The following is a 144,179-nucleotide window of genomic DNA, read 5'->3' on the forward strand; positions in this document are numbered from 1 at the left end:
CCTTTTGCCTCCTGCAAAGCATACAGCATTGGGCGAGCCTTTAAGAACTCAGGTGTGACTTCCTGTTGAATTACAAGACGAACTTTCCACCCCTTAAGTAACCCCCAGTTCACTAACCACTGAGTCATGTTTTATACACAATGCTTACATGGCATCTGTCAATGCCTGGAAAGCTGACCAGTCCAACTGGAAATATTTGAGTCAGCCATACTCTTAAAGAGCCTGGTCATTCCTGAAATCGACAATTAAAGCTTGCTCTTTTCATCCTGAGGTGAACGTTTGCTTGCCGTTTCGCTAATAATTGCACGATGTGTCAGGTATGAAAAAGCAAGGGAGTATATATTATTGAGCATAACAGGTGAAACTTAAAGCCTATAATACTCCTGTGAATACCACTCTTCATTGAAAAATACACATACTGAAACCCCTTTAATATATGTCAATATCCATTATGGTGGTATCGCTGATGCTCCTACCAACTCATGCAAAGCCACTGTTCAGGGCCAAGGAAGACAAAATGTCCTGTTCACAGTGGAGATGTCCTTGTGCGTACCAGTCCTTTTGACGTTCCCAGGCTAGGTGTTCCCTTTCTCTATAGTTGCTGCTGACACATTTGAGAAAACAGCAGCAGTCTGACCAATTACTAATGTGGCATAATTTGATTATTAGAAGAAAATGCTGATACGAACACACCATGTGTTTTTCTTTCTGCTCAATCTACATTGTTCAGCATAAGTAGTCCTCTACTTAAGTACCACAGATACTTATCCAAAGCATAATTTTGGAGTCCACTCCTGTCAGGCCTACTGCGTTATAACAGCGTTCCAAGCTTTGTAAGCTTCGTTGAGTTTTGGGAAGCCTGTTTGAGCATTGTCCGTGCTTAAAAAGGCATTTAAAACTGAATGCAAAGCTTTGAAATCTTCCAAGACAATGAAGCTGGATGGATTCCCTGAAGTCATAAATGATCTCACAGCACTTTTAAATACAGCAACAATAAGCATGGAACTGAACTGAACCCTGTAAAACATAGGTCCAAAAAGACTCTCAAGAACTGACAGGTAAGAATGGATAAAGTTCATTCTTGTTATGTGTTATGATCTTGCACCAGAGCTTCCAGGTACAAGGAATTCTCATACTGGAGCTCACTAACCACATTGGCTTCGGCTACTGCAGCCATAACAAAGATAAGGGAGAAGGACTGCTTCAAAGTTTTTACTGAGGCTGAACAGGCCAGCTTGCCTATTTCACTGACAAACAAGGACAGTAAAAATAAATAAGAAGATTTTGCTAGTCATCTAGTTAAGAATTCTAACTTTTCCTCGCTCCCATGGATTTACGCGTAGCGGAAAACATATTCTTTCACAAGGATCTCAAAACAAACAAGCTTGTAATTTTAAATAATCTAAGCAGGAGGTCTTCAAATGTGTGTGGCTTTTCTAATACATTGCATTCTTATTTTCCATTTCCTTTCATTTCAACCATCTTGCAGTTATATGCACATTAGCACAGGCCCAGAACGCCTGAGCCTATTCACTTGCATTTCTTGTCGACAGTTGAAAACCAGCAGCTGGGACAGAAACAGTGGATCTTTAACACAGCACTAGAGGATTAGACATGCAGCTTCTGTTCCTAAAAAGAGCCATGTTCATAATGCTTAGCATGCCACATGGACATTTTATTCAACAGGGAGTCTGGAAGTCAAAACAATTGTTTCTTTTTAATGTTCTTCTATAAAACCAGAAGAGCAAGAGCAACAGTTGTGATATTGCTATAAATGCGGCAGTGTTTAAAGAGTTCCATTAAAAAGACAGCAAGGTTTGGAAACCTTACTGATTGCCATGTCTGCCCTGAAAATCTACTTGTTGTTGCTACAAACCTTTAGTTTAATTCTTGATTGTGGTGTTTTTTTAATGAAACAGAAAAACAAAAACCCCACTAACACCTCTGTGCAGGTAAAGATAAAGGTAAAGGGACCCCTGACCATTAGGTCCAGTCGTGGCCGACTGTTGTGACCCTGTCGCAGGGATTTGAACTGCCGACCTTCTGATCAGCAAGTCCTAGGCTCTGTGGTTTAACCCACAGCGCCACCCGTGTCCTGGCTCTGTGCATGTACTCTGGCATAATGTCTCAGCAAACATTAAGCAGGTAAGATTGAAAATACCTATTCTTCTTTCTTTTTTGCAACCCAACTGTATATTTCTCTAACTGTACGCAGGAATGCTATTGCACTTTTTGCCTGACAAATATTGGATGCCACAGCTAAGCACATAAAGGTGGAACTGGATCCAGACAACACAGAGTTGATGCTGGTATAAAAACTTAAGACATAAATATGTCTGTCATAGAATGGGTTAAAATATCTCTACCTCCTAGATCAGAGGTAGGGGGTCATTTTCAATCTGAGGGCCCACATTGCCATGTGGGATCATGAAAAACAGTTATCAGTGTTATCCTTGCAGTATTTAAATTTGAATCTACTGTGTGTATACTCCCAGTACATTTGATTAGAATATCTACCACCCTGGACCATAGATTTTAAAATAATTTCCTCAAAGGTTCCATAACTAGTGATCCCCACTGTGATGGGAGGCTATTTGCATATTTTGAAAAGGTTGTAAGAGTCTCCCCCCCCCTTTGGTCTTAATGAGCCTTTGGTGAGTCTGCTTAATTTTGCCCACCTGCATACTGAATTTGGTTCAATTTGTTGATCCTTGCTGCCTGATGTTCCAGCTTATCGTTTTATTACATTCTGCATTTATTTTATGTATGTAAGCAACTCCTTTGAGTAAGTTGCATAACAGTTCAATTAAGCAGCATGATATTACAATTTTGGAGCTATTCTCTGCAGAGGGAAAAAACAAAACAAAAACAAAAACAAATAAACAGGGTTGTCTAACCTCATTGCAAAATTATACTGGAAGAAACAAAATGATGGAGCGGTTCGAATGTTGGACTAACATAAGAAGATAAAGAGTCTGCTGGATCAGGCCAGTGGCCCATCTAATCCAATATCCTGTTCTCACAGTGACCAGTCAGGTGCCTGAGGAACCCAGTGTTACAGGAAAATGAGTGAATTAGTTCATTACTCCCATTCAGGTGCATGTTCCAAACCCAGATATTAATCTACCCCCAGAATCAGAATCCATATGCAACAGTAGATACTAAAAACATCAATGGAATGTGCAACTGTATATTCCTTGTTGGTTCAAGGTGCAGACAGTTGCTAACAAACTCCTTGTATAGAATATGAGTTGTGGTAAAAGGTAAAGGGACCCCTCACCATTAGGTCCAGTCGTGACTGACTCTGGGGTTGCGGCGCTCATCTCGCTTTACTGGCCGAGGGAGCCGGCGTACAGCTTCTGGGTCATGTGGCCAGCATGACTAAGCTGCTTCTGGCGAACTAGAGCAGCACACAGAAACGCCGTTTACCTTCCTGCTGGAGCGATACCTATTTATCTACTTGCACTTTGACGTGCTTTCGAACTGCTAGGTTGACAGGAGCAGGGACCGAGCAACGGGAGCTAACCCCATCACGGGGATTCGAACTGCCAACCTTCTGATCGACAAGTCCTAGGCTCTGTGGTTTAAGCCACAGCACCACCCATTGTGGTAGGGAGTGCTATATCTCAAGGGAATTGCACATGTTTTGAATGAAAAGGATCTGTGTTTCAATCAGCAGAATTTTCAGTTAAAAATGGGTCTAAGATAACAGAACTGGGAAATACCTCTGACAATCAGCACTGTACTCGGCTAAAAGGACCAAGGGTCTGATTCAGTCTGTGGAAGGCTCATATTATCTCTATACAGGACCAGTTTCATAGTATCTTAGACACACTGGGCCATTAGCAGCATACAGTATATAAAACCTGGTCTGACTAGGAACTTAGGAAAATGCCTTACAATCAATCCTTCTTGCTTAGTGCAGTCAACTGAACTGGCACCAGCACTCTTAAGAATTTAAACGTTTAATTCATTTCTGGAGATGCTGCGGGATTTAATCTTGTGCATGCAAGGAATGTGCTTTACCACTGAGCTATAGTCCTTACTACATGCAAACTAATTAACCACACACCATTTTTTAAAAAGAATTGTTTTTTAGTTTTAAATGAATATTACCAATAAACTTGTTAGCTTTATTATGCATGTATGCATTTTGCATATCCTCCTTATATATCCATAAATAATTAATCAAAGGGAAATGTAACATCTGTTCTCTATCTGTTAACCTTCAGATACACATTTAAGCATATTTTTAAAAATCTAACACTTACTCTTTCCATACACAAACCCACATTTTTATATTAACTTTTGGAATTAAAATCAGCATTATAGGTGATTCTGACTACATCCTTGGACCTAAACATTTGCTGTTTCTTTTTTGCTTGCTAGAGCAAGTAATTTTGCTCTTGCGTCATTTTGTCTGTGAGTTATGTTGTAGTATGCGTCAATATTTGCCCAGTGTCTCATCAAAATGCATATTTTCAAAGTGATATTCACTTCAGCAAATAATTGTGAACGCTACTTTCCTTCCTCTGCTTTGTTAGGTACAATTGACAGATAAGAAGTTTGTCTATCCCCAAATATAAAAATGCACTGCATGTTTAATATGCTTAAGCTTTTCTGACTAATTGTATCCACCTCTCTCTTACTGGTTACATACACAGCAATTCATTTTTAATTAGATATATTTATATCTTTACCCTGATGCCAGAATTTCTTATAAACTGATTGTTAGAGGAGGTAGGTAAGCTTCAGTGGAAAACATAATACAGCTGCAAGCATTCCGTTGCTGCTGATTCAAGACATATGTTCTCTTCTCATACAGCAGACTCCAATTCCTGCTAATGGGGCACAGCTACTTCTCCAGGCATTGTATGAAAATAATCAAGTAGTGAGTGAACTACAGATTAAACCTTTGTGAGCCTTTTATCACAATTTAGCCCCAGATCTAGAATTCAGAACCTGTAAGTATACCAACAAAGAAAAAAAATTCCTTCCAGTAGCACCTTAAAGACCAACTAAGTTTGTTATTCGCATGAGCTTCCGTGTGAAGAAGTGTGCACACACAAAAGCTCATACCAATCACAAACTTAGTTGGTCTCTAAGGTGCTACTGGAAGGAATTTTTTTATTTTGTTTCGACTACGGCAGACCAACACGGCTACCTACCCGTAACTATACCAACACAGACATTGTAGAGTTCCTCACTATTTTGTTTGAAATGTGAATGTTTTCCTCTGAAATAAATATTTTTCAAGCTGATCAATTCAGGCTTTTTTGAGGGGGGGGGGGATAGGGAAACAGTAGGGGCACATGCCCAGGGCTCACACATGCAGAGAGAAATGTAAGTACTGACAAAAAGTACATTTTAACTCAGACGAAAAGGACAGGGAAGGGTCAAATGGACAGAAGAGGGGCAGCCACAGAAAGCTCTGCTCCAAGATATCGTGGAGTAGACCTGATATTTTGGGGACTTTAAGGAGAAGCTCTCCTGCAGAACACAGTGCCATACTGAGTTTATAAAGGATAAGACAGTCTCTCAAGTAACCTAGTCCTGAGGTGTATAGGGCCTATTATTATTATTATTATTATTATTATTATTATTATTATTATTATTAAATTGAATTTATATACCGCCCTATACCTGCAGATCTCAGGGCGGTTTACAGAATAAAATCATATGTCAGTACCAAAACCTTGAATTTGATTTCGTAGAAGATTGGTAAGCAGTGGAAGTCACAGAAACAAAGTGTTATGTGCTAGGGGTAGTTTACCCTCTCAGGCAACCTAGCAGCCATGTTCTGCACCAACAGCAACCTCCAGACGAACCTCAAAGGTAGCCCCACAAAGAAGGCATTGCAGCGGCCTAGTTGACATGCTCTATATTAGGAGTGGGGAACCTGAGGTCTAAGAGCCTAATGAGGCCCTCCAGGACTCCCTCCAGGCCAGCCCCCTCACCAGCCCCGCTCTGCATCCTCTTCATGTGCTTCTGCCTGACTGAACTGTGATCTGTCCATTTGTTTGCTTTAAATTCATCACCAAACTACTTAACAGATAAAAATGCTGAACAATAAACAGTACAATAAAAACAAAGATACAGTAAATAGTATTATATGAACGGGGGGGGGGGGGATTTCCAAAAATCTTTTGCTTGACTGGATGGAGATGTGGGTGCAGGAATCTCTGACCAAATGTAACCTACTGTGGAAAATTCAGATTCATAGCTCCACCCATGTTTGCCTCTGGCCCCACCCACCACTGGAAGTTTCCTCACATGGAATAAAAAGGTTTCCTAGCCCTGCTTTATGTTCCCGAACTTCTCTCTCTCTCGCCATTCTTGAACTGTTTCTTCTTCAGACCACAGTTCCTGGCTTTGCAGCTTCAGTATGGAAGGGATGCTTGGTCCCTGACAACAAACTAGAAAGTGCTACTCTCTTCTATGAACTATGTTGAAAGAGAAAGATGCTCATCAACTTTATGCTTAAGACTGGAGAAAGAATACAGCATGCACACTTCCAGAATGACATTAAAGCTGGTGGAGACATCACGTCTTTATAATAAATAGAAGTACACACACACACATCTATATAAACACACACATATACATATATGCAAACATACGCACAAACACCAAAGGTATGGCAAGGGAACTACTATATTCTCCAGACAGCTGTAGAAATGTTATGACTGAGTTGCTGGGGTTGCCATGATATTGGTAACCTTCTCTTGGGTAAGGTCAGACAGCAGTCTGACTTCGAGGCTTGACACAAGACTAAGCACATTACATCCAGTCGTCATCAAAGCCCCACAGGCCTAGTGCTATGTTCGACACACTAAATAAGTCAAGTCAAGATCATGACCAAAATACCAGCCGTAACGTGCCTGGACTTGTTGGGAGTTAAGAGCACTGACATTGCAGTCTGAGAGGAAAGATTGACAGGGTTGGTGAGGCCTTTGTTTTTATTCCTCCCCCTGCCCCACCCTGTCCCGGGAGGAATCCGAAGCCCATCTATAACATTGAGAGAAACTGTAAGGAGCAGTTTCAGAGACATGGTGCTATAAGGCCAGTGTACTTGTGTAGAAATATAGAGCTGAAATTACATGGCCTCAGAATTCTTCAGCCTGTAATATATTTCAAAGACTCTCTGCTAGCAAGAAAACAAGCCTTCGAAAGGTACTTAAAAAACTTATCATCCCTGTGGACCATGGGGAACAGTAAACGAGAAGACCTCAGCCTAACAGCACAGAGGGAAATAATTAGTGAAACTGAAACAAAAACATACAGAGGCCGGGATCCAAAGAGCTACTTGAAAGCATGCCCAGCAAGAGGCTTTTCTTCTCCATTGAACAGTAGATCCCAAACATTATCTGATAAAACTGCTTTTGAAAGGCCTCTCAGAGTTACAGGGACACTGATAGTGTACTGCACTCCTTGGATGTCCTACTTTCTTAGCCTAGGGCCAGCCCAATAATTAAATTTTACTGCCCAAAGTGAAGGACAAGACAGCACCCCACACTCTGTGTTCAGCCCCCAGTTAGACTTTGAAGCACTGGTGAAGAGACAGCATTTTCCACCACATTTGAGAGCAGCAAACTACCTTAGCAGGCACAGGGCAAACTGCACGGCAAACACAGCTCCAACAACTCACTGCTGCTCGCCACCCAGCATCCACTACTTCAGATGGTCGCCTCACTGTGCCTGACCCAGACTGCTTTAGACAGGAAAGGAAGCAGGCATATCATGGACAGGCTAAGTCCATCACTCAGAGATAATTAAGGCTTCATATGGAAAAAAGAATTTGGGTTGTCCGTAATGGAAACCCACAACAGTGGTGGAAATTATTTGGGTGAATGTTGTCTGCAGCAGCAGAGGCCCTAGTGATGGGGAAGAAACGTGGTTCAGTTTGCAGTTTCATGTGTGCCTACCTAATCTGCATGTACCAAAACAGGACATGCAGTGCAGCAACTTTAGAAATTCACACTTTCCCCAATTTTGTGATGCAGCTCTGTGAGGTCAAAAAGGGGTCTCCAAACAACTCTCAGCAACTGCAAGAAACAACTGTGACCTGGATCTGTTGGCTGTCCAAAGTGGCATGATACCACTTTAAATCTACACAGTGGTACCTTGGGTTAAGAACTTAATTCGTTCCGGAGGTCCGTTCTTAACCTGAAACTGTTCTTAACCTGAAGCACCACTTGAGCTAATGGGGCCTCCCACTGCGCCGCTGCTGCGCGATTTCTGTTCTCATCCTGAAGCAAAGTTCTTAACCCAAGGTACTACTTCCGGGTTAGCGGAGTGTGTAACCTGAAGCGTCTGTAACCTGAAGCGTCTGTAACCCAAGGTACCACTGTAGTGCAAATAGGGTCAAGATGGAATAAATGTGCACCACAAGCTGAGTCAGGACTGACAGATCTAGTACTGCCACTTCCAACAGCAGTGAGCCACTTGGGAGATAAAAGGAAAGAGGGCACTCATTGGCAAAGCACAGATACGGCTCAGACAGCAATGGAGCGCCAGGCAACAACTTACTCTGAAGGATTCCTTGAGATGTATGGGAATATCTTCTAATGGAAAAAAAACAGCCTTTTAAAGTAAAATAGCAAAAAGGCAGAGAGGCCCAAACAGAAACTGTGTAATAATGTCTTATTTTTCCCATTTTTCTTTCTGCCTAGTGATTTGGGGGGGGGGTGGAGTTTACAGCCAAAACCTATATGAGCCTGTATCTACCAATTCTTTGCCATATTACATAACAAAACTTGTGGTTTTCCTATTCAAAATGTGCCATTAAAATGGCATTTTTGCCTATTAGCACCAGCCTTCTACCGTGGAGCCAAATAATCTAGTTTTTGTTTTCGTTTTTAAAAATTACTGCTGAAAAGAATGTAATCACCTGTATACATACATTCACCATCCTTGCAATTATTGAAAATCAGGAAATAATGAAATGCTTTAGTGAGTAATAGTTATTCAACTGACAGATACAACAGTCAAGTACACAGTCGTGTATTTTAAGATGAGAGGACAATTTCCTAGTAAGCATTATTTATGACAAGAGAATGGACCATCTTTCATGCTTAAAAATAAGGATTAGGGTTCTTGCCCACACCGATGCAAGATTCATGGCTCACACAAAGAAAGAGTGCTAAACCTGTAAACCACAACTGGGAATAATGTTTTTAGCAATTTACTATGTTTAGGCTTAATGCTGTTAAGTGAGGTCTGTGCTTTCTTAACATACAGAGAATAATCAAAAAGAGCTTAATGTTTTATGGAAATATTTAAGTTAAACATATGTAATTTAGGGAGCAAGAGGGCAATTTCTAATCAAACATTTGATACTTGGGACATTTGGATACAGTTAAGGACTGTAACCTTGATGTGGGGAGCACATATGGAGCTAAGTAATAAGGAACTTTTAAGGCTCCAATAAACTCTCACTCATGACTTACTAGTGGGATTTCTCTATCTGCAAGACGCTGACTGGAGGGGCAACATCCATTTGATCCCCATAAACAGTCCTCTATCCATCATTAGTCAGATTTTTCCAACCAAGAACTGGTCAAATGAAAGAGCATTAATTAGTGTTTCATATCACTAGTTAAGAGAAAAGAAAGGGATTTGGGTGAAACATGAGGTAGATGAAGCAGACAGGAATTCTAGTGTGTCCTAAAGACACTGAAATCTGTGAGATTAAATTCTTGTATGTTTGTGTATATATATGGGTATATGAGGGTTTTGTTTTTGTTTTTTGACTGTTACTTCTTCGTGTGTGTTGATATGCAGTCAGGGGAAAAAGAAAGTACACCCTCTCTGAATTCTGTGGTTTTACATATCAGGACATAATAACAACCATCCGTTCCTTAGCAGGTCTTAAAATTAGGTAAATACAACCTCAGATGAACAACAACACATGACATATTACACCGTGTAAAAAAATAAATTGTTAAAACATTGTAAATGTCATCCTAGTAAACTTATATCTGGTTTGTACTTATACAAACTTAACGTTGGTACATTAAGAACAGCATGTAGAGAATTTGTGAGAACACTCATGTTTTTAAGTTTACATAACTTTTATTTACTACTGATGTTTATAAATGAAGTAATTTATAATTAAGATGTGTGCTGCTTACAGTACTTGACAAAATGTATTTTTAAAAGACCAGTATTTGCAACATATTAGCTGTTTCTGAACTTATTGCCTCAACTGCACTGTAACTCCATCAACTGAAGAACCTATTATAAGTCAATAAGAATCTGATTCTAGTGATTTGACCAACTCCGAACCAGGTGTGAAAGTATCCGAGGATTTTCCACATCCACGCTCATCTCCATGTGAAGCATTCTTGCATCAGTAATGTATTTTTTTACGGATAACATGATGTGCTATCTGGAATCCATATGCACCTGCAGCTTCCCAGAAACCGTTTCTGTGACCATATCAGCTGAAAAATCTGCTACTGTGAAAATGGAAAGTGCCATCACAATATCCAAGAACAAATATTATGTTTTTCCAGGGACAGGTGGGACACTGAAAGAACTGTACCTAAGTATAAAAACATGAGCAGACATGGTAAGCCAAGATAGTATTTTTCTTTCTCTTTATGATCCTTTCAGAAACCTTTTTTATCAGCAGACGTGTAGGGTAGTTATCACTAACCACACCTACTGAATCAAACGTCGTCCAGAGGGCTCTAGTTAGTTTATGATCCCTAACTAGGGAGTGTGTGGCGCTGTGGTCTAACCCACTGAGCCTCTTGGGCTTGCCGATCAGATGATCGGCAGTTCGAATCCCTGCGGCGGGGTGAGCTCCTGTTGCTCAGTCCCAGCTCCTGCCAACCTAGCAGTTCGAAAGCATGCCAGCACAAGTAAATAACTAGGTATGGCTGCGATGGGAATGTAAATGGCATTTCTGTGCATCACGGTGTTCCATTGCACCAGAAGCGGTTTAGTCATGCTGGCCACATGACCCGGAAAGCTGTCTGTGGACAAATGCTGGCTTCCTCGACCTGAAAGCGAGATGAGCGCCGCAACCCCAGTCACCTTTGACTGGACTTAACTGTCTGGGGTCCTTTACCTTTTACCTTTATGATCCTTAACACTTTGCAGTGCCAGGGAGAGGTACCCAGAGATGGCCCTTGACCACTGATGGCATCCCAGACAAGGAGCATCTTTGGTATCTATACTTTATTTGACTATCTTTTGACTATCTTAATCCCTCCCCAATCTCTAGCTCATTTCATCACACTGAAACACAATCTGCATGCATGATTTATCTCTGTCCTGTAAGATGACAAATTGACAAGCCTGGATCTGATCACAACCACTCACACATGTACAGAGTTTGTTGAATAGACACCAATATAAGAATCTCCCACCGCCCCAATAGTAACAAACAGAACATTAAGCGAACACTGGTCTCATGCCAGCTTTGCATGAGATGATAAACTGGCTGAGTTCTTTGTTTCAGCAGTTAAATGAACAGGTAACTGTTCCTAAATCTGGTCATCGAGTTAATCCTTCAAATTATAATTAAACAGAGTATCTATCCAAGAAGGCACATAAGAAATGGTGTGAATTCAGGCAATAATTTACCAAGTGGCAATTTTATAATCATCGGGTAAGCCAGCAGAAATTCACTATTTCTCATTTTCTGCAGATATCTGGAAATGCAGTAGATTTCTCACCATCCCTTTGGCAAGATACGGCTGACAAACAGCTTACCGCATGTCAAGTTATAATTTGGTACATGGCCATCTGTAGCCAACCATCACCACCAGATGTTAAACAAGCAGCAAAAAGGCAAAACATCTGAGAGCTCCAAACAGAGGGCAGCTAAAAGCTGCATTTTTCTCACATCTGGCACTCATTTATATTTCCTGTTGGTTTTTGTCACAAAGAAGCTGAAAAAGTGGATTTTACAAGTTCATCTTAATACCCATACTTCCTTTCCTAGCATGACCAACTAGTAGTGAACTATATGCGCTTACCCTAGATAGCCATTTGGAAGAATAGTAACTATGCTTCTACATACTGTTCACAGGACATGGGATTCAGTTGTAAGTATTGTTAGTGGATAATCATGAACGACAGTCACCAGTTTTTTAAAATATTTTAAATTTACTGAAAAACCTGCATGTGGAATCAACATTATCTAAACAAAGGACAGGTGAATATATATTTTTGTGTATTAACTTTTTGACAAGCGAAATGATTCCCCAGTGATAATAATAATAATAATAATAATAATAATAATAATAATAATAATAATAATATAGCTATACCCCGCCCATCTGGCTGGGTTTCCCCAGCCACTTTGGGCAGCTTCCAACAAAATACTAAAAATACAATAAAACATCAAACATTTAAAACTTCCCTAAATATTCCACAACGGTGCAAGGACTTGATTTATGGATGCAAAAGCACTAATATTTGGATTAAAACGATATCAGAGTACCAATGAAATATCTCCCAATTAGCCCTGAAACTTCACATACACACACCCCTGCACAAGAACAGATCATGTTCTGTATGTCTATGCGTCTTAGTTTACTTTTCAAATTCAAACTTCAGGTAAATATCAATTTGACACATATCAATTTGACATTTATGCGGTTACACCTTAAGTTACACTTCACCTTTTGTTATTTAACGAACAGACCTGAGGATAATTTTGCTGCAACTTATTCATATGAAACCGAAAAAAGAACAAGGCAGTGCATAACTCAAAGAAAGATAACTATGAAAAGAGTTAAATAAACTGCTTGTAAAAAAAACCCCCACACCTGAACAATTAACAGGACTTTGAAAACACAAGAAATCAAGTTATAGCTTTAGAAGTTGTCCAAAGGACTTGAGTAAGACATGTAGACTTTCATGTTTAGGGCTGCTTTCACTTTTATCTCTCTCTTTTTAAAAATATAGTTAAGCACGATTGTACAATGAAATTTTAGCAGGAGGACTTATTATGGAGATACTCTAGTCCCTGCCCCCCTACATTTGTAGTTGCAAGAGTCAAACAGGAAAAAGCCTATGAGTAAGATAAAAACTGAAGATAGTGCAACCAAGCCACAACAGAGGAAACATATATATTCTTTACCAGCCTTTCTACAGTTCTGTTGCACAGAATTTTATAGTACCTTTAGCCTGGCTCCAACTGGAGGATTATGGTCTGTGTCTGTATATTGTTCTACGGATTATTTTTCTAAGTGGTGAGGCTGCAGTTTAGTTATAGTGTTTTGGTTAGATATGATTAATGTAATTAAAGACGCATCTAGCTTTGACCCTTTGACCATTTTGCTGGGTTTTGTAATTTTATGTTTTCAAGCAAGATACGAAATTGATAACAAGTTTCTTTGTAACTGCCAGGCTAGGGTTAGCATCTGCATCAAAATCAGGTGACTAGTTAGATTTTTTGAAAAGCACAGAACATATTGTTAACATTAAGTTGTGGGAAAGAATACAAAAAATAAATAGCTTCCAGGAAAAAAATGGTTTTGTTTTTGTGGTCAGAATGCATATTTTGAATTACTGCATTATTAAGGCTTCAGTGGAGTTAATATTGTACTATGTTTTGTTTACGTTTTGGATGTCTTTCATCTCCTTGCTCTTAAGGAAGCACATATATTACTAGCATTTATCATTTCACAAAGCACACTGCAAATCAAGAATCTGAATTGTTTATTTTTCACAATAACACAGAGCCAGATAAGTTACAGTTGGGTGACTGAAGCTGAAAGACATTTGACTGGTCCAAGGCCAAGGTAGATGGTCTATGGGAGAGATGAGACTTGTTGAGGGTTTTCAGGATTAGATGCCATTTTCTCAATAATAGCTAAAATATTGGCACGCAAAGATAGGTTTATTAAGAAAAAATACTGCAATTTTTTTTAACGAGAGAGATCCCTGATGGCTGATTGCCTTGTGGTGGTAGACTTCCCCCATTCATTCAGTCCGCTCTACATTTTGCCCTGTTGTTGCCACCATAAAGTCCACTGGGCTCATATCCTAGGGCTGCAAAGAGGGGACAATATTGGGAAATGTGCGTACACATCAGCACTTTGTCCACAGGCAGATGCCTGGGAGCTGTGTATGCACACGTCCAACCAGAACCTCTTTCCACACATCTAGCATGTGAAACCCAGCCAGCTTTGGCAGCAAAGTATCATCAATGGGAGAAATGCAGGGGGGCTGATCCAGATGAGGTGCAGGTAAAGGCAGCTGCCAGGTGACTTCAGTGCAGGTGGTGCTGTTTGCCGTGGGATTGTGAATGAATGAACGAATGAGAAGCAGGAACTTGAGGAAGATGCCACAGCTGTGTAGCAACTGTTTATTTCAAGTCTTGTAGAAAGGCCCTCAACGAGTAACACAATATTACAATGACTGAAACTGCAGTCATGGTGGGTGTGAGGATAATTTCCAGCACTTGTGCTATTTCGTACTATTGTCAGCGAACTGCGATTGCTGCATATTACTAATCTACTGCCTCTTCTGCTTATCCCAGGAAAATATTGTTAATGGCCACCCTGATCTCTGCCAAGTGGTCTTAGCACTCAATCAGGGTTTGGGTTCTCAAGCCCTTAGCAAAATGGGCAGAGTCTGATGTTTTCCTGATGACTTACCATTATCAAAGGCCTTTTTAAGCCTTTCGTTTCTACAACAACACAGCTCAATTCATGAATTTATGAGTTTGCTCAAATTCTAACCCTTCACTGAATGTAGAGATTATGGGGGGTCTGGTTCCGCCACCACAAATTTTAACAATATCTTCAGGATCATGTACAGCCCCATTATGCTTTTTATTTGGGTCTACCTGGTTTTTCAAAATTGCTCAGTGATCCTAGACCATAGCTTAGGAAAACTGACTAAACCATCAAGAGATTAACTGCATTGCCTATTCTTTGTGCAAATCTAGTGCACTGCATGGAATGAATACAGCTGTTCATTCATATCTTTCCCCAAAACTTGTAATTACAGATGTAATTTATTTCACTGCCTTATTTATTTCCAGCATAAAACACGGTTTCCAGTTTCTCTCTCTCACCCACGTTTTTGGCCTATACGTCGCAACACTTTCTGACATAATGCAGCTAGCAAAATGGACATTATAGCATTTACCTTAATAATAGACTTCATTATAATTAGCTCTCATTTTGCATTGCAGGAGGTTGGACTAGTTGACCCTTGGGGTCCCTTCCAAGTCTGCAATTCTATGATTCTATGAGATAAAATTACTGGGTCACAGAGTGAAAGCAAAAATATATTTTCAATGTATTTTCAGATTTTATTAACCAAAATACAAATAATGGTAAAAGAAAAAGAAACTTCGGAACGAAAACAAAATCTCTTGAACAATATTAAATTACTTGCCATTCTTACTAAACCTTTCTAATTGATGTAGTCAAAGTCTTCAGGAATGCCAAATGTTTTGTCAATTTTGCTCTCTTCAAATGCAAACTTCCGTTTGGCCCAAGATTTTGCTGCAAAGATATTATCTGTGGACAAAATAGGGGTGGGGAAAAAAATTTAAATAAGATGGGTTTTTGTTTTCAAGAAATAAAGTTTTTAGAATGGAGAGTTCCATTCCATAATTTCAATCATCAGGGATTTCTATTTTATTTTTTTAAAGAAGACCCACTGCCAGTGTGAAACAGCAGGGCCAGTCTACACATTACCATTCCGTGCCAAGGTCTTCCTCAAAGTGATTTTTCTGCCTTTCTGTTGCAACACCTAACACTGGCTACCATGAACTTGTCTGTATGTTACCCATAGAGATTCTTCACCAGTCTCAAACCTCCAACAGGACATCTGATGGGAGGAAACTCTCCACAACAGGAGTTTGTCAAGTGGTAACTGGTATCAGATCTTGCAACAGAACTGGAAAAATCACAAGGAAGGGGACCAGGGCACATTAGTAGTCAACACATATCCAGTTCTTAAAACAGCATTGCTTGCAAACACTTAAAGAGGAGCAACAGAGCAGCTCTACAAAAACAAAAAACAAAAAAGGAGATTTGTTATTTTTATCCTGCCCTTCAGCATTGCTGCTCTGAAGGTGGTTTTAAAAGGTCTATGAAAATAAACAAAGAGTTGATGGCTGCTAAACTTTCCTGGCAAGGACATTCCAAAAAGTGGAATGGCCATTCTCCAAGAGCCACCTGCCTAACTTCTGATGGTGAGGGCAGGGGGCAGCTGGAGAAGGGCTTTGGAAGATAATCATAAAAGAGAACTTTATGTGGGATAAGGCAATCCATCATATTTAATTATATTTTACACCTTCTGTGATGCATGTTCAGTAGATCAATTTAGTGAGTGGAATGTGCATGTTTTATTTTCTACTGGACTTCATCAGGGTGAAGAAGTGATGCAGCTGAATCCTAGACAAACATCAATTGCTTTAGACCTGATAACAAGGTGTCATGTGAAGCAGTTGCGAAGTGCAAAATTCCATTTATATGGTACTGTTGATCCCCATAAACATGGATATCTGGTGATAATGAATAAGAAGAGCTTGCTGTAATCTAAGATATGCTGTGGAAACAAATTTAAAAGGCACAATTGTGTCCTCCAGGCTCACCTGCATCAGTCTTTTACTGGCTGAAAGTCAAGCACTTTGCTAGTTTGCAGAGAAAGAAAGCCCCCCCCCCCCCCCCGTTATAGGCTGTGCAGAAATGAAATGCAAAGAACAAATTCTCCTACTGCGCACGTTATTTGCAGACTGGGTTTGCTTAACATATACAGTGATTTGAAACTGAACAAAAATGTTAATGATATGTGGCAATGACTCCGGCTGTTAAGAACACATGAAATAAATTTATAATGATGCATTCATGAGAAGTAGCATTCATGTGCAGTATTTTCCTGAGCAATGGCAAACACTATCAGTTAAATAATATTTTATGAATTGTATAGCAACTCTGGTAAGAGCTAACAAATTGCAAGTTTTGTGAATGATTGCTTCTTCTCTTGAGTTTATTTTTCCTCGAGGAAGGGACAGGGATGTTGCTAAGGAATGCAAATGCAGACACACCAGTCCATCTGTTGGCTGCTTCCTTAGCCACTTTATTTGCTTGACCTGGAAAAAAAACCAAGAAACAACAGGAAATCAATACCAGCAATTCCTACACATGTAATGCAACAGCCTTAAGGGGTTAAAATGGCATTTTAAAGTGGTTTTGTGAACGCACAACACAATTCTTATTTTGCAACAGCTTGAAAATATTTTACTTTTGAACTTATTATTCCACCAAACCTTCAAATAAGATTAACATACCGGTAACTATATCAAACTGAATCAGCATGTTAAATATGTGGTTTCTACAAGTATGGTAAAAAATGTCACGTAGCAACTTTGGAACTGCAATCTGCTATCATGCACCAGAAATGGCTCCGCACACAGGTTGGGAAAAATTGGGCTCAATAAGATTGGGATCTAACTGTTCACATCCCTCTTGCAGTTCTGTTGACCACATCCCCACCTGCTTGCTCAACTTGCTTTTAGGACCAAATATTTGTGGCCCTCAACACATCCTATTCCAGAATCATAACTTTTGTGGTGTATCATTAGAAATGTCTGCATCATCATCTCTCTTGATACAGCCAAATAAAATTATACGGTTGAAAAAAGGAAATCATTCACGTGGTTTTTCACTCTCTCTCTCACCACACATTCACACAAAAAGAAAACATGGACAAATTAGAGATTCTTTCATCTCCTGGTGAAATTTCTCTTTCTTTCTTTCTTTTTAAGTGATTGGAGTGACCTTGCTCATGGGCCACTTCACATGTTCTTTTCAATCACCTTCCTCACTCATGAGGGCAATTTATTCAAGTGACCAGCATTATATGGGAACCAGTCGCTATCAACATCAAGCCCTGCAACTTTCATAACGGAAGAACATGCTTCCTAGACTGAGGTTTATAAGTTCCATGCTGACACACTAGCCTGCTTGTGCAAACAGACAACTTGTGGAAGTAAGGCAAGCACTCCACGGAATGTATAAAACAGTAGCTTAAACGTGTACCCAAATAATCCTTTTAAAATAGTCTTAAGATCAGTCCACAAACACTGTGAAGCGGGATGGTGGTGGGGAACTGTATACAAAGCAAACAACTCTCTTTCAGATCTTTCAGCTTTTCCCCTCTGGAGTGTATACAGACGCAGACTCAGATTCCCATACTGAAAGCCTGAAAGAGCTGTCATGTTTCTCACACCCACACACACCCCTCTGTCTTGCCAGTGCTTGCCTATATTATTTATTGGCAGTGGTCAATGCACAGCCTACAGCTTGTCTCTAGGGACGCTGAGAAATTAAAGAAACATAAAATGTTTCATTGTTATGATGTTTGTACTGTAGGCAAGACTTACTCAACTTGCAAAATGAGCTGCCGTCAAACTCAAGACGAAGGCTAATGTACATTATCTGAGTCTAAGTACTGTTCTCGGTTCACAAGGTATTTGCATTTTTTATTTCTTAAAAAAACACAATGAAAAAATGGGCCTCTGCCCTTTTGTGTTTTCTGTGACATAGAAAGAGGAAGTTTAGATTATCTTTCTACATTTTTTAATTTAAATTTTTTAAAATAAATAAATAAATAAAATAAGCCCAATATAAAGAGCATAAGGAAATACTGATTCAGCAGGTCGAAAGCAACATAAGGTTGCACTCACCAGACTTGTTGTTTCAAAACATTGGTTTTGTTCCCAAACATTTTCTTTTAAATCAACTTTTTTTTTACCAACACTTGTTTTAAGTTTTCAGAGAGGGCATAAAATAAGTTTACTTTTTAATGATGCTGCAAAACATTAAAAAGTCTCCCAGTAGGCCTTTATTTTCAATGTGATTATTAGATAAGAAGGTGGTATGGTGTGGGTCCACAACTGAATCTGACGAAGAATATAATTATGCACTGCAACTGTCTTTAGGGACATGCGGCATCTACAAAGACAATACTTTACCCCAAGTATTTCACACGGAGGTTTTTGGTGCACCCCAAACTGTGCTTTAATAAGAAAAAATATTAAATGATTTCGTGACTCTCTAGTCTAAATAAGGTTCTAAGAGCCACTGGAGTTTTAACTATGTTTACCTAGTTGCTATCTTACAAGTTTGGAGACATGGGAAGTATCAAACCTTTTCACATGCTGCTGCCAAAACAGTGACATCTCTTTGTAGTCTTCACTCCCTATATTTTACACAAGCTCCCATAATTCTCTCCCCTACATGCACACCATTGTCTTATATGCATCACTTTTCTCCCTATGCCTGGAAGAACATTTTTCATTGCCAACAGCAGCTTTTTATTGTCCTTAAGCTCCATCCTGGTCTTGTCTGTAAGCCAGATGTGGCTAAGCTTTGGTCCTCCAAATATTGCTGGACTAGAACTCCTATCACCCACTAACTCAGGGATGCCCAAACTTTTTTCAAAGAGGGCCAGATTTGATGAAGTGAACATGCATGACAGCTGACCAGAGTTGCTGAGCTTTTTTTACAATTGAAGTTGCTGAGCTTTTTTTACAATTTTACCTCAAAGTTGCTGACGATTTAACCCCAGGACATATACTGCCACAGGGGTTGAATTAGGCCCCCGAAACGGACTTTGGACATGCTTGCACTAACTGAAGGGCAACATCTTGAGGGCCACAAGTTTCCCAACCCTGCCATAAGCTACAAACCAGGCAGAGAGCCTTCTCGGTAGTGGTGCCCACCTTGTAGAATGCCCTCCCATCAGATGTCAAGGAAATAAACAACTATCTGACTTCCAGAAGACATCGTAAAGCAGCCCTGTTTAGGGAAGTTTTTAATATTTGATCTTTTATCATATTTTTAATATTCTGTTGGGAGCCACCCAGAGTGGCTGGGGGAACCCAGCCAGATGGGCGGGGTATAGATAGATGGTAGATAGATAGATAGATAGATGATAGATGATAGATAGATAGATGATAGATACAACATTGCTACTACATTACTACTAACCCTGCCAGTAAAACATTATCTGTACTACTCCAAGGCACACCTGCAACTTCAGAGGAAAGTCTCGACTCAAAGAAAAGATTGTCTAAGGCACAGACGGAATCACTGCCTGCAAATGTGGACAGGGTGGAGTAGCAGACACCGAACTCAAGAGAGCCGGAATGGGGAACCTGTAGTCCCCCAAAAGCTGTTCGATAACACCTCCCACCATACTTAACCATGCTGGCTGGAGCTGATGGGAGATGGAATCCAATAAATAACATTTAAAGAGCCACAGGTCAGTCATCCCTGCATTAGAAACGGAGAGTACTTCTGTACAGGGCATTTCCAGGTTCACATCATTTGGTGGAGCTTAATGGGAAGTTGCTTGTAAATGGCCTTTTGCAAACTTAAGGGATGTAAATTCTGGGATTGGAGTGGGATAATTGCTGTGAGCAAAGCAGTAAGCATTTCGCAAGATCTAAGAACTGGATACCTTGGAGTAAGATAATGTCTCAAACTATTTGTAGAGTTGATATAAAAGATCAGAAGAAAATATTGGGGAAAGTTCAATAATCAATGGTTATAAACAATGATAGGACTCTTAATCCTCAGTAACCTTATTACCCCGCGTTGAGGATTTGGCAGCCTGGCTTTTTGCATAGTCCTACTAACAGCAAGCATCATTTGAATTTTCAGCAAGAAGTATCTGCAAACAATACTGGCCCTTTCATCTTTTAAGGCAACTTGACAAGATGTAAAATGAAACCTTTTAGAAAACAGGAACCTCAAGTTCTTGACCCTGAAAAAAGCATCAAGTATGTTCAGATAGAAAGAGTATCTAAATTTACAAAACAAGAAGTGGCTCGGCTCAGTGTAGGCTATCAGGTTTCAAATATCTACCAGCAAGCAGGATTTATGGATTTCTTTTAGCCAGCAATGGTGCAATCTCCTAGGAGACTTTCAAATTAGTTACTGTTAAAATAGCACATAGTAACTCACATTTTTACTCTGATATTCCTGAGTAATTACTTCAGCGACACTTGCAAAGGCTGGAATGACTGTATTCCAGCACCATTTGAAATCAGGGTGGAAGCTCTAAAATTGCAGCTGTACAGTTCTACTGAACCATGCTTTGCACTCAAATAGTGAGATGATTACAGTAAAATGCAAAGAATGTTCCGCAAATCATGAGAAACATAACCTACTCTACAGGCCATCACTAACTTCTGAAACAGAGAAATTACTACAGCAATTCTAGAGCAGAACATTTTTCACTTTCAGTTACTTATACATTCACTCAATATATGCCCACTTGACTGCTTCAATCTGAGGAACTGGCATTGTTACAGGTGCCACATAATACTTGTTCCACACTTGGAAGATTTTCTCTTTTTAGCTTGGCAGCACCTACACTTTGGAAAACTTTGCCTATTGACATCAGACAGGCACCTTGGCTCCACACTTTTTGGTGTCTACTAAAAAATAATAATTGTGCAGACAAACCTATCCAGGCAAGTAGAAGTTAGCATGTGTTTTAATTGTTTTTAGCATAAGCTTATTCAATTATATTCTGATTATTTAAGAATACATTTGTCTTTTATTGACAATTTCAGTGTGTGGCTTTTTTGGAAACTACTTTGATGTTCTATTTACAGTAATAAATTTTGTTAAATAAAAAATAAAGATGTAAAATGTGTTTCCTTGACAGCGTTCTTCAGATCCACTGAAATTATTGAACCTAAATTAGTCATATACATCAACTTAAACAGGTCCAACTTGGAGTACTTGGAGTCCAACACTGGCTACCACTCCCAAATAACGTGTGACAATACAAAACAACATGTGATAATAGCTGTACTACTACATCTCTGCTTTTTGGAGAGAGTTCTTTCATGACTCCACACACACTTGAGACATACTCTGCTTAAGAAGGAATCAACTTTCTATGCCAATCTGCAGTGAGGCTTCTTTGCACACATTTGGATAGTTACCACAGTACAGCACTTTCTAATCTGGGGTCTTAAGTGCCTACATTTTGTTTCTGCTATATATTATGCTACATACATCTTATATTACTCAAATGTGATGTTAACTCTATCCTTTTGGTAGCTGGGTGAAGCACCAATTTCTTAAATATCAAAGCTATGTTAAAATTAAGAAAGAAAAGAAATGACTAAATTCTGCATCAGGGTCAAATTCTGTTACAGGAAAAAGAAATATGCAGACCATGCCAATATATGCAAATATGTTTTGCATCATTCTACAACAGCATGAAAATAACAAACTGAAAAGACCTACTCTGACTGCTAACATGTCACTAAGCATGCACATAACTTTATCTTTACACAGGAAATAGGAACCTTTAAAAATAAAAACCACTATTTTTAGGATGTTAAATTCTTTGACAATACCAGGTGCGGTCATAAAACATGCAATGGTTAGATCAGGGATGAGGAACCTGTGGCCCTCCAGATGCTGTTGGACTCCAACCCCCATCATTCCTGACAAGACCAGGAAAGACCTTTCTTCCTGCCCTCTTCCATTTTGGGGATGACCAAGAGGCAAAGCCAACTTATGCTCTCTGTCCAGTTGTTCTGCTGTCCACACAACAGAAAAATCCGAGAGGCAGCTACGTGAAGACGACTGGGAACTGCTGTGGTGGGGGAGAGGCTCAAACTCTACAAACAGCAGATTTTCAGCCCATCTTCTAGTGCTGACTGTGGAGCTGAGTTATGAGCAAAAAGCTCTTTTATTTCAAGAGAGAGAAAGAAACCCCAAATAGGTCAATAGTGTGTGGGCAGTACAACTAAGCCTAGCGTATGGTTGTAGACAATGTATTTGTGTGGAGTTGACAGAAGTCTTTTGTTACACAGTCCTGACAAACCCTATCAGACGCTTTTGGGAGAGACAGTACTTCTGTACTGATGAGATTTGACAGTCTGACCTTTCCATAAGGGACATGGGATGCCTGCATTGATGGGACTTGACAGATTTCTTTTTTAAAAAAAATTTAAAAACAGTTCACAAAGATCTAATGCTTTAACAATGCAGCCCCACAAAGGCACAGCTAGCACAGTAGTCTTTAATATGCACTGTTCTTAAGTGTAAAGGCAGATGCGACATTGTTTTATGCACTTCCTTAGCTTTGCAGAAGGCCTCTCCAGATGTTGGGTCAAAGGAAATGCATAATTAATGTGCACAATGACATTTGTTCAAGGATTTAACTAAGACACAGTCGCAACAGAAATCCTCCAAAATTTGCATTGCACAAAAAGCTTTATCGCACTGCAGAAGCGGAAGCAGCCCTCACTCGAAAGGGCAGGTCAATTTACTCACATGCTGGATCAATGCAGGAGGTACATTTTAAATGGTCAACTCATGGACTTTGTGTCTGTCCAGAAGACCACACCATGGGTATTTTGTCTGTATCATACCATGCTGGCAGGAAGGATGTGTGTTATCAGCATTCCCTCCATTTCTGATGTTCATTTTCGAACCTCGATACTTATGTAGCCAAAACAGCGCCACCAACATGCAGCAGGGAGGCATCAGCATCCTCATGAGAATCGAGAGGTTTGCAAAAGTAAAAAATAAAATAAAATGTATTTTTAAAAACAGCTTTTGAAAAAAACAAAGCGAAGAGTGTGAAAGTGTATATGAGTAATCTCCAGGGTGGGGGCAGAAAGAGAATGCAGATAACTATCGCTCTTCAAATGGTGTGGCTTTCCTGCTCTGAGCAACCAGACTACTTTGAAGATGCAGATTCTATCGCCTGACAGCCAACCTGATCTGTATTTTCAAGGTCTTCCAGGTGTTCCCATTCAGGAACACCAGCTGCCTTTCTTTCTGATAAGGGGGAACTTTGAACCCCACCCCCCTGCAACAAGTTGTTGCTGGGCCCCATTTGTTTATTCAAACACAGAAGCATCTGTGTATAATCATTACCACCTTCCTGCTATGAGGAAATTTAAACCTCCAGACCAGGGTTTCCCAAACTGTGGGCCACAAGCTTCATTCAGGTGGTCCACAGCACGCCTGTGGATGTTGAAGATGGGAGATGGCACGTACATTGCCCTGAATATTCATATTGATTTCTAATTGTATTTCTATTGCTTCTTTTAGTTCTTATATTGTATTTCATTTGAATTCCGTGGAATTAACAATTGCTACAGCAGGCAGAAAAATTGTCATATGGTTCGCTAAGACCCTCAGCAATTTTCATGTGGTCCTCAGGGGAAAATGTTTGGGCTACTAATCTAAACAAGCAAAGGTAAAATAGGGATGGGCGGAAGTAAAGAAAGACAACAGTTGTGGAAAAAACAAAAAACAAAACTCTAACAAAATAATGGCAACTAGGGAATGCACCAAAGAGCAAATTCTTTTCTGAGATAGATGAACAAACACTGAATCTTGTGCTTTCCTATTCAGTAACTATTATTTGTCTCCTCTCCTTCTACCAAAGAACTGAAAGCAACATTTTATCTGTACCACTAGCCTGTAAGACAGGTTAGGCTGAAAGAAACTTCCCTAGGACTACCCAACAAGTTTAAGATATGAAATATCTTGTTTTTTAATCCAAATCTACTCTTCTACTAAATGTACCATATTGGTTCACACACATATTCAAGCAAAAAGTTCAAAATATATGTACACACTCACAGAGTCTGAACTGGTGGTGATTGACTAACAGGAAAGGGTCTACCCTTTCTACTAAACAGGAAAGGATCAATTAAGTAGGTCTACCAGCAGATACTTTGGCTACACAACAGAACTTTTCTGTTTTCTCTTTGGCCTTTGCCCCCAACCATAACCCTTATATCTGTTCTAGGGGTTCCTCCCAACCCTAAGGAGCAGATTTTTTTAAAAGTGACAACCCATCAGAAATATATTATATAAAGTTATAAAATTATTCAAGGAATTGAGTAAGTGGCAAGATAGAATTTTGTCACTCTCATTCATGATACTAACATTTGTGGACATCCAATAAAATTGATCAGCAACAGTCTCAGGAGGAAAAAAAATCAAAGTACTGTATTTTTTGCCCCATAAGACGCACTTCCCCCTCCTAAAAAGGGGAAATGTGTGTGCATCTTATGGAGCAAATGCAGGCGGGAGGCTCTGCTCGGCGCTCCCTTTAAAGAGCCACGTGGAGTGTGTGTGAGGCTCTTGCGGGCTTCTCCCTGAGGAGGGGGAAGGGCTGCCCTTCTCCCTCCTTGGGGAAAAACCCCCAAGAGCCGCACACACGCTCCACGCGTTCTTTAAAGGGAGCACGGTTCTTGGGGGAGCCTTCATCCCGCTGCCCGGGAGGCTGCACACGCCTATCCCATAAGCCAGGACAGCAAGAGGGATCGCTGCACGCGGCTCTGTCCCTTCCCCCACCTCCCGCAAAAGCCCCCAAGAGCCGCGCTCCCTTTAAAGAGCGTGCGACTCTTGCGGGAGGTGGGAGAAGGGACAGAGCATGCAGCTCTGTCCCTTTCCCCACCTCCCAGAAAAGCCCCCAAGAGCTGTGCTCCCTTTAAAGAGCCGTGTGGAGTGTATGCGCGGCTCTTGGAGGCTTTTCCCCGAGGAGGGAGAAGCGCAACCCGTCAGTGACAGGCTGCCCTTCTCCCTCCTTGGGGAAAAGCCTGCAAGCACCGCACACACGCTCCACGCGGCTCGTGAAAGGGAGTGCTGAGCAGAGCCTGGGATGAATACAGGCTCTGCTCGGCGCTCCCTTTAAATAATATTTTTTCCTCTGAAAACCAGGTGCGTCTTATGGTCTGGTGCGTCTTATGGGGCGAAGAATACGGTACTTCTTCACACAGCCCATAAGCAGTTCATGGCATTCACTGCCACAGAACGTGGCAATGACCACTAGCTTAGATAGCTTTCAAGGGGATTAAACAAAACGTATGGAATCTGCCAACAGTTGTTAGGAGAACATGCTGCGTGCCACTGAATATCAGCTGCTGGGGAGCAACAGTAGGAGAGGGACATTGTCTTCATACCCTGATTGTGAGCTTCTTAGAAGAATCTGGCTGGTCAATGTGGGAAACAAGATGCTGGACCAAATGAACTTTTGGTTTGATCCAGCAGGACATAATCTTATTTTCATTTCTATAGCACTTTCCCTTCCCTTCCCATGTCACAGTCCACTCATACTATGTCTACAATATTTATCACCCAGCTACATGTAAGTTATTTATCTAGATTACTCGTGGTGAGCCATTTTTAGTGGCCTGCCAACCTCTTTAAACAAGGCACTTCTTACCCTTTGAAAATCACCACATCTCACCTTGGTGTGGTGCCATTGTTAGGTCTTAGAGAGAAAACAGGAAGGAGTGCTGATAGGCAGCCACCAATATCACACTTATTTCCTAAACAACCCCCCTGCTCTGCTGAGTGTGCATGTGCATCTGCCTGCCTGGTGAGCATGTGTGGAAATGTGCAAGTGAGCATGTGCTGTCAGTCGCGGTCACCACTGGAGGGGTGGCCAACCCACAATGCAGAACTTGGGCTGAGAAAGGTTACCCACCCCTCATCTAGACATTAGTTTCCCTGCCATTGACAAGCTAACTGAGTTATTTAAAAGTTTTGCTAATGACTGAGGTTTCAGACGACACACCTGATATGTTCCAAAATTTCAGTTACTACACAGTGTGTTAAAATAACTCTAGACACAACTTACGGATTTCTTCAACAATATCCGGATCACATTCTTTGTATTTATCTATTTCTGCCTTTAATTGGTCTCTCTTCTGACGAAGGGCAGTAAGTTCCTTTATGAGTGCCGCACGTTCTGCCTGTGTTCAAAAATTAACCAGTATTCTTAAAAGGTGTCAATTACAACGAGAGTGTTTCACTCTACCCTCTTTGCTCTCTAAGGATGCAAGCACCAGATCTAGAGCTATGACACTGATTCAACAAACCAGACTTTATACATATTTGGGCTAAGTGGCATTGCCTGTAAAAAGTTCAAGCAGTTTTCAGTACAGTAAGGTCGTATCTTAAGTGTGATTAACTTGTGTGATTTCAGCCTTGCATGGCTGAAATCCCAGTGATTAACCGAATGCTAAGGTGGAAAACTTAAAAGCTCCTTTTGAGCTGGGTTTTCCCAGCACAGAAACAGCCTTCCAGATGGTCACACGGGGTGGGTCCAAGGCAGTGGTTCAGGTATACATGATTTTGCATATATGTGCCAACCCCTGAACCTAACTCCAACGTAAGACATCATTGTACTGTATTATACTGCTGCATTTGGCAGCAACGTTGAAATAGCATCTAATAACATCATAGTTGCGAAAATGTTCTGGTGCAGAAGTAGGCATGTCCCGCCCTGAACATTTAACTTTTATTTGCAAGTGCGGTAAGCCTTAGTAAGAAAAGCATTTTAAAAAAATAATAAGAACAATATAAGACTTCCCCCCCTTTCTTCCTATGCTTCTGCCCCCAATACACTACGAAGTTTTGCCTATGCCACCTGCTGCCACAAATGCATCCCAATTTAAAAAATAACATCCACCTTTAACACCCCAAAGCTTTCAGATTATGATTTATTGTGGATATTTCAAATTCAGTAAAACTTACAGTGTCTTGGCGCCCAATTTTTGATTTCTCAATGCTTTCTTGTAAGCTTTTTTTCTTTTGGCTATATTCTGAGAACTGAAGGGAGAGAAGAAACAGAAGTCAAAACAATTTATTTTTAGTAAAAACCTCTTCATCTTTATATTTGACTGTACCGTTACAATTTTTCAGCTTAAGAAATAACAGAGTAAGTCTGCTACAGGCCTAACCTTCAGTGATAAATCAAGATTCTGACCAAGACGTGACTATTTCATAAACTCTTTAACCTTGAAGCATTTTAAATAGCAAAATAGGGTACAGGGAACATGACCAACTTCTTTTTACACCCTCCTAAGGGAAACGGCAGGGATGTGGGTGGTGCTGTGGGTTAAACCACTGAGCCTAGGGCTTGCCGATCAGAAGGTCGGTGGTTCGAATCCCCACGACGGGGTGTGCTCCCGTTGCTCGGTCCCTGCTCCTGCCAACCTAGCAGTTCGAAAGCACGTCAAAGTGCAAGTAGATAAATAGGTACCGCTCCGGCGGGAAGGTAAACGGCGTTTCTGTGCACTGCTCTGGTTTGCCAGAAGCAGCTTAGTGATGCTGGCCACATGACCCGGAAGCTGTTCGCCGGCTCCCTCAGCCAATAAAGCGAGATGAGCGCCGCAACCCCAGAGTCGGTCATGACTGGACCTAATGGTCAGGGGTCCCTTTACCTTTAAGGGAAACGGCAGGGATATTAAATGGGTTAATTTGATGTACACCTAGTGTCAAGAAACAACACTAGATAATCCCAAATTCAAAACACCCATCCTAGAGCTTGAGGAGCGCTTCATTTCTTATAGATCACTTTCAGTATTTTGTCCAAGTTCTCACAAACAGCAGATGAGGAAGGAAATCTAATTCTGGACTGTAGCACTTCAGACCGCAAGTGCACCTTTAAGTTTCCAAGCATGCAACATCAAGTCTCTTGCCGTGGTGGCGGTGGGATACCCTCATCTGCTTCAGATCAAGTGGTGGATCACGTAAAGATTTGCCATCACAAATATCTTTTCAGGAGAACTCCAATATGGGGGGGGGGGGTTGCCTCTCCCACAATGTGAAATTTGCACATATAACCATTTATGGATATGATGGATCTGCTACACTGAAGCAACACATTTGTTCTGGGTGAAACAACAAAGATATCTACATATCAAAGGGGTACAACAACTGAATCACCAAGCTGAATACAACCCACCAGCCATGTACTGGGGCCAGTGAGCTTTTAAACTTCTTGCTATGGTATCTTCAAAACTGCATCAAGGTGGTTTATGAAACCACTGAAAGGTCGCCATAAACAGCTGGTGGGCGTCAAGCTGTGCAGGCCTTCTAGATACCATGCGAAAAAGACAGACGGGGTTTAATGAAATGAACAGCGACTATATTTATTATGAATTCAAGTAGAGTTCATGTGAATACACTTACACAGCTCTTTCCAACATTAAAAAAAAAGACTAGATGGGATTCCAATGCACGTTCATAGTTTATTAGCAGCTACTGTCAAAGAAGCACCATTGGCTAAGCAGTAACCTTACATGCTCCTAAGTTGCCCAGCAATTCAATTATCAACAAAATATAGTGCATATAATACTTATAATGCAGAGGCTATTGTGTTTCTAAGGTCTCAAGAAATCCTGCTTACATAGCACTTTTTCAGATTCATTCTTCCAGCACAAGACTAAGAACAGTTCACAACACATTATTCAAATGACATTACTAAGGTTCTCTTTTGTTGACTCACTGACAAGTACTTACAGCTCCCACTCGATCCACATTGCCTTTTATGGTGAAGCCTTTTTAAAAGGTGTCCTTCCATTGCAAAGATTTGCAGACCTCGTCTCCTGTTTTTTTTCCTAGTCAAATGCAGAAACTCAGATACCCGCTTTCTGGATTCCAAAACTTTAAAGCAGACTAACATGAAATCTTCCCTTAAACTTGTTTAACAACAACTCTGTTTAGTAGTACAGTGGTACCTTGGTTGTCGAACTTAATCCGTTCGACTCCTGGAACCGTTCAAAAACCAAGATGCGGCTTCCAATTGGCCGCAGGAGCTTCCTGCACTCAAGCGGAAGCCATGTTGGAAGTTCGGCTTCCAAAAAAACATTCGCAAACCAGAACACTTACTTCTGGGTTTGCGGCGTTTGGGAGCCGATTTGTTTGGGAGCCAAGAAGTTCAACAACCAAGGTACCACTGTAGTAGAAATGTTTCTACAAACCTCACTGCAGTGCTAAGAACACATATTAGAAGAAGAAAAAAGTTGTGATGAAATCAATGACCCTTTCTCCCAGATAGCCATGTTTACGATCATGGTGTTGCTCACGCAAATGCAAGCCCTAATCATAAAATATGCACTGGCTAGAATTCAAACCAATGTCCTTTAAGTGGAGCCACTGAAAAGTATTCCCTGCTATAATGACCTTTTAAAGCTGTAACACACTTAATATTTTATAGGCAGGAAAACAATGTAAATATGGCATAAGGATGTATTAAAACACACACAAACTGCAATGCTAAAGTAATCACAGCTGAATTCTGACCAGTGCTTTTTTCCTCCAGGGAGTACTCAAGGGTACACAGTACCGGCACTCCCCCCCCCCCAAAGTTAAAAGTGGTTAAAAGTGTGGCATTTATTATAACAACTTCATGGTGAGTACTGGCACTTTTTTTTCTAGAAGAAAAGCACTGGTTCTGACCACCATACAAATCCTATGTTCTTAGCCATTTATAATGGTTTGCACACCTGCTATCTAGAAAGGCATGCACACATGCATACACCATAGAAATAAAATTAAAAAACTGACTGTTATGCCATGAATCTGGCCACATCCTCAGGAACAGGGAAATGTTAGTAGCCTGGTTTACACATTAAATCTAAACCACAGATAAAGCAAACTGATTTAAAGTGAACACACAGGGAAACAAGCCAGAATCTGGTTTATCATGATGTCCAAACGTACTCCTAGTTTGTTTCTCTCCAAATAAACCATGAACGTCACCAAGGTTTGTTCTTGGCTTAATGTTTGTGGTTTGTTTGGGGGAAACAAACCACAAGCCCAGGTTCCAATGTCACAACAAGCCAGACTCTGGCTTGCGTCCTGGAATTCCAGCAGGAGCAGGGAAGGACACATGCAACAAGTCTTGGTGCAACCCGAATAACATCGAAGAGTGTTTCATTTTCATGTCCGCTGCTACTTTCCCTTTCCAGCAGACTCCACGACTTCAGTGTCAGTCAATATCCCTCACCCCATTGGCTTCTGTTTATGTTCTATCTAGCCAGCTAATGCATTCTGGAGAACTCAAAAGCTTGCACACTATTTGTAACATTTCGGTTGCCCTAATAATGGTAATGCCCTACTATGTATTCCAGAAAAGAACCTGGCTTCAGTATTTAAATGCTAGTTGGTAAATGTAATCTGGTTTTACAAGGAACTGTCTGGATCTATTGGGAAGAATTCAGGGCATTCAATTTCACCAGCACAAGGACTTTTGGCTGCAGAACAGAACCTTCCCCCTCTCTCCTCTTCTCCCCCCCCCCACTTAATCTGTTCTGTTTTTGGGGGTTCTCAAGCCTCTGGAGCAGATTATGGGAGGTTGCACATGGAGAGAGCAAAATAAAGGAAGTTCCTGTTGCATAAACAGAAATCCTTGTGGCAATGGAGCAAGTACACTGGATACCACCCGTAGTTCTGCAAGCAACTCTTAGACACCAGCTGCCCTCTACTTATAGCAAGCAGACAATAACATCCAGATTAATACACTGGATTTGATGAGCGGTTCTGTCATAACTGCAGTAATACTTTTGATTAACTATATAGCGATATTCTACAACTGATCATTTTATCAGTGCAGTGTATCTCTTATTTTCTTATTTAATTAATTCTGCTCATGGCAATATATATGCAATTGCAAAAAGTGTGTCTGTGTGTGTTTTGCTTTGCCAGTTAGAAACCTTACAGCTAGCAAACAAAAACTAATTAACTCAGGCAAAGTATTGCTTTTTATAGTAAGACAAAATTGGAACGGGAACATTTTTGTATATTGAAAAGGCAGAGCAAAGCCTCAGGGCCTCATAACTGAGCTCTCTGGCTTGGCCTGAGGGACAGATGGTTGGCTGTGGAATTCTACATACACCAATTCACTTTTAAAAGAGGCAGCAGAGAATAAAAAGGAGAGCTTTAACTGCATCTACCCAAAATATGCAACCATGTGTGATTTTGCATATCCATAATCCTCCCACATGCTTTACCTGGCACCAAATCCCATTTAGCATTTTGACGAGCTATTTTCTGTTCACTAGAGTTCCATAATCACCAGTCCATCTCCTCAGAAGTAAATCCAACTCAAGCTGCTATGGACTTACAACTGAAGACATTTTTGTTTCAACAACCTTTTTTTCAGCTGGATTGGGGGGGGGGGGGAGAATGTTGTTTTAAAACCTATTTCAGTTGTTTTTATTGTAAATCACCTTGAAATCTATATATGAAATGTGATTCATAAAATCATCATCATCACCATGAGGATGGCAGGCTAGTTCTTAAAACTATGCATTGGAGCAGAGGTCTAAGTCACAAGAGGTCTTAATGTTAGGAGCAAAGTGAAGAGGTGTAGAACCTAAGCAATAGATATTATGCTAGAGTTTTGTTAGGGGAAGTCACCCTTGTCTAGGATTATCAGTCGCTTGTACTCAATCTACCAAGCAACCTGGAATGCAGACTGTGAATGAATTAAGCAATGTCTTCTAGCTCATACTGACAGCTGCAAACATGATGGAATTCTGCAATCCTAACTCAAAATTGCCTATTCACAGTACAACTATTACAGAACAACTAAACAGAAAGGTTTCCTATACTCTTGGGCTTGCTGCTTTCAACATTCTAGACATTCTGGCCCAGTTTAAAGCCCCCCTTGGGAGTAAAAAAAGAGAAACAAGTCAGAGATTCCTCTATCTTGTATGTGAATTAGGCAAGCACCACGAACGCAAATGTTAGCTGCCCAGCTGTCATCTAGCTTGAGCTTCAGTTCCCATGTCCTCCTGTGCATCATCTTCTCTGTGTCTTTCACTGTTTGGCTGCAGTGCTCCTGATCTCCCCGTTTATGGTTCATTTTCCCACTGGTATACCTGCTTCTACTGAAAATGTACTTGCTACCCTGCACCCCAAACCTACAGCTAATCAGTTCACTCAAGGCTGTTCATGTGCTGGCTAGCCTCAGCACAGTCTGCTGTTAACTCCAAATGCCTAGGGGCAGCCCTCCTTTTCCACATACAAACTTTTTTTTTCTGGCAAAGCTCCTGTGCTTTGAGAACTACAATGCAGGCAGAAATCCCACAATTAAACCTGTTCCCAGCATGAAGAAGCTATGACTGGATAAACATGACCTGCAAAATGTATGCCTGCGATGCAAGTGTTAAAAGCACAGAAACAGTGCGAAATCAACAACTGACAATACATTTTGGCATCTGAGGTGAACCACAAAATGGTCTTAGAATTAAACCCCAAAGTATAATTCTAAGACCCAAACAGGGCATGATCGGGTCTGTAGGGGTGTTTTTTAATATATATATATATATATATATATATATATATATATATATATATATTTCTCTACTTTAATTTGGCTGTTGGCCAGCTATCTACACTGATTACAGTTTGTCGTCATTCAAAAGTAGAATAATCCTAGGTTTTGTCTGGTCTTGGGTGGAATTGTGTTGAAGTATCTCATCTGCCAAAGGCTCAGGAAGGATGATTTGAGCTTAGTCACTTTCAGTCTCAGTTTCCTGTAAACGAAAGTGATTGTAATGTTTCTGAATACTCTTGAGAAGAGAGGCAAGATAAAGGTCTGAAAAACACATTTGTAACAAAAGTTCCATGTAAATTAATTAAAATGGATGGATGTTGTTGTTTAGTCGTTTAGTCGTGTCCGATTCTTCGTGACCCCATGGACCAGAGCACACCAGGCACTCCTCTCTTCCACTGCCTCCCGCAGTTTGGTCAAACTCATGCTGGTAGCTTCGAGAACACTGTCCAACCATCTTGTCCTCTGTCGTCCCCTTCTTCTTGTGCCTTCAATCTTTCCCAACATCAGGGTCTTTTCCAGGGAGTCTTCTCTTTTCATGAGGTGGCCAAAGTATTGGAGCCTCAGCTTCACGATCTGTCCTTCCAGTGAGCACTCAGGGCTGATTTCCTTAAGAATGGATTGGTTTGATCTTCTTGCAGTCCATGGGACTCTCAAGAGTCTTCTCCAGCACCATAATTCAAAAGCATCAATTCTTCGGTGATCAGCCTTCTTTATGGTCCAGCTCTCACTTCCATATATCACTACTGGGAAAACCATAGCTTTGACTATACGGACCTTTGTCGGCAAGGTGATGTCTCTGCTTTATGGGTGGATAGGGTGCTATATTTCTAGAGTAAGGCTCACTAATTACCAGAAACACACAAATCAGGTGTTTTTGCTATTACCTTCCACATCACAGATGGCTTGATATAGGACATAATGCTCCAAAAATTGTGATTCTCCAGGAATATAGGGGGCCATTTCACTAAGTCAGAATGCATCCAGGTTTAGTCATACTGTTAAAAATTCCAAGGAGCAGAAAAAGTCTTGTTTTCCTGGTTGGGTGCAGATGAGTCAGACATCATTGCTGGCCCAAAATGTGCTGGGTGTGGTTCAGCAATTCCTCAAAGGCTAAAAAAACTGTAGGGTTTTATAACAGCAGTTGCTGAATGGGTGTCTTTGAATACTGACAGAACTTTCTTTTGAGGGGAGTAAATCTTCCCAGTCTATGTATAAAGCATGAATTTGGTTGCATGTGGATAAAAACACATTTTAGCACATGTATCTTCTAAACCAAAGGCAACACAGAAATTTGTTGGTATGCCAAGCAGAACATTAAGGCCCAATTCAAATGTGGGGAATTTTTATTTTATTTTATTTTGCATATTGTACAGTCCTTTTTGGACTGCCACTTCTGATTGCAAACTGCAAGATCACGTTTGAAAACTTCCTTATGAAAAGGATTCCCTGTTTGTTGAAAGCTTGCACATCAGGGCAAAACGAGGCCAAGGGAATCTCTGACCAGACACTTTGGGAGTTTAAATATTTCAGCCCCACGCCCCCAAACTCCTTTGAGCCAGTTTGAAACCTTCTCTGTAGTTTAGGTCCAGTTTGGTTTGCCAAGTCTGCAGCTCTCCTGGCTCTTTAGCCCACTAAATAGCATTTCCATATTTTCCTACATCCCAAGGCCTCGTGCACAGCAGCAGCATCTCATGTGCCTGAACCTCTGCAAAATGTACCTCCAAGGGCTCCTGGGTGTTTACTAGTGTTGTCAGGAATTCTGGTGCTTGGGATTTTGCACCAGTGTTCTAGGACAGCATAGAGACGATGTTGCAAGGCTCTTCCAAGCTCCTGTTTGGACTACTGAAATGCACTGCAGGTGGGACTACCTTTGAAGGCTGCTGACAAACTTCAATTATTTCAAAATAGAGCTTTGATTTTGCTAATTGGGACTGGAAAGTAAGAGTATTTTTCAACTTCACTACTCCCAATCCACTTCCAGGCCCAATTTAACGGACTAGCTTTGACCTTTAATGCTTTGGGGGAGGGCCATAGGTCAGTGATATTCACCAGCAACTTCAAGTAGGCCTGGGAATGTCTTCTGGATGAAATCGCAACATCAATACAAGGAACACTGATCTAGAGCAGGCATGTCCAACCAGTCGATCACTATCTTGGTTGATCGCGGGGCATCCCTGGTCGACTGTGTGATCCAGATCAATTGGCCAAAAAAAAGGTCAACAACTGTAGGAGTAGATCGCAGTCTCTTGGGAGTTAGACATACCTGATCTAGAGAGACTAATAGGTCTGATTCCGCATAAAGCAGCTGCCTGTGTGACAAAGGTACCTTAAAGATCACCTGTCTCCACCTAATCTTCTGTTTAGCGAAGTTTTTTAATGTTTGATGTTTTATCGCATTTTTAATATTCTGTTGGCAGCCGCCCAGAGTGGCTGGGGAAACCCAGCCAGATGGGTGGAGTATTATTATTATTATTATTATTATTATATTTTTACTGAGGTCCTTCTCCAGGTGCCATCAATGGATGACAATTGGTATAAGACACTTTTTAGTGGTGGTACTTTGAGTTTACTTTGTTGTCATTTCAGCACCAGGTAATTTTATTCCAGCCCAGGTTTCTATTTCCTGATTTTTTAAAAAATAATTTGTTTTACCAGAGCCCATTCCAAATTGACCTGTGAGAAGGAGGGTGATTTAAGCACGCCTGGTTATAGAAACTGGTTATCAACTAACATTTATTCTGATATCAATTTACTATGACAGCACACTTCAATAAAGACACAACCAGCATACTAGGTTGCTTGTTATGTCAACATGCATTGCTTTAAACTCTCACTCCTGCCTTTGTGACTCATACACAGCTGTCCCCACTCCTAAGAAAAGTTCCTTTTTCTGTCCTTTAAGCAGTGCCCTATGAGTAGAGACTAGATTGCATTCTGTGTTCTGTACAGCATGTTGTTTATGAAAAGAAGTGGTAAATAATAAAAGCTGCAACAATGGAATCTTTGGGGGCACCTGTGCCATAAATCCAATAAGCATCAAATAGAAAATAACACAGTCACTGACATCTCATTAGACTATTTTACAATCCTGTAAGCCATACTCAAATGAGGCACACAATTAAGTTACTTTTCTGAAGAATTACATTGTGAGCCTGCAGGCAACACCAGTTGTAAAATTCTTTTTGTACAAGGCTTCGTTAGAGCCCGTATATAAATATTATGACAATATCCTCCCCCACACTAGTAACTAATAGGTATACCTTAAACCTTATGTAACCAGATAAAAACATACTTAAGAAATGTTGTAACAGTCCTGTCTTCTTGAACTCTGCAGGATAACAGAGGTAGGTGGGGGTGGCCAACTGTTCTAACACAACTCACTATTCACAATGAACAAATCCTATATGCATGAATCTAATACAGGTTTTGCAGGAGCTTAAGGAAACCTTTAATCAAGAGAAACAGCAATATTAAAACAACAATGACACATTGGTCGGAACATTTACTCTTGAAGCTATAGCTGATCAGGCTGATCCACAACCTGCTGAAAGTAATAGCTGAGTACCTAGTCCTGTTCTGTTAAATAAAATAACTTGAAGCATATACAAAGTAATGCATAAATGTATTTGGCACGTATTTAAAAAGCACCTGCCGCATTAATATTCTCCAACATTAAAGAATGATTAGCCATGACACCCCACGGTTGGTACCCTATCCCAGGCATAGGCAAACTCAGCCCTCCAGATGTTTTGGGACTACAACTCCCATCATCCCTAGCTAACAGGACCAGTGGTCAGGGATGGTGGGAGTTGTAGTCCCAAAACATCTGGAGGGCCGAGTTTGCCTGTGCCTGCCCTATCCCCACACAATCTGAAAGCATGCAAGATTGTAAGGGAGCAAAAGAAGAGCCTTGCTGGATTAAACCAATGGCACCATCTAGTCCAGTATCCTGTTCTCACAGTGGCCAATCTGTTGTCTACAGGAAGCCACAAACAGGACACCAAGACCAAAGTACCCTCCTCATTTGTCTTCCCCGGTTCCTGGTATTCAGTCATACTGCTTCCAAAACTGGATGCAGTACACAGCTATCATGGCTTGCCTTATCTTCTATGAACTTGCCCAATACATTTTTAAAGCCATCTAAGTTGGTGGCCATCAGTACATCTGACAGGACTGGATGCCGGGCGTTAACTTTGCACTGTCTGAAGAAGTGCTTTCTTTTGCCTGTCCTGAATCTTTAATTTGTCTGTCCTGTATATATTTCAACATTCATAGAATTTTATTTTTTGTTGCAGTGGCTGCACACTACCTTGACATTTTCATTGGGCAGCCACCATGATCCCAACATCTCTTTCTTGGTGCAGTCATGATCAGGATAGGTTTTATGGGATGTAAAGTTCAAAGATTTGCAGCAAAAACGCACTACAGCAAACACGGTGTCAGGGAACCGCCATCGGTTCAGGAGGGAGAGAGGAAAAGCCGAACGGATTATAGAGAGCCTCCAAGGATCGTGGGAAGCAGCTCCTCTTCAATGGAGGAGAGTAACCACGCCTCCAGTGGAGAGGAGCTGCAGGGCTCGGAGGAGGCGAGGCGGTGCCAGGACACCTTGCCAGGGCAAAGCGGGGAGGAGAGGGGTCCTCCGTTACCCACGCCCTCCTTGCGCAGTAGGCTTCCGCGCAGAGAGAGGAAGCGCAGACTGGGCGTCAAGAAATTGCTTTGCTGGGGGAAATTTAGGAACCGCCCACTCACGGATTCTGCCAGCAATTGAGTCAGCCACGGAAGAGTGGCGCTCCGCACAGATAAGGTTAATTTTTGCAGCAAAAGCAAGGCTTCTCAGCCGAGCAGGGAGATATTTGCCTGCTTGCTCTCGAGCAACCCCTTGGAAACCTAACACATGGCAACACCTTCATCAAATTCAATCAGTTGAATTTAAATCTGTCACTTTTTAACAATTAGTCAACTAAAGCTTAACATTTAATCAAACAACCACCACGAAGCTTTTTGTATCCAATAATCCTGTAAAAGAAGACTGGAAAGTGGAATAATTGTAGGCTACAGGATGGTGGTCTCTTCCCCCACTCACAGAGAACAAGAAGAAAGACCCCTAAAGCATACTTTCCTCCAGGTTCAGAGCACTAAACAGATCCTCGCCTCCCTGTGACCAGTATCCCTTTCCTCATTTTGCCACAGACAGTACAATGAACAGCTGTTAACGTATAGAAAGAAAATTCAGATTTTTTTTTCATTTCTGAAGTCACAAGAGATTTCTAAGTTGTTAGGAAGTAGTTTGAGCAAGCACTTAAAATGCCCCATTCTACAGGGCATTCATTCACTGAAAAATTAACTGCATTCATTCCATATGAATCTTAGAATTTCATTTCCTTAAAGGAACCAATACATCCCTGTATATTTTTCACTAGATTTCTGCGGTAGTGGTGCTTTGTAATTACCAAAGTAATTTGGCTTCAGCTATCAGTGCTTTACTTCAGCTTGATTGAATGGCACACTATCCACGACAGGGGAAAATACAAGTCTGAGATCATTTCCCAGAGAGAGGAATATTTCAATTTAATAATTATTTTATTGAAGAATCAACTAATTCTGTAGAAGGCTCAGCACAGATGGAACACACTGTTGTTCCTTTACAGTAGTAAAGAAATCAAGAACAGACCATGGGATTGTGTATTTCCTCCAACCTTCCCTAAGGCACAAACTCTGCTTTTTGAAAAGAGACCATACATTGGATTATTCCTCCACCCCACGCCCTGCTGCCCTTAACTATGTATGCATCTAAGTTAATCATAGTTAAAACTATGAATGCTGAGGTCATAATCTAGAATTTAAACATCTTGGATGCAAAATGATTATTATGCCCAGTAAATATTTTAAGTGCTATCTATTAAGCATACAGCTCAAAACATATGCCTAGGGCCAAAGAACTAGGTTACATGCAGAGACATTCTGAAAGTCTTTGTGCCCTAAAGAACGGATTATAAATAGTTGTAATGAATAAATATTTGAGAGAAAAGGCCAGTGGCTTCAAATTATGTAACAGGCCAGGTTTACAACCACCACTATGTTGGTTTATTAACTGATGTGAGAATAGAAGAGGGGGAAAATGTTACTTGAGAGTATGCTGGCCTTCAGGCCTTCACCTCCATCCATATGTGGTGGATGGCAGGTAGACTATAAACCTTGAATTACCTGGTTCTGCAGTTCCTCCAGTTTACGCTTTCTTGCATGAAGAGCTTTACTTGGAAAAGCCCAAAAATAATTTGAAGTCCCAATCCTGTCCGTGTCCACCATACTATCATCGACTAAGCTCTGTAAGACCTCCTTCACCGACATAGCAGCTGTCAAGGACAAAAACACTGCATTAGAACACTTTTACTGGACATTGAGAACTCTGGCTAATTCTGAAACCATACTATATACTACAAGTATGGTACTTGGGCAGATTCTGCCAGTCACTGCAGGACAGTATGGATTAAATTAGGCTTGCTGAGCATGAGCTTCCCATAGGCTGGCAACTGTGAGAACAGGGTGCTGGGCTAGATGAGCTACTGGCCTGACCCAGGAAGCTCATATTGCACTTCTGAGAGAATCTCTGCCACAAGGCATGGAAGTTGTCATGTGATGGGAAGATATTCATGTGACATACACCTCAGAGGATGACATAAGACTCTACTCTAGCGGAATAACTAAGGGTGCTTCTGTAGGGTATGCTACTGTCAGTACCAAGACGCCACTTCTTTTAAAATAAAAATTTAATTTTTATTAAAGATTTCTTAGTCTACAAAAATATGTGCATTGTCTCTTTTTTCAAGTTGTGTTTTCTACAGATCACTTATTTGTTGTGAGACATTAGTGTTGCATGCAGTATTTAGGTTGGGAAGAAAAGAGGGGGAAGGAGCATAGGGTGGAGTGGAGTGGCAATGCTTCTATTTTTCTACTTAGTGTATGTGTGGGGTTCTGTGTCAGTGTCACATGTGTGGGTTCTCCTTCTATTCACCTGTTATATTTCCTTGGTGGTGAGAAGGGTTGGGGTGGCCTAGGGTGTGCTTGGTTGTCTTTGGTTGGATGTGGTGAGATTTGTTTATGTGTGTGAGTGTGTGGGTTTTTGGGTCAGGCTAGACATATTGATTTGTATGCTGTCAGCGGTTTATTGTTGTTGTCTTGTTAGCCTATGTATGTGATAAAGGGAAACCCAACCAGGGTGAAGGTGTCTTCTTCTATTTGTCGCCATGTTAGATGATTGGTTAAGTTTTCTTCTAGTAAGGCTGTTTCCTATACTATTTGATACCATTGGACCATGTTTACTCCTGACAGGTCTCTCCAGTCTGGCTATGATGCTTCTGGCTGCTGAGAGTAGGTGGGTTATGAGCTCTTTATAATGTGAGTGGGCATTATTATCTTGGAAGATGTCAAGTGGCCACGTCCATAGTTTCCAAGGGACTTATTGAACTCATTCAACAGCCATCGTTGTGAGGTCATGGTATTATTATTATTACTATTATTATTTATTAAATTAAACTGGAAGGGGTATTGTTTTTATATTCTACCTGTTCCAAGATAATTCTGAATAGTAGCATGATGCAAGTTTTATTTATTTGGGTATCTAGCCCTTGCCATCTTAAATCTCACAGCTCATTATAATTTATAAAATAAGCTAGTCAAAAGGAAATGCACACAAAGTCTGGGGCCTCTTGACATCCTAGCTCTAGTCTCCAAAATCAGCCCAAATAAAAGTTATTTAGTGTATTGAATCAAGTTGTACTCTGGGTCGCCCACTAAAATGAATGATTCTACGTTAGTAATTTCTAATAATGTCAATTGGATACAACTCATCATATCTAGAGCAGGTATGGGGAATTTCTGGCTCTTGAAATGTTGTTGGCATACAATTCCCATCATCTCTGACTACTTGTCATGCAACCCCTGATTTAGATGTTGTTCAGAGTACAGAAAATTTGTAGAGTAAAAAAATTTAAGACTTGTTTAAGCATTGCTGAAATTGCCTCTCTATGTCCCCCTGCTGCCCAAATCTGGCACACAGATGACATAACCACAGCTGACATATTGCAGAGGGACACAGGGAATAGAACTGGTCTCTTTGGCAGGTATATCAGAAACAATTATATGCAACATACTTTGAATTCCTAAAATGGGCTACAAAACCAAAAAAATTAAGCATTCACCTTTTATTTAAAAAAATAAATCACTTGTCTGGCCAAAGAAGAAAACAACTACCTTCCCCCACAGCCCATTTTTAGCATTTCAATTATATATTAATTATGGAGCAAGAGGCTTCATTTCGATGGAATGAGCACTGTCAGCAGGGCACCTTATAAGAAGTGTTATATGTGTGTAGAAATTCCACACCAACAACAAGGTCAGTATGTTTTGTTTCTCCCTTGTCCCTCCCTTATCAGCCTACAGCAACTATGGGGAACTATCCAGCTTGCAGGCCTAATTCAGTCCACTGGGCCTCTCCATTTGGTCCATCAGGCTGTTCTAGCCAAGCCACACCCACATCAGGTATGAGGCATGCAAATAAGTGGTTGGGCCAAAGGGAGTCTGCAAGCACCACAGACCAGCAGATTGGCAGCTCCTGCAAATACCTGTGCATAGCTTTCTGCAAGCACTGACAACCAGGTGTCAAGGCTTGCATAACTCCATACATGGTACTGTGCAAATCCCAACAATCAGCTGATTGACACCAAGACAAAAATGGGTTCCCTGGTGTGACTGTGACAACAGGTGATTGATATGTGGGCACCCCCATCTACCTGCCAAACTTGGCCCATGGGGCAAGGGGTGGAAGGGAGAAGTAAGGATCTGCCTGATGGTCAGATCCAGTTCCCTACCCCTCACCTACACCATGAAGGGCACAGCACTCCTATAGTTCCTTACAATACTGCTATTTAGATCACGTTCTTAAAGTTTATGCATGAACAGGATGTGATACATAGCTCTCAACGTTTTCCCCCTTTTAAGGGAAATTTCCTTATTCCGAATAGGATTCCTCACAAGAAAAGGGAAAAGTTGACAGCTATGATGTGATACCCTTGCAAAACTGTTTGCTATTCGGAGTAAAAGGTTGGTGGGAAATAAGTCTAGGTACTCACTGATTCCTTTCTCTTTTGGAGCAATTTTCTCAATGTCTTTTAGTTGGAATACATCTTTCTGTCACAAATAAAAATAACATACACATCATCCATAATCACACAATGACTCTGAAATTCCTTCAATTAATCTAAGGGCTTGTGGTTTTAAGAGTAACGTTTATGACTCAGTGCTCTTTGCAGCTTACATAAGTTACTGCACCACATTACTGCTTTCACATATGGGAACTGGTAATCCTTCTGATTAATTTCCTACCTGCGCCTTTCTGGGAGCAAAAGAAGCTCCCAGGAATTATCTAAGGTCATATTCCATACCGTACTGTACATTGAAAGCACTCTCATACCATTTTAGCAGTCATAGCTTTTCCCCAAGGAATCTTGAGAACTGTAGTTTGTCAAGGATTCTAGGAAATGTAGTTCTTTGAGGGTAAATTACAGTTACCAGGCCTCCTAGGAGAAGACATGACTGTTAAAGCAGTATTAATGTAGTTTAAATGTATGGTGTGAATGTGATCTAAAACCACCTTACTTATTTGTGATCAAGACAAGTCTACACTTGCTACTGGGCAAATTGGAAACAGTAAATTATCCATATATATATATATATATATATATATATATATATACACACACACACACACACACACACACACATACACACACACACACACACACACATATATATATGAAGTCTCAAGCATGAAGACATTTCTGCATTTTGGACAAACACCGACTCCCTTGGCCTAAAAAGTAAGATTAGCGCCGCACCCCATAGTCACCTTTGACTAGGGGTTATTTAGGTTTATGCAATTCAGAGCTACATACAGATTGATTTCTGAAAACATCTTGGAACATCTTACTTTAAAGAAAGAATGGAAAAGCTGCATCCCTTCAAAATGCTGCTGTACTCCAATTCCCACCAGCCTGTCAGCATGGCCAATGGTTGGGGATGATGGGAGCTGTAGTCCAAGAATGTGTGGGGTTTAAACATCTCTGCTTTAATTAATGCAGTCCTGGTTGTCAACCACACAGGTAGCCAACTTCAATAGGTGCTCACCATACCAGAAGGAGAATGCAGGTCAAAGGCTCTCATACTGGTTTTGGTACAGCCAGCTCTCTGTGCAAGCTGAGAGTACACCCCATTGTAGTACACATCCTTTCTGACATTATGGGGGCTTCTGGCACAAGCATTCAGTTTGCAGCAATCAGTTCTGGGCCAGCCCTACACACATTTGGCAACTGTATGTTTCAATTCTGGGTCAATACATGCTGTGAAAATATTTATAATGTTACCTACAACAACAAAGTATTACTTACTGTTTCAAAAAATATTTCCATCATCCGTGTTCTCTTCTCTTCAACACTCAGCCCCCTTTTCTTTGACTGAATAGGGGGGGAAACATGTTATGTTGTTGTTTATATAAACAGAGTGCTTTGGCTCAAAAGTCCCCAAAGCAGTGAACAGAATATAAATACAAAAGAAAGATACAATAAAAAGCAACAATCGAACTGCTCAGTATACACATTAACTTCCTATGCCTCCCATATGGACTGTTAAGTAGTGTTTTAGTAGATGGCTTTGGGTTATAGTAGTTATAAGCCTACTATGCAAGAACCTTCCATCTTGGCTTGAATCCAAATGAGTCAATTGGCTAAATCTCTGCTGGAAGGAATAAGAAGCTCATAAATTGGTGCTGCATTAAAAGATGGGAAAGAAGGGTGGCAAGATACGTTGTGAGGTCATGGTGTTACACCTGGTGTGGGTCTGGCAACATAAGTGCATTAAGACTTTAATTGGTATTATTAGATTATATTGATTTTGGCGTATGTAGTCGATGAACTACTAAGACCTAATTACCGGAATATGCAGAATCAGTTTCTGTTCATGTTCAGCCCTTCAGAAGAAAAGCCTGCTGTGACAACCCCCCTTGAATAAAAACTGCATGCAGTTCTGAGAATATGAGTGGGAATGCACATTCAGAGCGATCTCCTGGGTTTTATTTGCAGCAGTTGTTGGCACTTTAATTTTTTAAAAGGAACTTAGCAATTAGCTGTTACAGGGAAAGCCAAGGGTCGGAGGGGAACCCATATTGGTATGCCCAGGACTCTTGCTGCAAACTACATAACCTCTCCTTCCAAATACATTTGAATGAATCCTAAATATTGCTAGCCTGTCCTACACTGCAAACCTATGCATGTCTATTCTGAATTCAGTGGGACGCTCTTCCAGGTAAGCATATGATTCCACCACTCATTATCCACCACAAGCATTATCAAGCATGATGACCCACATTCAGAATATTGGCAGGCAGCACATTTAGGATGAGTAACAACATTTGAAACAATGACTAACACCACCTGCAATATAAGCTTCTTCTTTTTAAGTAAACTACCACAGAAGTAATTGTTTGCTTACTCCAAACCTCTCTTCCCTTGCCTCTCTCATCTATGCCATGCCAAGAGATGGCATACAATAGGAAAATCTGAGACTTCCCAGAATAATCAATACATTTTGATTACTTGATACTTTTGCATCTACTCATGTCTCCTTAGAAGTCACACTTCCTTCAGTTAGATATATTCCAAATTAAGCATGCACAGGGTTGCTATGCATGGCTCATTTCCAGTACAGTGGTACCTCTGGTTAAGAACTTAATTTGTTCTGGAGGTCTGTTCTTAACCTGAAACCGTTCCTAACCTGAGGTACCACTTTAGCTAATAGGGCCTTCCACTGCCGCTGCGCCGCAGGCATCCAATTTCTGTTCTCATCCTGAGGTAAAATTCTTAAACCGAGGTACTACTTCCGGGTTAGCGGAGTCTGTAACCTGAAGCGTTTGTAACCCATTGTACCACTGTAATAGAATGCATATTTTTAAGGAAGCAGCAACAGCAGTAACCACCATTCACACAGCAAGAGGGCTGTTCGCCCCCCCCCCCCCGCAGCAACATCCTCAGTAATATATAAATGTGTGTCACAGTGGCCTTGTAAATGAGACCACAATATACTTGCCTGCAAACAAAACAAACCATAGCCCTGAAAGAGCTTGTATAGTCTGTGTTTCCATACTGGCTGCAGAGTAGGTGGAGGCCCTTCTGTGTGGCCAGCATAGAAACACAAAATAATGGCCTAGGCTATTTTTTTTTAATTAAAAAAAACTTTTTCTTAAATAGGCTTAGAGAAAAGACATAGCCGAGTTTACTTAATCCACAGAAACCAAGTGGACTGGAGGAGAAGAAATGGAGAAAGATCTACCCCTCTTCCATCAGCCAATTCACTCACCTGCACAAAATTCCTAGTTGCCTGTGGCTACCAGGCAAAATATTAAATACAGGGCTGGGACACATGCTCTGTTATACGTGTTATATCTGGGGAGCGTAACACAAAAACTAAAATGCACTTGGGAGACATATTGCATAAAAAAAGTCTCAAGCCACAGTGTGAAAAAAAAAAACCCTTTAACTCTCTTGGGGAAGCAAGTTAAGTAAACATGCCAGGACGTGGGTTTTCAACCCAAAGCAGTGACAAGATGCAATATTAAGTTTCTGTCCTACAGAGAGTTCTATTATACTTGCCTGGAAATGCTGACATCTACATGCTCTTTAACCCAGCGTGGTTTTACTTGTGATTCTCAGAATGTGTGAGAAGCAACAGGTGTTATAAGTGTTAAAAACTCAGCAGCATGAGAACTTTAGCAGAGCTGCTGGCAGCAGGACTGAAGAGAGGTTGTGGTTCAACCCAAACAGAGATTTTTAACCCTTCATTTCAATTACTGAGCGGTGCTAGTCTGCAAGGTATTTCCTGCAGGTTCATGGCACTGCAATGTGGATAAGCAGCTGCATCTCTACTAGTTGTGCGCATGAAAGCCTACTACTTGCAAACCAGACAAAGAATAAGAATTACAGTTTACCATACAGGATGCTGGTAATGTAAGTCAGCTTCCCACATGTTCCTGCGTGTCTTCCTTTTCATTGAAACTTACTTGTTGAGTATGTGCAGTATAATCAAAGGCTATGGGGAAATGAACAACTGGTCATTCAAACTTATGCTATAGTCCATGCACAAAGACCAGGAGCTTGCTGCCTTTCGCTAGTATGCAAGCAGATTGGGGGGGGGGAGGGAATTTAAATATTTAGCCCACTCCTAGCTCAAAAGCTTAACGTGAATTATATTCTCTCTAGATCACCCTGAATAACTCATCGTCCAGGACGCTTAGGAAGTAAAGATATATGAGTGTTCTTCAGTTCACACCTTACGGGTTCCCATCTTTTCTTCTGGCACTGTTCCCCTGTACTAAACAACTGCACAACTGATAAAATTTAGGCACTCGTCATCCTTTTCTATCACTGAACCTCTATGGGCTACAAAAGGCTCTGCTTCTGAACTTTCATGCAGCTGTTAAAGCTGACATATAGAAAGGAAAATTGGTAGCCCAAGGATGGCATCATGATCAAAAGACAAGCATCTTAGCCATGCTAGGTTCATTAGAACTAACATAATTCATTATACTATGCTTTACATCCACTGTCAGAGGCATTATGCCTCTGTATATCAGTTGATAGGAACTGAAGGTGGGCAGAGTGCTGTTGCGTTCATGTTCAGTGTGCAGGCTTCCCACAAGCATCTGGCAGGCCAGTGTGAGAACAGGATGTTGGACTACATGGGCCATTGGCCTGATCTGGCAGGGTCGTCTTATGTTCTTAATTCCAATTTAAACAGATTAGACATAAATTCACAGAGAATCAGTCTTTCAGCCACTAGCAGTAACAGTAAAAGCAGTACATTATCTCTAGGACTGATGGGATTTTAGCACAATGACAGGGAATGACCATTACTATTATGATCACTTTGTAAGCCTTCGTCATTTGGCTAACCAATATATGGCCCTGCACTGGTTCAGCAAAGAAATATATATATATATACAGTACAGTGGGATGGGACAGACAGCACCTATTCTAGATTATTAATGAGCAACCCAACCCAAAGCATTCAGAGCTAAAGTCAAGCCCTACTATGTTGAATGGGGCTTACTTCCTCAGGTAAGCAGTCATAAGAATACAACTGTAGTGTAACAAAATTTAGGTTGTGTATATGTAAGAGAGAGATAAGAGAAGAATGGTGTTACAGTTAAGAGTACAGTGGTACCTCAGGTTACAGACACTTCATGTTACAGACGCTTCAGGTTACAGACTCCGCTAACGCAGAAATAGTACCTCAGGTTAAGAACTTTGCTTCAGGATGAGAACAGAAATCGTGCTCTGGCAGCGCGGCAGCAGCAGGAGGCCCCATTAGCTAAAGTGGTACCTCAGGTTAAGAACCGTTTCAGGTTAAGAACGGACCTCCAGAACGAATTAAGTTCTTAACCCAAGGTATTGAACTGCAGAATAAACAACTTCAAATCTCAATTTGGCCACCCGGAAACAACTGGCTGTCCACTGTGGAAAATAATAATGCTGCAATGTTAAATTACAGCTGGTGGGACCCGGGCTCAGAGACCTGAACAGCAATGAAGCTCACTGTGTGACCTTGAGCTGGTAACGTTTCAGAGTGCAATAACCAGGATGAGTAGGGACAAACTAGGTTAGGGTTTGAGTCATTTGTACTTCTACTATGAAGTTCTACAAACTATACAGTGGGACATAGTGTGGGTGATTTAGTACAGTGATTCCCAAACTTTCCCACAGACCAGTTGAAAAACGTCAAAGGTCTTGGCAGACTACTTAATAATATTTCTGTCTGTTGCAACAACTGCAATGTGCTATGCTAGATGCAGTTTGGTTTTTAATTGCTTTTTAATTTTTTAATTTTTTATTCCATAGAATTCAAATTACAACACGCTAATATACAATAAATAAAAGAACCTGTGAAAATAACATTAGGATTCCATACAAACATTTCACGCATTGGATGAGCAGTCTTCCAGTCATAAATCCACAGACCTTCCAGGATCCCTCCGAATGAAACTCACTGACTGCTGGTGGTCCCTGAACCCCTCTTTGGGGAACCTCCTTCTCTGGTATAAACCACTATGAATGCCTCAATGGCACACTGCTGAATACAGCTACAAAAAGGACACCCGTCTCCCCCATTTATTTAGCTAATGTTTGCTTATCTCCCATCAAAATCAATGCCTGTCTTCAGAGAGACGTCAACCCCCCTCATTCTGACCGCAGGCACGATGACGCAATTCACTGTCACTTTCGGACCTATCCTACCTCGCAGGGTTGTTGAGAGGACAACATGGAAGATAGTTTGGGGGGCTGCCTTGGAAGAAGTGCGGGATATATATACATATATATATATAGGAAAGCAGAGACATAACCTTGTCAACAAAGGTCTGTATAGTTAAAGCTATGGTTTTCCCAGTAGTGATGTATGGAAGTGAGAGCTGGACCATAAAGAAGGCTGATCGCCAAAGAATTGATGCTTTTGAATTATGGTGCTGGAGGAGACTCTTGAGAGTCCCATGGACTTCAAGAAGATCAAACCTATCCATTCTTAAGGAAATCAGCCCTGAGCGCTCACTGGAAGGACAGATCGTGAAACTGAGGCTCCAATACTTTGGCCACCTCAGGAGAAGAGAAGACTCCCTGGAAAAGACCCTGATGTTGGGAAAGATGGAGGGCACAATGAGAAGGGAACGACAGAGGACGAGATGGTTGGATAGTGTTCTCGAAGCTACCAGCATGAGTTTGACCAAACTGCGGGAGGCAGTGGAAGACAGGAGTGCCTGGCGTGCTCTGGTCCATGGGGTCACGAAGAATTGGACACGACTAAACGACTAAACAACAACAACATATGGGAAAGAAGTCCATTAATGTGGAGGGCCTTCTGAGGCAGCTGTGCTCTCATATAAAGCAAGGGAGCAGGAGAGCTACTTTAAAGGATCGCCCCCTCCGCGCTGCGCCTGCCGAATAGCCGCCTGCGCCGACCCCGCGAGCAGCGCATTCCACCCGCTCCACTGCGCCCTGAACCCGCCCTCAGCCACAGCGTCCCCGCCGCACAGGGAACCGGTTGGCGGCGCGGGAGGAGCCCGGCAAGAGCGCGGAGAGCCCAAGAGGCGGCGGCGGCGATAGCTTACCATGTCTCTTCCTTCCCTCCCCGGATGGCGGGAATTTGAGTTTGAGGGAAAGAGACGCCGACGCTGCTCCGCCCCCTCCCTCTCTGGTACGCTACCGCCACCTGACGCCTTTAAGGAGGTACTGCAGCCCCGCCGAGCCCTACCCTTTATAACTCGCCGCCTCTCTCGCTCCACCCTTATCTCCATAGAGCTAGGAGGGAGAAAAGGGGGAGAAGCGCGCGCCAGAGAACACACTTCCGGGAACGTTTTCGCCGGCTTCCCTTAATCCCCCGCCCTCCCAAAATGGACGTCGCTGTAGCCGAGCTCTTGGCATCTCAGTTGCTGGGTTTGGATTGCAGATACGTTTGCTTATTTGCTTTCCGTGGAGGGTTTGGGGTTTTTTTTTACCGTTGTTGATTTGCTCTTTATTTGTTATTACGTTTTTAATGTTGGAACACAGTATGTTGCAAACTCGCACAGTGAGTTAGTTAGTTATCTAAATAAAGTTATTAATAAGCCCACAATATAGACGTCTGAAACAAGGAACAAAATTGGAAAGGGGATCTCTCTCTCTCTCTCTCTCTCTCGTTCATTTGTCCTTCAACAAACGCGCAGCAGCATAAAACAGTAGCGCGTTTTCAGTCTGGAAAATAAAAGGACCACGCTTCAGCCGGCTTCCGGGACTCTAATCTAACCTCCCCACCCCCACCCCAAGTCTATGTTCCGCGATGCTTTTTCGCACGGGGGTTTCTCCCTGCGCCTTACTCTACATCCGACAAGAGTGAGAAAACCTATCAGCAGTACAGTATTCTGCTATGCCTCCAATGTAATCCCGCATAAGTAGTATGTCTACCTGCAAAGATTATGAAACACAGTTAATTCTCACGAGAACCTTTGAAAGGATGTGGTGCTTCTTTTATTTAAAGCCATTTGTATACCACTTCACTGTAAATACCATATTTTTCGTCCCATAGGACGCTCCGTCCCATAGGACACACCTAGTTTTTTGGGGGGGAAATAAAGGGGGAAAAATTTCCCTTTATTTCCCCCCCCAAACCAGGTCAGGGAACAGCGGTATGGCGGCGCTGCGCATCCCCGCTGTCCCCCGAGCTTGTGGGGCTGGCCGATGTCTGCCCGGCGCACAGGGCGCTCTGCTTCAGAGCAGCCCTCGCGCTGGGCGACAGGCTGCTATTCGCAGCCTAGGGAGCCCTGCGGGAACTCCCGCGGGCTCCCCAGGCTTGCTGATAGCTTCCTGAAGCCTGGAGAGCAAGAGGGGTCGGTGCACACTGACGCCTCTCGCTCTCCAGGCTTCAGCGAAAGCCTGTATTCGCCCCATAGGACGCACACAGATTTCCCCTTCATTTTTGGAGGGGAAAAAGTGTGTCCTATAGGGCGAAAAATACGGTAAAACCTCTAAACAGCCGCAAACGCAGCTTGCGTCACTACCACAAATCATGCAGTAGGTTTTTCTGCATTTGGAGAATCGAAGGGGTCGTTTAGTCAGAATTAGCAATAGTGCTATCTACATCATAAAAGTCTGTCTGTTTCCACTACATGCTTCCTGTACATTGGTAAACCAACAAAGTACGGTAATCCTAAAAGTCTCACGTGCTACTTTACTCTTATAAAGAAAACTGGACTCTTCTAGAATTTTTGCTACTTGGGCAAACAGGACACATAAAAACACTATCAGCTACTTACTGTATTTTAATTCCTATGTACCATATATAAACCTCCAGTAGGTGCACTGGTAGCACAGTTTCTCAGCCAGTTCACAGCTCCTATTTCAAATTTCATATTGAACATGTGGATATCAGGGCCTGAAGTTGGGATCTTAGCACACCCTCTATGCCTTGGGTGTACGTATGTGTGGAGATGACCTAATGTTCATTAGAATACCTTCCCCTCTGCTTCTTTGTATATGTGTTATAAAATTATGTTCTTCAGTACATATTCTTCTTCTGCCCTATTAACAAGAAGTGCTCAACAAAGCAATACAAACAAATCAATACAACATTGTAAAAAAAAAAAAAGGAAACACACATTATTCATTTATTTTTATTTCTGGGGTTTGTGCATGATAAAAGATACACATTTGACTGAATTTTCCTATTGTTCCAACACAAGGTATTTTCTTTTCAGCTTTCTCTGTTAGATAAAGCATTAAAATACCATGGCATACACAAAGCTAAACCTACACACAAACACTCTTCAATGAACACCTTTCATCCTCAGCCTTAACTAGACATAGTTTATATTTCTTCTCAACAAGAGAGGGTGCATGGCTGTGGCGGGAAAGAAAGAAAAATTGACTTAAGATACTTCAGCGTCGTTTTCAGAGAGTGCAAGACTTTATAGCATTCTTTAAACAAAACATATGAAACTGGCTTACAAAGCTGGAATGTACAAAAAAAGTCGTTCACTCCAAGGACTGGAAAGGTACAACATATTGAACAATTCAGTTTCTAGCGCAGGGAGATTACAATACACGATGCACATTATGGAACATTCCCATGTCATAAAGCAAGAAAGCAAACCACCAGGGTTAAGGCTGTGTTGCTCACAAACATCCACTTAAGTGTGGTACATTCATCAGAAACTACCACCATTTTGGAATCATCCTATGCTAAATACAAACATCTCCCATACATTCTCCAAACACAGACCTTGAAAATCATTGCTCACAGTTCATCTTCAACAGCATTTTCAATGGACATTAACATTTTGTTTCTTACTGTCATCCATTAAAAAGAAAATTAAAAAATTCATTTCCTCACACAACAAGCATAACTTAATGGGCACTTGTTTTCATTATGGCAACACTAGATCCTTAGTCATCAAAGAAAAAAATCAGCTGTAAAGTTGAAAGCCCTGTAATGTTTACGAAGGACAACAACAATAGACAATATTTTTCTTGCTACTTTGCTGAAACTTTATATCAGTGTAAAAACTTTACTAGTATTTATCAGTTTTCCTTTTTTACAGTTTAAAAAAATCATTCAATGTACAGTTTGCGAGTTTATTGAAAAATGAACTGACAACATTTTTAGGCTTATTTTTAGCAAATGTTTACCTTAATTAAACACATGTACTTGCACTGCTCGTGATGCATTTACTACTGATTACTCTACCTTTGGGCACCACTTGACAGAAGATGGACACTGCAAACATAAACCAGAATCACCAAAAAAACACCATGGGGCAACCTTTTACTACCAATCCATTTTAAGTCTGTAGTGCAGATGTGTCCTAGGCTGTGGGTTTGGCAGTGTAAGTGGGGATGGGTCGTGCCTTAGATCAGGGATTGGGAATGTGTGGCCCTCCATATGTTGCAATACAGATTCCATCATCTCTGATCACTGGCCCATGGGGCTGATCGAAGTTAAGAGTCCAACAATATCAGCAGAGCCACAGGTGCCTTATCTCTGCCTTTGTAAACTCTGTAATTCTGGCAAATGTTTGCCCGGCCCCCCAAAAATGATTTTAAAAAAAGAAGTTACATTTATACAATGGTTATTTTTTCATTTCTTCCATCAGCTAACCAGGTAAAGGGCAACAATTGTGAACAACTGGAAATTGGTGAGCAAGAAACATTTTGATTATTGCTAGCTAATTTTCAAACGCTCATTTTGCCCCCTGCTCAGTTAGCTGATGTTGCTAAGCTTTCAAAATATCATCTGGCAAAAACATGAAATTCAACAATGCTCCAGACTAGCACCAGTTTGTAAATAGTGTGCATCGCCAACAGATTATAAATCTTAACAATTCATCAAGGAAGAACCAGGATCTTAAAAAAAAAAAAAGTTAGATATTGAGGGAAAGGCCACATTACCCTTAACATATGTTAGCTTTGTTGTAAAGGAAATAAGCAATAATTAAAATTTGAGTTGGTAGTACATACAACATTACTAAGGTATTATTTACTAGGATTAAGAAACAATTACTTTAGGAAAGCATTTGAAGGACAATGTCCGCATGCATGAAATGGTCTCCAAGTGTGAATTTATAACAATTTAAGTTTGAATGCTTCCCTAATACAATTCACTGGGAAGGGCTCCTACAAAAATTCCATTGAGATGTGAGCACAGATCTTCACTTGAAGTGAGAAGGTATCATGATGGACAGTTGTGCTCCTAAATCCAGTTTAAGAAATTGCCGAACTAAGAACAGTAACATTCAAGTGAATATTTCCTTTTGTCACAAGAACATGTTTATAAAAGCATAAGCATCTAAAATTTTAAGCCAGATTGGTTTGACAATATGTCGTGAATTACGTCTATAGTAATAACATACTTAACAGTTTGTGAGTTCCTTTATATTAAAAGTTCAATAACAATTACGAGACAGCTTAAGGTTTTTTTGTTTTGTTTTTGCTTGCATGGCTTAATAAATACATATAAAATTGTAAATAGGATATCCCTTTTCACAAAGAATTTAAATAGATTTCAAGGTGGTTCAGTGTCTGAGGCTAACAGCATGCAGTGTCTGTCTATTGCCTTTGCACACACTCAAAAATATTAATCCAGGAACCATAAATTTAGATTCTTAGCATTACTCATTTAAGATGTTTATTTTATAACAGTAAGTGAGGAGTAAAAGCCTTTAAACAGTGCTTATCTATTCCTTAGTTTAAAACAACCAACTTTTTAGCTACTGTATTGTGGGCAAAGTAGGTAATAATCTTCATTTTTGCAAGTCTTCTCACTGTACTCATTATTTAAATGTTTTAAGGCTCTACCCACCCCAAAAGTGCAGGCTGGCTGATATTAAGATTCCACCCTGACAGGTCAAACTAAAGATCAAGAAGAAAAACGTAAAATTTGGGATTCACGAACCACACTATCAGGAATCTTCTTGCATAAGGCCGGAGGCAATTCGTGACCCCACACTGCTGTCAAATGTATTTTCCTTCTCACTTGATGTAACAACGTAGGCAAAAGTGTATTTGATGGAAATAACTTAAGCAAAAGGAGAAAACACATTGCAAGCACTGAGGTGAATCTGATAATTATAAGTTGCAAGACTTGTATGTGGGAAGGGGAAGAGAGGGAAATAGACCCTTTCAGAACATTCTCTCATACACAGGGTTATGCACATTCCTGTTTGTTATCACCTACATTTATGCTCCTTGTTCTTTTGTTCCCCACACTACATGCACATATGAGGGAGGAAGTCATGAACAGTTTTTGAAATCCCTCTGTAGAACACTCTAGCACTCATAAGGATCTTCCGAGACTTGTTCAATTAATTCTGATGCTCAGTCTTTCTGGAATTCAAACAAATGCACACCTGCTTTGGTAACCCTTGGTTTTACCCAAAATGAAACAAACAAACAAACAAAAATGTCAACCACCAAACTCTCCTTTGGTTGCACAAGGCAGGCCCTCAGATGTGGTACATGTGTGGCTTATTATCCTATGTGAAAATGGGCAACTGGAACAAAGCAGATTGATTTCATAAACCATAGCAAGAACCTGTCTGAAACACGGGTGTCAGGTGTGAAGCTAGCGAGGTTGACATAATGGCAATTAACTTCCTAATGAATCAGTACAGCGCTAATAGGAAACTGATTTTACGAAGTGCCAGCAGTAATCTATCCCTATTGGAATATATTCCCATAGCTTTTCAGAAAGTTTCAGGTTTCCGGAAAAATCCCTACAACACACACTGAGCAGTAGGAAAATTGATAAACATGTACATCAATCCCACAGAGGGCAAGAAGTTTGCATTGATTTTTGTAGTGCTAGAAGTTAAGCTGTGGTAGGTCTGACAGGAAGGGCTAACCATATCTCTTTACTAAAAGAAACTACTCATTACAGTTACTAAGACTGAAGAATGTTACAAGTGTAATACTTACTAGCACTATGCGATCTAGAAGACTCCCAGACTTCCTGCTGGGTTAAATAATGCTCTACAGTAACAATTTCCAAAAATGGAAGCTTTAAACAAGTGCTCCCATTCACATGTTAAATAAACGCTTTAGATCATGTTGCTTTTAAAATTCTTTTCCCTCCTTCAGAACCTCACCCCCCCAGTCAATTACATGAACGCCTGATCTACAAGCCGCAGTTCACATGTCTAGTATCCCATTGTCTCTAAATTCGGTGGGGAGGGAAGAGGGTCTTATTAATCCTTATAATCAGTTCAGTGCGTAACGTATGAGGTGCAAGTCCTATGTAAACAAGGTAGGTTTGGAAATTAAAAAAACCAAAAACTGGAGACTCCTTCAGTATTAAAATTGAAATATTTAAGAAGTAGACATCCTACACACAAAAAAAGATCTATGTTGGCCCTCAGAGGCTAGTAACTTCTTGAGCAGGAGCTGCCGCAGTTGTTACTGTAAGTATCGATAGACTTTGAAGCAGTGATTGCCAGAGTCTGCAACGACAACATGACCATCTGATGTAAGGGCCAAACCTTGGGGACCATAAAGTGGATCTGCGGATGTGTTAATATAGGATAAAAAGGATCCACTCCCATCAAAAACCTGCGAAAAAGGCAAAGAGAGAATGTCAGCCAAAGACAGTGAACTGTGGATACCTAGAAGCTAATATGCATAAATGCAGGCAGCCACGCAGATTCACATGAAGTAAATAGAATTGTAGAAGGCGGCAAAGTCACCAGCTACGACCCAATCTGCTGAAATCTGCCATGGTCACACCCAGACTAGACTGACATAATTTAATCTGCCTGAGGCTGTATTTAGAGACAGTTCGCAGCCACCCAGAGTGGCTGGGGAAACCCAGTGAGATGGGCGGGTACAACAACAACAACAACAGGAATGCAGCTGCAAGGATGCTTGCTGGGACCTAGGCTCAGAGCATAGACACACCAATACTTTCTAATCATTTTCAGGCTCAATTTAAAGCACTGGCATTGCTCTTTAAAGCTCTAAACGTTTTGGGAACAGGTTACCTGAAGGGCTGTCTGCACCCATAGAAAACTCTCAGACCTGCATTTAAGAGCTACCAGACTGGTGGGCATCAGAGACAGAGCCTTTTCAACAGTGGCCCAAATAACCTTGGAATTCTCTCCCAGTACGTATGGCCCATCTTAATATAAATTAAAAAAAAACTGTTTTGAACTCCATTCTCTTAAAAGTGCCCTGGGTTGGGTACTAAATTGCTTGAAACAGCTGCTGTTGTTCTTAAGTTTTTCTGTAATTGGGTTTTATAGGTATATTACAACTTGGTTTATGTAGTAATTATATTTTGTAAACTGCCTTAGGAGGGTTGTGTCCTGAAACGTAGAACATCCAAGTATTTTAAATTGAATCAATCTATTATCTATGCTCTGCCCTATCTAGTTGTCTGCTACCAGGTTAAAACAGGAAACACTTCCTGCTGTTGTTGTGTTTAGAGGCTTGGGGTTCTTAGAAATAAGAACCTGGACTCAGGTTATGCTTGTTAAGACTTAGAGGTTTATTTTAGAATTCTTTCCTAACGTACAGGCTGGCATTCCCCTTATGTTAAATCACTCTTTAATTCAGATCTTGTGTGTGAGTCCTTTTATTGGGTACAAGGGGAGATAAAGGGTAATATAATCATGCATTCAGACAATGCATTGGGGTTTCCACTCCTCTCAGAAGGATGTGTTTAGATCCTAACATGGGCACACCTTTAATCCTGACATATGCTTCTTACCAGCTGAAGAGCCACAAGTTCCCCTTCCCTTAACAACACAGCTACTCCATTACTCATTGATATTTTCTCTCCCGAGCACAATAAGGGGCAATGCTTATCTCAGAGGAAGACTGAGTTGGAAAGTCAATGGGACTCTTACTTAATTTGTAAATATGCAAGAGACTGTGTTGAACATTTTGGAGATGGGATGCTTGGACCCGAAGATGAGGAAACATCCCCATCCAAACAACATACATCATACTGAGCCAACTAACTTAAAAATCACTTGTTCACCTGTATTCGACTGTTTCCCCAGTCTGCTACAATAATATTTCCATTAGAATCTACAGCTACTCCTGTTGGAGCGTTGAACTGTCCATTCCCTTCTCCATTAGATCCAAATTTCAACATGAATTCACCTTCCTGGTTAAATACCTGAATAAATTTTAAAAAAATAAATCAAGACACAAATTATATAGTACTTGATGATGGTGGTTAAGAGCCTAAAGCCAAAACTAAATAGTTTCATCCTCAGACGTATAAATCAAAACTTAATGGAAGACAAACATTCCCTTTCTGAGGCAACAGGAAGAAACCAAGTCAGAGACAAAAGTATAGTTAAACCAACCAAAAATGACAGTACTGTCTGCAGAAGAAAATTATAGCAATCTGTGCAAGAAGGAACCAGCAAGTTGTTGTTTTGTAAAGCCTAAAATATTAAAGCCATCCTAAGCTGCTGACACACAATGGCTTAGCTGAACAAACAAGGGTCTTAAGTCTACTGTTGCTGTGCTACTGGGAGCTAAGCCATGGTGGCTTCTGAACCCAGACTCATTGCTTATCTCTCCCAAACAAAGCATGTGTGGTAAGCCACAAACAAACCCTGGTTACAGTTCATGATTTGCTTGCAAGAAGAAATTATTCTCACACACACAAAAATCATTTTTTGTTTTTCTGTAACAGGATCCTATTGCAAACACATATAGGATTGCACTGCACATCTCTGGAGCAGGTCACATGTAGCAGCAAGCCATTGTTTGGTATTGCAGGCACAAGCTGAAATAAGCCATAGTGTCTCAAGCTCATGCATTATCCCCTCCCCTCCTTCTGTGTGGCTGGGAGAGTGGGTTTCCATCAGAATTGACTTTAACTTTCTCCTAATCTTATCATTGCAAGCAAACCAATGATGGTGATTAAGTGAGGGTGGGGAGAACCCAGGTTAATTTAAGAAGCCAGCTTCAAAGGAGCAGAGTTTGTAGCTGGCTTGTTTTGAAATAGGCCAGAATTAGTTATCAACCACTATCTTTGGTTTGCACACAATGGCAACCCAATTTGGGAAAGTAGAGCTGCCAAAGTCCTCCTCCCAACTGCATATGAAGAGGGTGGGCATACAAGCCACTCATGCTCACTCCAACTCATGTCCATAGTGCTAAACCATGGTTAGCATTACACACTCATTTGTGCAATGCAGTTCCTTCTTATTCTCCTCTTCCCAACAGCCCTCTGTATGCTCCCAACATCTGTTCTGGAGGGTTGGGGAGGTGTTGGGGGGCCTGGAGGGTGGGAAGAGAAACTAGAAGTCCCATCATGCAAACATTTTTTTTCAGTTCCAAAAATTGAAAGTATGTGATGCCCAGTATTACAGAATTAATGTCATGTATGCCCATTTTTAAACAAGAGCCCCAAATCCAATTTCCTAGTGCATCCTCCCTCCCACATGGGGGTTTCCTTTCACTGTAATCAGTAACATTCCCATGCATGGAGAGCTAAAGGGGGGGGGGGGCGGGAGGATTTGCTTTCCTAGCAATTTAAAATTAAACATATATATATAAAACCAGAACCATAAGTATGCACAAAAGCTTGGCTTCATGACAAGTTTATAATACAATCCACGCTTTTCAATAAAATTATATTTGCATGCTTCCATTTCCTTGTATTTTGGGTATGATACATAGTAGACTGTCCTGTGTAAATTAAATGTGGCAACATTTACATAGGAGTTAGCAGAAGGTCAAGGCCATTTTCTAGTTATACTACAAATCAGTGTGTAAAAAATATTCCCTGAGCTGCAAGGCCACAACAATTACAGAGAAAGGTTTGGAAAGTTGCCCTTGCCCATTCCAGTATTGCTGGGGAAGCCAGAAGGAAGGGAGGATGTTAGCTACAATCCTGGCCACAGTGTATTTTGAAAACCATGTGCTGGGCCGTACCTTTGGAACCAGGAGCTTAATCCAGATCGGCTTTTGAGTTCCCTTCCATTTTATTAGCAGGATGGCACTGAAATTTCTTCCTCATTTTCAGTCAGATTTCTAACATACTTCCTTGTTTGCCAGAGCCTGGCCATAGAACTGAAAACCTCTGTTGTCCTTAGGAAATCCTGCATTGCTGAACAATTGCTGCTTCTCAGGGTATATGTTTATTAAAAGAGGAGCCCCCCCTGCTGCTAAACTCTGCCAACAATCCACTTAGGGTCTCCCCTGTGGTCTTGCTTCCTTAATTGTAATCCAAAACCACAGGAACAGTTATTTCCTGCCTAATTCCAGAAGCCTATGAAAAACAGTATCAATTCAAAATTGCCCATTTAGCTCCAACTTAAGAGTTATACTTCTCAGCTGTATGTAGATTGAAAGAAGCCCTATAATAGCCCAAGCCAAATTTCACTTGCCCACGTGGGACTTGTGCCTCCTGCTGCTCTTAGCTTTGTTCTACACATTACTTTTATCACAGAACCCACTTGGAAAGGTCTCTGTATGGCTTCTGTAGGGTGTAGCAATGGTCACTGAGTGGAGGGTGGGCAGAAGGCAGACTGAGATCTCTGGGTGATTTGCAGTAGATGGACCAGAGTCCATCAAATTCCTCATTCCAGCTTTGTATAATGTAGCTTCCTATGCAGTCAGTGGCACATATGGCTTACTTCTATGTAGTAATTTTGCAATTATGTTAAGTGACCCAGAGTATCCTGAATACTTGGCACAAGAGTAACTTTCTCCAGGTGCCAACCAGCATGTCAAAATGATGGTGTGAAAAGACTCCAAGAGCTCCTTTCTAGAGATCCAACTTCGTACTTCTTGAATCAATTGAAAAGAACATACACAGCTTTATTTTAAAAGAGCAAAGCAAGAGACTTAATCCAAGCATTTCTCCACTTCTAAAGGTAAACAATTATTTCTTGTTGGCTGATGCACAACACCTGTGAACTTAACTACATATTGGGAGTAACGGCTTCAATGCATTATCAATGGGGTTTTATATTTTATGAAGAAGTAACAGCATCGTACCTTGACCGAGTGGTTGTGGAAATCGGTAATAATAATTTCATTATTGTGGTTGACGGCTGCAAAATGAGGCCCTGCGATAACGGAAGGAAGGAAGTTCAATGCAGGAAGAAAGATAAAACATGACAACAATATTTCAATCCATGTGAAGTAGCAGTTTGTATGTGGGTTCTGATCAAAATGGTTGATGTGGACCAATGAGCTAGCAGCATGCCTGACTGGAGGTGGCTGTGGAAAAGGCAACACCAGCTGGTGCTTCAAGGTTCCATTTTGAACTCTACATGTTGCTGCATTCACTGTCACATGTTAATGGCCGAAGAAGAACATAATCAGCTATGAACTCAATAAAATTATGAACTTGGGCACAGTACACGTACTCTAGAGAACAATAAATAAAAAGGTTTCTATCTGGCCAGCTTCAAAACCAGTTTGACTGGTTTCCACCCACTAAATGTTTAGTACAACTTTCAAGTTGAACAATAGACTACTTAAAATTTGTTTTTAACATCTGCAAGTGAGCAGGCTTCTTGTTCTTGGTCATGCTGGCTGGTGCTGATGGGAATTGGGGTCCAGCCAGATCACATTGACTCCCTCTGTCTTAAAACGTGACATGATCAGCAAACCACAGGAGTCAGACCAGAGGAGTTTTGTTGTTCCTGAAAGACTGCTTCCCCTCACCCCAAAGGCCTAAGGAACAACTGGAGTGAAAATTACACCCACATTTCAGGGTTTTCACTGATTTTATATCTGCTGCTTTTTGTATTTTTACTGTTGCTACGATAATAGTTTTTGTTGCTGATGTTTCTGATCTGTTTTATATTTGTTTTATGGTTCTCCTTTGCAAGCTATCTTGAAAATCCAGATTAATAAAATGGGGGGGGGGGGAGGGGGAAGAATTACAGTTTCCAAGACTGTTTGGGAAAAGCAGTTTACCCCCCACATAGCTACAATTCCCAGCATCCTTAATAAACTGCAGTTCCCATTATTAGTTAAGCAAAATAATGTACTTTAAATGTATGGTATGCACTCAACCCATGTGTTTACTGAGCCCCTGTAGTACCTTTTTTAAAAAAGAAAAAGCAATTGTATGTCTCCTGTTTAGAAAAGCAAATACAACAGTCTCATGACAAACAAATTTATATACTATTTTTGTACTGTGTATTTTGGGTCTATGGACCACAATAAAGCTGTGTGTGTTTATTACTACATAATTGTTCATAGACTAGAACAGTGGAGGGCAAACTTCTTTCAAAGAGGGCCAGATGAAGTAACAGGCTGTGAGGGCCAACCAAAGTTGAAAGTTAAAGGGTTTTTTTGTATTTCACCCCAGGAAATAGACTGCCACAGGGGCCGGATTAAACTGACCGGTGGGCTGGATTAGGACTTTGGACATGCCTGGACTAGAGGGTTGCCATATTTAAAAATGTTGTTGAGCTTTTCTTGGCAAAGCTGTCAAGGTTTTGGCGATGTCCAGGAAATTATAGACATGTGACAGCACTAATGGACTACAGTCTACTTATTGTGTCTTGCTTACTGTGGTGAAGTTAGAGTGATGCTTTTTCAGCATGCTCAAACACACACACACGATCTGGATAAAAGAAAATGCATATTAGATAGCAACTGATACCTGCAAACTGCTTATCTCCATTGCCTCGGCTTCCAAACCTGGTTACTATTTTTCCATTTGGCTGGAAGATAAACACACAACATGCTTTGTTGTCCACCACAATGATGTGCCCATTGCGATCCACAGAAACACCTTTTGGTCCCATGAGCTTTCCAGATCCAATTTTTGTCTACAGAAGCAAAGAAAGAGATTAAAGTTGCCTCAAACATACACACATTTGGACTGCTGTAATGTTCTCTGGGTTTTTAGCATTGCCACTATTCATACTTGGGAGAAGATTCTGTAGTAAATTAGTGCAAGAGATTGGTAGTAATGGCTTTCACTGTGATCTCTGTTTGGCCCTCTGAAATCCCCTCAGGCCACAACACTCACTATCCCTGCTTTTTGCCTGGCTAAAACGCAACCATGAACTCTGTTAATGACTCTTCTGGGCCTGGATGGAACCAGAGAGGGGTGTGAGAGTGTTGTAGAAAGTGGCCTAGTGTACAAAGGTAAAAATGTATATTTGTTACATTATCCACTTTTGCTTCTGGCACTCAGAAGGTTGCCCAGAACGGAATGAGACCCTCAGGTTGAAAAAAGGATTCCCACCCTGTATGATTTTAAGTCAATACCAGGGCAAATGTTTAGAGTCTTCACCCCAACCCACCCTTCCCTCCATCTCAGAACAAACAAAATAATTTCATCTGCATGAATTTGTCCATCCTTTCCCATATCACCAACAGTTAGTTCTTCAGTCAAGAAATACAGAATCAATTTACCAAGCCTTCAGAAAAATCGTTGGTTTACCAAACTATTAATTTTAAAATGGCAGCGAGTTTCCTTGTATTTTTTTATTTGTACTTACCTTAAATTTTCCATCAGAGGAGAATATGCTAACCCACTTATTGTCATAGTCGGCAATAATGATGTCACCACAAGGATGCACAGCCACTCCCGTAGGCCGCTGCAACTGACCAGGGGACCTTCCCCGGATACCAAAACGACTCTTGAACTGGCCATCAGTGGAAAATATCTGTAATTTTCAAAAATAGTTTTTTCACATAAGATGTATCCATGTATACACATCCATGAGATTAAAGGTGGGGTGCAGATTTAAATAAATGAATGAATTTTTAACTGGAAAGTGGCATTTGAGTCATTACGTGAACTTAACGCAGAATTATGAATCCTTCACTATCAAGATCTTATAATCTTGACACTTCAGAGAACATGTTTCTTTTCCTCATTTGATCAGTACTATGTCTTTCCAAAACAATCCATTATGGGTAAAGAGAAGAAAAACGAGCATACCTGCACACACTGATTATTGCTGTCCGCTATTAATATTTTTCCATTTGTAGATGCAGCTACTCCCTGAAGATTTGTAAACTCCCCTTTGTTTCTCCCTTTGGTACCTAAAAGGAGATGTACATATAAAAACAATTAGGGAAGAAGTTACGTACATGGCTGCAAAAACTCATTTCAACTCTCTAGGTCCAATCAGCAGTTTCATCATTAGGAGTCTAGTTGTATTGCATGGAAAGGGGCTTCACAATGGTTGGGGTAGAGAAAATAAACCATTATCATGAATATACAATATAAAGATCAACAGGGGAAGGTCCACAATCTCCAGAACAGGGGTGTCTGGGACTCTGGGGGAGCTGAGTGTGTTGCTCTCTCCTTTCTCCCCCACTATGGGCAGGGACTTCTGTGTGCATGAATGTCCAAGAGGGAATTCCAGCTGCCTTTCAAGAAGTAAGGTTTTGGAATACGCCTTTGAGGGATGAGATAAACAAGCAGTCCTATGACAGAAATATTGTTTTTGAATTATGAACTCCATAAGCAATATAAATGGGATGATTCCCCCGCCCATTCTCAGAAGTGCATACAACAATGACTAAATACAATACTTTTGGCACAGAAAATTAGAGGGAGAGCCATCTAGTTAGGAAAGTCCAACTACGGTAGGACTAAGGCTCACTTACAACAAGCTTAACAATATTATGTGTGTTTTAACAAATCAAATAAAGTGAGATTACGATTTTGGGGGCACGTGAAGAGTGTGTGTATGAACTTAACAGTACTTAGCTTACTTTTTGTTGCTATTTTTTAATGTTGTTAGTATTGTTTTACAGATTACAAAAGCCATACTGATTTGTTAATTATATGACTTTTGCTGCAATTTTGATGTTCAGCTTCTTTTTTAGTTGATGTTTTGTGAGCAGCGTTTTGTAGATTTCATCTGTTTTATTGATGATTTGTTAACTATTTTATATGATTCACACTGTATCTGTGATGTGCTATTATGTTTTATTGTCTTGTTGTTATTTATTGTTTGTAGGCCACTATGCATGTCTATGCCACTTTTCATTCAAATGAATATCCATCGATCAACCAACACCTCTGAGCTAGATAATGTCCTAGGGCAGGGATGGGAAACCAAGGACCCTCCAAAGGTTGCTGGACTACAGCTTCCATCATCTGGTCATGCTGGTTGCAGCTGATGGGAACCGGAGTCCAACAATTTGCTTGAGCACCACAGGTTCTTCTCTCCTCTTAGTGTTGACACTTATCCTAAAACAATAGTTTCATGCACTCTGTTTGCAGCTGGACAAATAATTTAGAAGGCAAAGCACTCCATACCTACTCTGAAGATCAGGTCATCTTCAATGGGGTTCTCTTTCCTTTTGCCAGTGCTGTACATACTAGCTGGTCTTTTCACAGCTTTCTGCTTCACATGTCCACTGCCAGGAGACTTCACACGCCTCTTAACTCCTTCGGTTGTAGGGGACACATCGGCCGACCTGATTACCTTGAGTTTGAACGGGCTGCCCCTGATATGCTGATCATAGAGTCTCAAGGAAAGGGTAAAGTCCCCTTCTTTCTGGACAGTATACAAAAATTCGTAAGTGCCATTTTTATTGTCAAGTATTTCTCCGTCCGCCACACTCCCATCAGGCGTGCTGAGCTCAGCCGTGAGGTAAGCATTCCCAGATTTACAGAGCTCACCATCCTTGTCCTTGGTAGTGATGGTGACCGACATAGGCTGTCCTATCACCGTCTGCTTCAGTCCTTCACCCGTGGCCACTGTTTCAGAAGCGACAGCATTTGTGGTTAAAATAGTACCAAGATTATGAATGGACTTCTTCAGCCCATCCGTTTCCACTATGAAGTCCAGTTGATCATTCTCACGAGGCTGCAGTGGGAAGTCACGGACAGCCAGCTCGTTCAGCTTATCGCTCATCTGCTTCTTAACAAGCAAGACTTCTGTCTCGGTTCCATGGTTGAGTGCTTGGGCTGTAAAGTTGCTACAACTCTTTATGTTTTCCTGTCCTTCCAATAGGCTATCAAGTTGAGTCTGCAGGACCTGGATAGACAGAATGCTGTGGTTATATAGATTTGAGTTTTAAACCAAGTAGCCCAAAAAATAAATGAATGAATTCCCACCTATCATGGGAAATGTAGAGGTATGACCTTGAACAGAATAATGTTGCAGAAAATTTGTTTGGCTCTATTAAAACAAAACAAAACACCCAAATAGCATTGATCAAATAAGTGCTAAGTTCTCTTGGATTATTATTTTTTTTTTAAAAAGCTTCCAGTTTGGAGAGCTTTTGTTCATGGCATTATTTTGACATAAAACTAAACTGTTGGTTTTTTTTTTTGTATTACATGAACAAGCCTTGGGCCAAACTGAAGACAGATAAACTTTTTCATATGAGGATATATGGAAAACACCCAGAACACTGTATTTCCTCCACTCCCCAAGATAGGGACACTTAGCTTTTATAAGATTTTTACAACTATTTGACTAATAATATCCAGAAAAGAAAAGTAAAAAATGAAAATACAACCAATAACTATGAAACAACGATGCAATATAAAGTTTTTGTTGCCATTGTTTTTGTTTTTTTAATTAAAAAAACCCGTAACAATTAAAAATATATCTCTGACTCAAGTGTTACATATCACTTCTGCATTTTTGTAAGGGAATTTTGTTGGATAAAATGAATTTGTTCAAGGATGTGCTGGATTAATTGTGTTCCCATGCCATTTCCTAGCCTCTCTCTCAGCTAAAGATTAGATTTCAGACATTGTTTCTCTTTTCACATACCCCACAAATGAAATAAATATGACTGAAAAGAACAAGGGTCTTACTTTATGTTTAAGGCCATAATTCACTTCCAATTCCATGAGCAACACACTCTTGCGGACATTTAAAGTCTTCTGGAGTTCATCAAAAGTGGAATGAATTTCATCTACAATGCTGGTCTTTTGGTTGGTCAGCTGATGTATAATTTCAGATAGGAAATGAAGTGCTGTATCTATCTCTGGAAGCCTGTTGGAAGCGTAAATCACAAGTGCTGTTTGAAATAGAATTGCCATAGTTTTTCCTTGTGACATCATATAACAAGATTTTTATTCTTGGTGATCACAATGGGATAAAGATACAAATCAGATTTCAAGTGTTTCTTAGAGGAATTCTGTTACAAAGACTTTATAGCACAAGGAAAAGGATGGAGAAAGAGGCAAGAGAAAGCAAGCTCAAGCACCCCTTTTGAAAGTTGTAGTTCTTTATATAACACAGTTATATAGTTCTCTCTACAGTGGTACCTCGGTTTTCAAACATAATCCATTCTGGAAGACCGTTCAACTTCCAAAACATTCGAAAACCAAAAGCGGTCTGCAAATTTAATTGAGAAACACTCAGTGGAAGCCATTTGGCTTCTGAGGCGCATTCGGAAATGGATGCATTTACTTCTGGGTTTTCGGTAGTCGAAAACCAAAATGTTCAACTTTTGAGACGTTCGAAAACCAAGGTACCACTGTATTCTGCCTTGGAAAGCAGAGGCGCCTGGGAAGAACCCCTCCCTTGGAGATCTCAGAGCAGAGAGAGCAGGTGACAATGTCTGGGGTGTGAGGTCGGGGCTACTCCTACCACACTGTGTGTTAAAGCATGGAATTTGCAGAAGAGGTTCCATACCTTTTGTTGACAGCATCTAGCTGTGCTTGAAGCGAAGCCTTGTGTTGTTCTACTACATCTTTGAGAGGTACTGTGGGGTGCTCTGCATGCTCGCCTTCTGTACATTCCCGACACATGGCTGTCTCACAAGACTGGCAGTAAAATTCCATCAGCTGATTACAGAGAGGGAGAGTGTGACTATCAGCAGAATACCAGTTTTTCCAAACAGAGACACACCATTTTGAATACTGAGCATGTCTACTCAGATACAAGCCCTATTGAATTCCCAGGTAGGCAGGGCAAGGATTGCAGCCTTAGTCCCACAGACTTCCATGGGCTTGCTTTTGAATAAATGTGCATTGGATTGTTCTGCTAATGCCCTGTGCTGGGAAAAAATTCTGCTACAAATCCTGCAAGCAAAAAAAGTCAACAGAATGGGATTTATGTGAAAAATAGCCATGTGAGCTGACGACTGGAGTTCAAACCTATTGCACCATCAAACAAAATGTTTGCTTGTGATTAAAATGTTAAAAAGCAGTGATTATGTTTAATGCCATGGATTTATAGCTGTGGTTTGTATGAACCATTATGTTGAATTTTTCCCTACTTTTAAGAATCACAAATAAATACATACACAATTTAGGGTACTTGAAATTCCAAAAGGTACACTCACGGCTGTCATGTTCTTTCTCATGGCTGTCATTTTCTCACTATTTGGTTTCAGATAAAACTGTCATGCCTTGTGCTTTAGCAGTATTAAGTTACTTCACAAATGCCTAAGGCATTAGTGATGCACTCTGAATCACAAAGCAGAATGGCATCAGGTTTGCATATAATGAGGGCCATATTTTTGGCAGCCAAAAGCTTAACAGAGAGTGATCATTGCTGCTTAGGGCTGGCATTTAAAAGTTTACCAGAGGGAGACAGCATCAGTTATTTTTCAAACTAAGCAAGAGAACATTAAAAGGAATTATATAAAAAGGACTTGGTGAAATAGAAATAGAAGCTTTTCATCTAACAAAGGATAAAACATTTTCACTTTCTTATTTCTAGTCTGCAACCTACAAAAGAAGAAGGACTGAATAAGTTTCCACAATCTGTTTAAGGTTGCTTTGAACGGCACTACTCTTACTTAGTGGAGTCTGGATACTTCAGAAAGATAAAGATACTTAGCATGTGCTCCCAAGATGGTTTGGATACCTCTTCAAGAAAGAAAGAAAGAAAAGGAAAGGAAAGGAAAGGAAAGGAAAGGAAAGGAAAGGAAAGGAAAGGAAAGGAAAGGAAAGGAAAGCAAACTCCATGTAATGAAGAACTGTCTCATTGAAGGAAAGCCTGGAACTTATTGCCTAAAACTAAGATGTCATGGTCCCAACAAGAATATATAGTTTGTAAGGAGTGGACCTTACTGATCATAAATCTCCTGATTTGCAGATGGAAACCAGGTACATATGCTACCAGCCTACCTAGAAGAAAGGTGTATTTTTGTCTTGTAATACAGGATTTTTTAAAGTCATATTAATTTATTTAATCAATTCATAAATTTCATACACCCTTTAATTGTAAAAAGCGGTTTACAGAAAGAAAAAAATAAAATCAAGAAAAAATCACAATCCTGCTTTGAGTGACACATTAACAGAAGGGGGATTTTAGGAACAAAGGAGGACAATGATCATAATTGGAGGAGGGGAAGAGGAGAGAGCAGGGGAACATGGTGCTCTCCAGATTTCTGGCCTACAGTTCCCATCTTCCTTGACTGTAGGCCATGTTGGCTGAGGCTGCTGGAAGCTGGAGGCCAATGACATCAGGAGGGCCATAAGTGTATAGCACCGTGTGTTACATCCAGGAGTCATGCTGCCAAGCACTTGATTGCATTTCAATTTTACGAAAAGCTTCCTAATCAAGTGCAGCAATGCTTGCAATGCTGCTCACATTATATTGGCACACTTTGAATGCAAGATAGTGCTTGGTGATGCAACAACAAGGATGCCAACCCACCAGTTCAAGTGGAATAATGACATAATTCTGCCCATATGCTCCATTTATTCCCAAGGACCCTTTTTAGCATATGTGCCCTATGCAGATTTTTCATCTTTCAGTGCCACTGATTACCATAACCGGAAAACAATTGTGCCAGGTGGTGTAAAGCTGAATCTAATATTATTTCTCTTGAATGGTTTTTGTCCACATGCAGGCTATGACCTGCTATCAGAAAGGAATACTCCCAAACCTTGTACCTAGGCCAGATTAGCTAAGAACTTGCTGGGAAAGGGATTGCTTTCCCTCCTGTTCAAGGGCAGACTTGGGGAATATTTTACAATATGAGCCCAAAATTGGCACCCCCAAATGGATCTTCTCAGTTATGGAGCTTATCAATTTTTCATGCCCTGTACTGGTGAACAGCCCACACCACCCTAAATCTGACGTTGTTCTGTTTGGTTTGGTTTGTTGCTCTGGAAATATTTGCTCTGCAGACACCTCCTGCAGTTCACTTGCTCCCTAATTTACCTATTATGATCTGGATTGCCTAGGTCAGCCTTCCACAGCAAAGTGTTTTCCAGATGCTTCTTAGGGTCCCACCTCCACCCACCCTGATGATTGGCAATGCTGGGCAGGGCTGATGGGGAGTTGCAATTCAACAACATCTGAAGTGCACCAGCTTGGTAAAGATTGAAAATAGACTGATGATAGGAAAGGACTCACAACAGTGGTGGTAACGGAGAAGGAAATGGAATTTCAACTCAATGAATACTTGATTTCATTTATGGATGAAAAGAAGAGCAAAAGTAGCAATACACCTTTTGAATTATAGACAGCTGCTTTCACTTAAAACTAAAATTGATGTACAAAATACAGCTTAAATGAATTATAGAACATTAACATCTCATCTTGATAGCCAGAAAGCACATTTACTAACCACCATGATCAATATCATGACATGTCAATGCAATGCCCTACAAAACAAAAACATAACCAAAACTATCAATATTGGGCTGACTGAGAGTTAATTTGATGCCACAGACAAATTCATCCCAATTCACTCTCTCTAGTACAGTATCCAATGAAAGCATTCAATCGATTGAATAAAATCTATCAAGCAAATGATTTATGTTGTCATTGCAGAAATTAATAAATCATTTGCAAGTCCAATAGTCCCCAACTTTCATTTCAGGGTGAGCCACTGAAAATTACAATTTTCCTGCCAAATAAATTGATGAAGCCTTATTTATAGGCACCTAATCCACTTACATTTCCTTCATGATTGGGGCAGGAGAGTGGCTTCCCTGCAGCAACAGCTGTGACAGTCTCCAAGATGGAAGACTCCTCAATGCTATTGTCTGGAGTTCGCTGCAGGACATCCATCAGGTTGGTGATGAAGAAGTTGTTCTGAAGAGCAGAAACCCCTTTCTCTGGCAAGATGGATGTTTGGCGGCACACTGGGCAAGAAAGGGTTAAGCTGTGGGCTGGAATGTAATTCTGTAGGCACCTAATGAGGATGGTAAAAAGATAAGCCAGTATCAAAAGCAAAAAGTAAACTGTGTTGTTTGTGATTTCCTAGTAGGGGAATAGAAGAGTAATCATGAACACAGCTTTACTTTTTCACATTTTGCAACTCATATCAAGAGGAAAGAACAAAACACCCTGACTGCCTTCTGTTGCCCTCCAGAAGTTATTGAATCCCAACTCCCATCAGGCCCAGCCAGCTTGGCCAATGGATTGGAGTTGTAGTACAGCAACATCTGGACAGCCACAGGTGGGAGTGAGCTCTAGGGGGTTCTACCTAAATAAAAAGGCAATGATGTAGTGAGATGACTGGAGACGGTCTAAACCATAGCTGTCAAGCGTCCCTTATTTGGCGGGACAGTCCCTTATCCCAGCGCCATGTCCCGCTGCTGTCCCTTATTGATGAGGCTTCGTTTGGCTGCTGGCTGGGCTTTCTGCCTTTGGCTCAAAGGGGCTCAGAAGTTGAACATACCTGTGCCCGGAAAATCCCTTATTTTGGCTGCTGATCCCTTATTTTTGAGGCTGCTGGTCCCTTATTTTCAAATCTGTAAGTTGACAGCTATGGTCTAAACCGCAGAAAAGATGGGAAGGAATTAATACAAGAAGAAGAGACTGTCTCCAGGCTGCACTATCAAAACAGCAACTTTTTCCAGAGAGCAGATTTTGGTATGACAGAAGCTTTGTTTCTTGCAGTGTACCCACTCATTCTTATTAGGACACGGTCATCTGTGGCTTATATCTATACACCACCTAAATCTGCACAATCTGAGAACAGAGATAGTAGTAGATAAGAGTGCAGAAAACAAGCAATGCATTTTAAACGCTCCTTTAAAAAACACGAATAATTATGACTCCTGTGGACAGCCTTAGCTTCTGCTCACAGGAATTACTTCCTGACCCTACAGTCTTGTGCTGTGAAGAGTGCTCTTCTCCACAACCATTATAGGTTACAAGAGCATCTTTTCATCTGCTTGTTCTCACGCTCTGCTCCAAAGCTTGGGGGGAAACACTGCAACGTATCACTTGCCATTTTCATCTTACATTAATAAAAGCAACAACAGCATTATGGCTATTCAAATTGTTTTCCAGGCTCCACGTCACAGGATGATGAACCATTCTGGAGGGTTATTCTTACAGTCACCTTAGCTTTTGTGAGGGAAAAGCCCAGCCTTTACTGACTTCTAACTGCTGCAGCCCGTGGTGAGGCAATTATGTGCATCTGTCACCACAGGCTGTTTTAAGCCCAGGTTTGGCTTTGGGCCCATCACTCTGAGCATTTGCACTAGCGTGCCAAAAGATGAATCCAGACAAAAATCAGCCCATGGCGGCAAATGCATATGACTACCTTTCAGGCTGAAGCGGATTCTAATGTAATACACCAAGAAAACCTGAGCTCTTTTCTAAAATGTATAGAAAGATAAGGGTCATTAGCAGCGCTGCATTCGAAACATTAAAAAAGAACAAAGCAAATGCTTATGGAACATGGTAGACTAAGCAGTTTAACAAAATGAAAACAGACAAACCATGAAAAGCCAAAAGCAGAAATGGTGGAAATGTCGTTTCCACTTTTAGACAGCGCTGCAGCATTTTTTTAAATGATAAGGCTTCTCTGCTTCTTTTCCTGGAAAGGAAACGCAACGTAGGGAAAAATGCCACCGGTTCAAGTCCTGCATATCTTCTAGCTGCAACCTGGTGCCCTCCATATGTTGTTGGATTACATTTTCCATCAGCCCCAGACAGCAAGGCCATGCCAGCTGGGACTGATAGGAGTTGTAGGCCAAAGTCCTGAATCATCTAATCTCTGGCACTTTATGTTCAGATATTGCATCCTTCAGTTCTGAACGTGTTCCACTTGGAACCAAGCTCTACTCATGCTGAAGAAATCTACTTTTAAGCTAAATGGGCTAAGTTTCATTGCCTAAATTCAGATCAAATATCCCAGTAAGAAATTATTGCTACCACCCTTTTATGTGTAATTGTATTGCTGACATGGAAGGCCATACCTTAAAAATAAAAACAGGCTGAACATTCACAATAAATACAGAATTGTTTACCAAAAGAGCACAGATTACTTTTGCAATACAGAAATATCTGAATCCTGTCTTTCTTCTTATAAATCAAAATGAGCCCAGGGGCATTTTACCTTCCTACTCATTAAGTTTTATATTTCAGGAGAACTTGTTGACTGGATTGAGGGGTTCATTGAATTAACAGTGTAACTCTAGACATCTGGGAACAGATCACTGTGGCAATCCAGACAGACAAGCCAGCTGTAATGCACTTTTGGTTGGGGGAAACAGAAACCATCCTCTTACCTCTCACAGAAAGTGTGCAGACAGGGGAGTACTTTGGGATTCTTGTAACGGTCCAGGCATATGCTGCAGATCAGAAATTGTTTGTCAATCTGACGCACCACAGGACTTGGGATGTTGGCGCCTTCACTGGCCATCCTAGACCACTGACATGTGGGTCCTGTTCTCTTTTGCCCTGCACACTGCTGAAAGGTTCAAGCAAACAACAGCATTTTAGAAGCCGTGGGGAATTGACTTCCTGTTAACAATGGATCCCAGTGGGTTTCATCCCGATTCAAGATTTATAAGAAGGCAGTGCGTAGTGCTTGGAAATGCTACACTAGAAATACTTGCTTTAAAAGCATCTGGGCAGATTGCCAAGGCAAAAAAACTACTACAATGCATTAGCTTCTAAAATTCATTATTTATATTTATATCCTGTTCCCACTATCTTCCCATCCAAGAACTGACAAGGCTAAAACCTGGCCATACTTTTGTGATATTGAGTATTAGAAAAAGGGTGCCCTAACCAACTGAACATGCTTTCAGATTGGATGGGTGTACATTTCTAATGCTATAGAATGAGCATAGGTCACTGGTGGAGCACATGAGTTGCATAGAGTAGGTTGGATTTCTGCCATCACCACTTGAAAGAATCGGATAACATGTGGTGCAAAATACACCTCTCTGTTTTTGACCTTCCCATATTTCTAAGACACTCTCACCAATATAATATTGCATACATCATCGGCTACAGCTGTACACCAGTGGCTGGCCGTGCTGTTAGACCTCATAGCCTGCAGTTAATAGGAAGAACATAGTAGTCAGACCATCTATATCAGTGCAGTCTAAATCTGAAGTAAGAAACCATTTTCATGCTGAAAATCACATTACTGCCGCTGTAGAATGTATTTGAGGGCCACATTCCATTAGCAGGAAGGTAAGACTCAGTCATACAGAGTTAAAACACAGATCTCTTTCTCACACAGCTTTTGCCCATGGAAACAAAGGCATATATTTGACTAAGTAACTCCATTCATATGCTATCTTTCATTTCCCCCATAAACCCTTCTTTTAGACAAAGCTAGTTAAAAATAAAGACAAAAGCTTTCCAACAGCCTTACTGCACAAAAGCCAAACAGGACACAGTAATACCAATAGAAGAAGGCAAACATCATCTTTGCACATATGAACTGTAAGTTGTTCCTTGGATTTATGGAAAGCCTCAAACTTCAAAATGCAATTGCATCTCAAAAATTGCATGCCTGCAATTGCAAAGCATCAATTGCAAACCACATAAATATTTCATTTCCATTCTACAGCAAGTGCAATTAAGCAAAATAGGCATAATACATATAGAACCTAACAAGATACATAATGCTTTTCAACAAAGACAACATAAATTCCCTATACCAGCTAGTGGTTAGCATGTTGAACTAGGAATGGAGAGAGAGATGGGTTCAAACCTCTACTCAGCCATCAAGCTCACTGGACAGCCATTACCTCTTAGCCCCAGGGGTGGCTAACCTCTTGATGTTGTTGGACATGTTGTAAGTCCCATCAGACCCAGCCAGCATGGCCAATAATCAGGGATGATGGGAGTTGTAGTCCAAGAGTAGCTGGAGGGTCACCGGTTAGCAAGGGGAAACCACATATGCCACTCTGAGCTATTGGAAGAGCAAGATAATAATAATAACAACAACAATAATAATTTATTATTTATTATTTATACCCCGCCCATCTGGCTGGGCTTCCCCAGCCACTCTGGGCGGCTTCCAAAAAAATATTAAAATACTATAATACATCAAACATTAAAAGCTTCCCTAAACAGGGCTGCCTTCAGATGTCTTCTAAAAGTCTGGTAGTTGTTGTTCATAGTCCTCAAATAGAGGACATATCAGATATTAAACTGATAAGAACAGATACTACACTTGATCTTAGCCAAAAGCCCGAGAAGCGATAGAAATGGAATAAATATTTGTTTGCCTGTGCACAGAAACTAACACCTTTTACTATTTCCTTCTTCCTAAGTCACATTCAGGTTTTGTTTTAGCTGCAGTTGAAAAACTTGAGTAGGGAAATGAATGGATGCACATGCACCAGCCACACCCCCAAAGTCCCCATTGACTCAGCTTTTGACCTTTCCACAATCAGCTTCACCATACAGCGCAGGTTTTCATGCACATTCAGCTGAATTACTTAGGAGCCTCCCTCCAGGGAACCCTGAGAACATAGAGCTACCGATTAGAAGGATGCTTTTAAGCACACGCACCCAAACATGCCCAGAATCCTCTTTCAGACTTGAATGGATTTGACTGGGTGGAGACGTTCAAACTGTTCAAGTCTAGTGACTAGGGTGTTTGTTAACGTCTTGTTCTTATTACACAAAGAGGATATTATACAGTATTAGGCCTCCTACTATGCTGCTGTTGGGGTATGCGAATATTCTGATACTCAAGGTCCCAGTCCAGATAAGATTTATACATACTTAGTCATGTATGTAAAAGGAGGAAGATAAAAGACAAAAGAGTTACAAGTGTTGCTTTGTTCTCTGGGCAAGGAACTCTAAAAGGTTCCCACATCCCCACTTAAATTTCTACCGGATAGCCCCCTCCTAAGCATGTTTAACAAATAATAATAATAAGTTCAGCCTGGTTAATGGGGCTTACTCCCAAGTAAATAGGTGTAAGAATACAGAAAGCGAGTTGCTAATAGCTACACAATGGCTGCATCCTCCAAACAGGGTGTGTGAGAGAAGCCATGAGCTCAAACACTCCTTCCTGCCCTGACACATGTGGCTTAATAGGCAACTTCCAGGTCTAATCAAAACATAGCTGTGCATCTATCTTATCAACACTACAAAAATATGGTTTGAGCAAGCTCTGGTTTGGAGGATCATCTGAATGCAGTGAGAGAGACCATGGATTGCACAAACTAGAACCCATGTCTCCTTGTCCCAAGAAGTCTTTCTACTGTCTATAATAGATTGGTTCTGTTTGCTGAAACTCATCTTAATGAACTTCATATGATAAAGCAGGTAAGTTTTATGTTCAGAACACAATTTATTTTTCCGGATGTTGCACAGATTCACCTGAACAGCACATACTGTACATAATGTAGTATGTTGCAGAGGTGGAATAAATTTGGATTGAAAGGGCTCTGTAACAAGTAAGGTTTATAAACTGTGTTAAAAATTTAGTGCAAAGCTATAAAAAGACAAGCTGTTATCTTTAAGTTGGGAAGCAAGTTCTTTTCATCCATTTTTAAGACGGGCAGAAGGGGTGACACGTGCACTCTCTGGATGAACAAACCTACAAAAATTCTCACTACTGACTAAATAAATGCCTCCAGAGAAAACCAAAAACCAAATCCAGAGTTCAAGCTTTAAATACCTAGCAGTCTTTGATGAGATATCAATGCTTGCATCAAGCAGCCTCACAGAAAAATGACATCATCATCATCATTCCTTCTTGCAGGTTTCTAATTATAAAATATGTACAAAGCAGTGCCCAATTTCTAATCAAAATTGTCTTTAAGAAACACAGCATATGCGTGTGCACATATTGCAAGAACACTAATATTAAGTGTATATCAAGAGAGAAAGGAGGGAAGAAAGAAATCAGTAGTGTGTGCAGCCACACCCATCTGAAACAAAACTCCTAATAAAATAAACCATTTAGAGCTTTAAAAAGAAATATTTTACTGAGTTTTAATAAACATACTTCTCTCAGAATTATGGCTTTACACAATGAAAGTATAAAGAAAATTGAGGGCAGCCTGTTCAATAGGTATAGGATTTTCAAATAAAGGCAGTGCTCCACCCAACCAGAGCTGTGATTAGACTCTGAAAGATCAGACTGAATCGACTACGACTTATCAATGGTGAGCACAACCCAGAGGGTCTAAGCCATGCATTATGAATGAATAGGTTTCCAGTAGCAACGTTTGCAATGGAACTCGCAAGCTCCAGAACTGCAGGCAAGGGTGGGACTCCTGCTATATAAATCTGCTTCAAAGGCAGGATAAGCTATAGGTAGAATTACTCAAGCACAGCACAGCAAACCCAAACCAGAGAGACAAGGCAATAAAAACAGTATGTTATATTCAAATGATTATTATTATTAATCATCATCATCATGAAGTAAGACTATCTTGTACATATGCACACGCCCCTCCACATTTTTGCTTTCTCACATTGTTTTTAAAATCATCTTGCTCACATATGGTTTAAATAACTTTTCTAGCCTTAAAAGCATGCATCATCATCATCATTATGTAAAGCAAGGAGCTGCAATGGGGGATGGGAGCAAAAAGGCATAACGTTACTAGCCACCAGGCACAATACTGAACAAACAAATGCTCGAGACGTACCCATCTTCACGAAAAGGAGCTTAAATCAATGCACTGCCAAGTGAAAAAAGGGAAAAGCCTTTCCAGGATGGAGTTGTGTCCTGCAGTCGTCCAAAGGAGCCAACCATAATTACAGTGATGTATCACATCTGAAAGCCTCACGTGTGGAACTCTTAGAGAATTCCTGTTAGCCGTTACTAGAGACGCAGCGTTATTTTCTTGCTTAAGCTAACAATGCTCCACCACTCCATGGAGAGAATCCTGGAAGTAATAAAAGGAGGCCCAGCCAAGCAGTCATTAATTTCCCTCCCCCCACTCTCCGGGTCACTGACAAAGTGGGAGACCCCCCCCCACCACACACCCCGTAAGGATTCCAGCCAATCAATCTTTATTTAGTACATCTTTCTCACTCAACCCGTAGCTGAAAGACTGCAGCAAACCGTGCAAGGGATTGTGGGATAGGGATGCAGCATAGAGCTGCAATGAGATTCGCCGGGTGGATTTTTTCCTTCTTCCTCTTTTCTAGTCAGCAATCAGCTGTTTCAGGGCTCAGATGCTGGATATGGTCTATATGGAATGCTATTACAGGATTAGCAGGCAGGGAAAGCTACATTCTGGTTTGGCAGCAAAAAACACACGTAAGTATTTTTCTCTCAACACTGAAGTATAGATCCAGTACTGATGCTCTAATTCAACACACATTTATTTGGAAGGAAGTGTTATTGGTTTTTAATGGGATGTAATCAATGAAAATGAGAGAGGGAGAAATCTCTAATCGGCCTCTCTCTGCTGCTCATATTTTTATGTCATGACCCCCATGTTTAATGCAATAATCCTTTTGTATCTGCTTAATGTGTAATGTGCAGAATGAGATGAGGTCACCAATCTGCCCCAAAGTGTACTAAGTTTCTAAGTACCAGAACCATCCCCTGAAATCACCTAATATTTCTCAACTCAGAGAAAGCGAATAAGAATTGAGTCTATTCAACTTCATCATAAAGTTGTTGTTGTTGTTATTATTTTTATTATTATATTAATATTATTAAGTTATGCACAGGTTGCCTCGTCTCAGGACCCCAAAATTTAAGTAGCCTAATTTGAACACAAAATATTTGCCAATTATAAAAAAAGCATTTTTTAAAGTTCCTTTTGGCAAGTACTCAACCAAACTGAGCAAGGAAAACAGAAACAGTGAGTTGTATCCAAGGCTATATGAAATTTCAAGAATGAAGTGGGACTTTCATTTCCTCCCCTACTTTTGTGCATCTCAGATTTGCTTCCCCAATTTCTAGCCTGTGGGTCTAATAAGGCAGTTTTCCAAATTACTGAAACCTGTGGCACTAGGTGTGGGGGTGGTTAGGAGATGGCTACAAAGTTGGGAGATTAAAATAAGCTCCCAATTGTTCTCTTGCAAGCTGCACTCACTGACAGCAAGTTCCAATGGGAACTCCCTAATGCATGGGTAGGCAAACTAAGGTCCAGGGCTGGATCTGGCCCAATTGCCTTCTAAATCCGGCTCATGGACAGTCCGGGAATCAGCGTGTTTTTACAGGAGTAGAATGTGTCCTTGGTTAAAGCTTGGTTTCTTGGAGGCCTTTTCAAACCAGTAACTATATTTGCCTTTCAAGTATAAGCATTTTGTTACTAAATAATTAAAATTTGGTCCTTAAATACATAGAATCTCTCTCTCTCTCTCTCTCTCTCTCTCTCTCTCTCTCACACACACACACACACAATTAATCTTGGCTGGGGCACACATTCTTTCATTTATTTAGCAGGCACAATTATAATTATTCACACAATATTAGTGACTATGTTCTAGCTCCAAAGAAAAAAGAAATGAAACCAAACACCCCACAACCACCAATACATATACACTGATGGTTTAGGCATGCTTTTCTCAAGCTCAGGGATTTGCCTTCCTGCAGGAGGATTCTGTTGGAATACTGAACGTGCTTTGCATCCCACACAACTAGAAGGGATTCCCAAAGCATATGGCTAGTGAGAGCTAATCCCATTTAGGGTTACACCATCAACTTGGGTGATGAGCTGGGTGCACAGATCAGGAAAGAAAGTTGCTATGTAAGGATTGAACAGACCATTTACAATAAGTGTTTCTATTCCTAAAGCTGGGGGAGTGGAAGAGGGATATTCAAAAATCTCCTTCCTGCCCTATTCCTTCCAGCAATATTCAGTAATCTTCCTAGCTCTGTGAATTATTTGTGGACATACCAAACAGTGAAGCATCCTGCGAGGCAGAAAATCATTGCACAAAGTTTGAAACACCAAGTTTTGGCATGGTAGCAAGACTTGCGTGGCCTTCTGAAAATGCTTGCTTGTAAAGCATTTTGAGTTGCCTAATGACATATGCTTTGACCCAAAATACCCAGGATGCTAGGTAATGCAGTCACTTGATAGTACTGAGAGTTCAAAGAACAGTTCCTTGAGTAGCATACTACCAAGTGGAAAATAAGGGTTGGGAAAATTCTTCTTCTTTGGCGATCACTCGTAGCCGAGTAAGATTGTCTTCCATAAACACGGTTTTAACAATGAGTCCGTAAGTGACTGTGGAGGCCAATTCTGGACCCACACGTCCTTCCACAGTGGGGACATTGGTTTCTGGGTGGGAGCTGATCACGGGGTGGATTTGCCAAGCATGCCTTCCTCCTAGCACATTTCTCCCTTGCGTCCTGAGTTCGAGTGTCTTCAAAGCCCATGACACCTTTGCTAAAGGCTGTTCTCCAACTAGAGCGCTCACAGGCAATCTTAATTTGGACCCATGTCAAAGACCAAATAATTTTCAGTACATGTTACATTAGTGCTCTGGAACTTTCAAAAACAGCAAGGCACAATGAACTAGTTAAGGCAACCCAGATTCCAACGTTACAGCAAAAGGCCAACAGCAGTAATTAAAAATAGGACTCTTCCACTCCACTCCACATGAATGAGAGCCAACCCACCTCCCAGATGAAAACTGATACCATTAGCAAACAAGCAGCCCAAAGCTACACTACATGTCACAGTTTTAAGGTTAGGCACACACTTTCTGTTTTTGTTTACTGGGTTTGTAAATTACTTCAGAGGCTAGGTCAGCAAGCAAGGTAAAGGCAACAACTGTTTAGTTTCTCAGTAAAGCAAAATCTAACTAGTTCTCTCTATACATATCTTATGGATGGATATAAAATAACCAGAATAGGTAGTTATGCCAATTATATAGGCTCCAATTCAGAGTCCAAAGTGAGATGATGAAGAAGAAATAAACCAGGAGGTAATTATATATATTTTATGCTCTGTCATTGTGATACATGATAGTATAAGATTGACAAACAATGGCATTCATTCATGGAACAGGAGACTATTTTAATAGCAGAAAGGACGCACGGGATACTTTGTCTACAACTGGTATATTGCTCACAAACCATCACCACTATGAAGCTGACAGGCAGGATGATGGGGCAGGAAATTCAAAGTGAATTCCATGCTGTGGGTTGGAATTAAAAGGTGACTCCTGAAAAGGCAGATGATTACTTGACATTCAGGTAGCTTCCAACTCTACAACTCTCCAATTTGTTTTCCTGTCGTGGAAAACCAGGGCAGACTATGAGCCTTTTGTCATCTGATGCCTCCCATGACATTAGAGAATCAAAGAAAGCATCATGCTTGCTTGTTTATAAACTCACCCAAGTAATAAAACCAGCAGCTGGGACAGGAAGTTCTAGATACATCCTGCATATTTTGCATGTCCTGAGATTAGCCCTCGTCTTAATTTAGCTATGCTTAAAGACAACATACTGCGATACACAAAAATACAGTGCTCACTCACCCAGTGTAACAATTCCTAACAATTCCAAGTACTATTCAGAAGGCTTTGGCAGTTTTCTTCGCTTTAGATGGCTTAGCATAAGAGTCTGAGGATTCCAGGCTTAAATTAAGACATTTGCTTTTTATTTCCCGTCACATCCATTCCCTTCACATTCATCATAACCATCTAGGACTCTGAATCTAACAGGTTTGGTTTACTTATTCCAGAAACCTCTGTGTGCTTGGGACTGACAGTGGGAATGCTGGGGGTTCCTCTTCCTTTCACATGGAGATACACTCCAACCTCCTCTGTGCCCAAGTGTGCGCAAATGTCAGCGACAGGATACAATTTCTGTATTATGTTAAATTCTTGAAAGACAAAATAGGCTTAATCTCTGTATTTATGTCATCATATTGCTTGATTTTGAATAACGTTTGTTGTTGCAAAAATGTAAGCCTGGCCAATAATTTTGTGAATGCTGTATTGTTATTTTATCAGTTATTATGCCAGCTCTTCCAATCACATTTTAAAGCATTTCACTAATAAGTGAAATGGAGATGAATTGGGCTAAAAAGGAGATAATGTGGGGAAATCTTAGTTTTAACAGTGCAACACTAACCTAGTACTGTATACTGAAAAGGACTAGTAAGTTTAATGCAAATTGCAGCAATTGGGAATAGTGTGACTCACTTCTAAGCAAGCATGCAAAGTATAGCACAATCAGGCCCAGTTCACACACATTACTTGGTGCGGAGAGAGCTGCAACGCCACTATTCCCAATCAGTTGCCAACAGGGATCTTACACACAAGGTGGATGAATATGATTACAATTTTTGTCTCTACCAATGCAAAGTAATCTCTACTCCCCACCTGCATAGCCCAGCTAGGCAAGGAAGTAGAAGAGGAGGAGGAGTTTGGATTTGATATTCCGCTTTATCACTACCCGAAGGAGTCTCAAAGCCGCTAACATTCTCCTTTCCCTTCCTCCCCCACAACAAACACCACACAACTGCCAGTGCAGCTTCCACCTACTTCTGCACCTTCAAAGTTGGGGGGGGGGAGCTGCAGATTTACTGAAGCCTGACCATTAGACTTGACCATTAAGTTAACCCCATTCATGTGACACATGGTCTTCAGTGGGAGGGGAGAAGCCGGGACGTCACAAGGGCGTGGGGGTACAGTCCGCCCTAGATTTTCACAATTGGCTTGATCGTTGTTGTGAAAATCTGCCCGCTGATCACGCAAATACGCTCAGCAATCAGCCTGGCACCCCCCCCCCCGGCAGGTGGCGCTCACATCCCCGGCGGGCAGTTTTATGCGATCAGTGGTCGGATTTTTGCGATCAGTGGGTGTCGCTGGCACGCACAGCGGGCAGTGCTTGTACCCCCAACACGGTTTTATGTGATGGTTGGTTGGATTTTTGCGATCTGCGGGCGTATTTGTTTCGCAGCCAACACTCCCTAAAAAAAGGTGGGGCACCCTCCCTAAAAAAGCTCAAAAATTGCAATATGGGGGCGGGGGACAAATTTTTTTCCACACTGGGTACCACCTGACCTTGCTACGCCTCTGGGAGAAGCAGCCATGATACAGCAGCTGCCAAGCAGCTGAAAACAGTATCTGGACTAGGCCTCATTGCCTACTAAATGTGCATAAATAGACCTTCCTGAAACCATCCAGCCCCACCTCATGTTTCATTCTTTTCTAGTAATGAGCTTTCAGTGTGTGCTCGAAAAGAAACCAAAAGTGATTTCCAAAGTTGTGTAAACAGAAGAAGCAGACTGTGATAAAATAGAATAGGGCAGACTGTGATAAGCATATCCACCTCCTAGTTTGGTTCCCAAGGATGGGTAATTGTTTGGCATGATAAAAGGAAGCATTCCTGTGATAAGCGATTGCATAGCAATGCACCACAGTAGTTGTACACATTCTTTATAGCAAGCAATAATGACACTGGTCATAACAATCGCTTAACCTTTACATCTGGCCGGATAAGACAGCTCCACCCCCCACTGCAATCTCAAATGAGCCTAGTTTTCTAAAGGCCTAGTCTTTGTAAATTGCTTATAAGGTTACATTTTGGCTAAACAAAAAAATTGCACGTTTTTTTCCCTTAAACAACCTCACAGGCACATTACAAATTATATTAACTGTTAATTGTGAATATCAGAAACTTGGGGATTCTCACTCACTGACTTCCCCTGATTCAAGTTACAGGTATTGTCAACATTCAATGAATGGCAACAGATTCCAGTTGCCATCTGCAATAGTATTACCGCTTGTACAATAAGGTTAACGCAAGCAATTAACTTACAAATGTCATTAAAACTATGTAATGTGATCACAGATTTTTTTTTAAAAAAACCTCTGATCCAAACACATGAGAATACCAAAACCTTCTTTCCCCACCTCTCTCTGTTATTTCCATCATGTATGTCTATAATCCTATTATGTGCTTATCATTTGAGATCCAAACACCTAGCCTAAGTAATAAGGTGTTATTGAATAACTGTACAAAGACAAAGCAGATCAAACACCTTTAAATAAAGTCACTACTTCCACACTCAGCAGACATGGAATCATTTCATGACATTTAAAATGCAATAAACTTTTTTTAAAATAAATAAATAAATAATCTTGCACTTCCAGTTTGCTGACTTACCTTATCTGTTGAACATCTTCTTTCCACCAAAAGAAATAGAAGGGGGGTTACCACGCTTGGGTTTGGTTAAAAAACACACACAACAGGAAACAACAAATGATGAACCAACTTAGAAAAAGTTGTTTAAAAGCAATTATGTTTTTTCTCCCGGAAAATTTGACTACATTCCTCTTTTAATAAAGACACTTTTCCACATTTCACAAGCAAGAAGCCTGGCATTGAGCCAGGATTTTTAAAAATAAAATAAAATCAGGAAGTATTTGTTTTCTTTCTCATGGCTCTTCCAGCTTACAGAGCATCCCACAATCTCTTCCGGCAGCCAGACAACTCCTGACATACAGGACTGGGCAAAAGTCCTTTTTCCTTTTTGTAACTGTCAAGCTGGTATTCTGTACTCTCAAGCTGCAATGACTGAAATTCTAAAATAGATGTTCTGCAGGCAGAAAGCTATCAAAATGCCAGCTGTTGACCTCACACAGGGCCAACACCCTCTCCTCCCAAAACAAACTTGGGGGGAGGGGCACTGTGCTCCTTCCCCCTCCCTCCCTCCCTCCCTTCCCCTCCCTCCCTCCCTCATCTTTCACACTCCTGTATCAACACAGCAGAATTGCTGTTAAGAACACACTTCTGCTGAGATTTCTAACACTTCAACAGAAGCTTCGTAATGAAAATTAATGCAAGGAGTTGTAGTAAAACTTAACCAGTAAAAAAAAAAACCCAGTAAGAACTTCCTTCCAGATACCATTGCTCCACTATTCCATGGTGGGATATACGGAATGTTAAGACATTATCTCAAAATTCTACAGATTAAAAGGCTGCCACCACTTTCGACGTGCACCAGTGATGTAGTGAAAATGGAAAAGGAGAAAAAGCAAACAATATGGTTAAAACTTATTTACTCAGAGTTCTTCTAGAGGTAGAATTTATTGTGTTAAACATCCAGACCATTCACACACCAGTTCTTCGTGAACTATCAGGAACACAAAGGCACATTCTATCCGGTTGTCAGTAGAATTTCACAAGTTTAAGTACATGTCCGTTTCAAACCTGCATTTCTTTAAAAAGAAAACCACATTGTTTCAAAAGAAGACTGCATGTTTAGCTGACTGCCAGGGAAATATATTTTACAATTTCAGCAGTGCACCTTGAAAGCAGCATTAGATCTCACCAGTGCCAATGAATATATTCCTACAACCAGACCCAATACAGATCCACAGCCTGTCTCCAGTTTTGTATCAGTATGCAAGTCTCTATGCCTGGCAAACCATGCTTGGGGAGGGGCGGGAGGGAACTGAAAGAACAAATGAAATTCATGCTGAGAGGGATCAAGTGCATGGCCTACACACCAGTTTCAAACTGGTCAAAATGCCAGGATGACAGAAGCTTACTCAGAAAGCTAAATCCCGCACACCCTCCAGCCCGGCTCCAGCTGACCTGATTCATAGTCTGATGTAATCACAGAGGAGAGAGTGAAGCTTGCAAACACCACATCCCCCTAGCTGCAGATCATACTATTCACTGCAATGACACCAGCTGACCCAGGTGGGGCATTAGGACTGTCACAGGAAGCCCTGTCACAATATTATTCCTTCCAGCTGGCCTGGCACATGCAGACCCAACATAATTGTGCAGAATTTTGACACAGTTCAGTCAGTTTCTAAGTGGAGATTTGCATGCAGATGTGCAGAAAGCAACCAAACAAGACACACACACTGAAAGTGAAGCATGCCTACTTTCAAACCAGACAGGGGCTTCATGCAGATCTTTGTGCTGCCATCTGCTAGTCCAAACCGCAGATCACAGACTGGCAGAACAAACACAGGTGGCCCGGCTCAAATCAGCAACTGTAGCTCAAAGCCCATCAGATTAGTTTGCATTCCAACCCCTCCCGATTTAACTCTACAGCACCAAATTAGCGCATTATCTGTCATCTGAGTGCAGTAGTGAAACTGGAAGCAAACAATGGCTTTGCAATCTCAGTTTATTCCTTGCACACACCCTCAGCGCAGTTCTGAGTGAGCCCAGGATTAGCTTTTCCTAACTATATATACTCAAACCACGAGCCATAAGAGTTATCCTTGTTATTTGCCATGCTTTCCTATTTTTCATCTGAAGAGCCCAATTCACACATGCACATAAATAGCACCCCATCACACCATTACTCTTACAGCACCATCCACTAGACATTTACTCAAAAGTAAGCCATTTAGTTCTGTGAGTCTTCCACCTAAGAACCTGGGTACAGAATTGCAGCTTCATTGTCTGAACACAGGAAGTGCTTTCATTGAAAAGTACTGTCTTCAAGATATTATGAGGCAATATGGAAGCCCTCCAAGATGATGTCTGATTTATGAGAGTCTTATCACACATCATCAGTTGATAGTCAACAAAGACTGGGTAGGCACGTTCTTAACTATGTGCCCAGACATAATCAAGTTTTAAAAAATTATTTTTTAGCTATACTCTTTTATGCCTTGAACACTATTCTAAATATAGCTCACACAACGGCAGATTATTCTAGTGAAAGAAAATCTCTCTTGCCAATCCTAAATATCACCAAGGAGCAGAGAAAAGGACAGGAGAAAATATAAAGAAGGAAGGAAGGGTAAGGATAAAGGCATTCCTCCCTGGGCTGCCAACTCATCCTTGACAGGGTTGCGATAACTTAGAAGTTGGGTTATAGGTCGTTCACATTGATAAGACCATTCAGAGTTCTGTTTGGATACCTGGAAGATGTCAAACTACAGATGTTGGGTTAGATCAGAGGATCACTCTTAGTACATCCTATTCTAAGGAATGAAGTGTGTGTGTGTGTGTGTGTGTGTGTGTGTGTGTGTGGTTATATGAGCCACTAGCAGTTTCTGATTACAGTATGTACAACAAAAGCTTGCTGAAAGCAGCCATGACTTCAATAAAAGGATATAAAGGAAATGGGCTTGCTTTTCTGATCTCCATCTGGGCATGATGCAGCAGCATCGGAGGCTAATTTGGGAAGGATTTTCATCCCAACTCGTCATCATCATCATTTTATTAGTATGCCGCCTTTCCATAGTTAAAACCACACATGTCTCCACAGGCCAAAAGGATTATAATCAAGATAACAGTGAAAGCAGCATTAAGGGGCAAATCCACTTGGCTGACTTACTCCCGACAGACACCGCAGAGAACATCTTTAAAAGGGTACTCCTTTTGACTAAGGAAAGTACTTTCCACCCAGCACACCCTCACACTGACACTGGGAACCCAGAAAACTAGACAACACTTTGGTGCCAGTGCTGCAGAGTTGACACAGAGAATTGCAGGAGATGGAAAAGTTGACATTTTCCTCCAAAGCTTCAGGACAGGGGTGCCTAGGTGCCCTTCAGATACTTTGGACCCAAATTCCCATCAGCCTCTGCCACTGCGGCCAAAAGTCAGCAAAGGTGGGAACTGTTATCCAAAACATCTAGAAGGCATCACATTGCCTACCCCTGCTTTAGGACCTTCTATCAGATTAGCAGAGAGAGAGAGAGAGGTGTGCTTTAGGCAAATTTCCCAGGTGATATATAGACCCATTTTTGCATTTCCCACATGTACTAAATTGTGATAGTAAAGGTAAAGGGACCCCTGACCATTAGGTCCAGTCGTGGCCGACTCTGGGGTTGCGGCTCTCATCTCACTTTATTGGCCGAAGGAGCCGGCGTACAGCTTCCAGGTCATGTGGCAAGCATGACTAAGCTGCTTCTGGCAAACCAGAGCGGCGCACGGAAATGCCGTTTACCTTCCCGCCGGAGCGATACCTATTTATCTACTTGCACTTTGACGTGCTTTTGAACTGCTAGGTTGGCAGGAGCTGGGACCCAGCAACGGGAGCTCACCCCGTCGCGGGGATTCGAGCTGCCGACCTTCTGATCGGCAAGTCCTAGGCTCTGTGGTTTAACCCACAGTGCCATCCGCGTCCCACTAAATTGTGATAGCCACTTTCTATTAACAATGTTGACATTCCAGGCTAAAAGATACTAAAAAAAGATGTTCATTTATTTAAGAACAGAAAAGTGTACAGGTTTATTTCCTGGTGTGCTAACAAATAGGACTGCTGCCAATGAATTTTGAAACGATCCTTATCAGATTCTCTTTCCCTAGGTCTGTCTCCATTCTTGTCAGTATAAATGTTTAAATACATGTTGTAGTAGCTGCCGCAGTTACAGATGGCAGACAGAGAAAACTCCGGTTCAACTGGCAAAGACAGCAGGACTAGATTAGGATCAGAAACATGTGGCTCTACAGCTGTTGTTGGACCCCAGCTCCCATCAGCCTACGGTGGTCAAGCATAATGAGAATTGAGTCCAGCAACATCTGGAGGGCTGCAGAATGCCCATTCCTGCTCCAGAGGGAAAGCAACCTGGGAAATATATGTAACTTATGGTAATATGCTTTTTGGAGGAAAAATATTGTAACATGTATTAACTATTCCAACAGCTACTCCAAAATATTCCAACAAATATTGGACTAATATTACCATATGCAAGTAAGTTACACCCAGAGCCTTCTTTTGGGAGATATCTCAAAACATAAGGGACTACAGTGGTACCTCAGATGAAGTACTTAATTAGTTCCGGAGGTCTGTTCTTAACCTGAAACTGTTCTTAACCTGAAGCACCACTTTAGCTAATGGGGCCTCCTGCTGCTGCCGCACCGCTGGAGCACGATTTCTGTTCTCATCCTGAAGCAAAGTCCTTAACCCGAGGTACTATTTCTGGGTTAGCGGAGTCTGTAATCTGAAGCATCTGTAACCTGAAGCTTATGTAACCCGAGGTACCACTGTAGTGTGTTTTCAATAAGGACTTTCTCTTTCTAAGTAGCATCTGACATATCAGATACTACATAAAATATTATGAAATTGAAATGCAAGGATGCTTAAGAAGATTTCTCTGGAGAGCTCTTCCATTTCTTTTCCTAGCAAGACCACTGTTATTCTAACACCTTCGGAGGCTGATGGAAATTCAACAGGTGATGTTTCACTCATCACTTGGAAAGCTGCAGCTTTTAAATGTTAGCCTGTAAAGCAGCTGTTAAAAGCACAGGGAACTGCCAGAACAAGAAGAGTCTGCTTTCTTGGTGGCTTCACCTGATATTTTGCATGTCTGATCGCTTTATGAAGTGTGGGTAGCTCTTTTAACCAAAGCAAACTCCCTCAGGAAATTTACTCCTTATTAGAAGAGACTGTTGGGAGGAATTTTGCAATTAAATGAAAGGCAAGGCAAGATATCAGTTGTTGAAGTTCTAAAAGTTAATTACATCCCTTGCAGCCTAGGAGACGTAGTTTACCTGCTATCTCTTTATCTTCTCTATTTAGAAAACAGGGTCTTTATGATTCAGGAATTGAGTGACACTGTGCTAAAATCAGCTCCCAGAATTGATACTGGTGGTAATATAGTGAAGTTTACCATTCCAGCATTGGGTTTTGAGGATCCTCTTTAGAAGTACTTCATGCCTACACAATAACTTATTTAAAGTTTTTGATTAATTTTACCATTTTATCTAGAGGCTAAAATTTGTTCCATAACTTGTCCATGGAGGCTGGGGTGCTTAATTCATTCTTCCATTCTGTGAGCCTGAAAATGCTTCAGCTGATTAGGCAGACCAGTTATTCAGACACCGCAGAGCACAACCTATTTATTCCTAGAAATACATCTTGGAGAACCAACAGCACTTTTCTGAAGCATTATGTTCTACCCTACAGCATGCCTCTTTCTAAAAAACATTGTTTTCAAAGAAGGGTGTTCAATATCCCACCCCCCACCTCGCATCTTGTCTACTTTCGGATGAATTTCTGCAGCAACATTAAAATATGTTTTAATAAGAAGCACTTAGAGAAGAATCAAGTCATAGTTATGCTTCTTTAAAAAAGTTTTAAAAGCTCTTCTTCAACAAGTTTGTCTGGTTAACCTTATCCCACAAGTTGTTCCATCTGTTTCTGTTCCTCTCCAGGATGATCTCACTCTCATTCGAGGTATGAATAGAGGAGTCCTCAGAAGCATGTCGCTGAATACAAAGTAGCTGCTGTTCAAAAGATTCAACCTTCCTTCCCAAATACACATGCACACACAATACTTTTTTGAATCATAAACACAAGAACTGTACTAAATAAGGATTTTCTGTAATCCTAGGATATATATATTTTTTCCCTCTAAAAGGTGGGACAGTTAGGAACTTACTTACAGGCGTTCCATTATGTCCTTCCAGGCACTGAAATGCAGCCTCTTTCGAAGAGAGAAGCCTGCTCCCTGCAGCATTCAGACAATTGGTCCCATTATAACCACCAGGAGGCTGAGTTAAAGGGTGGCCTTGCAAAAACATAAACAGCTTGTCAGCACAACCAAAGAGGCGGGACCTGTGCTATCAGGGGACAGTGCCAGCCAATGATGAGCCTCTTCGGTATCTGTTTGGTTAAGATATTGTGTTTCATTCTTAAAGAGGAGAGTGGGGCAGTAAGAAAAGCTGACAAGGAAAAACTAACTGTACTGGGAGTGCTCACAGCTGAACAGGGCAGGGGGGGAGGAATGCTTAGACCAGGGGAAAATATGTATCAATAAGGCACTCCAGGAAAAAGCACATGTTTGCTGTGTGTGCTGAAAGCTCACAAGCCACCACATATTGTTTAGTTTGGTCCTGCTTTTATGTTAAATAAACACACACACACACATACACGGAGCAAAATTTTGGAGAAATTTATCTTGCACTAAAAGCCGCATGATATAGGACCACCAAGACGATCTTGGGTTCATTTCCCTACAAAAGTCATAACCTTTCGGCTTGTCATTATTTCTCAGTCTGTTGTTGTTGTTGTTGTTTAGTCGTTTAGTCATGTCTGGCTCTTTGTGACCCCATGGACCAGAGCATGCCAGGCATGCCAGCCCAGCCTACCTCAAAGGGCTGTTGTGAGAATAAAAAGGGAGTGAAAATGGACCCTTAATCTCAGGGTTGTGGGTCTGAGCTCCACTTTGGGTGACTGATTCCTGCACTGCAGGGGGTTGGACTAGATGTGGTCCCTTCCGATTCTACAGTTCTGTGATTCTAAGTAAAGGTAAAGGACCCCTGGATGGTTAAGTCCAGTCAAAGGCAACTATGAGGTGGCAGCGCTCATCTCGCTTTCAGGCCGAGGGAGCTGGTGTTTGTCCACAGCCAGCTTTCCAAGTCATGTGGCCAGCATGACTAAACCGCTTCTGGTGCAAGAGAACACCATGACAGAAACCAGAGAGCACAGAAACGCTGTTTACCTTCCCACCACAGCACTACCTATTTATCTACTTGCACTGGTGTGCTTTTGAACTGCTAAATTGGCAGGAGCTGAGACAGAGCAATGGGAGCTCACTCCGTCGTAGGGATTCAAACCACCAACCTTCTGATCGGCAAGCCCAAGAGGTTCAGTGGTTTAGACCACAGTGCCACCTGTGTCTGTGATTCTATACCAGGCTGAGGTCCTTGTGAAAAGGGGTGAAAATAAGTGTCTTAAATACATGGTGAGAGCGGAGGGAAAGGAACAAGTACAGAACAAGTATAGAACCAGCCTTGAAATCTGTATAGGAGCCTTCTACACAGCTGCTTTCAGTGAAGTGTATAAGAATGAACTGTGATCCAGGGGGCTGCAGGTTCAGATTTCATGTCATATCACAAATTCACAAGGTGGCCTTAAGCCATATGGAGGTCATATTCCTGACCTGCCTCTCAGGACTGTTGTAGTATGCATGTGAAGCAATTTGAACACTGAAGTGATGCATATTATTTTAATGGACATAATCCTAATAATATTTTCCTGGTCAGAATGCCTTAAGGAAGCAAGTATGCCATCTTGAATTCTGGCAGGGATCCCAACACCACAAGGCAAGTGGAAACTTCAGCAGCTACTGTTTTCCTTGGCATGTGGTTCCTGTATTTTTGCAGAGCATTTTAAATAATGCTAATACTAATTTCTATACCATTTACAAAGGACACAGCATACATTTCATCATAAAAGCCACGACAATCCATAGGGTTGTCCATGCATGTAACTTCAAGGGCCATTAAGAGCCAATCTTTTGCTGTAGACACTGTCCAATCAAGTTTTTAGATCATTGAAATGATGAGTATTCTTTAATTTCCAGATTCTCCACATGCTGCCCTCTAGTCTTTCTGTTCATACAGAACTATGCATCTTCAATACTAGTCTGCTACAGAACAGCAGCAGCAGCAGGAGGAGGAGGATTATAGGAATCTGGACCCCTTGCCAGGATTGAGTGGATACTTGGTTAGTTGCCCAGTTGCTAGCATCAGGTCTGCTACTACATTAATACTGCATACCATGGTTTAACCTGAAGCTTTACTGCAATGCAAACTAGTAAACTACAGTATTGCCTTTGACTTATAAGGTATTAAAAAGATGATGGCATTAGTCTAAGTGAAAGTACAGTGGTACCTCGGGTTACAGACGCTTCAGGTTACAGACTCTGCTAACCCAGAAATAGTACCTCAGGTTAAGAACTTTGCTTCAGGATGAAAACAGAAATCGTGCAGTGGCAGAGCGGCGGCAGTGGGAGGCCCATTAGCTAAAGTGGTGCTTCAAGTTAAGAACGGACCTCCGGAACGAATTAAGTTCTTAACCCGAGGTACCACTGTATAATTCAATGGCAGAAACATGGGTGTGGGAATATCTATGGCTGTGCTGGTGGGCGGGGGAGGCCATATGGTTCCTGGTTGGGAAACACTACTTTAGACTGCACACTTACTCATGCAGGTAAGTCACATTGAACATAATGGTACCTACTTCCAAGAAAGTTCAGTGTCACTATGCAGGAAATGCAACAATCTTTCTTAAACTACCATGTAGCACAGGGGTCAACAGCGTTTTTTGAGGCTAGGCCGGTCCACTGCCCGGCAGACCTCTTGGTGGGCCAGAGCATGTGCACTTGTGTGTGCCCCTGCGTGCACTCAAGCTATTTTCAGTGCTCTTCCATGAGGAGCACCTGCACACATGTGCACACGCTATTTCCGGCACACTTCCAGGATGGAGGAGCGCCCATGCACACACGCTATTTCTGGGGCTCTTCCAACTTGGAAGTCGGTCCCTGCGGCGAAGGGGGGAAAGCATGGAATCCCCACACCAATACATGGAACGGCTGTGGGCCGGTTCCAGGAAGCTCATGGGCCGGAATTGGCCCATGGGCCTTAGGCTGCCAACCTCTGATGTAGCACCACAGAAATCCTGGACTGATGATGAACTATGAAAATACAATACTGCTATATGGAACAATTGTTTGGAAAAGGTGGCCTTCAGATCTAACAAACAATAATTGGGTCAAAATCCTATGAAAGATCTTGTTCTGAATCTTAAAGGGGTTTTGCTTCCAGCCCTGGTGCTGTCATGTTATTAACAGAGATCACTAGTAATACAAGCTCTGGGAGACTGACAAACAAGATCCATTTCTTCATCCAGAATGTCAATACTAAAATTTAAAAGAAGCCTTTCCTTTTCCTAGGTTAACTTTCTCATACTTATATGCACTTCTCATAATCTTGAAACATGCTTATCAAATTATAAATCAAAACTATTATCAATGGTCAGCCAAACACCACCAATTATTAGGGGAGAAGGGAAGAGATCTTTCATATGTTTAATTTAGAAACATGTTCCTTTGAAGTGTTTATAATTAAAGCAGTGAGCTGTTTAAGCAGCGGCTACCTGTATATATTCAGAGCTTAACTGGGAAAGAAGAGGTGCACAGATATTTGCATTTGGCAAATATTTGCCATTATTATAAAATTGCGTCAGTAACGTGGGTTTTCTGGGAAATTCTCCAGTGCAAATTGGAGTAATTTGCAGAGAGTAATTTGCATTAGGAAAAAAAATAGAATTTTTTTTATGCCCTAGAGAGCGATCTTATCTTGCATGCTTATTTTACTTGTAGTTAATAAAGATAAAAACTTTGGAACTGTCAAGCTTGCCTAACACTGTATTTGTAACATGCATCTATTCACTGCTGCCAATAAAGATATGAAGTGGGATATTTTCTGTGGAAAATACATATCAGTGGTGGGTGGGCAGAGGCAAAAGGCAGTGGAGCAACAAACATAAAATTTGTACAGCAGGTGAGTTTCTACATCTGCCCCTTTCTATCCTTCATCCAGACAATCAGGAGAAACTATCAGATTTCAAGGTTGCATTCCAGTCATGCAAAAATGGGATGTGGACCCACTGAAGGGTGTTTGGCCTGGTGAGTGTTTTGGGGACCTGACAGAGAAGTTTGGAGGGCCACATTTGGTCCCTGGGTCTGAGGTTCTACATCTCTGAGCTAGCAAGGTAAAAACCAGAGTTTCTGAAAGTGATTTGGTGCAATCAGTTGGTGGCACTCAAACATTTCAGTAGCTGCTCTATAGCTGGGCTGTATGGTTTGTGTACATCAGATGTCCTTTCATCACTCAACCCAGTTCCCACAAATTCCCAGTGCTGATAGGAGCCCGATGCTGTAGGCAGGCTTCTAATTCAACAGGTTTAACTACATAAGCAATTCAAGTTTCCCTGTATACTATACTGCAAATGTGCTACATCTTATCTCCAAGACTCAAACTTTTGTCAGATTTTATGTCTCTCCCCCCACCCCCACTCCCTACAGAAAGGCTGTTATGCCCAACACAGAGGCAGAGCTATTATTCTGCATTTCATTCTGTCTGCTGGTGGGTGTTCTGCTTGATTATAATTGCTAAATTGATTGAAAACAAATGGTGTCCATGGAAAAGACTGGACACACCAAGTGTGGGAAAAGAGACACCACTGTGTATCATTGCTTGGCGTGTCTAAGGACCAGCAATTGTTAACCACAACAATAAAACCTTTCAGCAAATATTTTGCAAAATGTCATCTGGAGTTTCTGGTACCATCCACGTGCCGTTTGTGCTCTTTATCAATTTCTCCTCAGCTGAGATTTTATTACTGCAGTGTTTGTTTGGTGGAAGCAGGCAAGCCAACAACAGCAGAATGTGTTTGCATATATGCTTTGCACACACGGTAACAAAAATGGAAAACACGCTTCAAATGCTCCCTTGAAAACGCAAATAAACTGAAATAACTAAGGGCGGTTTGAAAAATTATGCTTGGGTTTTTTCCCATTTTACATCCCACCTTTCTTTCGAAGAGATAAAGATAGTGTACATAGCTCTCCCTCCCTCGCCATATTATCCTCACAAAAATACTGTGAGGTAGGTCAGTCTGAAATATGGTGACCCAATGAGCTTCATGGTTGAGTGGGGATTTGAACCCTGGTCTCTCCCAGGAGGTCAAACTTTAGAAGTTGCAAAGGGTTAAACTCTCCTTCCTACCCAAATCAGGCTCCTCTCCATGGCTTTAGGAGAACCAGGATGATCTAAGCAGGAATGTCCCACATAAAAATCTAGTTTGATGACTTGCACACCTGAATTACAGAGGGTTTTTGGAGGCAAACAGAATGGATATCTGCTGGCCAAGCCAAGAACAAATCATGACTTGCTGAACTTCAGAAGGAAAAAACTACAATCTCAGATTCAGACCAAAACCACCAAACAAACCAAGTCTTCAAGGTTTGTGCTGGGCCAGAGTTGACGGGAGAAGTGATCAAAGCAGGAATGATCAGACAGTGTATTCCATGTACGCCCAAATTTTTGTTAGGTGAAATTATAATGCAAAACTGTTGCAATTTTCCGCCTTTCAAATAACACAGAAATTAGTGCTAAACTCCAGGTAGATTCTGCCAGTTTCTCAGAAGTGGCATTTGTGTTATGTGAAAGAGCATGTTAAACGTGGAAATTATCATGTAAAGAAACACTGTGAAAAAGGAATAAAGTGCTGTTTGAACGAAGCCATCATCAACTCCAATAGCAGACTTAAATGGCAGTGCAATTTGCACAATATACCGAGAGAACAAAAGATACCGTACTTAGGTAAAACACCACAGGAATAGCTGTACTTGGTAAAAAGAGGGGGGAAATGTTTAATTTTATTTGAAACATTGCCTCAATGCAGTTTCTTTCTGTTCACATTTTCAGGGAGAACACAGTTGACATGATGAATTAGAGCAGGCATGTCCAACAGGTAGATTGTGATCTACCGGTAGATCACTGGAGGACTGTGGTAGATCATTCCTCCTTCCTAAAAAAAAGCTCAACAACTGTGACCTGAACCCTGGAAACAGGGATAGATCACTGCCAGCTTTTAACTCTGTGAGTAGATCGCAGTCTCTTGGGAATTAGCCACCCCTGAATTAGAGGCAATTATTTATTTTCCTCCATGCCCAAAATGTCAAGGTCAGCACTAAACTGAACTACCACCAGCATCTCTGTAATTACGCTGTAAATAATTGCTTCTTTTCTCATCAATACTTATTGATTCCTAAGTACTGTGTTTCATGGCTGATAAAGCCCATGTAGTGGTGTTCACAGCTGGCCTTACACAAGGAAGCTATGTTACATGCCTTACCCTGCTGCTTTAAAATGGCCTTTTGATCATCTTGACTTTTATTAATAGACTTTAAAGCATATTTTTTAAAATCTATCTTCAAACTGCAACAGCGGTTATTTACTAAATGGCATTGCCCATCTCAGCAAATAAATAGAATGAGCTAGAAAGTGTAAGATGGCAAATTCTGCTTTAGAAGAAACCATTTTCTGTACCCAAAGGCAGAAATTTGCTTGCAGTTCTAGAATATGTTACAGAAGGAATCTGTCCATGTGGATCCATATTGGGCATTGTTTCATTTAAGTCCTTAACCAGTTTTAAGCATCACTGGTTAGCTTTTGCTTACTAATTACCTAGTGCCTGGACAGTAACTGATTACTAATTTAAATTTTATCTGTAGGCTAAAGAACTGTCTGAAATCCATGGCCACCTAGGGCTTTCCAGTTTTCACAATTCATTCTGACATAGCATTTTTCATTCCCCTTCTCAGTATAATCTTCTGTGAAATATAACTGTTTGGGGTTTGTTTGTTTGTTTGTTTCAAGCTAGTTCAATTGCAGAGGAACAGATACTCCAAGCCCTTTTGCATTGGTCAACAGACCGCCACTACTGTGATATTAAAAAACAACAACCAGAACACAGCTCAGTCAGTAGAGCATTTTTGGGTCATGAGTTCGAGTGGGTGAAATATTCCTGAATTGCAGGGGGTTGGACTAGATGACCCTCATGGTCCCAATTCAACAATTCTATGAATCTATGTGCATAATGGAACATACCAAGGAGTGTAGTGAAAGTGCAGCAAACAATCAGATTTTGGGTATCATGAAAGTGCAACAAAGTATTATTTAATTTATTACTGTACTGACTGCCAGGGTGGGACAGGGAGGTGCTTGTAGGACATGCTGTCTCAGGTAAACGTAGGATGAACATTGGTTCAACGAGCACAGTATTCTCAAGACTGACTGGTAGCAGCAGGTGACAGAGAGGGTTTTATCCTGTGCAAAATGTTCCCAGTTCAATTTCTGGTTTTTCCAGGTAGAGATGGAAAAGACTCACACTTGAACCCCTGGAGAATCACTGCCAGTCAGTGTTGACAATACTGACCTAGCTGTACCAAACGTCCAACTCAGTAGATGATCACTTCCTGTGTTCCCAACACTGTGTTCCCTTGGACACTGTTGCACACCTTGACTGGAGGGGGCCTGTTTCCTCTCCTGTTTCCTCTCCCCCCCCCCCATGTTTTTGGCCAACTCTGAGCTTAACTGATTGATTCAGACGTCATTGTCCAAAACCTAACAGCTCAACACATGAGACAAAAAGCAAAGCCCTGTCTCAGAGAAGCATTTTAAAAACAGGACATCATTTCGTGCACTCAACAAAAAATAAATAAAACAGAATCACAGTCCAGATTTTGTAGCACTTTTCACTAAGCTTTTGCCAGGGATGGGCAACCTTTTAGAACCTGAGGACCATATCCAGCAGTGAATGGGTGTTTGGATGCCACATACTTGTGGATATCACCAATACTGGTGAGGAGTGCTGCCATCACACACTTCTCTCTCTCTCTCTCTCTCTCTCTCTCTCTCTCTCTCTCTCTCTCTCCCTCTCCCTCCCTCTCTCTCTCACACACACACACACCCCACACACACACAACCTTCCCACCCACCCACACCCACCTTTCCCCATTGCCCACTGATTTTGGCAGGATTGAAAGCAAAAGCCTCCCACAACATTTCTGGTGTTCAAAAGATGGCTGATTAGCAGCATGAGAACAGCTCTCCTGTCCCCTGATGATGGCTGATCATAGCTGGGCAAAGGTGGGATGTGGGTGGGGCTCCCCAGACTACAAAGAGCAAGTGAGCAGCCAAGGACCCTATTAGGGTCAATTTGCAGCCTGGACTCTGAGCCTGACATTTGCTTAAATGGAACTAGTGAACTAACAACAGATTGCATCTGGACATGCACAAAGTGCCGTTTTTGCATAATTAAGTAACCAAAGGAAGTCAGTGAGCTATGCAAATTATGGACCAGATTTTCTTATGGGAGAACAGATTGCCTTTCGTTTTGGCTCTTAACCACTAGATGTTAGATACAATATGAAGCATAGTTGAAAAGGCAGCACAAGCCATCACATATTTGGAATCTTAAAACGTCTCAACTTTTAGCCATTTTTCAAAACCACCCCACGCAACAACATTAAAGTCAAATTCATTATAGCTTAATGATAATCCTTTTGATTTAAAAAATGCCGTCATATTTCTAAATGCAAGACTTTAATCCAGCCTGATCCTGGATTAGACATTTTCCACCAGGCACCTTTCCCAGCTGGGAAATCTCCTTCCTTCACCACACACACATGGTGCCCAATGGCATCATATTCCATTTTATTTTATTTTTTTGCGATGGATATTGCCCTTGAAACCACTTGTCTCAGCAGTTGGTTTGTTAACAAAGCACCCTGGGGGAAACTGAAATCCGTCAGTTGTCACCAAATAAAATCATTTTCACAGATAGTGAAACAGGGTGTGGCTATTTCAGGAAAAAGGAGAAAGCAGAGCATTTCCAAACTGCATTTAGCTTGTTGGGATGCCAAGCTATATTTTTATACAGTACACAGCTTTCCAGGTTACACAGAAACAAATGCACAGCATTCCAATTTCACTGCAGTAAAACAGGGAAGGCATGTATGCCTTTGCCTGGAACAGCAGAAGAGGCTCAATTTCAGTGATACAGAACACTGAATCCATCCCCTCCTTTTCAATGCAGTTTCTCTTCTCCATTTCTGGACTTGTAATAAACCACGTTGCCAAGACATTAGGATTCAGTAAACTATAGTTAGTGCTAAGCAGTCCAACCCATGGTTTTAAGTGTGTTCGCAAACCATGGTTTGGAAGTTAACAGTAACCACAGTTGCCTATACAGTAATTGTCTATTTCTGAGGTTACATAAAACTATGATTGTTACAACTTGGAAAAAGGAGATGGGAAGGTAGCATGCAAACCATTTCCCAAGCTTCCAAGCCACTTAAAGGAACACCCAAATTGAGACATAAGCAGCCTTTTAGTCTCTTCACGCTTCCCTCCTATAACAAGCATGTGAAAGAATTGCAGTAATAAAATTGCTACATAGATAGAAATGGGATACCGTGACTGAATCTCTAGTAAATAACACATCCTGGAAATAAACAAACGAGACATGACAACTCAGACAGACTGGAAACGGCAGGCATTTCTCATGCAATTATCTGATTTGAGTATGCATAATACCAGTTGCACCTTTTTTTTCTTATGCAAGTTTTATTTATAGCAGAATGAGAGTTGGCAAGTTGTACTCCAAAAGCCCACATTTCTGCAGTCTTATATATTAAAAGGAAAAGGTGAGATAGCTTGATTAGGTATGAAATGAATATTTTAAAGAATGGGAAAAGAATGTTTGTCAGAAAAAAAATCTAAACCTTCAGCATTGAGAAAACCCTGAAGCTTAAAAAATTTCAGTATTTTATGCTTCAAAGGCAATAAAAGATCATCTTTCTACATTACAAAAGGCTATTTTTTTTAAAAAAAAGAAGAAAGGTGTTGCTCAGCATTTTGCTGGTATTGCTGTTTTCCTTTCTAGCAGGTTTAACACACCCTGCTCCAGCTATTCCAAACAGATACCTGCAAAATTTCTCAGCTACAGGTTTGGGTTTATTTCTAAAAAATTAACCAGGGATGCCAGATTAACAAAAAAACAAACCTTTGTTTCGAGGAATAAGTAGTTCCTTACATCTCTCTAGATGTAACACTTTAAAGCAAGCATGGTAAAAAAAATAAAAATGCTTGAGATTCTGATTTTACCTCTCACAGAAAACCTGCAGTCACTAGCAGCTGCAAAACAGGACTTCCCTAGCCACCAATCTTTCTCTTCCCACCTCCTTTAACCATTCAATGTAAAGTCACTTCATTCCTACAAAGAAACATTCCTGCCCGATTTGGTCTTTGGCTTTCATCTTGTTGCTCTTTCAACTAGAACACTGCAGTAAAAACAAAACAAAACCCCCCCTCCCCGAAACCCCTACCCTTAATTGGCAACCTGAAAGCAGCAAACAAGCCAAGCCAAGAATACTTACATTTGCAATTGTTTGCGAATACTTGTGCAGTGATCCACCGATTAGTAATTACAAAGAAGAGAAAGAGCCTTTTGAACCGTCTCTCAAGCCCAGGAGCAGCGAAAAACAGAGGCTGCTCTCTGAAAGCCACTCATTCTCTTACATGCTCTGCGTGCACAACCCAGCTGCCAGATTTAATAACCATGTCAGGCTGTTTTCCCCATAAAGAGAAAAAGAGGTGACAGCAGAAGATGAAACAGGCTGCATGTTAATCTGCAGTTATGCCAGCACTAAGACTCTCATGAATGCCACAGTATAACCCTCCTTCTTAACTATAGCTATAAAACGGTGATGTGCTTTTTTTTTAATGAAAGGGTTATCATCGTCATATCTCTTGGAATCGTTATTTCACACCCTGTTATTTTAAGACACATTAACTCCCCGGATTCACCAGGGCCAAAAAACACACACAAATGCACCTCGTATTTCTTAGCCCATTCATTTAAAAGGAACTACGATCGCTGAGCAAAAGAATAATCCGGAGAACGGGCTTCCCCTCACCCCCTTCCTCTGTTTTCCAGCTCTTTAAGGAAAAGGAAGTAAAAAGAAAAAGAGTTTTCATTTACCAGTGAAATGTTCCCATGAAAAGTGACTCTGCAAAGGCTGGACCTGAAAGGCTGAAGTGCCCGGATTCAGTGTCCTCGGGGTGAGTGGCATTTCCAAATCAGGACCACCTCCATATAGGCCCAAGGTCTTGTGATCAAGAGATGTGCATTACAGGATGCAGGGGGCGGGAAAGCTCCCCACCCAAGATCCTTGCAAGGGAGAGAGGTGAGGAAGGAGGAGGAGGAGGGAGGAAGCGCACCGTTGCATCTGCTACAGCGCCTGTATGCTGCAGAGGTCACGTGATCCTTCTCATTCCTCTTCCCTTCCCTTCCCTCCGAGGCACCTGTCTCAGCAGGGAGCAGTTTCTGTGGAAACTGCAGACAGCTAGGTTTCCCCTCAGAGAAACTGTTGCCATGGAAACCTTACATAATGTATATGGCCCAGATTATGAGTGGCCTCCAAAATGGATGTGACATTTACATCCGAATAGTATTTTAAAAACACACACACAGAGAAAGAGAGAAAAAACTGACCTTGCTCTGGCAGACTGGCTGAATAAATTTAATTTCGGTCTTTAAACACTGGCAGAAATCCACATTGGAAGAGATTTTCAAAATGACACTACCAGTATAATGAGGCTGCCTGATACTTTGCTCAGATTGAGGGTTTAGGAGCAATACTTGCCAGTCAGATTTTATTAATGAAGGAATTCCCCCCCCCCGTATCCACCCCCACCCCCTTTGCTTCTATAAAGGAAATTAATTTCATTCTCTGGTTAAATACTCCATTGCAAAACCATTCATAAACGCTGGGAGCTTTACACCCAAGTGTTGTATTACTGTCCGCACAGCTACTTTGCGAGATGCCTTCTCCCCTTAACAAATTCTGAAAGTTAATAACTACTCCACCCCACTGGCTGATGGGACCTGTAGTCCAAAAGGCATCAGGTTGGCGGGGTGGGATGGGGAGAATACCTTGAAAAGCATATTGTTGAGAAACAGTTCAGAAAATGACAACCGTAAAGATCAAGGGGATGGAGCAATTCCCATATGAGTAAAGGCTACATTTGGGGCTTCGTATATTTTTTGGAGCGCCACTGGTGGCTACCTCTGCCTTAGCTCAGGGGTAAAGCACCTGACTTGGATACAGAAGGTGCCAGGTTCAATCCCCAGAATCTCCAGATAGCACTTGGAGAGACCCCTGCCTTGAAACCCTGAAGAGCTGCTGCCAGCCAGTACAGTATGGACAATATTGTGCTAGATGGACCCAATGGTCTGATTCAGTCAGCATAAGGCAGCTCCCTATGTCAAGCTCACCTGTCCGTGGGCCCTGGCTGGGTTTATGTGATTGCAATGGCAGCACTCTAGTCTGAGCAGTGCTAGGTGGCTTTGTCTAGCCACCCTTTGAATTTCCCACAATGCCCCTGAACAACGTTATTTTGCAGATACATACAAGATTCCAGGTGAAGAAAAGCCTCTGATAGAAAATAATACACAGTGGTACCTCGGGTTACATACGCTTCAGGTTACAGACTCCGCTAACCCAGAAATAGTACATTGGGTTAAGAACTTTGCTTCAGGATGAGAACAGAAATCGTGCTCCGGTGGCACGGCGGCAGCGGGAGGCCCCATTAGCTAAAGTGGTGCTTCAGGTTAAGAACAGTTTCAGGTTAAGAACGGACCTCTGGAACAAATTAAGTACTTAACCCGAGGTACCACTGTACAAAATATAGAGCACATCAGTAGATTTGAAAATGAAGAAACTAAATAATTTAGCAAACAATGACAACCACACCATAATCTAGGCTTAAGTACAGTGCTACCTCGGGTTAAGAACTTAATTCGTTCTGGAGGTCATTCTTAACCTGAAACTGTTCTTAACCTGAGGTACCACTTTAGCTAATGGGACCTCCCGCCATCATCGCATGATTTCTGTTCTCATCCTGAAGCAAAGTTCTTAACCTGAGGTACTATTTCTGGGTTAGTGGAGTTTGTAACCTGAAGCGTCTGTAACCTGAGGTACCACTGTACACAGATGCACACTCCAACGTGCCTGGCTTAAATTCAGTTCAGTTCTTATCAGGCTAGATGACATACAGCTGGCTCCCATATCCTTTACTCCAGAGGAGACCGGCAGAAGCAAAAGGCAAATGGCAAATGTTGGGGAGAGCAATGATGGTCAGTCTCTTCCCCCAGCCTTTTGGAAGTGCCAACTGTTGGTGCTGGTCTTATTGTACATTTCCTTTCTTTTAAAAACATTCCCCCACATGAGCAAAAACAGTTGGGGAAGTGGGTTTGATTGTGGGCAGAGGACCCTCAGAAAGGGTTAAGCAGCCCCTCCCCTGCTGCTCTTCCACTGTGATCACAGTCTTACATGGCTGCTTTTTTTTTTGGCGGGGGTGGGGAGGAAATCCACACGAAACTCTTCTGCCTACCTACATGTAAAATTCTATTTGACCCTCCAGGTAGATTATAGAGCTGCTCCGTATGTGCTCTTTTCTGTAATTTGACACTGTGAGAAATGAAACTCATAGCTTCATTGAACATTCACAGCCTCTGGGCCATGTGCACATTAGATTTCATGCAACACTCGGAATGTTAAAAAAAAAGTAGCTAAGCTTTGACTGCCCAAAATCCTGAAGTTAAAAATATTGGCTGTGTTCATATTCCAGTTTCCAGTGGTGGGATTTAAATCCATGTTCACATTACATATCCTGTACTTTGTTATGTATCCTGTACTTCAAACGGATTGAATAGACAAATTAGGAATGATTTAAGCACTCCAGAGTGAACATTTTTCTACATAGGATAAAGACTTCCCTGCCCTGATTTGAACAGCTGAGGAGAAAAGGAAGAGCTGTGAAATGCACCAAGAAACAAGAACTTCACTGCACCCTAAGGTGGTAATGTGAACACATCCTAAAATAGTTGCTGGGTCCAGATGCTTGGCAATGCTCAGGATGCTGGCCTAGAAAACGTACAGTGGTACCTCAGGTTACAGACGCTTCAGGTTACAGACTCCGCTAACCTGGAAGTAGTACCTCGGGTTAAGAATTTTACCTCAGGATGAGAACAGAAATCGCACAGTGGCAGCGGGAGGCCCCATTAGCTAAAGTGGTACCTCAGGTTAAGAACAGTTTCAGGTTAAGAACGGACCTCCAGAACGAATTCAGTTCTTAACCCGAGGTACCATTGTATTACAAGGTGAGCAGCTCTCAGCTGTGGGCCCTGTTTGTTGTTGTAGACAGTGTGTGTGTTTGTGTGTTAAATTTATGTAACACCCTTCACCCCAAGATCACAGGACAGCTTATAGCCTATACAACCATTTTGTGCTGGGGTTTCCTTTCCTTCCCCCTGCCCATGCATTGCAGGAGCACATCTAAGCGCGCCATGCACCGCCCTTACCCAATCTGGTACGATGAGAAAATTGTACTAAAAAAAAAAAAAAGTAAGTGTGCATAAACTTCATCAAATTCCTGTAGACATGCACACAACAGACTGCAGGTTTCCTGACTTGGAATGATAAAGACATTCATCATCATCATCATTACTATTATTATTATTAACTGCTCTTCAGTGAAAATCTAGTATATTTAAAAATCTAGTATATTTAAATAAACAGGAAAACAAAAATTTGCACACAGGTTTCCAGCTTCAGGTTTCCAGAACTTATGGTGGGTGAGGAAATATTAATCGAAGGGAGGAAACAACAACACACAGTGCGAATACATCCCATCAAGGGCTGCCCACTGGTGTAGAGAGGAAACGTTAAAATAGATTTCAGTGGCATAAGATGGAAAGTGCTCATGTGTGCACCCACATACAAATTAACACCTTCTTGTGGACACAGCCATGTTATTTTATTTTATATGCAGTCATTGTTTGCGTTCATTGTGTATATGGCATTGAGGATTGCATTTGAGAAGCAGGCTATGCATTAGTTTGCTTAGAAATAATTTTGTGTCCAACTTCAAAGCACCACTAATTCAAATGACAATATAGCCAAGTTTGTCTGGTTTCCACAAGGTCAGTTTTACTATAAAAGAATCCCGAAAATATGCTGAAGACATCGTGCAACAAAGTAAGAATATCAGAACACCGTTCCAGAATCAGAAACAGTGTTGTTGACGTGCCTTTAGTGCAACATTTTATTCAAGCGTCACATTCAGATGAGGATTTAACATTCTTTGTTATCTGGGCTTATCAAGGACCTGTAGAACAAGCCAAAAAGATCCTTATGCAGAAAGAAACCAGATTTATTTTTCTGCTCGATTCTTTGCATCCCTCATGTTTAAATACAGAAATAGAGTATAGTTGTTTTCTATGAGTTATTATTAATATCTTGATATACCATTGATAACCTTAAAAAAATTACGTTGAACATGGTGGTTTCAACGGGGTCACATTAAGAGAAAAAAACTTTGCTGTAGATTGCTGCCACCTGTAATTATAACATTGTCTCTCTCTATAAAAGCAAACATAGTACTAGGTAAAGGTAAAGGGACGCCTGACCATTAGATCCAGTCGTGACCGACTCTGGGGTTGCAGCACTCATCTTGCTTGATTGGCCGAGGGAGCCGGCGTACAGCTTCCGGGTCATGTGGCCAACATGACTAAGCCACTTCTGGAGAACCAAAGCAGTGCACAGAAACACCATTTACCTTCTCGCTGGAGTGGTACCTATTTATCTACTTGCACTTTGACGTGCTTTCGAACTGCTAGGTTGGCAGGAGCAGGGACCAAGCAAGGGGAGCTCACCCCGTTGCGGGGATTCGAACCGCCGACCTTCTGATCGGCAAGTCCTAGGCTCTGTGGTTTAACTCACAGCGCCACCCGCATCCCTAAACATAGTACTACTGGTTGTTTAATGTGGTATCTGCCATGTCACTTGTTCCATGTCTCTAATACACAAAATATGGTATGTAGATCCATTGTTCAATATCTGTGTTATATGTTTTATTTTTTAATTTGTAAAAAAAAGCACCCTACATTATTATGTTTATCTGCATTATTTAGAGTATGCTCGGCTGACGAAGCCCAGCAGGGCGAAACAAGGTATTATTCCGGGAATCCTTGTCACGTTTAAGTTCTTTCGTCTGATACCAGCATACAACAACTATATGTTGCAAAGGCACATGTTAAGATCTTTTGTATCCTTCATCCAATACCTGCATACAGCAGCTGCATACAACAACCATACTTTGCAAAGGCAGATGTGGAACATTACAAGGAAAAGTTCATCTTTTGCAAGTACTGCTTCTTAAAGTTGTTACGTTTGGAACACAAAAGCTTCTATTTGGACATTACGTATATAAGAACTGATCTCTTTGTATTTCCTGTTCTAAATGTTGGTCCTTAATTGATTCTACTCAACTAGATAATGTGAAAAGAGTTATGTTTACATGATGTATAAAGAATTTATATAGTTAAACACTGCCAGTTACGTTGTGGGTATATTTGTTAGTTGAATTTACGTAACTATCGGTTTGATAGTGGTGTGTAAGAAGACATTGTGCAAGCAAGTGAGCCATGCAATGCAGTGGGCATAAACCATCCAAATAACATTATACTATTTCTCCCAATTCCAACCTCTCATCAAATTAAGAAATACCGGTATTTTATATTTCCTAAATACAGGGAAGGAGCAAGGAGATGGTGAGATTTTTAAACAATCAAGTATCCACATTTTCCATGTTTGTGTATTTTAAAGGTGGGAACTGATAATGATTCGGTTCAGTGACCAAGATCATTCATCTTTGAAGCAACACAAGTAGGTCATATTCTAGCCCAAGGTGGTTGAAGCATAAAGTAACACTAGCAACCATCTGACAGATGTTCAGTGACCTATGTATGCAATGCCTATATAGCTGTCTTTTCCTTGGAGACAGGAATGCACTACGTGAAAAGAACATATAACCATAATTATGTCTTATTTTCATTTTCTTTGTTGAAACTAAGCAAAGGATAGAAAAAGACACTTTCCCATAGAGGATACCTCGTATAAATAAAACTACCCACAACAGGGTAATTTCTTATAGGAAATGGGTGTGATTTACAGTATAATATTGTTATGAGCTTGGGGTGTGTGTGTCAGTCTGGATGATATCCTGGGCCCCTTCCAAAAGCTGTGAGGGTAAAATGTGTTTAAGAACATATAAGAACTGCCAAACCGGTTCCTTTGTCAAAGTAATGACTTTGGCTAGCTAGCGAAGTACCACAATTTAGCATATCCAAAGAAGTTGCTGTGTGCCATAGAAGCAAACCGATGGGCCTTTCCCCTACCTCCCTCACCTACCTGGTACCAAGAGTACGTATGTGGTCATTAATCTGGATCATACTGTGGTATGATTTCTGCCCTGTTCTGTAGCAGCCATGTTTTAGTGGGCTAAGGTACCATTCATCCTTAGTGTTGGAAGAGCACTTTTAAGAATTTTGTTTTAATGTATTTAGTTTTTCATTTTTTATTGTGTTGTGTTTTACAGATTTGTAAATCATGTTGAGACACCTTGTAGAAAGTGGTTAAAAATGTAATTAAATATGCCACCTTTTTATTCTAGTCCCATAGTTATCAGTGCATCTTTGAATTCTTGCTCCATGTACAAAATTGATTTGAAAGATTGGGGGGGGTGAGAAAGACTGTGAATGTGTACCTTTTCTTCATCTTTCCCCCACCCCATCCTGATTGTGATTTAATTATGTTAAGGCATAAATAATCTGTTTTAGAAAAGACTGGGAATTTTTCCAGGGAGACAATAATAACCTACTACATTTCATTGCTGCCAATGTCATTTTACCTACTTTTCCTAGATATGAGCAAGCTGTATCAAATTAGCCCATAAAATTGTTGCTTGGTTTTGGGCCTGAAAACCTAGATATTTTCAAAGGCAAAAGGGGGGAGGGGGGGAGATGAGAGAGATCCCCTGAGAGGGTTAGGAAGAGTTGAACTGCCACTTCAGTCCTGAAGCTCTGGCAGATTTACAGCGTAACGCCTTGAACTTCAAAGGCACATTGCTCAAAGGGAGCAAGGAGAACAAATTGAAAAATGAATATTGTATACAATACAAGGCTTTCTTAAGAAGGCAGGAACACTGTTGCCTAGTGTGTGTGATATTTCAGTGCTTTTAAACATCTACTACAGCTTCCCCAAAATGTTTAGAAAGTACTTCAAAATGAAGTGTAATATCCATTGTGAAAGACCAATCTCTGGCATTTCCAATTAGCATACAGTGGTACCTTGGTTTGCAACCGCTTTGGATTACAACCATTTTGGATTACAACCACGTCAAACCCGGAAGTGTGTGTCCCTTTTTTTGGATTACAACCCTTTTTTTTTTTGAGGCCCCGTTGGCGAAAGCACGCCTTGGGTTACAACCTGTTTTGGTTTACAACCGGACCTCCGGAACGGATTATGGTTGTAAATCAAGGTACCACTGTAAAGTTAAACTGATGGCAATAGATCGCTATCTTAGAAGATAGTACAGTGGTACCTCGGGTTAAGAACTGAATTCATTCTGGAGGTCCGTTCTTAACCTGAAACTGTTCTTAACCTGAAGCACCACTTTAGCTAATGGGGCCTCCCGCTGCCACTGCGCCACTGCTGCATGGTTTCTGTTCTCATCCTGAAGCAAAGTTCTTATCCCAAGGTACTATTTCTGGGTTAGCAGAGTCTGTAACCTGAAGCATCTGTAACCCGAGGTACCATTGTATCTATGTACTGTGATATGAAAGAACATACTGAGCTTTTTTCTCTAGTGCAAAAATTAACTTAGGCTGGTGGATGGATGGGCAGCGAATGGTACATGTGAGGTTGCATTGTGTTAGCCAATTAATAATTTACTAAGCAGTTTCTTGTGAAAGCTGCACATGCCTAGCAACTGAGAGGAGAGGAAGCAGAGGAGATTAGCTGAAGGAGACAACAGAAGTGAAAAGCATGCTTGCTAGCAGTATCCCCCTTCCTTTTTAATTCAGCCTTTGAGCAAGACCCTGCACCTTTCCCCAACTAGTGAGAAGGAAACCTCAAGACTTGGGGCAGTCAAAGGCCACGCAGCACTCACCATGTAAAAAGAAGCTGAAATCTAATGTGTACATAACCCAGAGGCTGTGAATGTTGAACGAATCGATGAGCTTCATTTCCCACAATGACAAATGACAGAAAAGAGCACATATTGAGTGGGTCTGCAGTCTTTACAGAAGGCAAAACTGGATTTTGTGTGTGTGCAGATAGATAGGTGGAAGAGGCTCCTGTGAGGGTGTGGGGTTTTTTTTGGTTGGTGGAGTCCAATGAAAAACAGGCATAGACAACTGATCAGAATGGAAGAGTGGCAGTGGAGGGGCATCATTTTCCCACTCAAGCCCACCTTCCCAGTTGCGTTTCCTCATGCAGGTGGAAATTATAAAGAAGGAACCTTTGTGAGGGTGTTAAGCAGAAAACAGAAAGGGTTGTTCTCTCCTGCTGCTCTTCTCTTCCAGATCTCAATCTCCTGTATTTATCTACATAATTACATCTAGTTGTCCCTGTCCGTCTTACAGTCCCCTGTGCATCCTCTGATCTCTTCACTCATTCGGTCTCCACCTAGGTCATCACCATTTACCTGCCCTGCCCTTCTTAATGCCAGCTAGCCTAGCAGCTTTGTCCTGCCAGAGAGTCACTTCTGGGTGCTCTTTGCAGTGGCAGTCATTTGTGCCACCAATGGAAGTGGTGGATCCAGGAGCAGCCGTAAATGACACAGCCACTCCTTTAGAGGGAATGCAACCCCATCCAAAATGGACAAGCAGGTCCAATTCCTGGCCCCAAGAATTACTTATCCACAGTGCTTCAGTCAGGATTCAGCTTCGGTTTTGTCTTTCTCCAGCTCCCCATTTTTCTCTGGAACCTGCACAACCTCTTCTACTCAGATGATAAGGAAAAAAGAGCTGGGTGTCATCAGCATACCCGTGACACTTCGCTCCTAACCTCCTAAGGACCACTTCCAATGGTTGTTAAACAGCACTTTGGACTAGATGAAGCTCTGCAGAACCCTACAGCTCAGCTTCCATGGGGTCATGGAGGAGTCTACCAATGCTACTTCATGTAGAGGAGCCTGAAGGCAGGAGTCGAAGCATCATAACATGCTACCTCTGTCACAAGGGCCCTGAGGGACTTGACATCTTTCCGCAGGGCCTGCAAGACAGTGCTGTTCCACCCGGCCTTTGGTTTGGACTCAGTCTGACCCTTATGTTTCCCTCCCCTTATGGTTTTGATCTATGGACTATTATTAAAATGAAGCTGCATTTTAAATTGTATTTTTAACCTGTATTTTAAATTGTTTGGTTCCCCCCTCCCCTATTATGTTTTTATTGTAATTTTACTGGTGTTAGCCGCCCTGAGCCCGGCTCTGGCCGGGGAGGGTGGGGTATAAATAAATTATTATTATTATTATTATTATTATTATTATTATTATTATTATTATTATTTATTACCTCCAGCGCCCAGCCCACAGAGCTGATCTAGCTGGAGACCATGGTCAAAAATATCAAATGCCACTGAAACATCAAGAATGAGCAGAGACGTGCTCATCATGCCCCTCCATCCATCAAGACAACCAAGCCTGATTTTGTTCTGAAACCAGGCCTGAACCCAGAATGGAATGGGCCCAGATTATCAGTATATGGTGCTGAGCACCTTTTCATAACCTCTGGTCCAATATGGGTTTCTTGAGGAATGGGCACCCTGCCGCCTTCTTAAGAGATGTAGGTACCTATCTCTCAAGGATGCATTTACCACACACTGGACCAACTTGGTAAATCTCCCCCACCATTCCAGCAACTTCTAAGCAACAATGATGGACAAGGGTTGAGAGGAGGGAGGGCCGGGCTCAGTGGTGCCGAGTGCAATGTTACCTAATTGAATAACTTTCATTTTTTAAAAATGAAAGCAGACACCTGATGTTCATTATTTATATATGTACTAATAGAAATACCCCACTAATTTTGTGATCCTGTAGACCACAGGATCAAGCTTCAGAGCTCAGTTTCAATTTCCCTGCAACCTCTTCAGCACAAGGAGTTAAAGAAAATGAACAAAGTGATTGACAGTCCCAAATCATTCTAATTCAGCATTTGGTTAGACTCTCTTGTGATTTAACCTTCTTAGAATAAGTAAACCACTGTTCTGAAAGGCCAAGAGTGATTGGAAATGATGAAAAACCTTATTTAAAAAGCCCACTATTACCACTATTTTCCAGTTCAAACTAGCTATTTTAGATAGTCTAATCACAGGCTCTTTCCAAGGAGGGCATTAAACTAGCACAAATATGTCTCTGAAGCAGAGTAGTCCATTTTTCGTCTCTCCTGGAATCCTTCTCTATATATTTTAGCCAAGGGGAGGGGAGACAAATGGCAAGTCATATCAGACTTTTGAAAAGCATATATAAATTACCTTTGGCTAAAATGTTTAGCTGAGCACATTACATATAAGCTCTAGGTGATAATAGAGACAGAAATGAGGTGGCAGAGAGAGAGAGAGAGAGAGAGAGAGAGAGAGAGAGAGAGAGAGATGGGGTGGCAAGAAAACACACACACACACACACACACACACACACAACTGTGCAGTGCTGCAAATACCAGCCCACTTACGGCTCTGGACCTGTTCACCACCAAGTTTACCTCAGGTAAATGTCACACTTAACAGAAAAACAAAAGGTTCCCTACTGATGTGTTAGAGAAATCTTCAGTGGCCGAACCCACCCCTTTCTCATTCCTTCACCAAAAATGTTAACTTTTGGATCTTGGGGTTATGGCTCAAGACATTTTTCTCCCTGAAGCAAAGGGCAAGATGGAACATACGTACAGAAGCCAACAGGACTGGCAGAGAATCCTCCATCACACCTGAGGGCAGCAGGCTAGCTTGGAGAATGCAAGACAGCACAGCTTATGGGGCAGAGGGCAGCCCTTGTGGCACAACAGAAGAAAAATAGCTGGGGAGGGCTGCAGCCGCCTACCAATCTCCTAGCATCTGCTTTCTGAGGTGGCTGCCTCATTCTGCCTAATGGTAGGACCAGCCCTGCTTGGTCACCATTGACAGCTCAGACTATGAGTCCGTTGAATATGGTAGGAATTTCTAATTTCCTTTGTTACAAGGATTACTATTTGGATGAGAAAATTGTGGGTTGTGCAAATTGTGACACTTACTAGGAATGCTGGTGAAATCTGCTTCAACCAGATACTTATCTAAATTTTTCCATATTTTCAAGATTGATTCCAAATGGGAAGTGAGCCAGGCAGACTCTAATTTTAATTCAGAAACTCTAGGCATGTTTTAGGATTTATTTTTTATTTTTTGTGTGAAACTGAAGTATCTCACCTTTTTCAGTTTTAATAACAAATTGACAGTGTAGCTTTTTCCAGGCTGTAGCCACTTCTGACATGGAATAATTGGGGGGAAATGACTAAGGATCCCAGCAGATTTCACCAGGCTTCAGTTTGGAAATGGACCAGAGCCAAAGGAGAGACAGATTAATCAGAACCCAAATTTACCTTGGGCATGGATAAAATCTAACCCCCAAGAGAATGCCTGGATTGTTATTTCCTACCCACCCTTTCAAGAAGATGCCAATGTTTCAGTGCACATGTGATTATGCCCCAGGAGTACATAATCTCTAGCCATCTAAAGAGTTAATGCAAACTGAGTAACTGCAGTTATCAACAATCAAATAGACTATGCCTGCCAAGGACACAAACCTTTGTGTGTTGGAAATTGTGACTCTTTGGTCTGCACTGATAACACTGCTGTAATAGTGAAGTTATAAGGTATTTAAAAAGAACATAACTGAAAGAAGTGCTCTCAGTACGTGCTGCCTTTTTGCATTTCAAGGTCAGTTCAGTTTGTCGTTTAACCCTTGTAAAGACTATAGCATCAGAATCAGTAATTAGACTTACATTCACAGAAATTCTGAAGATTGCACAGGAATTCCAAACGCTTAATATTTATCTGAAATTTGAATGTTAGCAATTTTGGATCGGCACCAGTAGCTGAAATACATCCAAAGCCTCTTCATTTCTGCATTGGTTCCTCTACATTTTCCACTCTTACTCAAGTCTTTGTTGGCACTTTACCACGCTTTTAAACTGAGCAACATAAAGTTGTTGTGGAACTGCTTTAAATGCCAGAAGCATGTGCCAGAATATTACAGAGACAGAGAGCAATTATGGAGAAAAGTCTCCTTTTCAGCACTGTCTGTTAACTGTTAACCCTTCCTTGGCTGGACATCAGTACTTTTTTGTCAAGGACTGCTTTGTCACAACTCTCCTACTTGACCATTACCATATTCATGTGCACCCAGGGTCCTTCTCACTGATTTCCATAGAACTTGTTTCAAGATAGGCAGCCGCTTAAGGCAGGAGCCATTTAAATTCTACACAATGCTTAGTTTTGGCTCCTAGTAACCATTTAATTGATGCAATAAAAATAATATTAATGGAAAAGAGCCAGTCATTGTATTATCCTTTTTGTAACCCTCACAGTTATGTTGTTATTACCCCATTTTAAAAATATACAGTAACCTTTAGATATTTTCATATGATGTGAAAGTGGGATGGAGAAGGGAGTTTGTTCATGCAGGAGTAACAACTCTAAATAATAATAATAATAATAATAATAATAATAATAATAATAATAATAATAAATTTATACTCCACCCATCTGGCTGGGTTTCCCCAGCCACTCCGGGCGGCTTCCAACAAAATATTAAAATACAATAGTGCAATTCTAAGTTATTATAACTGGGGTGTGCAGTGTGGAGCATTCATGTTCAGTATTCCATACCACAAATACTATACACCATTCCACCTTCCCAACCAACTTTCCATTTCTTATACCCCACCAACACACACACAGCATTCTGTGGTTACTAAGCATCCTCAATTCTCACTGAGTTGTTTTGGAACCCCTGCCCCCGCCCTGGTTAGTTCCTCTCCTTCTAAAGATATTTTGTAGCTCTGCAAACCTTGGGATACCTTCAGTCTTGTTGATGCCACCTATTTTTGCAATGTAAGGTTACAGTGTGTGTATTATAGTCGGCTAGCCCATAACATACACAATATGAAACCACAGCCCCAGTAACACTGATTATATTGGAACTTTTTGTGCTTTTAAAATATTGTTCTGATGCTTCATTAAAGCAATTCTTAAGAACAGATGAAGATTTCGGTTTTTGTAAAAGCAAGAGTTTGTTTTACAAAACCTGACAAGAAAGAGCAAAAAATATATTTCTGTCTCGTATATCGCTGGAAGTCTGTCAGTCTTGATAAGGTTCTTCTCTAACCAAAACCAATTTCCTTTGCTGCAGTTTTGTAAGCAGTTTCCTGTCAAGCAATATTTATATAAATCCTATAATCCATCTAAGAAGCACTCAGCTATGTGAATTTTACCAAGCCTGCATTGCCCCACAAGACAACTGAGAGGAAGAAATGTGCATAGAGATTCCTGCTGCTTTAACAATTGTGTGTTTGTGCACACAAAGGATCGGAAGTTGTTCTTCTCTTCCCAGAATAAGGAAGATTCTGCCAGCTTTCCCCTCCTCCATATTACACACAATTTACAAAGGTCTTCCAAAACCAGGAATAGGAATTCAGGGGTGCAGAGGCTAAGGGAAGGCAGAAAAGCCCTGTTCCAAACTTTCTGAAGCATGGGTAGGCAAACTAAGGTCTGGGGGCCGGATCCGGCCCAATCACCTTCTAAATCTGGCCTGTAGACAGTCCGGGAATCAGCGTGTTTTTACATGAGTAGAATGTGTCCTTTTACAGTGGTACTTCGGGTTAAGTACTTAATTCATTCCAGAGGTCCGTTCTTAACCTGAAACTGTTCTTAACATGAAGCATCACTTTAGCTAATGGGTGCTGACGCACCGTCACTGCGTGATTTCTGTTCTCATCCTGAAACAAAGTTCTTAACCCGAGGTACTATTTCTGGGTCAGCGGAGTCTGTAACCTGAAGCGTATGTAACTGAAGCGTATGTAACCCGAGGTACCACTGTATTTAAAATGCATCTCTGGGTTATTTGTGGGGCATAGGAATTCGTTCATTTTTGTTTTTCAAAATATAGTCTGCCCCCCCAAGGTCTGAGGGACAGTGGACCAGCCTCCTGCTGAAAAAGTTTGCTGACCCCTGTTCTGAAGGCTAAAAGAATCAAGGTTAGGATCCCAAACCCTCTCAGTACACCAGGAATCATTAATGTGGTTCACCCCAAATGTTGCTGGAATAACAACATATGGCCAAAAGTTGTCGTTGGGCCATATAACACCAGTCCTAAAAGATCTACATTGGCTTTCACTTTCTGAGCACAATTCAAAAGTGCTGACCTTTAAAGCCCTGAATGGCCTCGGCCCTGGATACGTGAAGGAAACCTTGAAAACATCAAAATGCAGAACATGTCAGTAAATTAAAAAATGTCAAATCAGCAATTCAACAGACACAGAATAAATTCATTATTTAAGTACACAAAACAAAGCAAGAGTTAACTGACAATAAAATTTCTGGTTCTGGTCTTCCTGCACTCCAAGAAGCCTTGCTTAGATACATTTCAGAGGGGAGGGTCATCTCACATGCAGCTGGCTCCCACTTCCTTACTCCAGAGGAGGCTGGCAGCAGCAAAAGGCAAATGTCAGGGAGGGCAATAAGGGTCAGCCTCTTTCCTAGCCTCCTGGCAGTACCAACTGGGCAGGTATACTTATTGGAGATACTGTATGTGCTATATCTCTTGCAGAACCAAGAGCAGAATCAAGACAATCAAACAAAAACATGATGTAAAAAATAATAGCTGAATGGAGAATGTTCTGAACAAAGCATTAACTACTGCAAAAATCTTATGTACTTACTGTAGTGCTACAGAAGTGAGATTGGGTTGGATGTGCACATAAGAGCCCTGGGATTCTAGAATGGTAAACCTGGGGTCTGCAGAAGAAGAAGAAGGACTGCAAAACAAAGCTTCTGGTCCTGGTCTTCCTGCACTCCAAGGAGCCTGGTTTAAATACAGTTCATATGGGAGGGTCTTTTCACTTGCCTAGATGACATACAGCTGGTTCCCAGATCCTTACTCCAGAGGAGGCTGGCAGCAGCAAAAGGCCAATGCTGGGGAGGGTGATGGAAGCGAGTCTCCCAGCCTCTTGGAAGTATCAACTGCTGGTACAGGACTTATTGCAGTTATTGGGACACCCTGCCTGCTGCAGTACAACGGATGGCCGCCAACTTTAGTTGTGTTTGATATCTGTTGAAGATTTGTTTATTCAACCAAGCATTTGCAGATCCTAATTCCTAGCATTTTAGTGATATGTAGTTACTTAGTTTCCTGTGGATTTGTATGTTTTTGTGGGTGGGTGGGAGAGAGAAAGAGTGTGTGTGAGAGAGTTTCTAATATGGTCTTATTTTCATGTATTTTGTAAACCACCCTGGCATTTGATAGTGAAGGGCAGAGGTTTATCTTATGTATCTAAGTAAGGAAGTAAATAAAGCATGACCCTGTTCTTAGCTCACCAACCTAGAGAAGGACAGTGCAATACAAGAAGTCATTCCCCACTCTGAATTTGTTTTGCTCGCCCTTAGAGACTTGTCACAGATCTGATTGGCTGTTTAGCTGGGTGACATTATTACGTGCGACCCCCAGGATGGTAATAGTGGTGGGGAATGGTTTTGATGCAACTGTACAAAGGGTGGTAAACTATGTTGTTGTTGTTGTTGTTGTTGTTGTTGTTGTTGCTGTTGTTGCTGTTGTTGCTGTTGCTGTTGTTTAAAAGTGTCTTTCAGGGAACATGTTGGGTGGATTTTCATGCTGAAAATTCTCTCCCCAAACATCCAGCAGACAACAGAGATTTAGGTCTGGTTTAAGATTACCTTGGCTGTTAGACCAAAAAGCCTACTTCTTCAAGGTCTGAAATCTCAAAGGAATTGGAAGGCAAGTGGCAAAAAGCCCTTCAGCATGTTGCTGCAAAATGGGTTTGCAAGTTTTCCAAGCAGTTTACAAGCCCCCTGCAGCCCAGGTTGCTTCCATCACTTCCCATAGGGTTTGCATGGGCTGAGACTGTGCTCATCAAGAGTACAGTGGTACCTCGGGTTACATACGCTTCAGCTTACAGACTCCACTAACGCAGAAATAGTACCTCGGGTTAAGAACTTTGCTTCAGGATGAGAACAGAAATCATGTTCCAGCGGCACGGCAGCAGCGGGAGGCCCCATTAGCTAAAGTGGTGCTTCAGGTTAAGAACAGTTTCAGGTTAAGAACAGACCTCCGGAACTAATTAAGTACTTCACCTGAGGTACCACTGTAGTCCCTTTTAAACACGGATTTCTCCTTCCCTACCACCAATTTATGATGTGAAATTGCTCTCATTGGTGAGATAGGTATGGTTCCCACTGGAGGAACATTAGGTGCTATTTTGAGTCATCAGAATTGCGCCCCCCCCATCTTCTTTAGTAAGTAATAGAAAGCTTTACAGCAATACTCTAGATCCATCTAAAAATCCACTCTACTTTCTATGAATCTAGTTAATGTACATACCCGCCCTCCGTTTCCAAAACTTTAGCCCTGATTCAATCTATTGGACTCCCCACCAGGCCTTGCAACTCCAAAGACTGTTTCAACCTGAAGCATCACCACTGGCATCAGATGAGTCAGAAATGATTATTTAAATTTTTGTCATGTACAGCCTGAATAGATCCACTTCTCTGCACATCCATGCTTCACCAAGCATGTACCGTATTTTTTGCTCTATAAGACGCACCAGACCACAAGACGCACCTAGTTTTTGGAGGAGGAAAACAAGAAAAAATATTCTGAATCTCAGAAGCCAGAACAGCAAGAGGGATCGCTGTGCAGTGAAAGCAGCAATCCCTCTTGCTGTTCTGGCTTCTGTGATAGCTGCGCAGTCTGCATTCGCTCCATAAGACGCACACACATTTCCCCTTACTTTTTAGGAGGGAAAAAGTGAGTCTTATAGAGCAAAAAATACGGTATTTGAGTTTCTGGAACAAGTTTACCTGTAGATTTCTATGCTTTCAAGGTCTTTTAGGATACATCCTGTTATCTTTGTCAGTGTACTAAGAGGATTTTAAGTCTCCAAGTGATCCTTTAAGCCTCTAATAATAGATTACTAAGGCATTTTCTGCATATCAAAAGATAATACATATAATGTGTAAAGTAATATATAATGGGCATTTCAATAATAAATTAAGATTGCTAATGACTTTAATTTCTGGGATCTGTATCACATAAATGTTTATTTTGCCTGGCCCTTACATACTTAACATGTTTGTTCTGGAAGATGAGCACAGGGCCCTGCTTACGTGCAATTTTTAGACAAATAAATTAACACACCCACAACAAAGATATGCTAGATAAGTCAAAGGCTTGGGTTATATATACATCCCTCCCTATGCATAGAATTCAGAGCAAAATAAACATGCAATTCTTACCAGCATCCTGGTAGAATAAAATCTATAATAGGAAATCATGGTTAACCCTGAAAGGACACCATCACAGTGACTTAAAGAGTGACAACTTTTTGATAATTTAACCAAAAGAATAAAGGTACACCATGACATACACTGACTTGCATTATGTATACATTAGTGGCTTAAAATGCAGTAAGGTAATTTTCTCCTAAATGACTTGAAAGGTCATTAAAAGTCACAATTTTACATGGCTGCACACACCAAAGAGAGGGTAGGGATTTCTACACCCCATGTGTATTACCTGATTTGTTTCTCCATGCCTGTGCCAACCTATTCAATAAAGATTTTGTCCTATTCAACAAAGCTTTTGTCTGCACATGCACAGTACACACCTCAGGTTAGCCACCGCTTGCGTTTTTACAAAGGATGGAAGCTAGTTTGAGGGGAAACACACCGATCCACAGTATTTCTCAAGAAACTACAAGGATACATATTGTGGCCTGCATCATGTTAACTCAGCTTCGAACACCAACAGCGGGAACACACTGGAGCTGCAGTAAACAGCAGTGTGCGGCCAGCCTTGGTGCTTTCATACACTGATGACTCCATCTTGGAAATATCATCGCTCCAACTCCACCAGGCCAGCAACTGCATGTATCACAAGTGTGGCCAACATAATATTTTTTTTCTCCACCAGTCAAAAGATTCAGGAAAAGGCTACAGACCTATCTGCATCAAACCATTGAATCAATCATATGCTTAGAACATAGGAAGCTGCCTTGCCCCAAGTGAAACCATTGGGCCATCTAACTTAGTACTTGAAATATGCTTGGAGTCGAGAGTGGATTTCATGCTCTTTATTCAGCTCATAACTCAGTACATAACAGCACTGTCAAAAGGCAACAGCTCTCCAAGGTTTCAGGCAGGAATTTCTGCCTGGAGACACCAAGGATTGAACCTCGGACCTTCTGCATACAAAGCATGAACTCAGCCACTAAGCTATGGCCCTTTCCCTAGTGAAAATACCTGTTTAGTAGTCCTAGGCTACTGCCTTCTGACTGCTGCTGAAGCCCACACAGTTCTTACAGACCATGTCCCACCCTTTGAGAATTTTTCAGACCCAGTATCCTACCTTGTTCTCATGTTCTTTGGGCTTGTGTTCTTGAGCCTATTTCTCAGCTCTGCAGCATTTCCATACCGCCAGCAGCCATGCGACACAAACTCAAGAGATAATACATTGTGACGCAGCGTTGGCTTGCCCCGTCTGCTTAGCCCTGATTTATATCTGAAGACTTTCTAGCTGTTTTCTGCGGACAGCAACAAAGAAACAAAAGCTACTGGGGAAAGCCGGGCTGCGGATGAAGGCACAGCGTGTTCCTCCAGCATGCCGGAGGTGGTTTTCTCTCCTGCTCGACTGGTTGGTAGGGCATGAAGGAGGCTGAGGCCAAGTGAGGCCAAGGGCTTGATAGGATTTAGAAAGTAATCCTAGGAAGAAGTAGTGAGAGCCCGTGTCACTTTTGCATGAGGGAGAGCTCATCCAAGATCAGGAAGTAGGAGTGGTCAACCTTTCCTGATCAGGATGCAGTTTCAATGCTTTGCATACTTCATGGGAGCCATTGGTCCTATTATTATTATTATTATTATTATTATTATTATTATTATTATTATATACTCTTGGGTTTCTTCTGATCTCTCTCTGCTGCCACCAACTTCTCTACACTCTTCATGCCCAGTGGAGGTGAATGGGGCACTGCCCCACCAACCTCAGCCAGCCCCCCCACCTGCCTACAAGGGGTCCGGGGGGGGGGCACTGGTTGTCAGCTTCCGTCTCCTTTAGTGCTGCCCTTGCACAACTCAGCAGGGAGAAGGATGGGGACAAAACTGTAATTTGTTGGCTCAGCCTATCATTGACTCCAGCTCCGCTAAATGTTGGTCTCCTTGCCTTCCGCCTTGCCACTCTGATTCAGCATGAGCTATCACGGCCCGAACGAATCTTTCCTGTTTATCTTTCCTCCCTTAAAGGCTATGCTGCTACTTGCTGCTACTTACTAGAGAGAGAGCGCACCTTTTCTACTCATGCAGTTTCATGCCTACTCATGCAGTTTCTTTTGCTCAAAAAAGTTGGGAATATTTATTTTATTTACCTTCAGAGGCTGAAGGTGGCACACATGGGGATATCTCATTTTATCATCAAAAAAATCCATGCAGCAAGTTAGGCAGAACAACACTGACTTGTCCAATGCAATGGGGGGGGGGGCATCTCCTTCCACACACATAGCTGTTTGTAGTTATAAAGAAACAGCCCTTTGGGGTGATATGGTCCTACAATAATTCATAAGCTATAAATATTGTTATAAATGACCTCCGTGGGAAATTCAGCTGCTGAAAATCAATATTACATTTCATGTGTTTTTGTCTTTATTGCATCTTGTGGATTGCATATATAGGAAAACACATAACCACAGAAAAATAATAGGAAAAAGTTAGCTTGTGGTGATGTTCCCCCATGAAAAATGAACAGATAGACTCGCGCATGGAAAAATCCATACCCACAAATGATCAATGAGTGAAGTTTTTTGTTAAAAAATTGTTGCTGGTCTGCAATTACTCTTATTTGAAGTGTTGCTGATATGCAATTCAAATATCATTTTAAAAATAAACCATCATTAATCTTGGACTCTAGGGTGTAGAGATAAAATCACCTGACTGATGTAATAGAATAAATCTTTAAGTTCTATCTTGACAGGCACAAGAAGTGGGGTCTTCTCTGTGGTGGCCCCATCCTTTTGGAAGCATGTACCCTTTCCAGACTATATTTAAATTAGCCTGTTGTTTCAGTCCTGTCCTTGCTGGCTCACGGAGTAACAGAGCTATCAGGGCACAGGCAGCACAGACGTCCAAGGCCAGCCCAAGGAACAATTGCAGGTAAGCAGTAATTCAAGCAAGGGCACGGGCACGGGCACACAGAAGGACAATCTGTGGCCTAATTCCAGCCAACAAGAGGCTTCAGAATAGAACACAGGTTTGGTAGAAAGGCATTGTCCCAACAGCTCTTCCAGACTGGTTCTGAGGTATCTGAGTTGGAACTACTGGAACCACACCAAAGGGCCTGCTGAATTCTGTCAGTGGTTGTCAGTAATAGGTCACCTTAAGAGGAGGTACTTGCTCACAAGGAGACTTTAACTCCTGAGGATTCTTTCCCTGAGCTCTGCCGCTTTTCCTTATGGCGTGGGATTCAGCCTGCTGAAGTCCAATCATTCCCACAGGCTCAAGGCCCATTTAGCCTCAGCTTCTGAGAGTCCCAATTTAATAATAAGAATAATTTATTATTTATACCCCGCCCACCTGACTGGATTTCTCCAGCCACTCACGGCGACTCCCAACAGAATAATAATAATAATAATAATAATAATAATAATAATGTGATAAAACATCAAACATTAAAAACTTCCCTAAACAGGGCTGCCTTCAGATGTCTTCTAAAAGTCAGATAGTTGTTTATTTCCTTGACATCTGGTGAGAGGGCGTTCCACAAGGTGGGTGCCACTGCCGAGAAGGCCCTCTGCCTGGTTCCATGTAACCTCGCTTCTCGCAATGAGGGAACCGTCAGAAGGCCCTCGGTGCTGGACCTCAGTGTCCGGGCTGGACGATGGGGATGTAGACGCTCCTTTAGGTATACTGGGCCAAGGCCGTTTAGGGCTTTGAAGGTCAGCACCAACACTTTGAACTGTGCCCAGAACCTTATTCTTGTCCCTGGATTTAGCTGGGTCCTGGGGTTTGCTAAGTGCTGTGGAGTCTAGGTCACCTCTGATAAGAAATCCTCTAGTTGAGGCATAACAGAGGGCTACATTTTATCAACTCATCGTTGATAAATTTATTATTTATTATTATTACATTTTTGGCCTGTATTGAAAACAGCATTTTGATGGTGTTGCTTTAATTAATTGTATGTTATATAGATTGATTATGTTTGTGTGTGAGAGAGAGAGACAGACAGGCAGACAGGCAGACAGGCAGACTTAATGATTGATTATTGTCTTCCCATTTTATTTTGTAAGCTACCTTGAGATGGCTTTCTGCTTGAAAGCAGCCCTAAAAATATCCTCAATAAAAATGTTAAATAAGATTGACAGGAAGGCTGGTTAGGTGCCCAAGCACAGTTTCTGCAGATAACATACATTACTACCAGATTGAGAGGGTTTTTGCTTATGAATCTTTCCTGCCCTGTCAATGCAAAATCTGAGCGTTTGGATACTCCGCTGTGGCTGACATTTAGCCAACAATCTCCTATCACTGATGTCATGGATGTTCTAAATAAGGACAGAACTGTGAGCTTAATCCTAGGAAATCTCTACTGAATTACAAGCTACGTCTCTAGTTTCCAATCCAAATGCTCTAAATGAAAATGAAAGAGGATGACTTGTTTACTAAAGACACAATAGGCTCTGCTAAACCAAAGTGGGCCTTCTCTGTTGACCTGAGAGGGTTACCAACTTGCAATTTCTAGCAACCACAACCCCTTGAGCTGGGAAAATGGCTGGAATGGTGAAAGAAGAAACCCAAACTGGGGTGGGACTGCTATTGAGCCCTGCTTTAGGACTGCCTTGAAACTCTTCACTCCTGGAACGCTTGCTTGTTAATATGGGCAGATTTACATGTGGTGCCAAACCATGGCTTGGCATTTCATGAGAAGGAAAAATAGTAATGGCACATCAAATGGCATCTCTGTGAAAAAGGAGACATCAGCTTTTATTTTGCTAATGTTGACACTGGCCATTAATAATCATTATAGCTGCCACAGCCCTAAACAGGGAAGAATGTTAAAATAAACGAATGAAAACCTGGATCATTTCCATGAGCCATCTATAGTCTGAAGTAGGAGCTGTCCTGATTTAGAAGCATTTGATGCCACCTAGTGGGAAATAGAGGTATGTCCTGATTATTTTTTACCAGGAACAGAATGGATACATATTTCCCGACTTGTGACCCTGAGCAGAAGTCCCAGATCTTTTAAGAGAGAAAACTGGTACAGTACTGTACTTCACTCTCTCTCAGGACAGCATCTGCAAAGATGCCAATGCAAAAGCTGTCAAATATGGCAATATCAGTTCATGCAAGACTACACTTGCTGCTTTGCAAATCAGTTCCCATTAGCCAAAAGCAGCGGAGCATGTTTTCACCATTCAGTTTCATCAACAGAAGAAGCAGCGAAACAAAAAACGAGGGCTGATTCACATTTTGCGCAAGAGCGAGCCCATATATGGCACTGCAAGCGCTTGGATTGAGGAACTTTAGCCAGTCCTTGAAAGGGAGACTGTCTATAACCCACACTTTCTACTAGATTAATCTGAAATTTGAAACTGTGCTCTGCGTGTCAAAAACCAGGAAGAACAAAATAAAGTAATCAGTACTCTTGGAGTTGAGCAAAGATTGTTTTCGGGTGAGGTTGAAATTGGCTGAAAACAAAACAGGCTACTCAATGAGTTTGTCACAGAGTCCTATCAATTTCTCCAGCCATAATTCCTTTTTATAGCATGTAATGCTCCACAGTTACAAAACTATTAAAAACCCAGTATATAATGTGGGAACAAGCCTCTTGCACAGACAGTTTTAGGCTTCTTTGTATCGCCTTGTAAAATGCACCCCAATTCCTCCCATGCCTTTACTCAACTCTCCCACAAATTACTTAAGAACAACTATCTGAGGCATGCAGATGGCCAGGAGAATAATTGTGTTGATGTGAGTCTGTTTAAAAAAAAAGTGTTTTGGGAAAGGGAAGAAGGAGATTGTCCTTTGGCATTTAAGATGGGAAAGGCGTCTTTTATTTATTCATTTCGAGATCAGGTGACAATACTGTGACTGGGTGTTTAATTTATTTACCTTCTGCTATCAAAATCAGCAAAGTGTCATTGACAAGTCCCTTTCACAGTGCAAAGTGAAAATTCCATGTGCAGAGCTAAAATGAGACAGTTACTTTTACTAGGCCAAGATATGAAGCTAATTCTGCGAATGCAATTAAAGTCTGTAGTTTTATTTTAAAAAATCTGGGGTTTTGAGGGAATAGTATGAGGCCACAGGAGAAGAGGATAGTTCAACCCTTCCATCTCACTCCCACTAACCTCCCCTTTTCATTTTCATCAGGCTGAAGTCCCTATTCACTCCAATGTAGGCTTCCCTCTGGTCCAAAAGCAACTGGTGGGGTGATTTTCATCAGAATCACAGAAGGTGGCAGGGAAGCATTAGACTTCCCCTTCCACCTCATGTGGTTCTGATGTTGCTTAGCCCCCACCCCACCCCATGGCTTTACATTTTTTAAATATTCATATTAGGTTCATTTCATTTTGTCAATTTATATGCTGCTTAAATACAGTCATCTCTAAGGGTTGCATAGAAAAAACAATACAACAGTACAAAAAAAGAGTTAAAATAATAAAATCATAATTCAATGAAAATGCCTGCTGAAACACAGAATAAGTGTTTAGTAGGCACCTGAAGTTCAAAAGGGAGAGGGCCTATCTAACCTCAACTGAAAGAGGGTTCCATAAAATTCGTCCATGGTACTGAATGGACAGCTCCTTGTGGATGTGAGCCACGTGTCCAAGCCATACGGGGCCATTCACAGTGACCCCCCAATTATCTCAGTGATTGGCAAGGCATATACCCAATACAAGAACCTTGAACATGAGCAGCCAGTGCAAGGTTTTGAGCAGATAAGTTATGTGCTTGTAATAGTCTGTCCCCATCAACAGTCTAGCGACAGTGTTTTGTACCAGATGGAGCCTCCAGACAAGGCTCAGGGGTAGCTCCACATGGAACATACTGCAGTAATCAAGTCTTGAGGTTACCAGTGCATGAATCACCATAACATATGTGCTAATTGTATTCACACTGCGAACATCATGTTTAGTTTGGCCCTTAAGTGATGGGAAACCTCTGTGGCCCTCCAGGTGTTTGTTGTGGGACTCCAACTCCCATCATCCATCGTCAACAAGACCAATAGTCAAGGGGAGAAAGAGAGCCAAAGGGATGCCGGGGGATTTCAGTGGGAACAGAAACAGGAACAAAAATTGCTGGTGTTTGCTTATTCACCCCAGTTCCAGAACAAAATAAATCCAGCGAATATGATCGGTATTTGCTGTTGTTGTTTTTTCCATTCTGCAAACAATACATAATGAATGAGTTCTCCCTTGCTATTTGCATTGTACTTCCTTTGCACTGAAATGAATGGTGTGGAATAATGTAATAATAATGTGATTAATTACATTATTCCATAATGTTTTTACTTTTTTACTTTTTATTGCATTAGCAAGCAACATGTTTCACACACAAAAGTATGAGAAAATGATCCGAACGTAAATACAAGTGATAAAATAATAAAAATATTCTAAAGGACCTTAAGAAATCATTTACAATAATATCCCTTATCAACAGTCACATACCTATGTAATTAGTTGCATAAAACTCAGCCACAGCAGGCAGCGAGACAAATAATATAACTTTTGTCAGAAGCCGAACTGCAGCAAAATAGAAACAGTGATGTGACAAATACAGGTAGGAACAAAAATTGGTGTCTTCTTGCCTCCCTGGCCACTGGTTCCTCTCCTTTGCCTTAGACTCAATTAAGCTGGGAGAAAGGCAGGAGGAGAGACCATAGGGGATTCAACAATGACACTTGCTAGCTCTCTTCAGTGAAGACATCTGGAACCCTTGTCATTTGAAAAGGAATTCAAATTACACATTTATGGTGCGGAAAGGCTTTTAGAGTAATTGTTTAAGTACTCCTGTACAACAGCAACATATTTTCCTATCCAGCCGTAAAATTCAATTACACATTATCAGGTAGATCTAAGTCCTTTCCATGGAAATATGTACATGCACTTATACGGGACAGAAAACAAGCAAATGCTTCTTTTAACCATGAAATGCAGTTGTCAGAGAAATAGTTGACATGAAAATAATTGTAAAAATTGCATGTGAAGAGTTAAAATAGGAAGCAGTTGTTTTGACTAGGCCACAGGCAGTTCCTGTCTTTTCATAAAGCCATGCAAATGATTGAGTCAAGCAGTGCTAGGTGGGGTACGAAGTGCAAGATTTGTTTGCTTTGAAAATGCCTGTTTAGTTTTCCATAATGAAGACTGATCACTTTTTCATTTTCCTTTTTTTTTTTAACTCTACACTCCCAGCATTTGCCGCTGGAGGCAAGACATACACTGTGTTATTCCTGCTTTATTTTTCAAGTGGAAAACAGGGTGAAAATTAATTTACCCTCTGTATTTATAGTACTAGAGCACAGCTCCTCCCTTCCCTGACAACATCCCTCGCTCCCTAGCCTCAAGCAGCAGGGTCTAGACCTGAAACTGTGCCAGATATACCTTTTGATTTTATATTTATTTTTTTAAAGAAAAAGAAACAGTTTTATTCTGAGGGTGGCTGCCAAAACTGAACTCAAGGACCACACCAGAAGTGGGTGTAACCCCAAATCCTAGGAGAGCCTCATACCTCAAGCTACATGTGTTAGATGATGACAAGAGGTTAAGCTAAGCAAGCTCTATGCATGTGAATGGGATAGTCCTTTAAGCAGGGTTTCAATGCACTGCATGACAAGCGAAAGAGAAAACAAATCCTTGCAATGAACATTATGCTTTGTTGCATTCTCTTCTAAGGACCTGGCCCTAGGAGTGAACTCTTACCTGGCAACCTCAGCTGTTGGTTTGACACCCAACCTTGTCTCTAAGCAAGAGGAAGCGGGTCCAAAGGGCAAAAACCTACCAGGGACCTCATCTTCATTGCCTACTACAGGAACAAAGGAGCACTGCTCTTCGCACAGCTCCTATTCATTTCAATGGGGCTTACTCAACATTCTGATGGATTGTGCCCCCAAAAATATGCCCATAAGAAAAGCAATCCAAAGGATGCTATTTTTTCGGGACCATGCTCTCGCGTGTGCCCTAAAATGTGTTTTGGGACACTGCGTAAGATAGCAGTGCCCAAAATGGCCAACGTACTCTCGTGAAAAAATGGGACCAGGACACTTGCAGGATATGCTATGTGCTCATCTATGTATGTGTATAGAGCATGATAAGGGGTCTTCCAAAATGTGCCCTTTGGCATGACCCAGCCCTCAAATGTGCCAATTTTATCAGGTCATCCCGAATTTACAGAACCTACCCTGGCTTCTGAACCCGATTCGGGATGCCCTGGTTTTCCCAGAGGCCACTCTAGGCCGCGTGGCAGGGCCTAGGGCAACCTTCCCAAAGCTGCTCTAGGCTGCTGAGAAGGAGGCAGAAGGCTGTGAAGGCAGGAGACGGGAAAGAAGTGGGCAGACAAGGAAGGGGTCAGCAGTAGGGAGGGGGCGAGCAACAGAGATGGTTGCCCTGCTTTTTTCTTACAAAATGTTGAAGAGTATGGGATTCCTCTTGCAGGAAGTCACTGTATGAACATTCATCAGTATACACATAGTGTCACTGCACACTCTCACTCCTTGTGAGATTGGTGTTTGCACTGTTATTAGCGGCATCTTTGGGGATGGAGTGCGTTGGCCAACATTAACTATGTGAAGGGCTTCATCCGAACCACCCCAACGTCTGCCTCATTCACTTTATGGGAATACAATACCACTGAAGTGAATGAGGAAGCTTGAATTCCATTTTCTTCTAAATAATCACCACACAGATGCAAAACATGATGATTTCACAGGGCTCAAGCCTTATGATCAGATACTAGCAATCTGTTCCCACTCATGCACTATGATAATAAGGGGATTTGGAATCCATTTGAATCATGCCAAGCTGGGTTTTTTTTATCACACTCATATTTGCAGAACAGTTTCATTTAAGCATGTTCACAGTCACATGCTCAGAGATTGGCTTCCTGGCACTTCCTCAGAAACTCTGCTTGTTCAAGGTCAGAGAATTGCCTTCACATTCCATGTAAATTGCTCAACCTGAGCATTTATCATATCTGGGAATAAGCATCAACAAATTGTTGGAGCCTCACATGCATCAGAAAGGAAGTGAGAAACTGTGCCAGGGGTAGGGACAAGCACATTTTATTAGATGCCACTCAAGATCACATGGCATAAAGCTGTGCCTGTAGTTCCAGGGTAGACAAAAATAATGATGTTCAAATAATGTGGGTCAGCTGGGGGTTTTTTGGGGGGTGGCGGAGATTAATCAATTTGTGGTGAAATTAGCTTTCAAAACATAATGCAAAGGCATCGGACTTTTGTAAGCATGGCAAAGATAAGAAAGATAAGAGAGATTGCTGAGTGCAAATAATGCATTGCATGGAGCCCCGTCAAAGTCACAATGTCACAAACATTTATCCCAGAATGTTTGCCTGGAACAGCCTTTGAAAATGTTGTGGTCTAGGAATGCAGGGATCAACATTTACATGAGCCTGCATAGTTCAGTTGGTTAGAGTGCAGTGCTGATAATGCCCTTTGATCCTCGTATGGGGTAGTTGCATATTCCTGCATTGCAGGGGGTGAGACTAGATAGACGATTCTCCCTTCCGGGGTGCCAACTTGAATAAAATATTGGGAGGGCAGGTAAGCCCTGTCCTACATAATCGATCACATGATGTGGTGCGCACACACCATTTGAATGGCAATGCCCATCAGCCTGGGGGACCCAGCCCCCTCAAATATTTTATTGGGGTTTCTGAAGGGACCTTGGCCCCTCAAAGTTGGTTCCTATGCTCACTTCCAGCACTACAATTCTATGATTCTATGGGCGATAAAGAGATGGAAGTTCTGCTTGGATTTTTTTAAAATGGCCACTTATAATAAGCATTTTTTCAAAGTAGCTTGTTTTAAAGTGAAATCTGGATTTATTACAGCCAGTGGTGTTGCGCACATCTCTTTAAAAAGATTTCATTAGAAACTATGGCCACTTCCAGATGGGGTGTATGGAGAAACAAGCTTTGTACATTTTCAGCGAGGATTTGTATTGGACCATCTGCTCTTCCACTCTCTATATAAAGGTTCTTCAATATTCCCAAGTTTATTATCAACTCCACCCAAGTCTCCTTTGACTCTCCCCAGGTCATTATTCCCATCCTGCCACCCGGAGGGACTTGAGGGCTATTGGTACATCTATCTGAGTATTGTCGTAAGCCAGGGTAGGTAACAATTTTCACCCTGCGAGCCACATTCTCATGCCAGTGGTGGGCAGGACAATGAACATGAATGCAAACACAATCAGTCCAGCAACAGTCGGCAGGCAAGTATTCCAAGATGAAGTAAACAATATAGTGAGCCTCTGCTTGCCTTAAAGCTATAGTGTGTGTGTGTGTGTGTGTGTGTGTGTGTGTGTGTGTGTGTGTGTTTCTATATATATATAAACATTGCTGCAATGCTGGGGCCTGGAGGCAGTGGGAAATTGCTCTGTATACTTGAGCCATTCTTCTTATCATTTATCTGATTTTTGCCACCCAGCTCATGTTCTGATGCGATGAGGGAGTTTTTTTCCTCTCAAAAACACACACAACATCCCAATGTTTTTCAGCCTACAGGGTCCATTGGAGGAGGGTGTTTTTTTTTTCGTTTCCAGTGACTGAGGTCAAGCATTTTTAGCTACAGCACAGAAGCCATGTATTCATACTTATTATTGTGTGAAATGATCAATACTGGAGGCTGGTCCATTTGGACAACCGGGGCACTGCCTCACCATCCACAGTCTGCCCTTATCCAGTCCCCAGCTGCCTGCCTTCTTGTTTGTAACCAGCCTGGGCATGGCTCTGCCTAGCATTGGTGCTTGCGCCACCTACTGTTGGCCTCCCTGCATTCTGCCCTACCAGTCACAATCAGCACCATCCACCACTGTATATGACTAATAGCATGGAGTTTCTATACCACGGAGCACCATGGCTCTGCCCAGTAATTAGCAACACTTGCTTCTGAAAAGGTTTTGGCATTCCTGGCTGCAATCCAGTCCTCAAATGGAGCCCTTGTCTTCAAGGCAGGCAGGGATGACCTATAGTCTGGGATGATGGGAGTTTTTAGTGACAACAACATTTGGGGTGCCACAGATCCCCTCCCTGAAATAAGGGATCTTGCTCCCTTTCATGTGTTTAAAGAGAGCCAAACAATTAATTTCTGTCTGCTAACTATGCAGATATACTTTTGCAGTATAAAAGGAAAGAGCGAAGATGTTTTGGATTCTACTTCTAGAAAGTAAAAAGCACCGCAGACCAATATACAGTGGTACCTCAGGTTAAGTACTTAATTCGTTCCGGAGGTCTGTACTTAACCTGAAACTGTTCTTAACCTTAACTTTAGCTAATGGGGCCTCCTGCTGCTGCCGTGCCGCTGGAGCACGATTTCTGTTCTCATCCTGAAGCAAAGTTCTTAACCTGAGGTAATATTTCTGGGTTAGCGGAGTCTGTAACCTGAAGCGTATGTAACCTGAAGCGCATGTAACCCGAGGTACCACTGTATGTTGTAAGTGTTTTCGCAACTAATTAGCATGTACTCTTGTTCAGGGAACATATGAATGAAAAATGGGAAATCTGATAAATTTAGTCCACCCTGTCAGTAGATGGCCATGATAAAGCCAAAGCAAGATTACCGTAAGTTGGAGTCCATCTGTCCCAAACAGAAGCTTCACATCTTTTCCCAGACCTACAAGGCTGTACTGTACTAAAAGCAATAACATTGAGAGCCTTTTCACATTGCCAGGAGAAAGAGCTGTTATCAAATGGCAAGCTTATCATGTGATAAGCTTGTCTCCACTGCATGTATTATGATAGTCATTTCATGCAAACAAGCTGCCACATGTCAGTTGCGTTGCCGTGCGAGGGGCAGGAGGAAAGGGTTATGCGAGAACCTGAAAACAAGAATAATCTGAACTGCAGACGATTCATTCCAACGTACAACACAGCCCTATGGCTGCTCACTTAGAAGTAAATTAAGTAAAGTTCAACGAGACTTAGGACCAAACTGCATGTTAGATTGCAGCCATTGGTGAATGGCTTGATGGCCTCTTCTCAGCTACAAAGTGTTCTCTCAGCTACTTTCATTTCTGTCAGAGCCGACATTTACTTAGCCAATGAATGTGCCAAACCCTCGTCAAGGAGGAGGAAGCAGCTGGGGAACGATGCCATGCTCGGAGGCAGTATGCTTCTGAATGCTAGTTTCTGAAGACCACAGGAGAGGAGAGCACTCTTGTAGTGTAGGTCCTGCTTCCTGGCTCCTACAGGCATCTGGTTGGCCACTGTGAGAACAGGATGTTGAACTACATGGGCCATTGACCTGATCCAGCAAGCTCTTTGTATGGTCTTATGCAGTGGGAAAATTGGCCATCAGGGAAACGGTTTGGCCAACCTTCCCTTCCCCCAGTGTTTCTTGACCACAAAGAGAGACAGTGTGGTGAGTGTCCAGGAGTTCAAATCCCCACTCAGCCAAGAAACTCATGGGGTGGCCTTGGACCAATCACATGCAAGCATGGTAGCTCAGTTGGTTAGTGCTGAAAATCCCAAGGTTGCAAGTTCAAACCCCTGCATATTTCTGCATTGCAAGGGGTTGGACCAGATCATCCTCAGGGTCCCTTCCAACTCTACAATTCTATGATTCTATGTCCACTCACTCTCAGCCTAACCTACCTCAGAGGGTTGACGGTGAGGATAAAATGAGGAGAGGGAGAACCACGTATGATGCCTTGAGCACCTTGGAGGGAAGAAAGTAGGGTATAAACACAACAAACAAATGTGGGCCAAGACCCAAGGTGGAGAAACTGGGGCAAAACAATGATTTGGGGGGAAGGAATTAAGGCTGCATATGTACCATACATTTAAAGAACATTTCCTTCCCTCAAAAAACAATCCTGGGGACTGTAGTTTGTTAAGGGTGCTGGGAAATGTAGCACGGGGGAACTACAGTTCCCAGGATTATTTGGTGGAGGAAGATGTGCTTTAAATGTATGATGTGCATGCAGCCTCAGTACATCCTTTCCACGTCACCATGTCCTCTTCCCAAACTGCTTTCTGGGTGCGGGGGAGAAAGGTTTATCGATGGCCTGTTTCATACTCAGGTGTTTTGCCTAACTCAGCCCTTAAAACTAGTTGACTTTGCTTATGTTCTGCCCCATCTACAAAACACCCCTCTGCGTCATGCCACAGGGCAAACATGCACCTCTTGAGGTACGCCCCTCCTGCCACTCAACAGAGTATTTAGGAGCTGGGGATACAACGCGGACACGTGGACCAGCTGTGTGAGTCGACTCCCCAGCCAAGCACAGCACAGCTATCGTTTACCTGAAACCTTGACAGCAAGCCAAAGGGAACAGTTATATAACCAACTCAGAAAGTTAAAAATGAATGGGACAAAAACAAACAAGTAAGAGCCACTTTTGCTTGAAACAACACTCACCCTGACTTACTACACATTTTATTATTACACCGTTGGGCAATCAGGGCCCTCACATAACTGACTTTAAGGGGGAAAAACATACGTACACACAAATGATAGAGGGGTAACGCTAATTAAAAAGTACGGGCAAGATGTTGAAAGGCAATAAATTGTTTTAACAGCCACCGTAACATCAGTGCTTGCAAACATGTTGCTTATTTGCTACACCTGGGCTTTCAAAATGAGAAGATTATAATCTTGCTGCTTCTTTTTTGGCAAAACAGCACAGAGCTGTTTTTACCAGTCAGAAGTGCAACCAAGATGGTGGATCAACTGCTAAAATCCAAGTTGCTCAGTGCCAGCTGTTCCTCTTCCCGATAGTCATCTTACATCTCTTTTAAAAGCTACTCCTCCATCTTCCATTTGCTCCATGACTTCCATTTGTTTGTTTCTCTCAGTTTCCTGTTTATTTCCTTCAGTTCCCAAATACATTTCAGGAAAAGTGTTTTTAAGGGGTTCCTAACAAAGGTGGAGGACGTGGGTGACGCTGTGGTCTAAACCACTGAGCCTCTTGGGCTTGCTGATCAGAAGGTCAGCAGTTCGAATCCCCGCGACGGGGTGAGCTCCTGTTGCTCGGTTGCTGCTTCTGCCAACCTAGCAGTTCGAAAGCATGTCAAAGTGCAAGTAGATAAATAGGTACCGCTCCGGCTGGAAGGTAAATGGTGTTTCCGTGCGCTGCTCAGGTTTCCAGAAGCGGCTTCGTCATGCTGGCCACTTGACCCAGAAAAACTGTCTGCGGACAAACACCGGCTCCCTCAGCCTGTAAAGCAAAATGACCGCCGCAACCCCAGAGTCATCTGCGACTGGACCTAACTGTCAGGGGTCCTTTACCTTTAACAAAGGTGGACAGCTGAGGTGTGTTCAGTTATTATTTTACAGTCAGTACCATATATATATATATATGGGGTGGGGACTGATATGTAGCTCTGAATTGGTATTTCATATCACAACACGTGTATCATGGCTTAGCATAAACATAAGAGATCATGCTACTCCTCAGTCATTTTGCTGAGTCATTTTGCTGCTGTGCCTGTGTTGAACTAAGCAACAGATTGGCTTAGCATGTTATCTGAACCCAGAAGTCACGGTTTAGCTCTTCTGTACAAACCATGAGTGAAAACCATAGGACAGACCTTGGTTACAAGCTCATGGTTAATTTGAAGAGAGCAAACAGCAAACCCAGGTTTGGACAACACTCTAAATCAGAGTCTGGTTGAGAGAGGCAATAAGCAAGACCAGAACAGGAGCAAAGCAAAGTGGTCATTATCTGCTCTCTGGAAGCCCACACATTCACAGTTTAGCATGTCACACAAGCACACCAGAGAGCACGAGATTGCTTTGCCACATATGCTTATTCTTGCCAGCACGCACAAATTAGACTGAAGTAAGTTCTGAGGAAAAAGGATTACCACTTTCCACTGGCCAATCATTAATTAATTTCTATGCCGCCCTACTATACTGCAAACTCATAGGGTGTTTACCCCTTCTAATTAGCTGCCTCCACATGTTCAATAATCTATTTGCTTCCTGTATTCAGATTAATTGGCATCATTCCCAGTCCTCTAGCTACTCTATACTGGAAGGCAGTTAACATAAAGGGTTGCACAACCCCAATTATCTCTGGTTAAAATGTAATGTCTATACAGAGCAAACATAGATGAAGGCCTAGTTCTCAAGTACAGTGGTACCTTGGATTGCAAACAGTCTGGTTTGCATACGTTTTGGATTACAAACACGTCAAACCCGGAAGTGCGTGTCCCGGCTTGCAAACTTTTTTTGGATTACAACTCATTTTTTTTGGATTACAAACAATTTTGGGGGGGATGCCCCATTGGCGAAAGTGCACCTTGGGTTACAACCTGTTTTGGTTTACGAACGGAACTCCGGAACGGATTATGGTTGTAAACCAAGGTACCATTGTACTGCTGATGAATATTCATAGGATTTTTTAAAAAACAAAATTGCAAATTGCTGCAGAAATGTAGAGGACCGAATTTAGGATTTGAAAAATGAGTGATCCAAAACAGCTTCTACTTCTACCTGTGACTTTGTCCATGATCACTTGTCGCACCTATTATCCAGAATCCAATGAACAATGCAATTGTTGCATGGACTTCTGATTCTTCAACAGCAGCCACCATGTTCTGTGGCAAGCTCATTTGAAAATGGAGGGTGTTTCAAGAACAGCGTTGATACGTCATATGGAGGAGGGTCTGCTGCACAATTAAAAGGTAATAATTCCACTCAGCCTGCTAAATCTTTGGGTGTGCCTAAGTCAGTTAACTGGATCCCAGCCATCGTGCTGATCCCTGTGAGTGTGAATCTGGGGACAGTCCGGACAGCTCACGTGGACTAAAAATGCACTGCATGAACTGGCTGACAGTTTCATTGGCAGCTGGACAACAGTGCTTGTGCATTTACCAGATGGTACGAACCTGTCTAGCAATTAACCATTACAGAATAATGTCATTTCTCCAGAAGTCCAGGGGGAACATCCAAACTGCTTGGATAACCATACATTTTGGATAATAACTTTTTTTATCTGACATAAAGTTTCATTGCATGAAGCTAGACTGGACACAAACATGGGGTTTAGTAGCCCTAGAGTAAGAGTCAGCAGGTATAATTCTATGTGTGATGGGCCTCTAAAATTCCATGCTCGCTTTGTGCTTTGGGGTGTGTGGTGACATTTACTCTAATGGATGAGGGCCCCAATTACAGATTTCAAATGCAGTCTAGACTCAGAACTCTGCAATTCCTGTGTATTTTGGAAACACAGACAAGACAAGAAGGACAAAGGAATGAAGCCATTTTTAAATGCCAGATTAACATGGGAGATTAACCATTGTGATATAGTTGAGTAGCTGCTGGCTGGCTGTGTTTTATTCTCTCCCTGCTAACCTTGCTGTTCAAATTGCACACGGTGTACGAAGAAGTTCAATGGCAATTGCTATGCCCATCGCCATACATCCATTCATATGCACATCTGTAGTGTGTACAGACTGTATCCTGGGCTGAATCTTGGGCTGGGTTGACATTTGATATTTTAAGACAAGAGTTTAAAGACTTGCGGCCCACATCCCCGCAAAGAAGAAGAAGAAGAAGAAGAAGAAGAAGAAGAAGAAGAGGAGGAGTTTGGATTTGATATCCCGCCTTTCACTCCCTTTAAGGAGTCTCAAAGCGGCTAACATTCTCCTTTCCCTTCCTCCCCCACAACAAACACTCTGTGAGGTGAGTGGGGCTGAAAGACTTCAGAGAAGTGTGACTAGCCCAAGGTCACCCAGCAGCTGCATGTGGAGGAGCGGAGACGCAAACCCGGTTCCCCAGATTACGAGACTACTGCTCTTAACCACTGCACCACACAGAATGCAAAGCATTCTGAGAACCCCCTTGATCGAAGTGGCACAAAAGATTGCCAAAAGATTGCTTCGTCTGCAAACTCCTCTTCTCCTTTTGAGCCCTTTCAGTGCTACTGCTAAAAAGATACTGGCAAATGGAGCTCTCAACTTCATGACCTTTCCCTCTTCCAATTAAAAAACACTCACACACCTTCAGCTGCAACGGGAGCGAGTAGTACTGCTGGCTGCCAGGGGCAAGTCTTTATGCCAAGTACAGTTAATAATATGTAACATTTGTATAGCTCTATGTATCTGCAAACGTTGTATAAACATTTAACTAGTTAATCTCATTGAGCTGCCTTACCTCTGCCTTACCTGAATAGCTCTAAAAGGTAATAAATAAACACTTGAGCTCTTACTCCTACATCACAGGGTCTATCAGAGAAAAACAGCTGGGGAAGACTTTTCCAGATACTACCTTGCCCATTAGTCTCTACTTTGATGGTCAACAGTTTTCAAAGGCCAGAGAGAGGCCATTAACCAGTGGAAAACCTCATGCTTAGCATACAAAAGGTCTCAGGTTCAACACCATCTCCAGCTAAGATCTCATGTAACAGGACTAAGAAGCAGCTCTCCCTGGACCTTGGAAAGCCATGACAAGCTGGAGTCCAACCCAACTTCAAACGTTAATATGAGTGTTAGCAAAGGCACTTCAATAACACAGAAGGAGCCTGGAAAGAAAAGTGCTGGTAACACTTGATTGAGCAAAACTGAACAGAAACAGTGAATAATTTTAGGAGAAATAAACAGCTACGTTTTGTCTCTCTCTGTCCAGGCTTTGTACATAGCAGGTTAATGTTGTTAACCCATTGCCCACAAAGAAAAAACATTGCTAGCATGGCTGTGTTTATTTATTTATTTATTCATTCATTTATTGCAAAGGTCTGATACTTCCTAGTAAGACCTTATTGGAACATATTTATGGCTTCAGTGATTTTTTTATTTAGAGGGTAATATTTAGTTTCTCTGAACATAACTTCCAAAGGAACAACCATGTTAGTCTGTAGCAACAAAAAAATCTTTAAGCACTTTATGTACATGTAGCATGGCATAAACATTTGGGGACTAAAGTGCACTTCCATCACTTGCAAGATCCATCAGACATTATGCCATCATAAATGTGCTATTAGTACTCTGTTAATTCCCCCAGCAAATCATATTAGCCTATAGATTTTGCATGGTCTAACACCCTACTTCCAAAGCTGCCAAGGATGTTCCAGTCTCACATATTAGCATTTGTGAACTCCAGAGACATAAACATTTCTCTTTCACCTGCTACACCAGAAGCCTTCTAACAAAAGGGGTGAATCTGTCAAATCACACACACAAATACTGAAAGCCCTGCATGTGATATGCAACGTCTACTCTTAACTGATCCTTAAGGAGTGAAGGACACAGACTGTCTCTGGTTACACATTAGTTGGAGATGGAGCCTTTAAAGTACTTTTGTAATTGAGGTTCCAGTGTAATTATGGGGTCAGTATGAAAGTGTCCTGCCGCAACAGGAAAGCAGTTTCATCACAACTTATGTCATATTTGTCAAGCACTTTAGCAAAGAACTAGGCATTCTATGATTTGTTATTTGTTGCAAATTAAGGAGCCCTCAAAAACAAAAAGTGCTCTGTCAGAACATACTGTTCTTGAGTAAATCACAACCTGTGAAGTGCTACTCTGTGAGAGTAGTATTTACACCAGAAAAAGAATAGGATTCAAAAACAATTTTTAATAAGCACACCCTGACTGACACATTACAGACGAGACTCCGACAAGGTCTCCTCCCTTGCTTGGGAAACCAGTTCACAGCTAGAGCTCTTGAAACTCTGAAGAACTTCCCATTAGCGACTGGGGCAACCCAACAGCTGTTTGTGAAAAGAACTCAGGAAGGGGGTGGTGTCCAGACACTGGGAGGGAGAAAACCCTTCATGGAACTCAATAAAATCAAGGGGGGAAACAATAGGTGGCTATCAGAGAGTCAGTTTTGAAATGACAACCCGAAAAAAGTGAGTCCCTTGCCTCTTTTATAAAAATTACTGGTGCTAAAATGGAGGAAGGTCTTCTCTGCCTTTAGGCTACTCCTTTATTTTAAATAAATAGTATTGGCTTTGCTTTTGTACTTTTGAGATCACTAACAGCCTGATTCTGCAAATATTTGCAACAAGCTGTTAGCACCATTTCTGTACTGGCAAAGCTTCTTGGAATCCTGTTCCTGTTCAGCATCCTTTAAACTGCATGCTCTAGGGACCTTGAAACCTGGTGCTTTAAAACAACAACAACAACAACAACAACATTGACATGTTGCATTAAAGCCACTTCTTTGCTCACATCTGATCCAGCCAAGACCTTGCACAATTCACCTATACGATTTGCGGGTGCAACACTGTGAGTTTTTCTGCGTAGGTGCAACACTGCCACAGGAGACACAGGCAGAAAGGCTCTTCCTGCTATTGCTGCCCATTTTTGTCTTGTAAAACAAGACTGTGGGATTAGGCTGCAAGGCTCAGCCAAACCAAGACCCTTTTCCTTCTCTATTAAACACTACATTCCCCGCATAGCTATCTTGCTCTATAAAAAACATGAAGCCACTACAGATGACTGGATACAGAAATTATATCCAATACATTACTCCATAGCTGAAAATCAAATAAATCAAATAATTCTTTTTCGGTGCAATCCTAGATGTAAGCCTCGTTGTGTTCAAAGAGTTTGCCATCAGGCAAGTAGGCACAGGATTCCATCCTGTGTCTTTCTCAAGGAACAACAGGTAGGATCCCAATCCTAATAAAGATCAGAACCAATTGCACTTTGACAAATTGTCTATCTAGGGTCAGACATTTTTTCCTTGCCCGGACTGCTTTGATCTTTGGTTGCCAGGTTTTAACGTGAGATTGCAATTGCAACTTTGCAATGCTTCAAGGTAGTGGCACCTGCTGAATCCCCTCCACCCACCTATTACTGGGTGGAACCAGGATCCCAGCTGCTACACCAGGCAGGCAAAGGAAATGGCAGGCCACACATGCAAGAAACACAGTGATTATGTTTTTATTTGCTGCCTTGAGGTATTTAAAGCAGGGGTAAGGAACCTCAGGCTGGCGAGCTGAATGCAGTCTCTGAAGCATCTCTGCCTGGCCCTTGGGATTTCCCAGGCCACGATCTCCAGTTGGTTCTGCTTTGCACTTTCCTCGACTCATTTTTGCTTGGCTGGAGCGAGTCCTTTAACATAATGCTTCTTGCTTGCTTATATGGAAGAGAGGTGGGGTGCTTATACAAACCAGCCTCCCATACAGAGGTAGAATTTACTCTCAATGCTCCACCCACTTCAGTTTCTGGCCCTGCCCACCACTGACATGTGGCCACCTGGATTTTTTCCAGAAGGGAATGTAGCCGCTGAGGTGAAAAAGGTTGCCCACTCTTGATTTAAGGGACGCAGGTGGTGCTGTGGGTTAAACCACAGAGCCTAGGACTTGCCCATCAGAAGGTCGGCGGTTCAAATCCCCGCGACGAGGTGAGCTCCCGTTGCTCAGTCCCAGCTCCTGCCAACCTAGCAATTCGAAAGCACGTCAAAGTGCAAGTAGATAAATAGGTACCGCTCTGGCGGGAAGGTAAACAGTGTTTCCATGTGCTGCTCTGGTTTGCCAGAAGCAGCTTAGTCATGCTGGCCACATGACCCCGAAGCTGTATGCCGGCTCCCTCGGGCAATAAAGTGAGATGAGCGCTGCAACCCCAGAGTCGGTCACGACTGGACCTAATGGTCAGGGGTCCCTTTACCTTTACTTTTGATTTAAAGGTGTAGGAGTGGTCTCTGTGTTAAAAAAAATGGCAATCATCTTTGCTCTGGAAAGCCAAATATGTAAGCCAGCTGTGGTGCAGATTCAGGACAGAGGCCTTGTCACTTGATTTCATGTTATTGTGGCTTCTCCCCACCCCCCTCCCGTTCTTAAATTGTCCTTAACCAAATTCCATTAACAACTTGCTCTTGTCATGAGAGGACAATGCCACTTGGTGGAGCAAAGAACCACTTTTCATTAAACATGTCTGAACTTGAAACTAAATATTAAAAAATATGTTTAAACATGCAGTTAGTGTACAATGAGTTCTCCAAGAACCCTATGAAGAACTAGTAACTAACAACTAAGGCCCCAACTAGACAACGCAGTGTAATTTAATGCTTCTTTGCATTCAATGTGTGGATTTTTAAAAATGCAAATTGAATCAGAGAAGGGATTATACTTAATGGGATCAGAGACTGCAAGGAGGATTTTATTTTTTTTATTTTTTAAAAACCCTCTCCTACTTTTGAAAATCCCTCTTCTGAAGCTAGTATTTGCATGAGGGGGGGAGGAATCCCCCGTGGAATCAAAGGAAAAAACACATTTAACAATCTGTCTAGTTTGGTCTTGCAGAGCTAGCAGAGGGTCTAAGTGAAGGACAAATCTGGGGATGCTTGGAGAGAGAGAGAGAGAGAGAGACAGACAGACAGACAGACAGACAGACAGACAGATGTGGACTCTACTGCTTTAGCATATGGTCATGGTGATAATTACAGTATTCAATGTTTGTTAAAGTTGATATAGTTCATTGTTAGCATAAAACAACAAACATAGCTTTTTAAATTTAAAAAAAATCCTCTTTTGGCCCTGATGTTGTTCATTTAGCATAGAGGGATTGCCATTCCATGCGGACAGCCTGTCATGCATCTGTTATAGGCACAGAACGTCTACCTGCTAAAAGGGTTCCCTGTATTCTTTTTTATATATATATATACTTTATTAAGGGTTTTCTTGTTTTACAGTGTAAGTGTAATGCCTCGTATTTTTTTTTTTCTTCCATGTAACAATTTTACAAATCTGTTTCATTTGATGAGGCATTAGGGAGAGAAGAAAAGGAAAAAGAAAAAAAAAGGAAAGGGGGTGGAGGGAGGGGAGATGGATGGGGGTGGGGTCGGGTAGCAGTGTTTCTGTTATGCTTAATGTATGTAGAGTTTGGTGTCAGCGTGCTTGTGTTGTTCACTTGTGTTCCTTTGGTGGTGAGAGAGGTTGGGGTTGGCCTAGGGTGTGATTGTTTGTTTGTGATTGGCTGTGGTGATCTTTGTTTTCATGTGTGAGTGAGGTGGGTGGGTGTTTTGGATCAGGTTAGCCATATTGATTTGTATGCTGTTGGTGGATTATTGTCGTTGTCCTGTTGGGCTGTGTATGTGATAAAGGGGAGCCATACCGGGGTGAAGGTGTCTTCTTCTGTTTGTCCCCGTGTCAGTTTCAGTTTATTAGTTAATTTTTCTAGTAGGGCTGTTTCCCATACTATTTGGTACCATTGGTCCATGCTTACTCCTGACAGGTCTCTCCAGTGTCTGGTTATGGTGTTTCTGGCTGCTGAAAGTAGGTGGGTTATGAGTTCTTTGTGGTGTAAATGGGCATTGTTGTCTTGGAAGATGTTTAGTAGGGCCAATTCTGGGGTGACGTCTAATACTTGTTTAGTTATTTTACATATTTCTTGTATGGCTGTTGTCCAGAATAGTTGGATTTTGGGACACTCCCACCACATGTGGAGGTATGTGCCTGTGGAGGTGCACCCTCTCCAGCATTTTGGTGAGGTTCCTGGGTGTATTAGCGCTAGTTTCCTTGGTGTTAGGTACCACCTGTAGGTGAGTTTCAGTGTGAGTTCTTTTCTTTTCGTTGATATGGATTTAAAGGGGGGTTTAGACCACATTCTGGTCCATTGAGTGGGGTTAATCTCATAGCCTATGTCATTCTCCCATTGTTTTTTGATTGCGTCTAGGGGATTTGCGGGGTTTTGGAGTAGTATTTTGTATATTGCGGATACCGCCCCTTTACCGTTTCCCTTTGTTGTTAGGAGGAGGTTTTCAAAGGTTGTCAGGGGTCTAGTTGCTGCTGATTTTACTGTTGGGTTGTTTAAGAGGGCATGTAGTTGGTGTTGTGTTAACCAGGGCATTTGGGTGTCTTCTAGTTTGTCTTGTATTTCTTGTGTTGACAAGGGTTTGTTATTTTTATAAAAGTCTATTAGGCGATATAAGCCTTTGGTTCGCCAGGTTTTTATCTGGAGGTTTTGTGCTGCATGGTGGAATAATGGGTGGTACACCAGGGGGATTAGTGGGGATGGGGTTGGGGATAGTTTGCCTATTTGTGTTTTCCATGCTTTGAGCATGGTCTGTGTGTACCTGTTAAGTGTTGTGGGAATTTTCTTTAGTTTGTTTGGGAGGAGTGGGTATGTTGTGGTGCAGGTATTTTCAATTGTGTCCCTCTCTAGGTGTACCCATTGTTTTGTCTCATCTTCTAGTATGTATGGGATTATATGGCGTATTTGGTTGGCAATGTAATATGCTTCTATGTTGGGGATTCCCCATCCTCCTTCTGAGGTGGGGAGGTGCAGGTATTTGGGGCTTATTCTTGGTTTTTTATGTGAGAAGATGAAAGAGTGTAGTTTTCTCTGCCAACTGCGGAGTTGGGTTGAGGGGATCCAGATTGGGAGGGTTTGGAATAGGTAGGTTAGTTTTGGGAGTGTGATCATTTTGATCATGGCTGCCTCAATATTTACTAGAGCAGGTATCTTCAACCTTTTCAGACCCAGAACCCACTTTTAACCCAAACATGCATTTGGGGATCTATTTCTCAATCGTTTACCATAAATTTGCATGGTGGTAGTGCTCTCGTTGCGACCCACCTTGGATCAAGGCACAGCCCGCACGTGGGTCCTGACCCACCAGCTGAAGACCAGTGGTGTAGAGTGACTGCACCGCTTTGCATGAACTTGCTCAAAAGCTTGTAATGACATGGTGAAAATAAATACAGCTTATCTGAAACAACAACTTAATACGATTTAAACAATGTTTATTTAAGGAGCTGTTTACTGCATAGGTGCACCCAGCCCTGAGTACTGACCCAAGGGTTATACCTTGGCCTCATTTCAAAAGTGATCTGTTTGCAAGGATGATCTGTCTCTCTCCAGCCCATTGGGGGGCAGGGAGTGGGGATACGTGGGTGGAAGAAAGCTAGGGAAAATATAGCACCACCCAATTAGTCCACAGGTCAAATTGGGCCCACTGAGAGGCCATTTTACCCAAGCCGTATCTGCAAAGCAACCATTGGGAGTTTTCGGGTGTCCATCTCATTGTTCCTCAGTAAGCACGGGGTGCACGGGCACTTTTAAATTTGGCATCAAAAGCAAACCCCAGTGATGCTGGAGCTGATTCTCTCTGAACATGGGGCTTGCAAGGCTCATGTACTGCAAGAATCTTAGCGGTTGCTGTTTCCTTTACAGTTCAAGGTTTAGATTAAAGGAAAGAAACAAAGAAAGAATTAGAACGGCAATAACTGTGCATTCCCAAATTGTCATTACATGTTTAGCACCGGATGTCATACAGCGTTTAGGTGACTGACAGGTGAGTGGTCTGGCCTGCCCATCAAAAGTGACCTGCAAAGATTAGGCTAGGTCCCCACCCCTGCTCATCATTTCAACAACAACAACAACAACAACAACATTCCACACCCCTGGTTTAGATAAAAGGGCACCATAAATTGCTATTTGGAAGACTATAATCCTGGATCACTCTGAAGTCCTTATAAGAACCTGCTGGGTCAGGCCAGTAGCCCATCTAGTCTAGCATCCTGTTCTCCAAGTGGCCAAACAAATGCCTATGGGAAGCCCACAAGCAGGCCCTGAGAACAGAAGTCTCCTGTGGTTCCCAGAAACTGGCATCCAAAGCATACAGCCTCCAACAGCGGAGGAAAAACGTATCTGTTGGCATTAGTAGAAACTGATAGACTTATCCTTTGTGAATTTTCTATCCAACCAAGTTGTTGGCCATTGCTGCCTTTGAGTATATGCTGTGTGAAGAAGTGCTTTTTTCTGTCTGTCCTGAATCTTCCAACATTCAGTGTCATCAGATATCCATGAGTTATGAGAGAGGGAGAAAAACATTTCTCTATGTACTTTCTTCACACCATGTATAATTGTGTACAGTTCTATCCTGGTGCCTCTCAGCCGCCTTTTCTCTAAACTAAAAAAAAAGGCCCAAATGTTACGACCTTTTCTCACCAAAAAGGTCTTCACTGTGGCAGAGGAGTTGACCTCATAGACAGGGCTGGTTTTCACCTCATAATTAATGTTTGCCACTGGTTGAATTTACATTTGCATTCATTAACATGAATTAAGATGCGTAAACAAGCAGTGGTTAACCATTCCCAATACTCAGGAAATGTAGCAGGCAAACACTTCTATCTGAGTTCTGCTGTAATAGTAACTATTTTATAATCAAATCATTCTCAAATGTTTCTGTTTATAGGTGACTGGTGATGGTCTTACTGTATAAACAACTATTTTGTTTTTTGTACCTGCCATTTGTCCCTTACAAAATCCAAGCATTGCCTGGGCCCTGTCCTCCATGCAGAATAGTATCTGGGAAAGATCCAGAAGCCACTTCTTTTGCCCCATCTGT

General features: G+C 41.6%; 2 protein-coding genes across 7 annotated transcripts; both read right to left on the minus strand.

Moving 5' to 3' along the window:
* Positions 1 to 13,663: 13,663 nt before the first annotated feature.
* Positions 13,664 to 49,451, minus strand: MND1 (meiotic nuclear divisions 1). Of its 2 annotated transcripts, XM_083631391.1 has the most exons (9): positions 49,319 to 49,451; positions 43,557 to 43,622; positions 42,243 to 42,300; positions 39,319 to 39,467; positions 27,522 to 27,596; positions 26,623 to 26,737; positions 17,030 to 17,074; positions 15,370 to 15,494; positions 13,664 to 13,834 (listed from the first exon to the last, which is right to left on the minus strand). In XM_083631391.1, exons 1-8 carry the CDS (start codon positions 49,319 to 49,321, stop codon positions 15,388 to 15,390), a joined length of 618 nt encoding a protein of 205 aa, XP_083487517.1. In that variant the 5' UTR covers positions 49,322 to 49,451; the 3' UTR covers positions 13,664 to 13,834; positions 15,370 to 15,387. The 2 variants fall into 2 exon arrangements, with proteins under 2 accessions (XP_083487517.1, XP_083487516.1); XM_083631390.1 differs by lacking the exon at positions 13,664 to 13,834 and having other exon boundaries at positions 15,261 to 15,494.
* Positions 49,452 to 51,341: 1,890 nt separating this feature from the next.
* TRIM2 (tripartite motif containing 2) lies at positions 51,342 to 100,815 on the minus strand. 5 transcript variants are annotated; one of them, XM_083631153.1, is made up of 12 exons: positions 100,525 to 100,815; positions 72,583 to 72,764; positions 70,013 to 70,250; positions 66,788 to 66,939; positions 65,962 to 66,142; positions 64,447 to 65,170; positions 63,115 to 63,218; positions 62,669 to 62,836; positions 61,822 to 61,990; positions 60,198 to 60,268; positions 57,214 to 57,354; positions 51,342 to 55,784 (listed from the first exon to the last, which is right to left on the minus strand). In XM_083631153.1, the coding sequence occupies exons 2-12, from the start codon at positions 72,714 to 72,716 to the stop codon at positions 55,632 to 55,634; spliced, it is 2,235 nt and encodes a 744-aa protein (XP_083487279.1). In that variant the 5' UTR covers positions 72,717 to 72,764; positions 100,525 to 100,815; the 3' UTR covers positions 51,342 to 55,631. The 5 variants fall into 5 exon arrangements, with proteins under 5 accessions (XP_083487279.1, XP_083487281.1, XP_083487277.1 ...); XM_083631155.1 differs by lacking the exon at positions 100,525 to 100,815 and adding an exon at positions 99,920 to 100,206; XM_083631151.1 differs by lacking the exon at positions 100,525 to 100,815 and adding an exon at positions 89,571 to 89,880.
* Between the last annotated feature and the right edge of the window lie 43,364 nt (positions 100,816 to 144,179).

This window comes from Podarcis filfolensis, assembly GCF_964270895.1.
Source record: "Podarcis filfolensis genome assembly, chromosome: 9".
Lineage (NCBI taxonomy): Eukaryota > Metazoa > Chordata > Lepidosauria > Squamata > Lacertidae > Podarcis > Podarcis filfolensis.

Coding starts and splice junctions, on each gene's coding strand:
- MND1 (XM_083631391.1), bottom strand. Junction 42,301..43,556: donor TGGAAATATTTTTTGAAACA/GTAAGTAATACT, acceptor TATTTGTGACAG/AAAGATGTATTCCAACTAAA. Junction 27,597..39,318: donor TGGAGGAACTGCAGAACCAG/GTAATTCAAGGT, acceptor CTCTCCCTTCAG/TTCTCAGAATATAGCCAAAA.
- TRIM2 (XM_083631151.1), bottom strand. CDS start 89,708: ATGTTTTTGCAAGGCCACCCTTTAACTCAGCCTCCTGGTGGTTATAAT. Junction 72,765..89,570: donor AAGGACATAATGGAACGCCT/GTAAGTAAGTTC, acceptor TGAACCTTTCAG/CAGTGTGCAGGGCAAAAGAG. Junction 66,143..66,787: donor CTAGATGCTGTCAACAAAAG/GTATGGAACCTC, acceptor CGCTTCCAACAG/GCTTCCAGAGATAGATACAG.